The following is a 144,179-nucleotide window of genomic DNA, read 5'->3' as shown; positions in this document are numbered from 1 at the left end:
AGCAGGCCCCCTATCTGCTCCCGGGCTGCGGCCCCCTCCACACTGCTCCCCCCTTCCCGCCTGACAGGGAGACCAGCCTATCAATCAGGCCGGCTTTCAGGTGGCAAACCTGTTGACAAAACCACGCACACTGCGAAGTTAAACCGCCCCCGCGCCCCCCGACCAGAACACCTCCCCCACCCACTTGTAAATCCTACTTCAGTAAAGATCTGGCCCATTGTTTCTGCAGACTAGTTTTGAATTTCTCCCCATGCACCCGACACCCCCCCCCCACCCCCCACCTTCCAACCCCCCCACCCCCCCGACCCTTCCAACTCCCCGACACCCCCCACTCCTGACCTCCTCCCACTCTCCCAACACCCCCCCACCCCCCGATCACCCCTCACCCCATACTTTCCTCCCCCCAACCCTCCAACACATCCCTCCTTCCCCACTGACCTCCTCCCACCCCCGACCCCCCCCACCCCTGACCACCCCTCACCCCCGACTTTCCTCACCCATCCCCCGACCCTCCCCAACCTCCAACACAGCCCTCCTTCCCCACCGCTCCATCCAACCCTCCAACACACCCCTCCTCCCCCACCGACCTCCTCCCCCCCCGACCCCCCCCACCCCCCGACGCCCCCCCCGCCCCCGACCTTCCTCCCCCATCCCCCGACCCTCCCCACCCTCCAACACAGCCCTCCTTCCCCACCACCCCACCCAACCCTCCAACACAGCCCTCCTTCCCCACCACCCCACCCAACCCTCCAACACAGCCCTCCTTCCCCATTGCCCACCTACTCATCCCCCCCCCTCCGCTACGAACGCAGGCCATGTCCTCTGGTTTTATTGTTGTGGACAGGATGAAGCTGCTTGTTATGGTCGACATTATCTCGTCACTTTAGAATCCTGAGGCAGCAATCGCCTTGCCTCTCAATCACACCAGCAACAACAACTTGTGTTTATATAGCCCCTTTAACGTAGCGAAATGTCCCAAGGCGCTTCACAGGAAAGAAGACAAAACATTTGACACTAAGCCACATCAGGAGAAATTAGGGCAGGTGACCAAAAGAGGGAGGTTTTTAAGGAGCATCTTCAAGCAGGTAAGAGAAGTAGAGAGGTTTAGGCAGGGAGTTCCAGAGCTGGGGCCCAGGCAGCTGAAGGCACGGCCACCGATGGTTGAGCGATTATAATCAGGGATGCTCAGGAGGGCTGTGAATTAGAGCAACACAGACATCTCGGGGGGTTGTGGGGCTGGAGGAGATTACAGAGATAGGGAGGCGGCGAGGTCATGGAAGGGTTTGAAACCAAGGATGAGAATTTTGAAATAGAAACGAGAAGACTGTGGATGCTCCGGGCAGGGAACCTGTTGAAAATACCTCGCACACTGCAGAGTTAAAACCTCCCCCACCAGAACGCCTCCCCGCACTGTATTATATTTGCTTCATGGGTTCTTTGCTTAAAAAAATCATAGCAACACATTGCTATTAAGAACTAGTTGGTTTATTAGCAAAGGTTTAACAATCACACTACACATTACCAGTTCAACCACCAGGCTCACAATCACCTGCCTCATCGTGAATCCCCCAAACCCAACTGGTTGGGGTTTTATTGAGTCTTGTGAACATCACGTGACTGACCAAGCCACTCCCAACTCAACCGCTCTACAAACCTGTGTGCATACTCACACGTGCGTACATGACACGAATCCACTTGTAAATCCCGCTTCAGTAAAGATCTGGCCCATTGTTTCTGCAGACTAGTTTTGAATTACCCCCGCCCCCTCCCCCACCCCTATGAGCGCAGGCCGTGTCCTTTGGTTTTGTTGTTGTGGACCGGGTGAAACAGCTTGTTGTAACATAACATAACATAAGAAATAGGAGCAGGAGTAGGCCATACGGCCCCTCGAGCCTGCTCCACCATTCAATAAAATCATGGCTGATCTGATCATGGACTCAGCTCCACTTCCCTGCCCGCTCCCCATAACCCCTTATTCCGTTATCATTTAAGAAACTGTCTATTTCTGTCTTAACTTTATTCAATGCCCCAGCTCCCACAGCTCTCCGAGGCAGTGAATTCCACAGATTTACAAGCCTCTGAGAGAAGAAATTTCTCCTCATCTCAGTTTTAAATGGGCGGCCCCTTATTCTAACATCATGCCTCCTAGTTCTAGTCTCCCCCATCAGTGGAAACATCCTCTCTGCATCCACCTTGTCAAGCCCCCTCATAATCTTATACGTTTCAATAAGATCACCTCTCATTCTTCTGAATTCCAACCTACTCAACCTTTCCTCATAAGTCAACCCCCTCATCCCCGGAATCAACCGAGTGAACCTTCTCTGAAATGCCTCCAAAGCAAGTATATCCTTCCGTAAATATGGAACCAAAACTGGTATGGTCGACATTATCTTGTCCCTTTAGAATCCGAAGGCAGCAATCATCTCATCTCTCAATCTCAACAACAACAACTTGCATTTATATAGCACCTTCACAGGACAAAAAATGTTACACTGAGCCACATCAGGAGAAATTAGGGCAGGTGAGGGTCAAAGAGGTCGGTTCTAAGGAGCGTCTTAAAGGAGAAAAGAGAGATAGAGAGCGGAGAGGTTTAGGCAGGGAATTCAAGAGCCTAGGGCCCAGGCAGCTGAAGGCACGGACGGCAATGGCGGAGCGATTATAATCAGGGATGCTCAAGCGGGCAGAATTAGAGGAGCGCAGACATCTCAGGGGGTTGTGGGGGAGCGGGGGAGCGGGGTGGGGGGCCTGAAGGAGATTACAGAGATAAGGAGGGAGGAGGTCTGTTATATGTGCAGATTATGACCGGGGTCAAACAGGGCTGCGTCATCGCCCCAACCCTCTTCTCAATCTTCCTCGCTGCCATGCTCCACCTCACAGTTGATAAGCTCCTCGCTGCAGTGGAACGAAACTGCAGAACCAGTGGGAAGCTGTTCAACCTGCGCCGTCTCCAGGCCAGGTCCAAGACCACTCCAACCTCTGTCGTCGAGCTACAGTACGCGGACGACGCCTACGTCTGTGCACACACAGAGGCTGAACTCCAGGACATAGTTGACATATTTACCGAGGCGTATGGGCTAAACATCAGTAAGACAAAGGTCTTCCACCAGCCTGTCCTCACCGCACAGCACTGTCCCCCAGACATCAAGATCCATGGCGCGGCCCTGGACACCGTGGACCATTTTCCTTATCTCGGGAGCCTCCTATCAATAAGAGCAGGCATTGACGACGAGATCCAACACCGCCTCCAGTGCACCAGTGCAGCCTTCGGCCGCCTGAGGAAAAGAGTGTTTGAAGACCAGTCCCTCAAGACTGCCACCAAGCTCATGGTCTACAGTGCCGTAGTAATACCCACCCTCCTGTATGGCTCAGAGACGTGGACCATGTACCGTAGACACCTCAAGTCGCTGGAGAAATACCACCAGCGATGTCTCCGCATGATCCTGTAAATCCCCTGGGAGGACAGATGCACAAACATTAGCGTCCTCGGCCAGGCCAACATCCCCAGCATTGAAGCACTGACCACACTTGATCAGCTCCACTGGGCAGGCCACATAGTTCGCATGCCAGACACGAGACTCCCAAAGCAAGCGCTCTACACAGAACTCGTCCACGGCAAGCGAGCCAAAGGTGGGCAGAGGAAACGCTACAAGGACACTCTCAAAGCCTCCCTGATAAAGTGTGACATCCCCACTGACACCTGGGAGTCCCTGGCCATAAGTGGAGGAAGTGCATTCAGGAGGGCGCTGAGCTCCTCGAGTATCGTTGCCGAGAGCATGCAGAAATCAAGCGCAGGCAGCGGAAGGAACGTGCAGCAAACCAGGCTCCCTGCCCACCTCTTCCCTCAACTCATCTGTCCTACCTGTGACAGAGACTATGGTTCTCGTATTGGACTGTACAGCCACCTAAAAACTCATGCTAAGAGTGGAAGCAAGTCTTCCTCGATTCCGAGGGACTGCCTATGATGATGATGCGATATACTCTCTGTGTAGTCACTGTATAGTTGCATAAGATGGAGACTGGTTTACTTGATGTACTGTCAATAAGGTTTGCAGTGTGTATATACTATGCTGGCACCACTAGAGGGTGCAACTGGTGGAGACCGGGGTTTCCTGCCCTGATGGCAGTGGCTATCTCAAAGGGTAGCCACCATGCGGCTGCCTCACTCTGGAGTTACGAATAAAGGACCAAGGTCACTACAGTTTGAGTACAACACATTGCCTCGTGGAGTCTTTCATAGGTACATCACAGACATAACAGGATTTGTAAACAAGGATGAGAATTTTGAAATTGAGGCGTTGCTTAACCGGGAGCCAATGTACGTCAGCAAGCTCAGGGTCCTTCTCTTTTCCAGTGAGCAATGTTCAATTTGCATCATGGTTTTCTCAGAACCCAATCCCTCCATCCCCTCAACCATTACGATTGCCCTCTTTTCTGCGTCCATTCAATAGATGCAATATCCTTTTGCTTCTATCTCTTTAAGACAGCCTGTCGGACTGCCAGACTGCAGTGGCCTCCTGGTAATGATAGCTTTGTGTAACTGAGTCCTCTCTAATGCAATTTCGACCGTAACAATCTGATTTGGCTTAAAATTCTGTGCCGCTAAATCTCTGCAAATGCTGAACGATTTAGTCTTGCCGTGAAGCAGGCAGACAACTGGAGGCACAAGCTGTGTGTGATTTAATTTCCTCAGTTTCTCTCTTCGCCCCTTATCACCTTTAATCAGGCTTGCTATATGAGCGTGCTTATCGGAGGATGCAGTGGCGGGTTTGATCGGACTGGGAGATTTGGATTCTTAAAGCCACAGTCTCTGGTAAATGAGACGTGCAGACAGGAAGCTGGGTGAAGCAAGGCAAGGGAAGCACAGTGGATCAGGTACATCGCAGAACATGAATGCGCTCTGCGTGGATTCTTGAAGCTCGTTCAGTCTCTCTGCTTCAATGGTTTTTCCCAACAACGCACTCCGAGGCTCGTTCAGGCGGGAAAGGTTCCGCCTGACATCCCACACTCGCTCCTGACTTCCTCATTTCTTGTGTCCCTCGATGGGCGAAGGCTTCAATAACTCAGCCTCCCTGGGCGAGGGAGAGGCGATAGCCAGCCATCGTTCTGTTCCTGATGGGTCTCTTGAACAGGGAAGGCTGAGGGGTGACCTAATAGGGGTCTTCAAAATCATAAAAGGTTTTGATAGAGTGGATACAGAGAGAATGTTTCCACTTCTGGGGAAGAGCATAATATAAGATAGTCAGCAAGAAATCCAGTAGGGAATTTAAGAAAGAAAGAAGGAAAGAAAGACTTGCATTTCTATAGCGCCTTTGCACTGCACGTTCCTAAACGCTTCTCAGCCAATGAAGTACTTTTGGAGTGTAGTCACTGTTGTAATGTGGGAAACGTGGCAGCCAATTTGCACACAGCCAGCTCCCACAAACAGTCATGTGATAATGACCAGATAATCTGTTTTTGTTATGTTGATTGAGGGATAAATATTGGCCCCAGGACACCGGGGATAACTCCCCTGCTCTTCTTTGAAATAGTGCCACGGGATCTTTTACGTCCACCTGAGAGGGCAGACGGGGCCTCGGTTTAATGTCTCATCTGAAAGATGGCACCTCCGACAGAGCAGCACTCCCTCAGCACTGCACTGGGAGTGTCAGCTTAGATTTTTAATGTGCTCACATTCAGAAGTAACCTCTTTACCAAGAGAATGGTGAGAATGTGGAACTCGCTACTACAGGGAGTATTTGAGGTGAATAATATAGATGCATTTAAGGGGAGGCTAGATGAGCATTTGAGGGAGAAGGGAATAGAGGGTTATGCTGATAGATTTAGATGAGGAAAGACGAGAGGAGGCTCGAGTGGAGCATAAACGCCGGCATGGACTTGTTGGGCCAAAAGACCTGTTTTTATGCTGTATATGCCATGTAATCCTATGTCATCATCATCATCATAGGCAGTCCCTTGGAATCGAGGAAGACTTGCTTCCACTCTAAAATTGAGTTCTAGGTGACTGAACAGTGCAATACGGGTATTACAGTCTCTGTTACAGGTGGGACAGACAGTGATTGAAGGAAAGGGTGGGTGGGACTGGTTTGCCGCACGCTCCTTCCGCTGCCTGCACTTGCTTTCTGCATGCTCTCGGTGACGAGACTCAAGGTGCTCAGTTCCATCCTGGATGCGCTTCCTCCACTCAGTCTTTGGCCAGGGACTCCCAGGTGTCAATGGGGATATTGCACTTTATCAAGGAGGCTTTGAGGGTGTCCTTGAAATGTTTCCTCTGCCCACTTGGGGCTCGCTTGCCGTGTAGGAGTTCCGAGTAGAGTGCTTGCTTTGGGAGTCTTGTGTTGGGCATACGGACAATGTGGCCCGCCCAATGGTGCTGGTCGAGTGTGGTCAGTGCTTTGATGCTGGGGATGTTGGCCTGATCGAGAACACTGACATTGGCGCGTCTGTCCTCCCAGGGGATTTGCAGGATCTTGCGGAGACAACGTTAGTGGTATTTCTCCACAGCTTTGAGGTGTCTACTGTATATGGTCCACGTCTCTGAGCCATACAGGAGGGCGGGTATTACTACAGCCCTGTAGACCATGAGCTTGGTGCCAGATTTGAGGGCCTGGTCTTCGAACACTCTCTTCCTCAGGCGGCCGAAGGCTGTGCTGGTGCATGATCCAGCAACTCCCCTCCATTTCCCACCCCCCAGCGCTGGAAAAATGCATGCACGCCATTGGAAGAGGAGTGGGTCAGTCACGGCGGTAATGCCGTCTCCATGGTCAAATAAGCCGGCAACACCGGCGGGCCAAGACTCGCGCGCGAGGAATCGCCACTTGGGTGGGCTACCCTTCTGGCTCGGAGGAATCGAGCCTGATGCCAACCAAAGTCTTTCGGGAGAGGAAGGGACAAAGGCAGACGAGGAACGAAAATGCACATTTAATCAGTTGTGCATTTTTGAGCTCAAGGAAAGACTGACAGGTGAGACGATCAGACTTTAGGAGGACATAGACAGACTGGTGGAATAGGCAGACCTGTGGCAGCTGCAGTTGAACTCAGCGAAGTGCCATATTTTGGTCGGAGGAATGAGGAAAGGCAAATTAAATGAAAGGGTTCAATTTTGAAGAGGGTGCAGGAACATTGAGAGCTGGGGGTGTGTGTACACACAATTTTGAAGGTGGTAGAAAAAGTTGAGAATAAAGCTACTAAGTTGAGAATGAAACATAGAAACATAGAAACATAGAAAATAGGTGCAGGAGTAGGCCATTCGGCCCTTCTAGCCTGCACCGCCATTCAATGAGTTCATGGCTGAACATGTAACTTCAGGACCCCATTCCTGCTTTCTCACCATACCCCTTGATTCCCCTAGTAGTAAGGACTTCATCTAACTCCTTTTTGAATATATTTAGTGAATTGGCCTCAACAACTTTCTGTGGTAGAGAATTCCACAGGTTCACCACTCTCTGGGTGAAGAAATTCCTCCTCATCTCGGTCCTAAATGGCTTCCCCCTTATCCTTAGACTGTGTCCCCTGGTTCTGGACTTCCCCAACATTGGGAACATTCTTCCTGCATCTAACCTGTCTAACCCCGTCAGAATTTTAAACGTTTCTATGAGGTCCCCTCTCATTCTTCTGAACTCCAGTGAATACAAGCCCAGTTGATCCAGTCTTTCTTGATAGGTCAGTCCCGCCATCCCGGGAATCAGTCTGGTGAACCTTCGCTGCACTCCCTCAACAGCAAGAATGTCCTTCCTCAGGTTAGGAGACCACAACTGTACACAATACTCCAGGTGTGGCCTCACCAAGGCCCTGTACAATTGTAGCAACACCTCCCTGCCTCTGTACTCAAATCCCCTCGCTATGAAGGCCAACATGCCATTTGCTTTCTTAACCGCCTGCTGTACCTGCATGCCAACCTTCAATGACTGATGTACCATGACACCCAGGTCTCTTTGCACCTCCCCTTTTCCTAATCTGTCACCATTCAGATAATAGTCTGTCTCTCTGTTTTTACCACCAAAGTGGATAACCTCACATTTATCCACATTATACTTCATCTGCCATGCATTTGCCCACTCACCTAACCTATCCAAGTCACTCTGCAGCCTCATAGCATCCTCCTCGCAGCTCACACTGCCACCCAACTTAGTGTCATCCTCAAATTTGGAGATACTACATTTAATCCCCTCGTCTAAATCATTAATGTACAATGTAAACAGCTGGGGCCCCAGCACAGAACCTTGCGGTACCCCACTAGTCACTGCCTGCCATTCTGAAAAGTCCCCAATTACTCCTACTCTTTGCTTCCTGTCTGACAACCAGTTCTCAATCCATGTCAGCACACTACCCCCAATCCCATGTGCTTTAACTTTGCACATTAATCTCTTGTGTGGGACCTTGTCGAAAGCCTTCTGAAAGTCCAAATATACCACATCAACTGGTTCTCCCTTGTCCACTCTACTGGAAACATCCTCAAAAAATTCCAGAAGATTTGTCAAGCATGATTTCCCTTTCACAAATCCATGCTGACTTGGACCTATCATATTACCTCTTTCCAAATGCACTGCTATGACATCCTTAATAATTGATTCCATCATTTTACCCACTACCGATGTCAGGCTGACCGGTCAATAATTCCCTGTTTTCTCTCTCCCTCCTTTTTTAAAAAGTGGGGTTACATTGGCTACCCTCCACTCCATAGGAACTGATCCAGAGTCAATGGAATGTTGGAAAATGACTGTCAATGCATCCACTATTTCCAAGGCCACCTCCTTAAGTACTCTGGGATGCAGTCCATCAGGCTCTGGGGATTTATCGGCCTTCAATCCCATCAATTTCCCCAACACAATTTCCCGACTAATAAGGATTTCCCTCAGTTCCTCCTCCTTACTAGACCCTCTGACCCCTTTTATATCCGGAAGGTTGTTTGTGTCCTCCTCAGTGAATACCGAACCAAAGTACTTGTTCAATTGGTCCGCCATTTCTTTGTTCCCCGTTATGACTTCCCCTGATTCTGACTGCAGGGGACCTATGTTTGTCTTTACTAACCTTTTTCTCTTTACATATCTATAGAAACTTTTGCAATCCATCTTAATGTTCCCTGCAAGCTTCTTCTCGTACTCCATTTTCCCTGCACTAATCAAACCCTTTGTCCTCCTCTGCTGACTTCTAAATTTCTCCCAGTCCCCGGGTTCGCTGCTATTTCTGGCCAATTTGTATGCCACTTCCTTGGCTTTAATGCTATCCCTGATTTCCCTAGATAGCCACGGTTGAGCCACCTTCCCTTTTTTATTTTTATGCCAGACAGGAATGTACAATTGTTGTAGTTCATCCATGCTGTCTCTAAATGTCTGCCATTGCCCATCCACAGTCAACCCCTTCAGTATCATTCGCCAATCTATCCTAGCTAATTCACGCCTCATACCTTCAAAGTTACCCTTCTTTAAGTTCTGGACCATGGTCTCTGAATTAACTGTTTCATTCTCCATCCTAATGCAGAATTCCACCATATTATGGTCACTCTTCCCCAAGGGGCCTCGCACAACGAGATTGCTAATTAATCCTCTCTCATTACACAACACCCAGTCTAAGATGGCCTCCCCCCTAGTTGCTTCCTCGACATATTGGTCTAAAAAACCATCCCTTATGCACTCCAGGAAATCCTCCTCCACCGTATTGCTTCCAGTTTGGTTAACCCAATCTATGTGCATATTAAAGTCACCCATTATAACTGCTGCACCTTTATTGCACGCACCCCTAATTTCCTGTTTGATGCCCTCCCCAACATCACTACTACTGTTTGGAGGTCTGTACACAACTCCCACTAACGTTTTTTGCCCTTTGGTATTCTGCAGCTCTACCCATATAGATTCCACATCATCCAAGCTAATGTCCTTCCGAACTATTGCCTTAATTTGCTCCTTAACCAGCAATGCTACCCCACCTCCTTTTCCTTTTATTCTATCTTTCCTGAATGTTGAATACCCCTGGATGTTGAGTTCCCAGCCCTGATCATCCTGGAGCCACGTCTCCGTAATCCCAATCACATCATATTTGTTAACATCTATTTGCACAGTTAATTCATCCACCTTATTGCGGATACTCCTTGCATTAAGACACAAAGCCTTCAGGCTTGTTTTCTTAACACCCTTTGTCCTTTTAGAATTTTGCTGTACAGTGGCCCTTTTTGTTCTTTGCCTTGGGTTTCTCTGCCCTCCACTTTTCCTCATCTCCTTTCTGTCTTTTGCTTTTGCCTCCTTTTTGTTTCCCTCTGTCTCCCTGCATTGGTTCCCATCCTTGGCTTTATAAATAGCACCAAAATAAAGTACAAAAGCAAGGAAGTTAGGCAAAACCTTTATAAATCACTGGGTAAATCTCAGCTGGAGTATTGTGTCCAATTCTGGGCACCACACTCTCGGAAGGATGGCAAGACCTTGGAGAGGGTGCAGAGGGGATTTACTAGAATGTTACCAGGGATGAGGGACTTTAGTTATGTGAGAGACTGGAGAAGCTGGGATCGGTAACCAGAGGACACAGATTTAAAGTAATCGGCAAAAGAACCAGAGGAGGAGATGAGGTGATTTTTTTTATACAGCGAGTTGTTGTGATCGGGAACGCGCTGCCTGAAAGGGCGGTGGGAGTAGATTCAATAGTGACTTTCAAAAGGGAATTGGGTATATACTTGAAGAGCAAAGATTTGTATGTCTATGGGGAAAGAACAGGGGGTGCGGGACTAATTAGATAGCTCTGTCAACGAACAGCTACAGGTACGCTGGGCGGAATGGCCCTCTGCTGTGCTTTAAGATTCTATAATAAGCTGAAGCATGGACTTCGAATGAAGTGGTGCAGACTGAATACGAAAAATAAATGGACAGACTCACAGCCTGTGTGACTGCACATCAGTCGTTTGAAGATTAGAGTTGAAACTGTCATGTATTCAACTGTCATTGTAACCCATGTATAAACTGACCTAAGTTGTACACCGTGAGAACATTGACCACTAGGTGGTGAACTTGTGGGAGACACTCCTAACCTGGACTTTCAGGTATAAAAGGAGAAGCTCCACCCACCTTCATCACTTCAGTGCAGGTGAATAAACGTTACTGGTCACAGAGTGACCTTCTCTCAAATATGGGCCTTGTGTGCATTTATACTGTATAGTAAGGACATATTATTGGCGATGAGAAACTGGGATTTAAACCACGCAAGCATGGCCACTAGCAGTACAGACGAGAGGTACTGTGTTAACATAGAAACATAGAAAATAGGTGCAGGAGTAGGCCATTCGGCCCTTCTAGCCTTCACCGCCATTCAATGAGTTCATGGCTGAACATGCAACTTCAGTACCCCTTCCTGCTTTCTCGCCATACCCCTTGATCCCCCTAGTAGTAAGGACTTCATCTAACTCCTTTTTGAATATATTTAGTGAATTGGCCTCAACAACTTTCTGTGGTAGAGAATTCCTCAGGTTCACCACTCTCTGGGTGAAGAAGTTTCTCCTCATCTCGGTCCTAAATGGCTTACCCCTTATCCTTAGACTGGTACCCCTGGTTCTGGACTTCCCCAACATTGGGAACATTCTTCCTGCATCTAACCTGTCCAAACCCGTCAGAATTTTAAAAAGTTTCTATGAGGTCCCCTCTCATTCTTCTGAACTCCAGTGAATACAAGCCCAGTTGATCCAGTCTTTCTTGATAGGTCAGTCCCTCCATCCCGGGAATCAGTCTGGTGAACCTTCGCTGCACTCCCTCAATAGCAAGAATGTCCTTCCTCAGGTTAGGAGACCAAAACTGTACACAATACTGCAGGTGTGGCCTCACTAAGGCCCTGTACAACTGTAATAACACCTCCCTGCCCCTGTACTCAAATCCCCTCGCCAAGAAGGCCAACATGCCATTTGCTTTCTGAACCGCCTGCTGTACCTGCATGCCAACCTTCAATGACTGATGTACCATGACACCCAGGTCTCGTTGCGCCTCCCCTTTTCCTAATCTGTCACCATTCAGATAATATTCTGCCTTCCTGTTTTTGCCACCAAAGTGGATAACATGCCATGAAGTCCTGGAATTCAGTGCATGTAAAGCACAGGCCATTGTCGCTGGCCAAGACGTCCGGTAGACCATGGGCAGCGAACATTGCCCACAGACTTTCTACCGTGGCAGAGGATGTGCTTGAATTGAGAATGTCACACTCGATCCATTTGGAGTAGGCCTCTACTACAACCAAACATTTTTCCCATGAAAGGACCTGCGTAGTCCACATGGATGCGTGACCATGGCTTGGTGGGCTAGGACCAGGGGATAAGGAGTACTTCCCTGGGCGCATTGCCTAGCTGGGCACATGTGTTGCAACCGCAAACACAAAGTTCCAGGTCTGCATCTATCCCTGGCCACCAAACGTGTGACCTGGCAATTGCCTTCATCATGACAATGCCCGGGTGCTCATTGTGGAGTTCTCTGATGAACATCTCTCTGCCCATCTGGGGCATGACTATTCAGTTTCCCCATAGTAGACAATCGGCCTGAATCAAGAGTTCATCCTTGCACCTGTGAAATGGTTTGAATTTCTCAGGGCATGCCCTGTAATTGGCTGCCCAGTCCCCATTCAGGACACATTTCTTGACTAAAGACAGTAGTGGGTCTCTATTTGTCAAGACTTTGATCTGACGGGCTGTCACGGGTTAGCCTTCGCTTTCGAAATCTTCAACATCTCAGCATCATGCTTGGTTGCCCCCTCAGTGGTGGCTAGTGCGAGCCTGCTGAGTGCATCGGCGCAGTTTTCAGTGCCCGGTCTGTGCCGAATTGTGTAGTCATAGGCGGCTAACGTGAGTGCCCACCTCTGTATGCGGGCCGATGCATTTGCATTTATGGCTTTGTTGTCAGCCAAAAGGGACGTTAGGGGTTTGTGATCTGTCACCAGCTCAAATTTCCTGCCAAACAGGTGCTTGTGCATTTTTTTTACAGTATATACACATGCAAGCGCTTCCTTTTCTACCATCCCGTAGCCCCGTTCTGCCTGGGACAGACCTCTGGAGGCATAAGCTACCGGCTGTAACTGACCCTTGACATTAACATGCTGCAACACACACCCAACCCCATAGGACGACGCATCGCACGTTAAAACAAGTTTCTTTCATGGGTCATATAACGTTAACAGATTGTTGGAGCATAACAAATTTCATGCTCGATCAAAAGCCCATTTCTGGCTGTCCCCCCAGACCCATTAAGACTTTTGCGTAGGAGCATGTATAGCGGCTCTAACAGCATGCTCAATTTGGGAAGAAAGTTACCAAAATAGTTCAGGAGCCCCAGGAACGAACGCAGCTCTGTTGTGTTACGGGGTCTGGGTGCTCTCTGGATCGTTTCTGTTTTGGACGCTGTAGGTCTGATCCCATCTGCTGCTACCCTCATCCCCAGGAATTCTACCTCTGGAGCTAGGAAGACTCACTTCACCTTTTTCAGTCGCAGACCTACCCGGTCCAGTCTGCGTAGCACCTCCTCCAGGTTGTGGAAGTGTTCTTCAGTATCACAACCTGTGATGAGGATGTCATCTTGAAAAACCACTGTCCTTGGAATCGACTTGAGGAGGCTTTCCATATTTTGTTGAAAGATCGCGGCGGTCGAGCGAATCCCAAACGGATATCTGTTGTACTCAAACAACCCATTGTGTGTCGTGATGGTGGTCAGCTTCTTCGACTCACTCGCCAGCTCCTGGGTCATGTAAGCTGAGGTCAGGTCCAATTTTGAAAAAAGTTTTCCACCGGATAGCGTCGCAAAGAGATCCTCCGTTCTTGGTAGCGGGTACTGGTCTTGGAGTGACACCCGATTGATGTTGGCCTTGTAATCACCACATATCCATCCGCCTTGAGCACCGGCACGATCGGGCTCGCCCAGTCACTGAATTCGACTGGCGAGATGATGCCTTCCCTCAGCAGGCGGTCCAATTTGCCTTCTATCTTTGCCCGCATGACGTACGGCACCGCTCTGGCCTTGTGGTGTACTGGCCTGGCGTCCGGGTTTATGTGAATCACTACCTTGATCCCCATGAAAGTGCTGATGCCGGGTTGAAATAGTGAGCCAAATTTGTCCAGGATTTGTGAGCATGATATTCGCTCCACAGAAGAAATTGCATTGACATCGCCCCATTTCCAGATAATGACAGCAAGCCAACTCCTCCCCAGCAGTGCGGGACTGTCCCCCGAGACAATCCAGAGTGGCAACCTGCTCTCCAAATCTTTGTGGGTCACGACTACCGTGGCGCTGCCTAGCACCGGAATGATCTCCTTTGTATATGTCCATAGCTATGCGTCAATTGGCAATAATTTTGGCCTGCTGGCCTTGGACGCTCACAACTTGTCGAACTGTTTGATACTCATCAGGGACTGGCTGGCCCCCGTGTCTAGCTCCATTGATCTGGTATGCCATTGAGGAGCACTTTCATCATTATCGGTGGCGTCCTGGTGTATGAACTGTTTATGTACTCCACATGAACTCGCTGAACTTCAGCTTCCAGCGATTTCCCCCAGTGTCCATTTGGCCTCGTAGGGCTTACATCGGGCCCGTCCTCCTCGTACATCAACCTGGCTGCAGGCTTCCTGCACATACGCGACAAGTGACCGCTGACGTTGCAGTTTCTACAGGTATATTGCTGATACCTGCAAGCTCTGGCTGGGTGCTTGCATCCACACCTCCAGCATGAGCCATTGTTCGAAACAAAAGGTCCATTACCATTGACAGGAGTTGATGGCCCCATTACTGGCCGCATTGTCCCTTGCGCTGGCATGAATCGCCGTTCAGCTAGCCATTATCTCTGTTGAATTCCCCCTTTGGGTTCGACTACATGCTCGGGCATGTCCGATTGCCCCTGTCTGCCTGGAGAACTGTGTGCTGCGTTAACAATGTTGACTCCCTGTCCATTTGCTGCATTTAAACCAAGATTTTTGTCAAACATCATTCTGGTCACTTCCTCCCCTGAGATAAATGTCTGGGCCATCAAAGCCGCCGTTTCCAGGGTCAAGCCTTTGGTCTCAATCAGTTTCCTGAAAATCCCAGCATGCCCGATGCCTCAATAAAAAAGTCACGCAGCATCTCCGCTCTGCATGCATCTAGGAACTTACATAGGCTCGCCAGTCGCCGGAGGTCTATCACGAAGTCAGGAATGCTTTGCCCTTCTCGCCGCCGGTACATGTAAAACCGGTGTCTCGCCATGTGCATGCTGCTCGCCGGTTTAAAGTGTTCCCCGCTCAACTTACTGAGCTCTTCAAAAGTTTTGTCCGCCGGCTTCTCTGGCGCTAGAAGGTCCTTCATCAGGGAGTACGTCCTGGATCCACAAACCGTCAGGAGATGAGCCCTGCGTTTGTCGGCCGAATCCTGTCCCAGCCATTCCTTAGTGACAAAACTTTGCTGTAGTCTCTCAATAAAATCATCCCAATCATCACCACGTACAGGGCATGCCCTGAGGAATTTAAACCATTCCACAGGCGCAGGGATGAACTCTCGATTCAGGCCGATTGCCTACTATGGGGAAACTGAGTAGTCATGCCCACATGTGCCCAGCTAGGCAATGCGCCCAGGGAAGCCCCCCTTATCCCCTGGTCCTGGCCCGCCAAGCCATGGTCACGCATCCATGTGGACTACGCAGGTCCTTTCATGGGAAAAATGTTTTGGTTATAGTAGAGGCCTACTCCAAGTGGATTGAGTGTGACATTCTCAATTCAAGCACATCCTCTGCCACGGTAGAAAGTCTGTGGCAATGTTCGCCGCCCATGGTATACCTGACATCTAGGTCAGCGACAATGGCCGTGCTTTACAAGCACTGAATTCCAGGACTTCATGGCAGGAAATGGTATCAACCATGTCAGAACGGCACCGTTCAAGCCGGCCTCAAACGGCCAGGCAGAACGAGCAGTGCAGATAATCAAACAGGGGATGTTCAGAATCCAAGGGGGTTCCCTACAAAGCCGCTTATCACGCCTCCTGTTGGCCAATAGATCCCGACCACATTCGCTCACAGGGGTCCCACCCGCAGAGCTGCTAATGAAAAGGACGCTCAGAACCAGGTTATCCCTTATACACCCCACCATGAAAGAAATTGTTGAGAGCAAGCGCCAGTCACAATGTGACTACCAAGACGGGAATGCGAGGGCGCGATGTATTGATGTAAATGACCCTGTCTTTGACCTCAACTATGCTGCAGGGCCTAAATGGCTCGCAGGCACTGTAATTGCCAAAGAGGGAAATAGGATTCTGGTAGTTTGAACTTACCAATGGACTAATCTGCCGCAAATGTGGATCAAACAAAAAGGAGGTTCAGCAACCCCATAGAAGAAGCAGAGGAAGAACACGATGTAGAGTTCATTCCTCCACAGGTGACCGAACACCGGAACCAAAGGGAGGAGAGCCCAGTCACTGTGGGCAGTCCGGACAGGCCTGAGGCACCGCAAACAGCAGACACTCAGGCCAGCGCCCAACAACCGGAGCCCCAACTCAGGCGCTCTACAAGGGAGCGTAAACCACCAGAGAGACTTAACCTGTGATCCCAATAAGACTTTGGGGGGGAGGTGATGTCATGTGTTCAACTATCATTGTAACCCATGTATAAACTGACCTAAGTTGTACACCGTGAGAACATTGACCACTAGGTGGTGAACTTGTGGGAGACACTCCTAACCTGGACTTTCAGGTATAAAAGGGGAAGCTCCACCCACCTTCATCACTTCAGTGCTGGAATAAAGGTCACTGGTCACAAAGTGACCTTCTCTCAAGTATAGGCCTCATGTGCATTTATACTGTATAGTAAGGGTATATTCGAAACAATAGAAGGGAATGTTCGTGAAATATCAGCTGGGCTGATAGTCTGCAATTAGCCATTTATTGGAGCAGACAGGGGTTACAATTATCCCACAACGCCGCTCCATTGCACTTTGTACACAGCGCGAGGGTGCTGCTTCCGTACGGCAATTCCAGATAATTAAACAGCGCTCGCTGGATCTGTCTGGTTGGTTTTCCCGGCGTCTTTAGAAATCGCTATCAATACTGTCAGGTAGCGAGGAGGCCCACTGTGACTGGCATTCTCCACGGCTGTTATCTCACTGCTGCTGAGGAGCTGAACTGAATCTGCCATCATCACAAGGAGTGGCTTAAAGACAGCTTTAAAGACTGTGCAGTTGCTTCATAATTAGAAAAACGCTCTCCTTCCGCCAGTTATTGTGAGCTTGACTCTTTAAGGGAAGCCGCCAATGCATGCAGCATCCCATCGCCTGTCAAGTGGCAGTTAATTACGTTAAGTAAACTCACTATTTTTATGCGTGGCCAAATGCAGCAGCCTTGTGACACAGCACGATCCCACAACAATGGCTTGCATTTAAAGAGGGCCTTTAATGTAGGAAAATGTCTCCAAGGTGTTTCACATTAATTTTGCCACGTTTTAAACTATCAGAAGAGGAGAAGAGTGAGGTGGGGAGACAGGGGTGAATGAAATCCCACAGTTTGAAGAAGATTTTTTTTTATACATTCATGGGATGTGGCCATTTATTGCCCTCGGGAAGGTGGTGGTGGTGAGCTGCATTCTTGAACCGCTGGAGTCCATGTGGTGAAGGTGCTCCCACAGTGCTGTTAGACTTTTTGTTGCGGCTTCTTGTAGGCCATTTAAGAGTGAACCACATTGCTGTGGATCCGGAGTCACATATCAGCCAGACCGGGTAAGCACAGCAGATTTCCTTCCCTCAAGGATATTTTTACAACGATCCGGTAGTTTCATGGTCACCATTACTGACACAAGCTTTTTATTCCAGATTTACTTAATTTACTGAATTTAAATTCCCAGCTGCTGTGGTTGGATTTGAACTTATATTTCACGACCTCTGAATTACTGGTCCAGTATCACAACCACTAGGCTATCGCTCCCCTTGTGAAGTAACAAGTTCGAGCAAATGCCGTGCGTGGCATTATTAATAAATGTGTCAATGAAGTGATAATGTAAATAATATCACTCAGACAATTTCAACCCATTCATCTCAAAGTGGCAATATACAGGGAGGAAGAGGTGAGTGTAAGATAAATGTTTTAACTTAAAGAAATGATGCCATGATATTATCACGGAACAACCCATTGTTCCTACTCCCCTCTCTCCTCTCCACAGTCAAAGGCACAAATCTCTGCTTTTGGCCACTTCACCTTCCAACTCATTGTAGGTATTTCTTTGTTACCGCTGGACTTGACTATTCCAATGCGCTCCTAGCTGGCCTCCCACATTCTACCCTACGTAAACTAGAGATGATCCCTGTCATACTCAGAATAAATGGTGAGACTGAGTACTGTGTGTAATGAGCAAATGTGACCTTAGTTCCTTTATTAAGGTTCCAGAGTGCATGTACCTCGTGGGTGACCTGCTTATATACTGTGCTCCCAAGGGATGCTGGGATCCCTTGGGATTCTAACAAGTGGGCCCTCTTGTGGTCAGGTGTAATGCAAGTTACAAAGGGTTAAATACATAACATCACTGCCCCGTGAAGTCAATTATTTACAAGGTGAGACGACCTGGGGCTTTGTGCTCCCTTGTCGATCGTCTCGGTACAAATGCTAGTGTGGGTGGGTTGGTCAGTTCTTCACTGGGCTGTTGGACAGCCGGCCTTGCCGGGTTGCTGGGGATGATGAGTTTGGTTTCCTGGTCAACTATGATGTCAGTTGCCACTTGTGTGTGTGTTGGAGGGTCAAAGTTGGTGGTGTCCTCTTCGGGTTGTTCGTGGCTGTTGGTGAACCGCAATTTGATTTGGTCCAAATGTTTTCTGTGCGTTTGTTCATTGGTCAGTTTGACCTGAAACACCCTACTCCCCTCTTTGGCTGTGACCGTGCCAGCGAGCCATTTGGGACCATGTCCATAATTGAGCACAAACACAGGATCATTGTTCTCAATATCGCGTGATAAATTTGCGCGGTCATGGTATACACTTTGTTGATGCCGCTTGCCCTCCACGTGATCATGGAGACCAGGGTGGACAAGAGAGAGCCTTGTTTTAAGCACCCTTTTCATGAGCAGCTCAGCTGGGGGAACCCCGGTGAGTGAGTGGGGTCTGGTGCGGTAGCTGAGCAGCACTCGGGACAACCGGGTCTGTAGGGAGCCTTCTGACACACGTTTCAAGCTTTGCTTGATGGTCTGAACTGCCCGTTCTGCCTGGCCGTTGGATGCGGACTTGAACGGGGCAGATGTAACGTGTTTGATCCCGTTGCGGGTCATAAATTCCTTGAATTCAGCACTGGTGAAGCACGGCCCATTGTCGCTGACTAGGACATCAGGCAGGCCGTGCATGGCAAACATGGCTCGTAGGATTTCAATAGTGGCCGTGGACGTGCTTACAGACATTATTGTACATTCAATCCATTTTGAGTAAGTGTCCACGACCACCAAAAACATTTTGCCTAGGAATGGGCCCGCATAGTCTACATGAATCCTGGACCATGGTTTGGAGGGCCACGACCACAAACTTAGCGGTGCTTCTCTGGGTGCATTGTTCAGCTGAGAGCAAGTGTTGCACTGGTGCACGCATGACTCTAAATCTGAGTCGATGCCAGGCCACCACACATGGGATCTGGCTATGGCTTTCATCATTACGATGCCAGTGTGGGTGTTGTGCAGTTCGCAAATAAATGTGTCTCTGCCTTTCTTGGGCAAGACCACACGATTGCCCCACAAAAGACAGTCCACCTGCAGGGACAACTCGTCTTTGCATCTGTGGAACGGCTTAATCGCTTCCTGCTTTTTCACTGGGACACTGGACCAGCTCCTATGGAGTACACAGTTTTTTACCAGGACAGTAACGATCCTGGCTGGTCCAGGTCCTGATCTGGCGGGCCGTATCGGGAGACTTCTCGTTCTCAAATGCCTCCATGACCATGAGCAAGTCCGCTGGCTGTGCCATTTTCACCCCGGTGGTGGGCAATGGTAGCCGACTGAGAGCATCCGCACAGTTCTCTGTGCCCGGTCTGTGGCAGATTACATAGTTGTATGCCGACAGCGTACAGAGGCATTGGTATTAATCCCTTTGCTCTCAGAGAACAGCGATATGAGTGGCTTGTGATCAGTTTCAAGCTCGAACTTGAGGCCAAATAAGTATTGGTGCATTTTTTTTACCCTGTAAATGCACGCCAGAGCCTCTTTTTCAACCATGCTGTAGGCCCTTTCTGCCTTGGACAGACTCCTGGATGTATACGCAACAGGTTGCAAAATCCCCGAATCATTAGCCTGTTGTAACACACACCCAACCCCGTATGACGACGCATCGCAAGCTAACACTAATCGTTTAAATGGATTATACAGGACAAGCAGTTTATTAGAACACAATAAATTTCTGTCTTTATCAAAGGCAGCCTCTTGTGAAGTCCCCCATACCCAGTCGTCTCCCTTGCACAGTAGCACATGTCGGGGTTCTAGCAGGGTGCTTAACCCAGGTAGGAAATTACCCAAATAGTTAAGGAGTCCCAGGAACTACCGCAGTTCCATCACGTTCTGTGGTCGCGGCAGGTTCTTGATGGCCTCTGTCTTGGCATCAGTGGGTCTGATGCCACCTGCTGCGATTCTCCTTCCCAAGAACTCGACCTCCTGCGCCAGGAAAACACACTTCGAGCGTTTCAACCTGAACCCCACACGACCCAACCGACTAAGAACCTCCTCCAGATTCTTCAAGTGCTCCATGGTGTCCCGACCTGTAACCAATATGTCGTCCTGGAAGACCACTGTGCAAGGAACCGACTTTAGCAGGCTCTCCATGTTCCACTGGAAGATTGCCGCGGCCGACCGAATCCCGAACGGGCACCGGTTGTAGATAAACAGACCTTTATGCGTGTTGATGCAGGTGAGGCCTTTCAAAGACTCTTCCAGCTCCTGCGTCATGTAGGCCGAGGTCAGGTCCAGCTTGGTGAATATCTTCCCTCCAGCCAGGGTCGCGAATAGGTCATCTGCCTTGGTGGTGGACATAAATGCCTGGGCTATCATTATGGCTTTACTCAGATTCGGAGTTTCTACAGTCAACAGTTTGCGAAGGATTGTCTCATGTCCGATGCCCAGTACAAAAAAGTCTCTGAGCATTTGTTCTAGGAATCCCTCAAACTCACAATGTCCTGCGAGGCGCCTTAGTTCAGCGATGTAGCTCGCCACTTCCTGGCCCTCCGATCGTTGACACGTGTAAAACCGATATCTCGCCATCAAACCGCTTTCCTTAGGATTTAGGTGCTCCCGGACCAGTGTACACAATTCTTTGTAGGATTTCTCCGTTGGTTTTGCCAGGTCCAGGAGATTCTTCATGAGGCCAAAGGTTGTTGCCCCCACAGACAGTTGGGAGGATCGCCCTTCGTTTGGTGGCGTTCTCGCCCTCTTCCAGCTCGTTAGCTACGAAGTATTGGTCGAGTCTCTCCACGAAGGCCTCCCAATTGTCCCCTTCTGAGAACTGCTCCAGGATGCCAACTGTTCTTTGCATTTTCGTGCAGTTGTTCTTTACCTCATCGCCAATTGTTATACTCATAATAAATGGAGAGACTGAGTACTGTGTGTAATGAGCAAGTGTGACCTTAGCTCCTTTATTTTAGTTTAGAGTGCAGGTATCTCGTGGGTGGCCTGCTTATATACTGTGCTCCCAAGGGATGCTGGGATCCCTTGGGACACCAACAGGTGAGTCCTCTGGTCAGGTGTAATGCAAGTTACAAAGGGTTAAATAAATAACAATCCCAAACTCAGCTGCCTGTGTCCCAACTCACATCAAGTCCCGCTCACCCATCAACCCCTGTGCTCGCTGACCGACATTGTCTTCCAGTTAAGCAACGCCTCGATTTCAAAATTCTCATCCTTGTTTTAAAATCCCTCCATATCTCTGTAATCTCCTCCAGCACCATAAATCCCACCCCCCCGAGATGTCTGCGTTCCTCTAATTCTGCCCTCTCGAGCATTCCTGATTATAATCGCTCAACCATTGGTGGCCGTGCCTTCTGTTGCCTGGGCCCCAAGCTCTGGAACTCTTTGCCTAAACCTCTCCGCCTCTCTACCTCAATTTCCTCATTCAAGACGCTTCTCTTTGACCTTCACCTGCGCTAATTTCTCGTTATGCGGCTCGGTGTCAAATTTTTATGTCATAATACTCCTGTGAAGCTCCTTGGGATGTTTCACTATGTTAAAGGTGATATATAAATCACGTTGTTGTTGTTGTGTCTGAATTTCTCCCTCCTCTCTTGTGGAAAGGCTTGTGACTGGTGACCGCATCGAGGTGCTCTATCAGCTGCTGTAACTCCGGGAGATTAATGGGCCAAGATTGTAGTTTCCAGGGGCTAATTAAGTACTATTAATTCTGTTAAGTGGGTCAGTCTCCCTGCCCCATTAATCACTACTTACAACACTTCTCACTGAGCAAATGTCACCCATGCTGACCCTCCTTACAAACAGGAACGGTCTTCTCTCCATACATCCGACAGGAGAATCTCACCCTTCTTATCGCAACTACAATAGTAAGCAAATCAAACAAAACTAAACTGAAGGAACAAAGATTGTTATGAACACAACCCATCATACCTCTGTGAAAAGCCCTTCATGTAGAGTGAATTCCTTTGAAATGACAGTTTGTCCAGAGCATCATCCAACAAACGGCAATAAGATGATTGATCCGTTGCTCTGATCCTGGTGGTGTCTGGTTGAGGGAGGATTGTTGTTCAGGACATGACCATAAAAACTTGCATTTATATAGCGCTTTCAATGTAGTAAAACGTCCCAGGGCGCTTCACAGCAGCGTTAAGGGACAGCATTTCCTACATTGTAACAGTGACCACACTCCCAAAGCACTTCATTGGCTATAAAGCGCTTTGAGACACCCGGTGGTTGTGAAAGGCGCTGTATAAACCCAAGTCTTTCTTTCTTTAAAATTTGACACTGAGTCACATAAGGGGATATTAGGGCAGATGGCCAAAAGTTTGGACAAAGAGGTAGGTTTTAAGGAGTGTCTTAAAGGAGGAAAGGTGGAGAGGCGGAGAGGTTTAGTGAATAAATTCCAGAGCTTAGGGCCCAGGCAGCTGAAGGCACGGCCACCAATGTTGGAGCGATGAAAATCGGGGATGCGCAAGAGGCCAGAATTGGAAGAACACAAAGATCTTGGAGAGTTGTACGGCTGGAGAAGGTTACAGAGAAATGAAGACAAGGAAGACCCCATGCTCTTCTTCAAATAGTGCCAGGAGATCTTTAATGTACACTAGAACAGGCAGATAGAACCCAGAGGAACGGTACTCTCCCAGAACCTCGCTGGAGTGCGAGTGTAGATTCTGGGTTCATGGTCTGGATTGGATGACTGACCTCAGTGAGCGTGATGTAATTGATCAACACCATTGGCCTGGGCAGCCCTGGGCTAGGAAAGGACACATGATCAGACAGGGTTTCTGCTACTGTTTGACGATGGCTTCACCCATATATTGTCTGGACACTCGCTGAGGCCGGATTTGGATTCTTGCTGTGCTGCTCACCCCATGGTTGAACAGCTTGCCAAAACTCACGGTCTCGGCGCACGCTCGGAGAACGGTCACTAGGCCGAGGTACCGGAGGGCAGCTGGTGGACTTGGAGCCGTTGCCCCAGAAACCACCAGGAGATGTAATTAAAACTGAATTGTTGTTGCACAGAGATCTCAGGGGGGGTTGTGGGGCTGGAGGAGGTTACAGAGATAGGGAGGGGAAAGGCCATGGAGGGATTTGAACACAAGGATGAGATTATGAGACAGCCATATCACGTGGGACAGGAATCATTTGTATGTTCTCTTCCCTGAAGGGAATTAATGAAACAGTTGAGTTTTTAAGACAATCTGGCAGCTTTTCATGGTCTTTCTTTCACAGCGTCGGCCCAGAGATGACCAGACTGTAGTTCAATTCATTTTCACAAATCGCCCTGGTGGGATCCGAACTCACGACCTCTGGGTTGCTCGTCCAATACTAGGAACATAAGAACATAAGAATTAGGAACAGGAGTAGGCCATCTAGCCCCTCGAGCCTGCTCCGCCATTCAACAAGATCATGGCTGATCTGGCCGTGGACTCAGCTCCACTTACCCGCCCGCTCCCCATAACCCTTAATTCCCTTATTGGTTAAAAATCTATCTACCTGTGATTTGAATACATTCAATGAGCTAGCCTCAACTGCTTCCTTGGGCAGAGAATTCCACAGATTCACAACCCTCTGGGAGAAGAAATTCCTTCTCATTCATTCATTCATCACTCATACGCAGCCCCTCGGAATCGAGGAAGACTTGCTTCCACTCTAAAAATGAGTCCTTAGGTAACTGAACAGTCCAATACGAGAGCCACAGTCCCTGTCACAGGTGGGACAGACAGTCGTTGAGGGACAGGGTGGGTGGGACTGGTTTGCCGCTTGCTCTTTCCGCTGCTTGTGCTTGGTTTCTAGGGCCACTTCACCAATGGAACAGCAAGTTTACTGAGGCCTCACAGTGCGGTAAAACACTCCTCACCCTCTGCTGCTGTGTACTTTTTTAGAATCGTAGAAATGGTTTATAAATTTACAGCACAGAAGGAGGCCATTCGGCCCATCGAGTATGTGTCGTCCAAAAAAGAGCTATCCGGCCTAATCCCACTTTCCAGCTCTAGGTCCGTAGCCTTGCAGGTTACGGCACTTTATATGCACATCCAGATATTTTTTAAATGCAATGGGGGTTTCTGCCTCTACCACCATGTCAGGCAGTGAGTTCCAGACCCCCAGCACCCTCTGGGTGAAAACATTTCACCTCAACTCCCCTCTAAACCGCCCTCCAATTACTTAAAATCTCTGCTCCCTGGTTATTGACCTCATAGCTAAGGGAAACAATTCCTTGCTATCCATCATCATAATCATCATCATCATCATAGGCAGTCCCTCGAAGCGAGGATGACTTGCTTCCACGCCAAAAAAGGGATGAGTTCACAGGTGTTTCAATGAAGGACCTAATATTCCAGGTCCTGAACTACATCTAAGGTGGAAGATGCCTCTGTGTGGATTTTTTAACGTGTGATGGCCGTTGCTCACCAGTCACCACACGGGCTTGACAGAGCCAGGTCTTGGTCCAGTAGCAAGGATTAACCAAGACAACTGGAGACCTGCTCTGCTGCACGGACCTAGTGCATGCACATATCGTAGTGATTAACAGCAACAATAACATATTTAATATATTCAATGACTCAGCCTCCACAGTTCTCTGGGGCAGAGAATTCCATAGATTTACAACCCTCAGAGTAGAAATTTCTCCTCAGCTCAATTTTAAATGGGCGACCCCGTATTCTAAGGCTATGTCCCCTAGTTTTAGTTTTCTCTATGTGGAAATATCCTCTCTGCATCCACCTTGTCAAGCCCCCTCATTATTTTATAAGTTTCAATAAGATGACCTCTCATTCTTCTGAACTCCAATGTGTATAGGCCCAACCTACTCAACCTTTCCTCAAGTCAATCCCCTCATCTCCGGAATCAACCGAGTGAACCTTCTCTGAACAGCCTCCAGTGCAAGTATAACACTGGGGAGAGACCATTCACCTGCTCAGAGTGTGGGAAGGGATTCACTCAGTCATCCCACCTGCTGACACACCAGCGAGTTCGCAAGTGACTGCAGGGGTTGGAATCTGCTGTTATTGCTGCTGCATGGACCTAGTGCGCGCACATAATGCAGTACGACCTGGCCCGTGCTGCCCCTGGGCCCTCGCCTCTTCTGGCCCCGAACTCACGCCTCTCCTGGGCCCTGATCACATCCCTCCACAGTCTCTCGCTGCTCCTGCTGTACCTGCCCACGCTCCAATCACCGTTCTGTCAAGGTGTCTCATAGTTTTATACACAACATTTTTAATAATTTGTATTAATCAATTCAGTACATACTACTCATGTAGAATGTTAAAAGGGTTTCAAGCACTTGGATCCCTGAAGATGTTTGAAAATTAATAAGCAGAAGATAAAAAGAATTACATGAACAATATTTGACCTATTGGATTGTGCTGAGTATTAGATAATGTAAATACGACGGTACGGACATAAATTGCTGTCTCTTCTAAATGTTGTTATCTTGCGGTTGACTTATTTGCAATACATGTCATTAATGCAATTAATGAATTGACGGAAATATATTAATATGAACTGTTGTTATTAAATGACAAAATGATCTCATTCCCAGATGCACTTAGCCTTCTGTGTGCCTGGAATTTTAAAGGGTTACCATTTAATGCTATTTCTCATTTGTGAATTACTTATCTCACTCGATTGTGCTCCCATCCTTAAATAAAAATGCTAATGTGCTTTTGAGTCATTGCTGGTAGATTTTCTTCTGTACAACCTGGCCAGGACTGAAGGAGCCCTTCCTTGGCTTTCGGAAGAGACTTTAAACGGAGGCCCCGTCTGCCCTCCCAAACCCGCGACCTTTACCGCCGAGAAGGACAAGCGCAGCAGGCGCATGGGAACACCATCACCTTCACATTCCCCTCCAAGTCACACACCATCCTGATTTGGAAATATATCGCCACTGAGTCAATATCCTGGAACTCCCTCCCTAACAGCACTGTGGGAGCACCTTCACCACACGGACTGCAGCGGTTCAAGAAGGTGTTTGGACACTAAGGGAATCAAGGGATATGGGGATCGGGCGGGAAAGTGGAGTTGAGGTCGAAGATCAGCCATGATCTTATTGAATGGCGGAGCAGGCTCGAAGGGCCAAATGGCCTACTCCTGCTCCTAATTCTAATGTTCTTATGCCTCACCACCATCTTCTCAAGGGCAATTAGGGATGGGCAATAAAAGCTGGCTCTGCCAGTGGCGCCCACATCCCGTGGACTCAGTTTTCCCCAATGACGTTTTTGGGCATATTGCCAGAGTTACGCCCATTTTTTTGGCCCCGACTACTCCAAAAATATAACTTACACATTTCCCCGCTCTATTTTTTGAAATTGGCGCTGTGCAGCCTGTCTTTTAGCTTTGGGGAGTGGAGTCTAATGTCTGCATCGAAAAAGCGATGCCCACCCCCCCGACCAGCCCCCACCTCTGCGCATGTGCGGAAAAAATTGATGTTTTTAACGTGACTGCTATGGGTGCACATGCTCAGTACAGCTCCCGAGCTGCATTCAGCCATTTTTAAAGAGCCAGTTGTGTGTGAGACCTTCAATTATCATTGGAAAAATCGGAGCTAGAATACAGGATGCAACACGGCTCAAGGACGAAGAATTTCTCACAGGATGAAATGGAGGTATTAGTTACTGTAATTGAGGCCAGATGGCATGAGCTGGACACCAGCAGAGGTCACTGGTTGGCTAACCAAACTGGAAGCAATACAGTGGAGGAGGATTTCCTGGAGTGCATAAGGGATGGTTTTCCAGACCAATATGTCGAAGAACCAACTAGGGGGGAGGCCATCTTAGACTGGGTGTTGTGTAACGAGAGAGGATTAATTAGCAATCTCGTTGTGCGAGGCCCCTTGGGGAAGAGTGACCATAATATGGTGGAATTCTACATTAGGATGGAGAATGAAACAGTTAATTCAGAGACCATGGTCCAGAACTTAAAGAAGGGTAATTTTGAAGGTATGAGGCATGAATTGGCTAGGATAGATTGGCGAATGATACTTAAGGGGTTGACAGTGGATGGGCAATGGCAGACATTTAGAGACCGCATGGATGAACTACAACAATTGTACATCTCTGTCTGGCGTAAAAATAAAAAAGGGAAGGTGGCTCAACCGTGGCTATCAAGGGAAATCAGGGATAGTATTTAAGCCAAGGAAGTGGCATACAAATTGGCCAGAAATAACAGCGAACCCGGGGACTAGGAGAAATTTAGAACTCAGCAGAGGAGGACAAAGGGTTTGATTAGGGCAGAGAAAATAAAGTACGAGAGGAAGCTTGCAGGGAACATTAAAACGGACTGCAAAAGCTTCTATAGATAGATAAAGAGAAAAAGGTTAGTAAAGACAAATGTAGATCCCCTGCAGTCAGAATCAGGGGAAGTCATAATGGGGACAAAGAAATGGCAGACCAATTGAACAAGTACTTTGGTTCGGTATTCACTAAGGAGGACACAAACAACCTTCCGGATATAAAAGGGGTCAGAGGGTCGAGTAAGGAGGAACTGAAGAAAATCCTTATTAGTCGGGAAATTGTGTTGGGGAAATTGATGGGATTGAAGGCCGATAAATCCTCAGGGCCTGATGGTCTGCATCCCAGAGTACTAAAGGAGGTGGCCTTGGAAATAGTGCATGCATTGACAGTCATTTTCCAACATTCCATAGACTCTGGATCAGTTCCTATGGAGTGGAGGGTAGCCAATGTAACCCCACTTTTTAAAAAAGAAGGGAGAGAGAAAACAGGGAATTATAGACCGGTCAGCCTGACATTGGTAGTGGGTAAAATGATGGAATCAATTATTAAGGATGTCATAGCAGCGCATTTGGAAAGAGGTGACATGATAGGTCCAAGTCAGCATGGATTTGTGAAAGGGAAATCATGCTTGACAAATCTTCTGGAATTTTTTGAGGATGTTTCCAGTAGAGTGGACAAGGGAGAACCAGTTGATGGAGTGTATTTGGACTTTCAGAAGGCTTTCGACAAGGTTCCACACAAGAGATTAATGTGCAAAGTTAAAGCACATGGGATTGTGGGTAGTGTGCTGACGTGGATTGAGAACTGGTTGGCAGTCAGGAAGCAAAGAGTAGGAGTAAATGGGGACTTTTCAGAATGGCAGGCAGTGACTAGTGGGGTACCGCAAGGTTCTGTGCTGGGGCCCCAGCTGTTTACATTGTACATTAATGATTTAGACGAGGGGATTAAATGTAGTATCTCCAAATTTGCGGATGACACTAAGTTGGGTGGCAGTGTGAGCTGCGAGGAGGATGTTATGAGGCTGCAGAGTGACTTGGATAGGTTAGGTGAGTGGGCAAATGCATGGCAGATGAAGTATAATGTGGATAAATGTGAGGTTATCCACTTTGGTGGTAAAAACAGAGAGACAGACTATTATCTGAATGGTGACAGATTAGGAAAAGGGGAGGTGCAACGAGACCTGGGTGTCATGGTACATCAGTCATTGAAGGTTGGCATGCAGGTACAGCAGGCGGTTAAGAAAGCAAATGGCATGTTGGCCTTCATAGCGAGGAGATTTGAGTACAGGGGCAGGGAGGTGTTATTACAGTTGTATAGGGCCTTGGTGAGGCCACACCTGGAGTATTGTGTACAATTTTGGTCTCCTAACTTGAGGAAGGACATTCTTGCTATTGAGGGAGTGCAGCGAAGGTTCACCAGACTGATTCCCGGGATGGCGGGACTGACATATCAAGAAAGACTGGATCAACTGGGCTTGTATTCACTGAAGTTCAGAAGAATGAGAGGGGATCTCATAGAAACGTTTAAAATTCTGACGGGTTTAGACAGGTTAGATGCAGGAAGAATGTTTCCAATGTTGGGGAAGTATAGAACCAGGGGTCACTGTCTGAGGATAAGGGGTAAGCCATTTAGGACCGAGATGAGGAGAAACTTCTTCACCCAGAGAGTGGTGAACCTGTGGAATTCTCTACCACAGAAAGTAGTTGAGGCCAATTCACTAAATATATTCAAAAAGGAGTTAGATGAAGTCCTTACTACTCGGGGGATCAAGGAGTATGGCGAGAAAGCAGGAATGGGATACTGAAGTTGCATGTTCAGCCATGAACTCATTGAATGGCGGTGCAGGCTAGAAGGGCCGAATGGCCTACTCCTGCACCTATTTTCTATGTTTCTATGTTTCGACATAAAAGTTTCACCAAACGAAATGAAGAAACGCTGGAACCAACTTGCAGAAGATCACTGTGCAATGGTGACCACCCCGGGGTCTGGAGGCCAGTGCAAAAAGAAGTGGCAGGAACTTGGTCAAGTAGTTTGTGTAAGTAATATTTTCATTTATTCACTGGAATTGCAATTGTATACGTGACCATCTGTATGTCCCATCCAGCAGGAAGACACCCTCTCTAAAAAGTTATATTTTCATCTTTGCAGAGGAAGGTGGCACATAACAAAAGGGAAAGAACTCGAACAGGAGGAGGCCCGGCAAATCTGCCCCCACTGACACCCTTGGAAGGGGTCGCTGCTTTGATGGGTCCTGCCTGGAGAAAAGCAAGCACCACTGCACAAGCTGGGCCCACACTCGAGGGAGAGGGCAAGTCCTGCAAATTCCACAGTCTGGCTTTGCTAAATGTTAAGTACTGCGCGGGCTAGCCAGGCTTCGGTTCATGGGGACGTCTCCGTCAGCTACGTTTCGGTTGATGCAATGTGCTATCATTCATCCTGGTCCTTCAAATCAGCCCGCTGCCTGCGCTGTGTGAGCCTACTCATACCACCCTGCCCCCTCCTCTGCTGCTAAGCATTTGTCTGGTCTGTTATATTTTGTAGAACTTGAGGCCAACCCTGACGAGGCTAAAGTCAATGCAGAAGATTCAGACGCAGACGAGCCTGAAGAGGAGAACATCTTCCAATCCCACCTTCCAGACCAAGAGCATGGAGGTGAGGTGGAGGGGGAGAGGCAGGGGGAGAGGGATGGATGAGGCCCCCACTCTTGTACTCACTCTGGAGGAGGTGCAGGTACCGCTCATTGAGGTGCCAGCCTCTTTCCTGAGTGGTACGAGTGTTGGAACATTTCATGGTTTCACATAGTCCGAGGCTGGGGATTCCAGTGGGGTGCAGCGAGGCACACACAGTGCCTCACCGTCCGAGGCTGCGGGTCCCAGTGGGGTGCAGCGAGGCACACCCAGGGTGAGGAGTGGAAGGAGAGCTCGACAGCGCTCTCCTGAGGTGCAGGCTCTAACAGATGTGGTTCAGATGATGGACGTGAGTGCGGAGAGCATTGACCTTACCCGATCACTCCTGGACACCATCAGTGGGGTGAGTGATGAGGTATCGGGACTGTCGGGAGAAGTAACAACACTCACACGAGAAATGGGAACACTGTCCGGGAACATGAGGGAGGGAATGTCGCAGGCAGCTGATACAATGTTGGTGAACATGGGGGAGGGATTGTCACAGGCAGCTGATACACTGTCGGTGAACATGAGGGAGGGTATGTTGCAGGTTGTTGATACACTGTCAGGGCACATGAGGGGAGGGAATGTTGGAGTGAGCTGCTGCAATAAGGGAACATGCCCAGACCCCGCGGCCACTGACGGAATCAACTGCCACTCCCACTCCAATCCCCAGACCAGCCTCTGAAGAGGCCCAAGCTGGGCCTTCCGCATTACTGCCTGCCTGCGCCCCCTATCAAGAAGTGCGCATTACCCGAGATGCTCGAAAGAATAAGCTTGGTACCAACCCGAGAAATGCTGCGTCACTGCCTGTGGGCAGGGGTGGAGTCAATAAGACCAAGCGCAGTGGGCGGTCTTAGAATAAGGTGGAGGAGAGATGGGTGCAGCCTTTCTTTGCTGCTGTTGCTGTTATTATTATTATTGTTGTTGTTGCTGTTGTAACTTCTCAAATTAAAAGCTTTTGGTAAGTTATGTAAATTTACAAGTTTAAAAGTTTGTAAGTGATCTTAAAGTTTGTAAGTGATCTCAACTGAAAACTTTAAAGTTTGATACAATAATATTTTTATTAAAGTTAAGTTAAGTACAAACAAGTTTAAAATTTTTGTATCAAATATATTTTAAATTATAACTGAATCATGTCCATTATTTGTTCCATTATTAACACAACTTTTGAAGTAAAGAAGAATTATTTCCATTACTTGTTCCATTAACATAACACAACATGGCGGAACAGGTCCAAACAGTAAACATGGTCCATGTGGAATAGTTGCCTCTTAGTCTTTAGGCAGCTGGCGCAAGGCTCGAGCAATCGTTAAAGGGGCCCTCCTCCGCTGTCATACTCTGGGTTCAGGTAGTTGCATGGCTTCTTCCTCCTCCTTCTCCTTCTCCTCCTCCTCCTCCTCCTCCTCCTCCTCCTCCTCCTCCTCCTCCTCCTCCTCCTCCTCCTCCTCCTCCTCCTCCTCCTCCTCCTCCTCCTCCTCCTCCTCCTCCTCCTCCTCCTCCTCCTCCTCCTCCTCCTCCTCCTCCTCCTCCTCCTCCTCCTCATCCTCATTCTCATCCTCATCCTCATCCTCATCCATCAGCTGCTGCTGCCTCATGGTGGTTAAGTTGCAGCACACAACAGTGAACAGACCGACAATCTCAGGGGAGTATTGCAAGTAGCCTCCGGAATGGTCCAGGCATCGGATGTTTCAAGATGCCAATGGTCCTCTCTATTATGCTGTGCGTCGCAATATGCGACATGTTGTATTCCCGGTCAGCTTCCATCCGGATTACGTGTAGGGGCATCATGAGCCAGGTGACAAGGCTGTACCCTTTGTCCCCCAGCAGCCAGATCTGCCCTTCTGGCTGCTGCTGAAACATGGCAGCGTAGAATGAACGCATCATGGGTGCTCCCAGGGTATCTCACATCGACTGACATGATGCGACGATGCATGTCGTCGCACACGAATTGCACATTAATGGAGTGGAAGCCTTTTCTGTTCCTGTACATCTCGGAATCCTCCAAAGGTGCTCTCAAGTCGATGTGGGTACAATCAATGCAGCCCTGTACCTTTGGGAAGCCAGCAATCCTGGAGAAGCCCACAGCCCTTTCACGCATTGCCTGGGCAGTCATGGGGAACTTTAGGTAGTCATTCCTCCGGGCATATAGTGCAGCAGTTACCTGCCGAATGCAGATATGAGTTACATGTTGAGAAATGGTGCACACATTCCCAGTTGTAGCCTGGAACAATCCAGATGCATAGAATGAAAGTGCAGCTGTAACCTTCACTTCAACTGACAAAGCAGTCCTCCTGACGCTTCGAGATTGCAGGTCTGCTTTTAGTAACTCACAGATCTCGGTTACAACTTATTTGCAGAAACACAGCCTTCTCATGCAGTCTGCATCACTCAGGTGCAGGTATGAACGCCTGTCTCGATATGGGTAAGGCCTCCTGCCCAGCATTCTATGGGCTCCGAGGTTCCTCACGCGATGACGTCGAATCAATCGTCTCCTCCGCAGCACCACCACGCAGAAGGCTTGCACAAGGTATGGCATTGTCAATATTGGCCCCTTAATTAAATTGTAGCTTTGCAGGAATCTCCAAACAGCAGGACAAGGTGTTAAAGCTTCTCTCCTCTCTCGCTCCGCATGGTCGACGCCCAAGTATGGACCACGCCCTGGTCTGCGCATGCGCAATAGGCTAGCTTAGAAGCGGAAGCTCGGCATTCAATGAGGACATTTGGGGCAACCAAGTCGAATGCAATTCTTTAATTTTAGATTTTTTTCAAAGTACCACCCCACCACTGGCCAAACGTCTCCTCACCGGGCTCGAGGGCCGGCCGGCAGAATCGTTCCCTCGCCCGGACACAAGGGCTCGGCAAACCTTCCCTTTCGTTCTTTCCTTTCCTCCCCACGCTGCGCGCTCTGCAGTCCCTTTGACCACCAGCCCGGCACCCATAACGGAGCGGCGGGCTGCAAGATGGCGGCCTGGTCGCGGCGAGGGCCGCCATTGTCGGGCCGACTGAAGAGTCGGCCAACAGAAAAACATGGGGCGCCCTGGATATCCGGCACCATGGCAACCCGCGGGGCAATTTCCCCCACGGGGCGCAAAGGGATCGATGCAGTGCAGTGAGGGGTCGGCGTGCATGGCGATGACGTCATCGCCGTGCTTGAGCAAGCCCGGGCAGCGCTAACGGCACACTGCTCCAAAAAGTCTCGAGCAGGGACCCGGGCTGAGTGATCACGGCCAGGACCCGCGAAGAAAACAGACCAAAACAGCGAAGACAAAGATACGGGTTTTTTTTGCTTGCCTGGGCCACCTTGCCTTGAACCATCGCCCCAGTGGCGGCCAGCGACCCGATCCGCGCCTCCTGCAGCGGTCGGTGTTTTTGCCTGGCGCTGCTGCAGGGGGCGGAAGTGAATTTCAGGGCCGGGGCGCTAATGGGGCGACGCGCGCAGCGATGACGTTACGATCCCCGGGCACGGGAGATCAGGACGCAACGCCATAGCGACACCGCTAAACTCTCGCCCAATATGGCAGGAATCGTTGTCAGCACCGCCCCCCAGGGGCCGTTAGCGGGAGGTGCAAGTGCAGCGAATTTCTGGGCCTAATCTTTCAACAATGAAAACAATGCCGAACCCATTGCCCAATCCTAACACCATTCACACATCAGAAAACAGATATAAGTCTGATTCTGTAACGTCACTGGGCCAAAGCCCAGTGTCAGCAGTGGCACAGTGAGTCATCATCATCATTATAGGCAGTCCCTCGGAATCGAGGAAGACTTGCTTCCACTCCTAAAGTGAGTTCTTTGGTGGCTGAACAGTCCAATAGGAGAGCCACAGACCCTGTCACAAGTGGGACAGACATTCGTCGAGAGAAACGGGGAGTGGGACTGATTTACCACACGCTCCTTCTACTGCCTGCGCTTGACCTCTTCACGATCTTTGCGTTGAGATTCGAAGGGCTCAGTGCCCTCCCGGATGCACTTTCTCCACCTCGGGCGGTCTTCGGCCAGGGACTCCCAGGTCAGTGGTGATGTCGCACTTTACCAGGGAGGCTTTGAGGGTGTCTTTGTAACGTTTCTACTGCCCACCTTTGGCTCATTTGCCGTGAAGGGGCTCCGCATCGAGCAATTGCTTAGGGAGTCTCGTGTCTCGCATGTGAACTATGTGCCTTCCCAGCGGAGCTGAGCGAGTGTGGTCAGTGCTTCAATACTGGGGATGTTAGCCTGGGCGAGGATGCTGATGTTGGTGCGCCTGTCCTCCCAAGGGATTTGCAGGATCTTGCGGAGACATCGTTGGTGATGTATCTCCGGCGACTTGAGGTGTCTTCTGTACATGGTCCATGCCTCTGATCCATAAGGAGGGCGGGTATTACTACAGCCCTGTAGACCATGAGCTTGGTGGTAGATTTGAGGGCCTGGTCTTCGAACACTCTTTTCCTCAGGCGGCCGAAGGCTGCACTGGCGCACTGGAGGCGATGTTGAATCACCGCATCAATGTCTGCCTTTGTTGACAAGAGGCTCTCGAGGTATGGGAAGTGATCCACGTTGTCGAGGGCCGCGCCGTGAATCTAGATGACTGGCGGACAGTGCTGTGCGGCGAGGACAGGCTGGTGGAGGACCTTTGTCTTACGGATGTTAAGCGTAAGGCCCATGCTTTCATATGCCTCAGTGAATACATTGACTATATCCTAGAGTTCAGCCTCAGAATGTGCGCAGACGCAGGAGTCGTCCGTGTACTGTAGTTCAACGACAGAGATTGGGGCGATCATGGACCTGGCCTGGAGGTGGCGAAGGTTAAACATCTTTCCACTGGTTCTGCACCGGCCCGGCCCAATGACGCACTCTGGGTCTCTTCACCCAGCCAGCCCAGCCCAACGACGGGTTGTACCTGTCCTAGCTCGCTAGCGTTGAACACTAACTTTTAAACAATGCGATTTACATTTTAGACTTTTTTTTATCAACTTTTAATCAACTCTTAATCTATTTATTAAACCTTCAATCAACCTGTGTAACTTTTGGAAATACTTTTAAACTCGTAAACTTTTAAAACAACTTGGAAACCTTTGGGGAAATTTTTAACCTTGGAAGAAACTCTCCAAAACATCGCTCGGAACCCCAGCTGACCTTCCCAATGCCTGCCCCCCAACCGAGCCTCGGGCCATCTACTACCAACGGCGCTACTCAGTGCCGAGCTTGTGGCCAACATTTCGCCGCAGGCAATTAGGCTTCTGCAGCAGTGGCTGGTCTCCAGTCGTCTTGGACCCCCTTGCCACTGGCACAGTGGGTAGTACTCTTGCCTCTGAGTCAGAAAGTCATGGGTTCAAGTTCTCCGCCAGAGATTTGAAAGCATAAGCCCTTCCAACACTCCCAGCGAAGCACTGAGGGAGGGAGCGCTGCACTCTCGGATTAGTGCTGTCTTTAGGATGTTAAACCAAGGCTCCGTCTGCCCTTTCAAGTGTAAGATCTCACGGCACGGTTTCGAAAATCTCCCCGGTGTCCTGGGGCCAACATTTATCCTTTAACAATATCACTGAGAAAACAGATGATCTGGTCATTGTCACATTGCTGACTGTGGGAGCTTGCTGTGCGCAAATTGGCTGCTGCTTTTACTGCATTTCAACAGTGACTACACTTCAAGAAATTGGCTGTAAAGCGCTTTCAGAGGTTGTGAGTTTGTGAAAAGCGCTATAGAAATGTGATCATTCTTTCTTTCTGATGTGAAGTTGATGTATTTGTGTGTGAATGCGTGTATCTGGGAGATGTTATGCCTCAAATAAAGCAATGTGACTGAGTACTGTAGACTTGAGTAAGTGTGACCTTAGTCTCTTTATTCTGACTCCAGAGTGCAGGCACAGCATGGGAGGCCTGCTTATATCCAGTGCTCCCAAGGGATGCTGGGATCCCTTGGGACTCCAACAGATGCGCCCTCTGGTGGTGGTAGAATGCTGGTTACAGTGTGTTGCATTCATAATGGGAGACCCCATTTTATTCCACTTGATCAAACTGTATTTTGCACGAACCTTACTTTCTTTCCCAAGATCTGTTATTTCTGTAGAGTACAAAAGTGTGGACATTATGATGTCCCTGTATAAAACACTGGTGTGGCCTCAACTGACCTGTTGTGTCCAATTCTGGGCACCGCACTTTAGGAAGAATGTGAAGACCTTAGAGAGGGTGCAGAAAAGATTTACGAGAATCATTCCAGGGACTTCAGTTATGCGGGTAGACTGGAGAAGCTGGGGTTGTTGTCCTTAGAGCAGAGAGGGTTGATAGAGGTGTTCAAAATCATGAGGGGCCTGGACAGAGTAGATAGAGAGAAACTGTTCCCATTGGCAGACAGGTCGAGAACCAGAGGACACAGATTTAAGGTGATTGGCAAAACAACCAAAGGCGACACGAGGAAATACTTTTTTATGCAGCGAGTGGTTAGGATCTGGAATGCACTGCCTGAGAGGGTGGTGGAGGCAGATTCAATCGTGGCTTTCAAAAGCGAGTTGGATAAGTACCTGAAGGAATAAAATTGCAGGGCTACGGGGAAAGGGACTTGCTGAAGTGCTCCTGCAGAGAGCCGGCACGGGCTCGATGGGCCGAATGGCCTCCTTCCACGCTGTAAACGTTCTTTGATTCTATAATATCGGCGCACACACTCACTCATCCTATTGGGGGGTTGGTTTGTTGGAATATCAACCGATGACCGTCACGGGTTGTGTGGGCCTTGGTTACTGTTTCGGGGACAGCTCAGAAAAGAAGCAGATGTGAGCATTTAAACAAACGGCAGAAAAAATCTTGATAATTGGACTGATTTTCAGTCAGGATTCTTTTCACATTAGTACTGTTTTGACAAGTACTTTGGATTGTCACACAAAGACGTGCAGCAAACATGGATTTAATTGTTGGTAGGAATAACACGTCGGTGAATCTTGACTCTTGCACAAAGCATCTTTTATAAAAAAATATAGTTTCAACAGCACAATTTCTTGGAAATCTATTTCTGTCTGTTGACATTTTGTAATTGGTCCATACCCAAACACCGTTTCCTCGCTGTGAATGTGGAAATGAACATTCTACGGCAGTCGAGCATCGAAACGGTTATCATCATCTTCATCATCATCATAGGCAGTCCCTCGGAATCGAGGAAGACTTGCTTCCACTCAAAAATGAGTCCTTAGGTGACTGAACAGTCCAATACGTGAACCATAGTCCCTGTCACAGGTGGGACAGATAGTCGTTGAGGGAAGGGGTGGGTGGGACAGGTTTGCCGCACGCTCCTTCCGCTGCCTGCACTTGATTTCTGCATGCTCTCGGCGACGAGACTCGAGGTGCTCAGCGCCCTCCCGAATGCACTTCCTCCACTTAGGGCAGTCTTTGGCCAGGGACTCCCAGGTGTCAGTGGGGATGTTGCACTTTATCAGGGAGGCTTTGAGGGTGTCCGTGTAACGTCTCCTCTGCTCACCTTTGGCTTGTTTGCCGTGTAGGAGTTCCAAGTAGAGTGCTTGCTTTGGGAGCCTCGTGTCTGGCATGTGGACAATGTGGCCTGCCCAGCGGAGCTGATCTAGTGTGGTCAGTGCTTCAATACTGGGGATGTTGGCCTGGACGAGGACTCTAACGTTGGTGCGTCTGTCCTCCCTAAACCCGAAAAACAAAAGCAAAATACGGATGCTGGAAATCTGAAATAAGAACTAAAAAATGCTGGAAATACTCAGCAGGTCAGGCAGCATCTGTGGAAAGAGAAACAGAGTTAACGTTTCAGGTCGGTGACCCTTCATCAGAACTGGAAAAAATTAGAGATGCAACAGGTTTTTAAGGAAGTGCAGGGGCAGGGAAAGCGGGGGAGGGAGGAAAGAGCAAAAGGGAAGATCTGTGATAGGGTGGAAGGCAGGAGAGATTAAATGATAAAAGGGATGATGGTGCCCAACAACGTATGGTCATCGGGAGTCTGAAACTGCGTGGTAGCCTCTACAAGGGATCCGGGGCCTGTGTGAGCAGATCAAGCAGCAGCCTGCCTCCTCAACCAATCATATTGAAGAATACTTACTGTGGCATGCAGAGTGTAAACCAGGACGTGTAAGGTAGAATATTTAATTCAATGTAAAATCATTTACAGAAAGCAAAATAAAGAGAGGGAAAGAAAATGGATTAAGCGAGAGAGATAAAAGAGACTGAAAGAAAAATTGAAAAGAAACATTTTTATTTAAATTTTTAATTAAAACAAATCTCCAATAATAATTAAAAGTTGAAATAATGAGACTCCACACTTGTAAAATTAAATTTTCAGTGCCAGAGAGGTTGTTTGGCAATAATTAAGACTGATCACCCTGGTAAAAATTCACTGACACCTGAAAGCACAAGCGCTAACTTTTTACAACAACATCAACAACTTGTATTTGTATAGCGCCTTTAACGTAGTGAAACGTCCCAAGGCGCTTCACAGGAGTGTTATAAAACAAAACAAATAAATTTGACACCGAGCCACATAAAAATAAATTAGGGCAGATGACCAAAAGCTTGTTCAAAGAGGCAGGTTTTAAGGAGGGTCTTGAAGGAGGAAAGATAGGTAGAGAGGCAGGGATGTTTAGGCAGGGAGTTCCAGCACTTGAGGCCCAGGCAACAGAAGGCACGGTCACCAATGGATGAGTGATTATAATCATGGATGCTCAAGAGGGCAGAATTAGAGGAGCATTATTAAAACTGCCTTTGTTCACCTCCGTAACATCGCCCGTCTCTGCCCCGTCTCACCTCATCTGCTGCTGAAACCCTCATCCATGCCTTCGTTACCTCTAGACTTGACTACTCCAATGCACTCCTGACAGGCCTCCCACATTCTACCCTACGTCATCCAAAACTTGGCAGCCCGTGTCCTAACTCGCACCAAGTCCCGCTCACCCACTCTGCTCGCTGACCTACATTGGCTCCCCGTTTATGCAACGCCTCGATTTCAAAATTCTCATCCTTGTTTACAAATCCTTCGGCTTTTATGGCCCCGACCTCATTGAATTTCTTCCGGTACTGTGTGAGGGTTCCTTGCACCACACGGTTGGCCGAGAACTCTTCTACCACTTCCCTCCACATGGTCCTGAAGACCTGGGGCAATGGCCTCCTTCCAGTTGCCGGGGAGAGCGCATTCCTTCTTTTCTCGACTGCCCCCACCAATGCCTCCAATGCCATATCATTAAAACACTGAGCTTCCTCCCTTCCAGCTGGATTAGCAGCAGCCACACAAGAAAGTTTTTCCACTTGTTTTCAGGTCTCCCTCAGATGCAGCACTGGTGAAAACGAGCAATTGAAGCTGGATATAACCTCCCCTTTCAGAGCTGGAGTGAGCCAGTGTGAAGGATTGAAGGATGATTGCTGAATGCAAGTCTCCTCAAATTGGGTATCGCTCTGCTGTTAGTGCCTCTGGAGTGCTTCACCGAGGTCATTAGCACTTGATTTACTGCCCCCTCCCTTCCTGGGGTGCTGACGCCCAATTAAGATGAAGTTAAGATGCGTTTGTTCCTGGCGCTAACTTTTCAAAATGTAAAAAGTTAGTGTCCGGTTTAATTTCTCCTCCCACATATTTAAAGCAAAATCAGTGAGAGTCACTCCAATTGGGACATGATATCTGTCTCTGTCTTTGTCTCTCTCTTTGTCTCTGTACTACCTCTCACTGTCTGTCTAATTCTCTGTCTACCTTGCTCTATCTGTTTCTGTCTGTCTCTCTCACTCTTTCAAGAGAGAGTTAGATGTGGCCCTTACGGCTAAAGGGATCAAGGGGTATGGAGAGAAAGCAGGAAAGGGGTACTGAGGGAATGATCAGCCATGATCTTATTGAATGGTGGTGCAGGCTCGAAGGGCCGAATGGTTCACTCCTGCACCTATTTTCTATGTTTCTATGTTTCTCTCTGCCTACCTATCTCTCTCACTCACTCACTGTCTCCTAGGGCCACATTGGCGATTTTCTCGATGTTACAGCTGTTTATTAGGCCGGTGAAAGTTTGCACGCAAGTTTTTTCCTTGGTATCGCCCACATCAGAGATCGCCCGCTGGGACCAGACCGCCCACGTGCAACAGCGAGAACAACCACCAGGGTGTAAGTTTGGGCTCATCTGCTGCCGTCCAGATCGCCAAGAGACCCGCCCTGTAAAAGCTGCTTAAACAGGGCAGTAAGGGGGGGCCCGACAAAGAAAGGTAAGTGAAAGGGTCTTTAATTATTTATTTACAAAGTTACCACGGCGATTAGGCTTAAAACTTTATTGGGAATGCTCTGAATATGTTTTTTTTAATGATCATGTTTTTCTTTAGGTTCCCCCTCCTCCGTAGGCCCAACCACAGCCTCGGCCTAAATTTTTGTACTTAACCGTCCATTCCGGTAACGACTGCCCGTTTGGCTAACTTTCCACTTACCCGCCGAGAGACCGCCAAGAATGAGTGGCAACGCTGATTTTTTTCGCCGGGTGATCAGTTCCATACACCTTTACCCTCAAAATGGAAATTCTTGCCAGCTTTTTTTGCCGAGTGTTAGCAATCCTTCTCAGCGGGCAATCGGGCGTTGAGGGCCTTTATGGAAAATCTGGTCCCTAGCTCTCGCTCGCTGCCTCTTTCTCCTCCCACCTATCTCTATCTTTCTCTGTCTGTCTCTTTCTCTGCTTATCTCTTGCTGTCTGTCTGTCTATCTATCTATCTATCTATCTATCTATCTATCTATCTATCTATCTATCTATCTATCTATCTATCTATCTATCTATCTATCTATCTGTTATGTCTGTAAAGACTCCACGAGGCAATGTGTTGTACTCAAACTGTAGTGACCTTGGTCCTTTATTTGTAACTCCAGAGTGAGGCAGCCGCATGGTGGCTACCCTTTTATACAGCCCCTGCCATCAGGGCAGGAAACCCCGGTCTCCACCAGTTGCACCCTCTAGTGGTGCCAGCATAGTATATACACACTGCAAACCTTATTGATAGTACATCAAGTAAACAAGTCTTATGCAACTATGCAGTGACTACACCGAGAGTATATCTGTAGCCTGCATATATAACACTATCCATCTATCTATCTATCTATCTCTCTCTCTCTATCTATCTCTCTCTCTCGCTCTCTCTATTTATCTATCGATCTATCTATCTATCTATCTATCTATCTATCTATCTATCTATCTATCTATCTATCTATCTATCTATCTATCTATCTATCTATCTATCTATCTATCTATCTATCTATCTATCTATCTAGCTATCTATCTAGCTATCTATCTCTCGTTCTCCTCCTACCTATCTCTATCTCTCTGTCTCTCTTTCTCTGCCCACCTACCTATCTCTATCTCTGTCTCTCTTTCTCTGCCCACCTACCTATCTATCTCTCCATCTCTGTAAGGTTCTGCAAAACCACGGAGATATGTGGCAGGGAGAATGGGAAGATGCCATGTTTAAAATGACCAATTGCAGCCAACAGCCTGTAAACCGCGGAGGATGATGGGACTCTGGCCACCCTGTACAGTAACAGACAGTGTTGCAGAGGCACGGAACCGGATGGGGGATGAGCCAGCTACCGTAAGGGGGAAGAGGGTACATTCGGTTCTTCCAGGAAAATGGATACAAGGCAACTTTATATTTTAAAAGGACATTTCTCCAGCTTTTCGTGCAAAACCCTCACAGAAGAGGCAACATGTCCAGGCAAAATCTCCCCAGTAATACACAAGGCAACACAAAGGTTATCAGTTTGAATAATTAAACAAAGGCCCACAGGTCTGATGCAATCATTTTGGCCAGCCCAGACAGAGTGGCACCTCTGTCGAGATAGTGAACAATTCACCCCATCAGCGAGCGACAGGATACAGGAGGTGTGGCTAATCTCCCATTCCAGACAGATCGATACACATCGAACTGCCATTCACACCCCATTTTATTCAAAGAAGACCCAAGACAATGGCATGCAGCTTTGGCATGAAGATGAACGGACTATAAGAAAAGCTGCAAAAACACACAAGGAAGTGGGAGATTTTGGAGGTTGGAGTTTGGAGGTTGGGGGTGGGAGTCAGCTTTTGCATTGAGTTGTAGAGTTGAGTTAAGAAGGTGGGAGTCAGTTTTCGTTATGGTTGAGTTGAGTTAAAGGGGAGTTGAGTCAGCTCTTCACAGGGCCCTCGCTCTGGGGAAGGTGTGCTTAACTCCAGCAGCTTTTTGCTCAGGAGCCGACCAAGAGGCAAAGAGAAGAAACCGACGCAACATCGAGGAGGAAAACCGAACCGACCAACAACGTAAAATCCACCCCAGAGGGATCCGAGCTGAAATAAGTGCCCCCCAGAACCCCGGAGTTGATAGGCTTGTGAGTAGAGCCCCAACCCCCTCACAGACTCAATTTAGGACAGGAATTGGTAAGAAGGGTGGAAGTGGGAGGTGTGGTTGTGTGTGAGTGGAATGTTTCAACCTCTTATCTTCCCCTTCCCTGTTGCGAGAATTTTTCGTGTTGTTGAGTCAGATTGTGCCATTACTGCTATTTATGACCTCTTCCTATTCCCTCTATCTTGGTGTTTACTATTCTAAATAAACAACATTAGCCATTTTGCACTCTTACCCACTGTGTCTGGTGCCTCATTACTCACCCACCCTCATAAATCACACGTACAGAACCCCAGGGGAGTGTGGATTCGAACCCACACCCCAAGCTCCCCTTACATCTCTCTTTCTCCTCCTACCTATCTCTCGCTGTCTTTCTTTCTCTGTCTACTTTATCAGTCACGGTGAGAGAGGTTGTGTTGATTTCCATCCCAATATTCTCAGGCACTGAACAGAAAAAGAATATTCTCAAATTTGCTCCAAGACAATGAAATCCATTTATTTTTAAAAGTGTGAATCCCTGCAGTGCGAGCTTTGATGCAATTATCACAATTCAAAGGAGTCGAGATGATATTGTTCCTCGTATCCTGCAGGCAGTGAAGATTAAGATAACTGGTGTTGGGAATTCCACTTTCGTCCTTCGCCGTCGCAGGACGACAAGTTTTGGAATTTGCAAAGTGAACGATCTCTCCCTGATCCCAATGTGTGGCTCCCGAGCTGCCAGGGATCAGACACACATAGCCCGGGACCCAGAACTGAGGAGAATGGGTGATAATTACCTTCAGACAGATACCAATAGAATTGCTCTTAGGCAAACTGCACCCTTAAGGATTAGTGAGGAATCTCTAGTCTTTAGTCTTCACTGAACAATTCTTCAACCTTTCTTGACCTCGCCAACGGCTCACGTGAATGACATGCCTGAAGAATTCCTTGTGGAGCAGGCGGACGGCACTCGGAATACTGAGCACCTGTGCGCGCTCTCCTCCAACAAATGTATTGTGTTTAAATGAATTGTCATTGATTGTAAAATTCAATAAAGCCTTTTCCTTTATCAAGTCAAAACCAATTATATTTCCCGGTGTCTTTCTTCTGCTTTTCATGGAAGGTGCTCAAGAAAAGACGGATTCTTTTTGAAAGTTGAAACGTCGATGTGATGTTTTATCCTCTCATGATTCCAGCGGGACTCGAGCAGACCCAGAAGGAACTTTAGGGCTGCTGAGTCTTTTGGAGAGGCAATGTCCTTCGCAATCACCGTCAGAAACAACTCAAAGTTCTTCGCATTCAGTGGATTAGAAGCATAGAAACGTAGAAAATAGGTGCAGGAGTAGGCCATTCAGCCCTCCGAGCCTGCACCGCCATTCAATATGATCCAGATGAGGCCTCACCTGGAATATTGTGTTCAGTTTTGGTCTCCTAATCTGAGGAAGGACATTCTTGCTATTGAGGGTGCGCAGCAAAGGTTCACCAGACTGATTCTCGGGATGGCAGGACTGACATATGAGGAGAGACTGGATCAAGTGGGCCTTTATTCACTGGAGTTTAGAAGGATGAGAGGGGATCTCATAGAAACATATAAGATTCTGACGGGACGGGACAAGTTAGATGCGGGTAGAATGTTCCCGATGTTGGGGAAATCCAGAACCAGGGGACACAGTCTTAGGATAAGGGGTAGGACTGAGATGAGGAGAAACTTCTTCATTCAGAGAGTTGTTAACCTGTGGAATTCCCTGCCGCAGAGAGTTGTTGATGCCAGTTCATTGGGTATATTCAAGAGGGAGTTAGATATGGCCATTATTGGCTAAAGTGATCAAGGGGTATGGAGAGAAAGCAGGAAAGGGGTACTGAGGGAATGATCAGCCATGATCTTATTGAATGGTGGTGCAGGCTCGAAGGGCCGAATGGCCTACTCCTGCACCTATTTTCTATGTTTCTATGTTTCTAGGCTGATCATGCACTTCAGTACCCCATTCCTGCTTTCTCTCCACACCCCTTGATCCCTTTAGCCGTAAGGGCCATATCTAACTCGCTTTTGAATATATCTAACGCACTGGCCTCAATAACTTTCTGTGGTTGAGAATTCCACATGCTCACAACTCTCTGAGTGAAGAAGTTTCTCCTCATCTCGGTCCTAAATGGCTTACCCCTTATCCTTAGACTGTGACCCCTGGTTCTGGACTTCCCCAACATCGGGAACATTCTTCCTGCATCTAACCTGTCTAAACCCGTCAGAATTTTATATGTTTCTATGAGATCCCCTCTCATTCTTCTAAATTCCATTGACTAAGAATGAGAGGTGATCTTATTGAAACATATAAGATTCTGAGGGGGCTCGACAGGATAGATGCAGAGAGGATGTTTCCCCTCGTGGGGGAATCTAGAACTAGGGGGCATAATTTCATAATAAGGGGCCGCCCATTTAAAACAGAGATGAGGAGGAATTTCTTCTCCCAGAGCATCTTGCATCTTTGCAATTCTCTGCCCCAGAGAGCTGTGGAGGCTGGGTCATTGAATATATTTAAGGTGGAGATAGACTGATTTTTGAGCAATAAATGAGTAAAGGGTTGTGGGGAACAGGAAGGGAACTGGAGCTGAGTCCATGATCAGGTCAGCCATGATCTTATTGAATGGCGGAGCAGGCTCAAGGGGCTGAATGCCCAACTCCTGCTCCTATTTCTTGTGTTCTTATGTTACTTTGAAGTTCAGTCAGTGTCGTGTAGGCAAACACTTTGCATACAGGAGGACCCCATGAATGACAAGGAGTTTAACCACCATTTAATTTGTGCCCAGACTAATTGGATCCCTCAAAGCAAGTGGCGAAGAGGAAAACCGAGGGGGGAGGATCACTTTGACACCGAGCCACATAAGGGGTATAATAGGACAGGTGATGGTCACAGAGGTAGGTTTTAAGAGAGTCTTAAAGGATGAGCTAGATCTCGGGAGGGGATCCCAGAGCTTGGGGCCCAGGCAGCTCATAGGCACGGCCACCAATGGCGGAGCAAAGGGGGTCAGGGATGTGCATGCGGCCAGAATTGGAGGAGCGCAGAGATCTGGGAGGTTTGCAGAGCTGGCGGAAGATAACAACAACAACTTGTATTTATATAGCGCCTTTAACGTAGTGCAACGTCCCAAGGCGCTTCACAGGAGTATTTTGCGATTAACAATGTTGACACCGAGCCACATAAGTAGAAATTAGAGCAGGTGACCAAAAGCTCGGTCAAAGAGGCATGTTTTAAGAAGCGTCTGGAAGGAGGAAAGAGAGGCAGAGAGGGGGAGGGAAAGCGTCAAGCAGAGCTCAAGAGAATATAATTGGTCGATACCGACACCAAATCAGCAAGACCGGTTACCTTCACCTCCGTAACATCGCCCGTCTCAGTTAATTCTGCTGCTGAAACCCCCATCCAATAATCGGAGCCCATTGGCATTTGGGGTTGGTTTGACGAGCCAGCCGCTCTTTACCAGCCCGTCAATTCCGTATGCGCTTATGTTGCCCGGTGCACTGGCCTCTGTGCCCGGGAAATACAATGGATTTAGGCGGAGGGACGGGGAAAGTGGGTCCCAATGTTTGTGTGTGTTTGAGCTAATTGCAATCGGCAGACAGAGCCTTGACTTAACTTGTACATTCGAAGACCATCATCATCATCATAGGCAGTCCCTCGGAATCGGGGAAGGTTTGCTTCCACTCCCAAAGTGAGTTCTTTGGTGGCTGAACAGTCCAATACGAGAGCCATAGACTCTGTCACAGGTGGGACAGACATTCGTCGAGGGAAGGGGTGGGTGGGGCTGGTTTGCCGCGCGCTCCTTCCGCTGCCTGCGCCTGACCTCTTCACACTCTTTGCGTTGAGACTCGAAGAACTCAACACCCTCCCGGATGCACTTTCTCCACCTCGGGCGGTCTTCGGCCAGGGTCTCCCAGATGTCAATGGTGACATCGCACTTTACCAGGGAGGCTTTGAAGGTGTCCTTGTAATGCTTCCGCTGCCCACCTTTGGCTCGTTTACCATGAAGGAGCTCCGCATAAAACATTTGCTTAAGGAGTCTTGTATCTGGCATGCGAGCGAAGCTGATCGAGTGTGGTCAGTGCTTCAATACTGGGGATGTTAGTCTGGTCGAGGACACTGATGTTGGTGTGCCTGTCCTCCCAGGGGATTTGCAGGATCTTGCGGAGACATCGTTGACCAGGCAAGTGGAGAGTATTCCATCACACTCCTGACTTGTGCCTTGCAGATGGTGGAAAGGCTTTGGAGAGTCAGGAGGTGAGACACTTGCTGCAGAATACCCAGCCTCTGAGCTGCTCTTGTAGCCACAGTATTTATGTGGCTGTGCGACTTGTACTTGGCCAGGGAGAGCGTATGAAAGTCGTCTCCAATCCTAATGAGTAAAACAGTGCCTGAGAGAATCCATCAGCTCGATGAAAGCAGTCAACACTGAGCAATCTGAAGACCAGGACAGCTGGGAAAACCACAAGAGGTTCTCCAGTCCCTTTCCCCTTTGTGTGCAATCCGAGTTCAAATGCCAGAGCTATTCCTCACACTGATGTTTACAGCTTCAATTGACATGGATTATTCAAGGAAAGGAAGCAATCTGCTCTTACAGTCTCACAGGAATAACTGAAATCTCAATTCATCCTCCATTGGCTTCTGAAACGGGTTGGAAAACGTTTTAATAGAATGTAAATTGATTTCGTATCTCAATGTGTGTAGCTATTTTCTCCGGAGGCTCCTAATCTGAATTTGCTTCTCAATCTTAAAGTGACCATTCATCAGATTGCTCAGTGTTGACTGCTTACATCGAGCTGATGGATTCTCTCAGGTGCTGTTTTACTCATAAGGATTGGAGAAGACATTCATACGCTCTCCCTGGCCAAGTACAAGTCCCACAGCCACATAAATACTGTGGCAACAAGAGCAGGTTAGAGGCTGGATATTCTGCAGCCATAATTAGCCATGATCTTATTGAATGGTGGTGCAGGCTCGAAGGGCCGAATGGCCTACGCCAGCACTTATTTTCTATGTTTCTATGAGTGTCTCACCTCCTGACTCCTACCAAAGGCTTTCCACCATCTACAAGGCACAAGTCAGGAGTGTGATGGAATACTCTCCACTTGTCTGGATGAGTGCAGCTCCAACAATACTCATAAAGCTCGATACCATCTGTACTGTATTTGCTTCATGGGTTCTTTGCTTAAGAATTCATAACAATACATTGCTATTAAGAACGAGTTGGGTTATTAACAAAAGTTTAACACTACACATTACCAGTTCATCCATGAGGCTCACAACTGCATACCTCATCGTAGATGACCGAGACCCAATTGGCCGGGGTTTTATTGAACATCACGTGACTGGCTCAGCCACTCACAAGGCAACTATTTTAAAGTAACTTTAAATCAAGTGCCCCCTTATTAGGGCACAAAAATCCAGAAATTAACCACTAAACATTAAAGGGAACCTTACAAATCAAATTAACTTAACATTTCGTTCCCTGTTGAAATGATGCATTCCAGTCCCTCCGGTGCCCACCTCTCGCGGAAGGCCGCGAGCGTACTGGTGGACACCGGAGGGACTCCATCTCCAGGGACACCCTGGCTCGGATGTAACCGCAGAAGAGAGGCAGGCAGTCGGGCTGAATGACCCCCTCGACCGCCCGCTGCCTGGACCGGTTGATGGCCCTCTTGGCCAGGCTCAGGAGCAGGCCTACGAGGAGGCCTTCCGACCTGCCCGCTCCCCTCTGCACAGGGTGCCCAAAGATCAGGAGCGTGGGACTGAAGTGCAGCCAAAAATCGAGGTGAAGCCCCTTCAAATAATGGAAGAGGGGCTGCAACCTCACGCATTGCATAAAAACATGGAATACGGACTCCTCCAGACCGCAGAAATTAACAAAACTGTGAACATACTGACAGATGGAATACATTCACCATCCAGGACAAAGCAGCCCGCTTGATTGGCACCCCATCCACCACATTCAACATAGACTCCCTCCACCACCGGCGCACCGTGACTGCAGTGTGTACCATCTACAAGATGCACTGCAGCAACTCACCAAGGCTTCTTCAGCAGCACCTCCCAAACCCGTGACCTCTACCACCTGGAAGGACCAGGGCAGCAGGCGCATGGGAACACCATCACCTCCCAAGTCACACACCATCCTGACTTGGAAATATATCGGCCGTTCCTTCATCGTCGCTGGGTCACAATCCTGGAACTCCCTCCCTAACAGCACTGTGGGAGCACCTTCACCACACGGACTGCAGCGGTTCAAGAAGGCGGCTCACCACCACCTTCTCAAGGGGCAATTAGGGATGGGCAATAAATGCCAGCCTTGCCAGCGATGCCCACATCCCGTGAACGAATTAAAGAAAGAGGCATTCTGCTGCTCAGGGCGAAGAGGCTTTTCACAGAGACAGACGTGGATGGGAAATGTCAGTGCGGATCAATGGCCGGCTCTGACACGATGTCTGCATCATTACCAAGACCGGTTACTTTCACCTCCGTAACGTCACCTGTCCTCGGCTAATCTGCTGTTGGAACACTCATCCGTGACTCAACTATTGCAATGCTCTCTTGGGCCGCATCTCACCCTGCACCCTCCGTAAATGTGAGCTCATCTAACACTCTGCTGCCCATATCCTAACTTGCATCAAGTTCCGTCCATCCAGCTTCCCTGTGCTCGCTGACCTACTGTGGCTCCCGGTCCGGCAACGCACGTCTTTTAATATTCTCACCCTTGTGTCCAAATCCCTCCATGGCCTTGTCCCTCCCTATCGCTGTAATTTCCTCCAGCCCCGCCACCCCCCCGAGATCTCTGCGCTCCCTCAATTCTGGCCTCTTGCAAATCCCCGATCCTTTGCTCCACCATTGGCAGCCGTGCCTTCAGCTGCCGAGGCACTAAGCTGTGGAACTCCCTCCCAAACCTTCTCCACCCCTCTAGATTTTGCTCCTCCTTTAAGTCACTCCTTAAACTTACCTGTTTGACCAAGCTTTTGGTCGGCTGCCCTAATATCTCCTTATGTGGCTCAGTGTCAAATATTGTTTGTTAATCGCTCCTTGGGACGTTTTATTATGTTGAAGGTGCTGTATACAGGCAAATTGTTGCTGATGTTGATGACTTGCTTCCCGTAAAAACTTCCTCTAATTCAGCAACACAGCAACACACAACTCTACATTGTCAATCTCGCTTCGAGAAAGGGTTGTCAACTGTCCCAGATTGCTGTGTGGCTCCCAGAATCCATCTCCTGGGCAGTGCTTGGCATTCAACGCCAAGGAGCAAGGGAGAGAGATGCAATATCAATTGCAGACATCACGTTGTCAGAAGTCACATGGTCAGCCGTCATGAGGTTAATGCGGCGAGGTCGGGGCGAAGGAGCGGCGAGAGACTGTGCAGGGACGTGATCGGGGCCCAGGGGAGGCGTGAGTTTGGGGCCAGGGACCCAGGGGCAGCACGGGCCAGCCCACACTGTGATAGGTGCGCGCACTAGGCCCATGCAGCAGAGCAGGTCTCCAATCATCTTGGATAATCCTTGCCACTGGACCCAGACCTCGCTCTGTCGAGCCCGTGTGGTGGCTGGTGTGCAACGGTCACCACACGTTAAAAAAATCCACCCACAGGCATCTTCCACCCTTCAGGATGTAGTTCGGGTTCTTCATTTGAAACACCTGTGAACTCATCCTTTTTTTTTGGCGTGGAAGCAAGTCATCCTCGTTTTGAGGGACTGCCTATGATGATGATGATGATGATGATGATGGATATATCACCAACGATGTCTCTGCAAGATCCTACAAATCCCCTGGGAAGACAAACACACCAACATCAGCATCCTTGTCCAGGCTAACATCCCCAGCATTGAAGCACTGACCACACTTCATCAACTCCGCTGGGCAGGCCACATCGTTCACATACCAGACACGAGGTTCCCAAAGCAAGCGCTCTATTTAGAAATCCTTCACGGCAAATGAGCCAAAGGTGGGCAGAGGAAACGTTACAGGGACACCCACAAAGCCTCTTTGAAAAAGTGCAACATCCCCACCGACACCTGGGAGAACCTGGCCAAAGACCGCCCTAAGTGGAGGAAGTGCATCCGGGAGGGCGCTGAGCACCTCGAGTCTCATCGCTGAGAGCATCACCATCATCATAGGTGGTCCCTCGAATGAGGATGACTTTCTTCCACACCAAAGGGATGAGTTCACAGATGTTTCACTGAGGGACCTGATATTCCAGTCCTGAACTCCAATTGAAGGCTGGAAGATGCCTGTGCGTGGATTTTTTTAACGTGTGGTGACCGTTGCACAACAGCCACCACACGGGCTTGACAGAGCGAGGTCTTGGTCCAGTGGCAAGGATTACCCAGGACGACTGGAAACCATCTCTGCCAAGAGTATGCAGAAATCAAGCGCAGGCAGCGGAAGGAGCGTGCGGCAAACCAGTCCCACCTTCCCTTACCCTCAATGACTGTCTGTCCCACCTGAGACAGAGACTGTGGTTCTCATATTGGACTGTTCAGCCACCTAAGGACTCATTTTAAGAGTGAAAGCAAGTCTTCCTCGATTCCGAGGGACTGCCTATGATGATGATGAACCACATGATCAATCCTCCAGCATTGCCTCCAACCAAAGTTGGCAACCCTACACCAAGGATGCCGGGTATTAAGACACAGAAATGATACAGATACAGGGGGCTCTCTTGTGAGCTGGGCATGGAGACACCTCTCTCTCTATGGAGACATGTTGTTGAGGGAAAGTAGAGAGAGATATTTAATTCAGATCTAACCATCATGAACACAAGATCACCCAATGATGTTATTGAATGTCAGAGCAGGATCGAGGGGCCAGATGACCTACTCCTGCCTTATTTCTTATGTTCTTATGATCTAAAAATTCACACAAAAAAATTCAAAAAGGTTATTCCGGACAATTAAAACAGTTGTGAATTTTTGCAATTCTCTACCCCAGAGGGCTACAGATGCTCAGTCGCTGAGTATATTCAATACAGAGGTCGATATATTTTTTGAGAACTAAGGGAATAAGGGATATGGGGATTCCGCGGGACGGTGGAATTGAGGTAGAAGATGATGATCTTACATCCGAGCCAGGTTGTCCTTGGAGATGGAGCACGCGGTGTCCACCAGTACGCTCACGGCCTTCTGCGAGAGATGGGCGCCGGAGGGATTGGAGTGCATCATTTCAACAGGGAACAAAATTTTAATTTAATTTGATTTGTCAAGGTTCCCTTTAATGTTTATTAGTTTAGTTGAGGGCGGGGATATTGTGCCCTTAGAAAAGGGGGCACTTGATTTAACGTTCTACTAAAAATAGTTGTAGAGCTGTTGAATTGTGAATGGCTTAGCCAGTCACATGATGTTCACCAAGACTCAATAAAACCCCAGCCAGTTGGGTTCAGAAGATCCACGATGAAGCAGGTGGTTGGGAGCCTGGTGGATGAACTGGTAATGTGCAGTGTGATTGTTAAACCTTTTGCTAATAAACCAAGTCGTTCTTAATAGCAATGTGCTGCTATGAATTCTCAAGCAAAGAACCCACGAAGCAAATACATTACACCAGTCATTAAAACAAGGGTGCCAGTGTCACATAATGGTAATATTGCAATCACTGGTGGCCTTTTAAATAGAAACATGCAAAAATTCTTCGAATCATTGATGCCCCAGCTTGAGAATAAAAGCAGGTCTCGGCAGTCAAGTGCTGCACAGCCATCAGTTATAAGTGGGACCATCATTTACTCTACTTAAGCAAAGGCCCAAACTGCTGTTGTTCAGATGTCACCCAGAATGCAAGGTTCAGCCGAGATTAGTCGTGGCCACTGACGCGCTATTGGCTGGGATCGAGACACCTGATCACCACCCAATTACCTGTTGCACTATTCAGATTTCCATGTCAGCAGATGATTGCTGTAAATGCCTGTAGTTGAAAAGCACTTGTCATTAATGCTGCCATATCATGATGCTGTTGTATAATACATACAGTGCCTGCAGGAAAGTCAATCCCACTCCCACGACATTTACTAATACAACACAATACATTCTTTTTAACCCACACCTGTCAGAAGCCAGGTAAAACAGGTCTGCTCTGTGGTCAACATGCTTATCTCCGCCCCCCCCCCCCCCCCACTCCCAAACATGTCAGACAGTTTAAAGACACGGGGGTGTGGGGGTGGGGGGAGGAGGGGAGGGTGAAGTTTGTCTTTGCAAGAGATGGATAGAAAGAGAGGGGGAGAGAGAGAGACAGAGCAAGAGAGATAGACAGATATAATGAGAGAGAGAGAGAGAGAGAGAAAGACAAAAGAGAGAGACGAGAGAGAGAGAGAGAGAGAGACAGACAGAGAGAGAGAGACAGACAGAGAGAGAGAGAGACAGAGAGAGAGACAAGAGAGAGAGAGACGAGAGAGAGAGAGAGAGACAAGAGAGATGAGAGAGAGAAAGACAAAAGAGAGAGACAAGAGAGAGAGAGAGAGACAGAGAGAGAGATAGAGAGAGACAGACAGAGAGAGAGAGACAAGAGAGAGAGAGACGAGTGAGACAAGAGAGAGAGAGACGAGAGAGAGAGAAAGACTAAAGAGAGAGACAAGAGAGAGAGAGACAGAGAGAGACAGAGAGAGAGAGATAGAGAGAGACAGAGAGAGAGAGAGACAGAGAGAGACGAGAGAGAGAGAGAGAGACAAGAGAGACGAGAGAGAGAAAGACAAAAGAGAGAGACAAGAGAGAGAGATAGAGAGAGAGAGAGAGACAGAGAGAGAGAGAGACAGAGAGAGAGAGAGACGATGGAGAGAGAAAGAGACAAGAGAGAGAGAGACGAGAGAGAGAAAGACAAAAGAGAGAGACACAGTGAGAGAGAGAGACAGAGAGAGACAGAGAGAGAGATAGAGAGAGACAGACACAGACAGAAAGAGAGAGAGACAGAGAGAGAGAGAGAGAGAGAGAGAGGAGAGACAGAGAAGGAGAGAGAGAGGGGTAGGACAGATAGATGATAGACGAGAGACACAGAGAGAGAGAGAGAGAGACACAGTGAGAGAGAGAGACAGAGAGAGACAGAGAGAACGAGACAGAGAGAGAGATAGAGAGAGACAGACAGAGAGAGAGAGACAGCCAGAGAGAGACAGAGAGAGAGATAGAGAGAGACAGACAGAGAGAGAGAGACAGAGAGAGAGATAGACAGAGACAGACAGAGAGAGAGAGAGAGAGAGAGACAGCCAGAGAGAGACAGAGAGAGAGAGACAGCCAGAGAGAGACAGACAGAGAGAGAGAGAGACAGAGAAAGAAGAAGAGAGACAGAGAGTGAGAGAGAGAGGGGTAGGACAGATAGATGATAGACGAGAGACACAGAGAGAGAGAGAGAGAGAGACACAGTGAGAGAGAGAGATAGAGAGAGACAGAGAGAGAGAGAGAGATAGAGAGAGAAAGAGACATCAGACAGAGAGAGAGAGAGACAGACAGACAGACAGAGTGGGAGGGTGATGAAGGATTGCCAAGGATGGTGGAGCATTGGGAGAGGATGGGTGAAGGGACTTACCGTAGGGTGGGTTGGAAGAGTGATGAGCGTTAAATGAAGAATCACTTGTGATAAATCAGCATCCCACAACTGAGCAACATCGAGGGAGTCGAGCTCATTGAGCCCACACACCACAGCCCGATTCTCCTCACCGTCTCCGCACTCAGCCAGAAGGAACAGTCTTTAAACAGCAACCCAGAAAAAAATCTAATATCAGTGGGATCAAAAGCACCGGCCGAGTCAGAATCAGCCAGGAATTCTGATCCTCTGCAAATCCTTCCCCGAGCAGTCTGAACAACAATTTAACAATGCACCCTGGCTCTGTACAGGAAATGAATGGACTGAGAGCAGAATGTGGGCCATAGATTGACAATAAGCACAGGACTGGAGGATGCAGGGACTGCATTTGTCAGCCTCGAGGAAGGTTAAAGAATAAAATGAAAAACCGGGAATGAAATTCCTCCTGGAATTCCACCCATCTCTTGCCATAGCTCCAGTTGGGAGATTGACAGAATTCCCCGCCCCGCGCTCCCCCCTTGCATGTGGGGACATAGGACTAAGGCAATGTCAGGCTTTGCTCATGGAATGTCAAGGACTATTTTCATACGTTAAAGACTCTGTATAAAAAAAGACTTGCGTTTATATAGCGCCTTTCAAGATCTCCGGACGTCTCAAAGCGCTTTACAGCCAATGAAGTACTTTTGGAGTGTAGTCACTGTTGTAATGTGGGAAACACAGCAGCCAATTTGTGCACAGCAAGCTCCCACAAACAGCAATATGATAATGAGCAGATCATCTATTTTTGTTTTGTTGATTGAGGGATACATATTGACCGGGACACCAGGGAGAATTTCCTTGTTTGTCTTCGAAAAAGTTTTTTTCACAACCGCCTGAGGGAGCAGTCAGGGCCTCGGTTTAACGTCTCATCTGAAAGACGGCACCTCTGACAGTGCAGCACTCCCTCAGCACTGCACTGGAATGTCAGCCTAGATTTTTGTGCTCAAGTCCCGAGAGGGGGACTTACACCCACAACCTTTTGACTCAGAGGCGAGAGTGCTGCCCACTGAGCCACGGCTAACATCAGTGCAAGTTGTTGTTGAGTTGGACAAGGCAGCAATGGTGTGAAATTGCACCTCAGCAAAAGACTGGAGAGGGTGCGGTGAGGAAAGTGATGGGAGAATAATACAGGATCATGAAACTGAGGCCACATCATCGTTTTGAAGCCAATTTGTATCTGAATTACAAAGTGAGCTGTGTGGATTCTTAAATCAGTCCTTTGAAGATGTTCAATAGAATGGACCAGAATGACGAAGATACTGTTTTCTTTGAATCGATAGTGCAGGGAGAGAGCGAGAGAGAAAGAAGTGTAACCTTTGGAGGCCTGCAGTAGCAGTTACAGTCAAGCCTGCACCACCATTCAATAAGATCATGGCTGATCATTCCCTCAGTACCCCTTTCTTGCTTTCTATCCATACCCCTTGATCCCCTTAGCCGTAAGGGCCACATCTAACTCCCTCTTGAATATATCCAATGAACTGGCATCAACAACTCTCTGCGGCAGGGAATTCCACAGGTTAACAACTCTATGAGTGAAGAAGTTTCTCCTCATCTCAGTCCTAAATGGCCTACCCCTTATCCTAAGACGATGTCCCCTGGTTCTGGACTTCCCCAAAATCGGGAACATTCTTCCCGCATCTAACCTGCCCAGTCCTGTCAGAATCTTATACGTTTCTATGAGATCCCCTCTCATCCTTCTAAACTCCAGTGAATAAAGGCCCAGTTGATCCAGTCTCTCCTCATATGACAGTCCAGCCATCCCTGGAATTAGTCTGCTGAATCTTCGCTGCACTCCCTCAATAGCAAGAATGTCCTTCCTCAGATTAGGAGACCAAAACTGAACACAATATTCCAGGTGAGGTCTCACCAAAGCCCTGTACAACTGCAGCAAGACCTCCCTGCTCCTATACTCAAATCCCCTAGCTATGAAGGCCAACACACCATTTGCCTTCTTCACCGCCTGCTGTACCTGCATGCCAACTTTCAATGACTGATGAAACATGACACCCAGGTCTCGTTGCACCTTCCCTTTTCCTAATCTGCTGCCATTCAGATAATATTCTGCGTTCGTGTTTTTGCCCCCAAAGTGGATAACCTCACATTTATCCACATTATACTGCATCTGCCATGCATTTGCCCACTCACCTAACCTGTTCAAGTCACCCTGCAGCCTTTTAGCATCCTCCTCACAGCTCACACCGCCGCCCAGTTTAGTGTCATCTGCAAACTGGGAGATATTACACTCAATTCCTTCATCCAAATCGTTAATGTATATTATAAAGAGCTGGGGTCCCAGCACTGAGCCCTGCGGCACTCCACTAGTCACTGCCTGCCATTCTGAAAAGGACCCATTTATCCCGACTCTCTGCTTCCTGTCTGCCAACCAGTTCTCTATCCACGTCAGTACATTACCCCCAATATCATGCGCTTTGATTTTGCACACCAATCTCTTGTGCGGAACCTTGTCAAAAGCCTTTTGAAAGTCCAAATATACCACATCCACTGGTTCTCCCTTGTCCACTCTGCTAGTTAGATCCTCAAAAAATTCCAGAAGATTCGTCAAGTATGATTTCCCTTTCATAAATCCATGCTGATTTGGACTGATCCTGTCACTGCTTTCCAAATGCCCTGCTATTTCATCCTTAATGATTGATTCCAACATTTTCCCCACTACTGATGTCAGGCAAACTGATCTATAATTACCGATTTTCTCTCTCCCTCCTTTTTTAAAAAGTGGTGTTACATTAGCTACCCTCCAGTCCATAGGAACTGATCCATAGTCGATAGACTGTTGGAAAATGATCACCAATGCATCCACTATTTCTAGGGCCACTTCCTTAAGTACTCTGGGATGCAGACTATCAGGCCCCGGGGATTTCTCGGGCTTCAATCCCATCAATTTCCTGAACACAATTTCCCGTTTTATAAGGATATCCTTCAGTTCCTCCTTCTCACTAGACCCACTGTCCCCTAGTACATTCGGAAGGTTATTTGTGTCTTCCTTTGTGAAGACAGAACCGAAGTATTTGTTCAATTGGTCTGCCATTTCTTTGTTCCCCATTATGAATTCACCTGAATCCGACTGCAAGGGATCTACATTTGTCTTCACTAATCTTTTTCACTTCACATATTTATAGAAGCTTTTGCAGTCAGTTTTTATGTTCCCTGCAAGCTTCCTCTCGTACTCTATTTTCCCCCTCTTAATTAAAACCTTAGTCCTCCTCTGTTGAATTCTAAATTTCTCCCAGTCCTCAGGTTTGTTACTTTTTCTAGCCAATTTATAGGCCTCTTCCTCGGTTTTAACACTATCCTTAATTTCCCTTGTTAGCCATGGTTGAGCCACCTTCCCCGTTTTATTTTTACTCCAGACAGGGATGTACAATTGCTGAAGTTCATCCATGTGATCTTTAAATGTTTGCCATTGCTTATCCACCAACAACCCTTTAAGCATCGTTTGCCAGTCTATTCTAGCCAAGTCACGCCTCATACCATCGAAGTTACCTTTCCTTAAGTTCAGGACCCTAGTTTCCGAATTAACTGTGTCACTCTCCATCTTAATAAAGAATTCGACCATATTATGGTCACTCTTCCCCAAGTGGCCTCACACAACAAGATTGTTAATTAGTCCCTTCTCATTACACATCACCCAGTCTAGGATGGCCAGCTCGCTAGTTGGTTCCTCGACATATTGGTCTAGAAAACTATCCCTAATACACTCCAGGAAATCCTCCTCCACCGCATTGCTACCAGTTTGGTTAGCCCAATCAATATGTAGATTAAAGTCATCCATGATAACTGCAGTACCTTTATTGCACACATCCCTTATTTCTTGTTTGATGCTGTCCCCAACCTCACTACTACTGTTTGGAGGTCTGTACACAACACCCACTAGCGTTTTCTGCCCTTTGGTATTCCGTAGCTCCACCCATACCGATTCCACATCATCCACCTTATTCCGAATACTCCTCGAATTGAGGCACAGAGCGTTCAGGCTTGTCTTTTTAACACACTTTGCCCCTTTAGAATTTTGATGTTATGTCCCTTTTTGTTTTTTGCCTTAGGTTTCTCTGCCCTCCACTTTTACTATTCTCCTTTCTATCTTTTGCTTCTGCCTCCATCTTATTTCCCTCTGCCTCCCTGCATTGGTTCCCGTCCCCCTGCCATGTTAGTTTAACTCTTTCCCAACAGCACTAGCAAACACTCCCCCTGGGACATTGGTTCCGGTCCTGCCCAGGTGCAGACCATCCGGTTTGTACTGGTCCCACCTCCCCCAGAACCGGTTCCAATGTCCCAGGAATTTGAATCCCTCCCTTTTGCACCACTCGTCAAGCCACGTATTCATCTGAGCTATCCTGCGATTCCTACTCTGATTAGCACGTGGCACTGGTAGCAATCCTGAGATTACTACTTTTGAGGTCCTACTTTTTAATTTAGCTCTTCGCTCCCTAAATTCGTCTCGTAGGACCTCATCCCTTTTTTTACCTATGTCATTGGTACCAATGTGCACCATGACAACTGGCTGTTCACCCTCCCTTTATAGAATGTCCTGCACCTGCTCTGAGACATCCTTGACCCTTGCACCAGGGAGGCAACATACCATCCTGGAGTCTCAGTTGCGGCCGCAGAAACACCTATCTATTCCCCTTACAATTAAATCCCCTATCACTATCGCTCTCCCACTCTTTTTCCTGCCCTCCTGTGCAGCAGAGCCGCCCACAGTGCCATTAACTTGGCTGCTGCTGCCCTCCCCTGATGAGTCATCCCCCCCAACAGTACCCAAAGCGGTGTATCTGTTTTGCAGGGGGATGACCGCAGGGGACCCCTGCACTATCTTCCTTGCACTGCTCTTCCTGTTGGTCACCCATTTACTATCTGGCTGTGTACCCTTTACCTGCGGTGAGACCAACTCGCTAAACGTGCTATTCACGTCCTTCTCAGCATCGTGGATGCTCCAGAGTGAATCTACCCGCAATGCATTCTGTCAGGAGCTGGAGGTGGATGCACTTCCCGCACACGTAGTCGTCAGGGACAGCGGAAGCGTCCCTGACTTCCCACATAGTACAGGAGGAGCATAATACGTGTCTGAGCTCTCCTGCCATGACTTAACCCTTAGATTAACTTAATTTGGCAACAACAATGCTAAATGTTACTTATTGATAAAGAAAAGAAAAAGAAAAACTACTTACCAATCACCAGCCAATCACTTACCACCTTGGCTGTGATGTCAACTTTTGATTTCTTTCTACTTCTGTTTTGCCTTCTCCCTGCAGCTGCACCAGCTGACCTCCGACCCCGGACTCCCGCCTCCTCCTCAACGAACTCCGACTGCTGAACATGCGGCCTTTTTATAGGCCTCCGACCACGGACTCTCGCTCGCTCCTCAACGAACTCGTTCTTCATCCAGTCACACACGGAAGATTAGTGTGCAAAATTAAAGCACATGGTATTGTGGGTAATGTATTGACGTGAATAGAGAATTGGAAGGAAAGAGTAGGAATAAACGGGTCCTTTTCAGAATGGCAGGCAGTGACTAGTGGGTTACCGCGAGGTTCAGTGCTGGGACCCCAGCTATTTACAATATACATTAATGATTTAGACGAAGGAATTGAATGTAATATCTCCAAGTTTGCAGATGACACTTAGCTGGGTGGCAGTGTGAGCTGTGAGGAGGATGCAAAGAGGCTGCAGGGTGACTTGGACAGGTTAGGTGAGTGGGCAAATGCATGGCAGATGCAGTATAATGTGGAAAAATGTGAGGTTATCCACTTTGGTGGCAAAAACAGGAAGGCAGAATATTATCTGAATGGCGGCAGATTAGAAAAAGGGGAGGTGCAACGAGACCTGGGTATCATGGTACATCAGTCATTGAAAGTTGGCATGCAGGTACAGCAGGCGGTGAAGAAGACAAATGGCATGTTAGCCTTCATAGCTAGGGGATTTGAGTATAGGAGCAGGGAGGTCTTGCTGCAGTTGTACAGGGCCTTGGTGAGGCCACACCTTGAATATTGTGTACAGTTTTGGTCTCCTAAACTGAGGAAGGACATTCTTGTTTTTCAGGGAGTGCAGTGAAGGTTCACCAGACTGATTCCTGGGATGGCAGGACTGACATATGAATAAAGACTGGATCGACTAGACTTAGAAGAATGAGACGGAATCTCATAGAAACATATAAAATTCTGACAGGATTGGACAGGTTAAATGCAGGAAGAATGTTCCCGATGTTGGGGAAGTTCAGAACCAGGGGACACGGTCTAAGGATAAGGGGTAAGCCATTTAGGACCGAGATGGGGAGAAACTTCTTCACTCAGAGAGTTGGTAACCTGTGGAATTCTCTACCACAGAAAGTTGTTGAGGCTAGTTCGTTAGATATATTGAAAAGGGAGTTAGATGTGGCCCTTATGGCTAAAGGAATCAAGGGGGATGGAGAGAAAGCAGGAATGGGGTACTGAAGTTGCATGATCAGCCATGATCATATTAAATGGTGGTGCAGGCTCGAAGGGCCGAATGGCCTACTCCTGCACCTATTTTCTATGTTTCTATGTTTCTGTTCGAAGGGCCTTGAAGGTGCCGGAATATTGAAAGCTGCATTTTTAAAGGTGGAGAAGTCCCTCAGCAGACATTACGAAGTGATGCTTCCATTGTAAATCGTACTTAGACGCACGATCACACTTGAATACTATTTTGGTTCTTGGCTTGAATTCCTCCTTCCATGCTTTTGAAGAGTGGCAAAGTTCAGTGATAAAATTCGACAGCACTGAACTTACCCAATAAATATTGTATGCAGTGTTATAAGGTAGAAGACTTTGTACGATATATAAAGAGAGTGTTATATGCAGCAACACACACAGTAGGGGCAAACAGGTCGGAGCTCTTTTCTCTCGAAAAGAGAAGGCTGAGGGGCTCCTATTAATAGTGAAATCCATATCCTGTGATATAAATCGATCCCCGATTGCCATTCTAGATAGTAGCGGGCCCCAGAAATGGGTCATAACCAATTCCTGCCCCTACCTCAATGCTGTCGCCCACTTTGCAGATCTGCATGAAGTGTCAGCCGTGGCTCACTGGGCAGCAATCTCTCATCTCCGAGTCAGAAAACTGTGGGACTTGAGCACAATATTTAGGCTGACACTCCCAGTGCAGTGCTGAGGGAGTGCCGCACTGTCAGAGGCGCCGTCTTTCAGATGCTCTCTCAGGTGGATGTAACCAGAACCAGGGAGTTCTCTCTGATGTCCTTAACCCGTGTTTATCCCTCAACCAGTACCTAATATATAAGATAATCCGGTCATTTATCTTCTTGCTGTTTGTGGGACCTTGCTGTGCAGCAAATTTGGCTGCTGCGTTCCCTACAATGTGAGTGCTTTGAGGATGTCTTGAGATCATGAAAGGCGCTATTTAAATGTAAGTCCTTTATTTCCTTATTAAATTTACATCAATTGCTGAGAGAGAGCAGTAATGGGGATGTGGGATGATATAATCAGAAGACGGAGGAAGGAATGGGGGTTCAAGTTAGATTTCACTGCCCTCACTTCCTGATCTGATCTGTGCGGGCGGGATGGTCTCAAACCAGTAGCTTCTCCCTGTGGAGGGAGCTTGAAGGTTGCGGGGACAGGGGGGGGCGGGTGGGACGTAGTATTGGAGACATCTGCTGCCCCTACTCCTTCCTGCTCACACCTACAATCTACAACCACTAGGTCTACAACTTCTCTTCTGTATGCGTCTATGATTGTATGAAACATCCCCGGATGCACTGACACCTCCGGGGGTGTTTCATACAATCATAGACGCATACAGCACTGAAGGAGGCCATTCGGCCCATCGTGCCTGTGCCGGCTCTGTGAAAGAGCGATCCAATTAGTCCCACTCCACCCTGCTCTTTGCCCCATAGCCCTACACAATTTCCCCTTTCAAGTATTTATCCAATTCTCTTTTGGAAGTTCCTGTTGAATCTGCTCCCATCGCCCTTTCAGGCAGCGCTTTCCCGATCACAACTCGCTGCGTAAAAAAATACATTCCTCCTGTCATCTTTAGTTCTTTTGCCAATGACCTTAAATCTGTGTCCTCTGGTTATCCACATTCTGCAACGACAAACAGTTTCGAGTCAGAGTTGTTACTCCATCAAAGCGTCTCACGATTTTGAACACCACGATCAAATCTCCTCTTAACCTCTGCTCGAAGGAGAATAACCCCAAACAATGGCAGCTTCTACAGTTTCACCACTGAACTGAAGTCTCTCATCCCTGGAACCATTCTGGTAAATCTCCTCTGCACCCTCTCCAAGGCCTTGACATCCTTCCTAAAATAAGTGGTGCCCAGAATGGACCACAATACTCCAGCTGGGCCTTAGCCAGTCTTTTCTGGAAGATTTAGCATCTCAGTACATCATAGCATTTTACTTGGAGCAAGTGTACTTGGTCACAGCTGTTTTCTTTTCTGATATGGCTTCCCTGGGCAGCAGCAGTGTTTTTTTAATTAGTTCCTGTGATGTGGGCTGGCAAGGCCGGCATTTATTGCCCATCCCTAATTGCCCCTTGAGAAGGTGGTGGTGAACCGCCTTCTTGAACCGCTGCAGTCCGTGTGGTGAAGGTACTCCCACGCGCTGTTAGGGAGGGAGTTCCAGACTTTGACCCAGCGACGATGAAGGAACGGCCGATATATTTCCAAGTCGGGATGGTGTGTAACTTTGAAGGGAACGTGGAGGTGGTGGTGTTCCCATGCGCCTGCTGCCCTTGTCCTTCTAGGCGGTAGAGGTCGCGGGTTTAGGAGGTGCTGCCGAAGAAGCCTTGGCGAGTTGCTGCAGTGCATCTTGTCGATGGTACACACTGCAGCCACGGTGCGCTGGTGGTGGAGGGAGTGAGTGTTGAAGGTGGTGGATGGGGGGTCAATCAACCGGGCTGCTTTGTCCTGGATGGTGTCGAGCTTCTTGAGTGTTGTTGGAGCTTCACTCATCCAGGCAAGTGGAGAGTATTCCATCACACTCCTGACTTGTGCCTTGTAGGTGGTGGAAAGGCTTTGGGGAGTCGGGAGGTGAGACATTCGTCGCTGTTTGCGCACGGTGGTCCAGATCTCCCGGGAGATAATGGTTAGGCGCCTGTTGTGATGCGGGGCTCACACGGGAAGCCTCACCTGCCGTGTGTTGCAGAATATCTTTCACAAATGAGTTCACGATGCCCTAGGCCGGTGAGGAGATTCTGGTATCACGGGTTGTAATATAGAGCGCCACCTAGTGGACTACTGTGGTAATGCAACTGCTCATGTAAATACAATAAAAGGGTCATGTGAAAGGATTTAGTAACTTTGAAGGCAGTTCAAAGAAGGTTCACTATGTTGATTCTGGGGATGAGGGGGTTGACTTATGAGGAAAGGTTGAGTAGGTTGGAGAATGAGAAGTGATCTTATCAAAATGTATAAGATTATGAGGGGGCTTGACAAGGTGGATGCAGAGAGGATGTTTCCACTGATGGGGGAGACTAGAACTAGAGGGCATGATCTTAGAATAAGGGGCCGCCCATTTAAAACTGAGAAGAGGAGAAATTTCTTCTCTCAGATGGTTGTAAACCTGTGGAATTGGCTGCCTCAGAGAGCTGTGGAAGCTGGGACATTGAATAAATTTAAGGCAGAAATAGACAGTTTCTTAAACGATAAGGGGATAAGGGGTTATGGGGAGGGGGAGGGAAGTGGAGCTGAGTCCATGATCGGATCAGCCATGATTGTATTGAATGGCGGAGCAGGCTCGAGGGGCCGTATGGGCTACTCCTGCTCCTATGTTCCTGTAGTGGACCTTGTGTATGTGTGTGTTTGTGATGTTGTAAAGAATCAATCACAGGGGTGAACATGCTTCTTTACATTGTACTTGGAGTATCTCTCCTCCCTTGACTTTCTCCACATCTTGCCTCGTCTTGGCTGGTTGCTTTCTCCAAAGGCTTTCTTGGTGCCCTTCTGGGGAGGTGCTTCCTTCCCCTCGGTCATTCTCAGCCACAATTGCAGAACGTTGCCCATTCCCCGAACCACTGTGTTTTTCAGAATCCCAGGATTTAAAGTGAAGGATAGTTAGCAACCAATGAGAATCAGGTTGGAAAGTCCATCAAGAAGTATCTGGCATTCTTTTGAAGGCAGTAATCGAATCTCCGGAGCTACAAACAACTCGTGTTTTGCTCTTCTGGAATCCAATGACTGAATTACAGCCTTAGCTCCCTCCCAGCCGTGTGTTATCCTATAGTTATAAAGAGCGATACATGAGACCATAAACCTTATTACGCATGTGACGTTCATTAGGAAATCTGTCCATTAGATTTTCCCCTTATTTTATTATGTTGCATTTGACTAAAGAACCAAGTACTGTTTCAGGATCCAACTCTAAATAGATTTATTTCTGGACTGACATTATTTTTTATTTGGTGGGATCAAGGTCACAAGAGCAGGGTCAGTCAGGACACAGAGCTGGGAGTGACAGGTCCATCTGAGAGAGACTGGTTCAAATTTGCTTTTACAAAAGAAAGACTTGCATTTCTATAGCACCTTTCATGACTACCAGACTTCTCAAAGCACTTTACGGCCAATGAAGTACTTTTTGAAGTGTAGTCACTGTTGTAATGTAGGAAACGTGGCAGCCAATTTGCGCACAGTAAGCTCCCACAAACAGCATCATCAGTTTTTGTTATGTTGATTGAGGGATAAATATTGGCCCCAGGACACCGGGGATAACTCCCCTTCTCTTCTTTGATATAGTGCCATGGAATCTTTTATGTCCACCTGAGAGAGCAGACGGGGCCTCGGTTTAATGTCTCATCTGAAAAACGGCACCTCCGCCAGTGCGGCACTCCATCAGCACTGCATTGGAGTTCTGTGCTCAAGTCCCTGGAGTGGGACTTGAACCTACAACCTTCTGACTCCGAGGTGAGAATGCTACTCACTGAGCCATAGGGAATTAAAGCGGGCAAAAAAACGACATTATGTTAGCGTCTAATTATATCTCTCAGAAACATCACAAAATAGTTCACTTACGAAGAATCTCAGTGACCGGTAATGCAGCAGCCTTTTTGCTCACAGCACCAGGATAGAAACAGCAATTACACAGAATGACATCGAATTTACAGCCCAGAAACAGGCCATTCAGACCAACAGGTCCGTGCCGGCGTTTATGCTCCAGCCTCCATCCGCTTAACATCTCACCCGATCAACATATTCCCTTCTCCCTGTGTGAGAACACCACCGCAGGTCAGGGCTATAAATAGAGCTGGAGCGTCGGGCCCTGGAACATCGTGGGTGAAGGTGCGGCGAATGAGGGTACGGGGCCCAGAAGAGCCGAGGGCCCAGGGGCAGCACGGGCCCAGCCCACACTGCGATATGTGTGCACACTAGGTCCGTGCAGCAGAGCTGGCCTCCAATCGTCCTGGTTCAACCCTTGCCACTGGATAAAGGCCTAGCTCTGTCAAGCCCGTGTGGTGGCTAATGTGCAATGGCCACCACACGTTAAAAAAATCCACGCACCGGCATCTTCCACCCCCTCAATTGGAGTTCAGGACTGGAACATCGGGTCCTTCATTGAAACATCTGTTAAGTCATGTGGAAGCAAGTCATCCTCGTTCGAGGGACCGCCTATGATGATGATGATATCATTGTCTAGCCTTCCCTTAAATACATCGATACTATTCGCCTCAACCACTCCCCGTGTTCCACATTCTCACCATTTTTTGAGTAAAGAAGTTTCTCCTGAATTTCATATTGGATCTATTAGTGACTCTGTTAAATTTATGACCCCCTAGTTTTGGACTCCCCTACAAGTGGGAAGCTCTTCTCTATGTCTACACTATCGAACCCACTTCATAATTTTAAGGACCTCTATTAGGTCACCGCTAGAGAACAGAGACCCAGCCTGTTCAGTCTTCTGATAGTTGTAACCTCTTAGTTCTGGGTTATGAATAATGTCAATGTCCAGCTAATTTGTTTGTTTGGTAGTGCTGATTGAGGGAGGAATGTTGGCCAGGACACCAGGAGATGTCCAGCATTCACCAGAACAGGCGGACAAGGGTCAGTCTTTATATGTCGTTCTGTAACTGCTCCCTTAATACTACACAGGTGTGTGTCCCTAATCCATATAACCTTTGACTCAGGCACAAACGTCCCTTGAGTATAGAAGACTAAGGGGTGATCTAGTTGAGATGTTTAAGATGAATAAAAGAGTTGATAGGGTAGACAGCGAGAAACTATTCCCTCTGGTGGGAGGAGTCCAGAACAAGGGGGCGTAACCTTAAAATTTCTCCTCGTCTCAGTTTTAAATGGGTGGCCTCTTATTCTAAGACTATGTACCCGAGTTTCAGTTTCCCCTATGAGTGGAAATATCCTTTCTGCATCCACCTTGTTGAGGCCCCTTATTATCTTATAAGTTTCAATAAGATCACCTCCCATTTGTCTGAACTCCAATGTGTGTAGTCCCAACCTACTCAGCATATCCTCATAAATCAAGCCCCTCATCTCCGGAATAACCTCGTGAACCTTTTCTGAACAGCCTCCAATGCATATATATCCTTTCTTAATTACGGAGACCAAAACTGTACGCAGTACTCTAGGTGTGACCTCACCAATACCCTGTACAGTTGTAACAGGACTTCTCTGCTTTTATACTCCATCCCCCTTGCAATAAAGGCCAACATTCCATTTGCCTTCCTGATCACTTGCTGTACCTACATACTAACTTTTTGTGTTTCATGCACAAAGACCCCCAGGTCCCTCTGTAATGCAGCACTTTGCAATTTTTCTCCATTTAAATTATAATTTGCTTTTCTATTATTTCTGCAAAAGTGGATAACCTCACATTCTCCCACATTATGCACCATCTGCAAAATGTTTACCCACTCAGTTCACCTGTCTATATCCCTTTGCAGATTGTTTGTGTCCTCCTCACAATTTGATTTCCCACCCACCTTTGTATCATCAGCAAACTTGGCTACATTACACTCGGTCCCTTCATCCAAGTTATTAATATAGATTGTAAATAGTTGAGGCCCCAGCACCGATCCCTGCGGCACCCCACTAGTTACTGTTTGCCAACCGGAAAATGACCCATTTATCCCGACTCTCTGTTTTCTGTTAGTTAGCCAATCCTCTATCCATGCAAATATATTACCCCCAATCCCGTGAGCTTTTATCTTATGCAGTAAACTCTTATGTGGCACCTTATCGAATGTCTTCTGGAAATCCAAATACACCACATCCACTGGTTAACTCTTATCCACCCTGCTCATTACATCCTCAAAGAACTCCAGCAAATTTGTCAAACATGATTTCCCTTTCATAAAACCATGCTGACTCTGCTTGACTGAATCATGCTTTTCCAAATGTCCAGCTACTGCTTCCTTAATAATGGACTCCAACATTTTCCCAACGACAGATGTTAGGCTAACTGGTCTATACTTTCCTACTTTTTGTCTGCCTCCTTTTTCAAATAGGGGCGTTACATTTGTGGTTTTCCAATCCCCTGGGACCGCCCCAGAATCCAGGGAACTTTGGTAAATTACAACCAATGCATCCACTATCTCTGCAGCCACTTCTCTTAAGACCCTCGGATGTAAGCCATCAGGTCCAGGGGACTTCTCCACCTTTAGCGCCATTATTTTACCGAGTACTACTTCATTGAGATGTTTAAGATGAATAAAAGAGTTGATAGGGTAGATTGTATTAAGTTTCTCCCTCATCCTAATCCAATCATATCAGCGAACAACACACAAGCGTCGGCACTTGAGTGTTATCGCCAATGTTCATGTAAAGTTTCTGATAATGTGTTGTCAAACATTGAAACTTTTATTTTCAACACTTTGCCTTCTTGGACAGATTCATGGGCACCTTTGGAAGTGGCTCAGTGAGTTGCAGTGAATGGTGAGACATAACGTTACCCTCCGCAATGGTGATGAGTGTAAAATGAATGGTTTGGCCATTGTAGGGATGCTTAATGGCTGTAGGGTGGTGCCAACCTGGCACATGTGCCTGCCAGGGTGTACAGCATCAAGTGAAGTAAATGTGGTCATGGTGAGGCCACCCCTAGCGTCCCGAGCAGCAATGTGGTCGGGTGCTGATGCTCGCTGTCCTGTGCAGCATCAGCTGATTGTGGAGAAGATTAGTGTTACTGTTGGTGCTGCTGGTGTCTCTCTAGTGCTGCTGGTGCTGGGGCTGATCGTGGTAGAATTCTGTGATCTAAGCTGAGATAGGTTGAAGGGCACTGATGCTAATGTAATAGATGGCAGGTGAACTTGAGATGACAGAAGCGATCTGTCAATGATGAGAGAGGTAATGAATGGAGACTTGTGTAAAGACTTGCACATGGTGGATCTGTTGTGGAAATGCAGCGAGGAAGAGTTTGTGGCTGAGGGAAGATATCTCTGTAAGGTGGGAGCTTTTACTTTAAATTTGATGCTGTCAACTCAACAACTGATTCAATGGCCACTGAACTCCCACCTCAGCTTAACAGACGTGATTCCTGAGCAATGAGGACCCTGTGGGCAAGCATGTAAAATCAAAAGGTAAGCTCAAATGAATTCTTAATGAACTTTAAACAAGATCATAATTACCTGAGTTGGGTCCCCGCTGCTATGTGTTGGGTCTGCTCAGTGCTGACAGACCCGACATTGGAGAAAGGCGCGTGGCGGTGGGTTCACAGCGGGTTCCCGACCCGCTGGAGGAAAAAAAGCATTTTCCCACCTGACCCACCACTGATCGCGCCCGCTGAACCCATGGAAAATGTCAGCTTCAGAAGTAAAATGGAATAATAGGCCGTCACAAATTTTTCTTCTGTTTTTTTTTCATTTTTATACAACTTTATTTTAGTGGTTCAGTATTGATATTCCTGTAATAAACCTATCGCTGATGCTTCAAGTTGATTCTCAGGATGTGGGCATCACTGACAAGGCCGGCATTTATTGACCATCTTCAGTTGCCCTGAGAAGGTTGTGGTGAGTCCCCGCCTTGAACCGCTGGAAGTGATTTTGATGAAAACTGAGCATCTTGCTGGGCTGCTTCAGTTAAAAGTTAAAAGTGAACCAGATGTCACATATTGGCCCAGAGCCGGTGAGGATGGCAGGTTTCTGTCCCTGAAGGACATTAGTGAACCCATTGGGTTTTTATGACAATCCGGCAGCTGCAGGCTCACTTTTGTTGACACCAGCTTTTACTGAATTCAATTCTCAACCTGCTATAGTGGTATTTGAAAGCCTTCTGTGGATTACTAGTGCAGTAACTTGGTCCCTCCTCTTCTCTCCCTTACCCCACCCATACCCCACCTAACCCTCCCCTCCATACCATACCATGCCCCACCCTAACCTCCCTCCCCTCCAGGGACAGATTAAGGGTGCCTCGGGCCCCGGGCAGTACCCTGGCCATGGGCCTCCGACTCCCATTCACATCCTGCAGTTAATTACATTAGTGAGCTAAGTCACAGGGCACCATACTGAGTATGTATCAGGTCAAGGTCAGGTCAAGTCTACATCTCAGGTTATGTTCTCATTGATACTATAATTATACTCATTTAATGTTCTATTATGTTTCCAAACAAGCAAACCGATACCGTGATGGACCTCTGTACAAACAGGAAATAACAGCAGTTTAATACAAAAGAACCCTTCCTTTCCCTACCCAACACTTCGCTCCCTCCCCTCCCTACTACCCAACCCTACTCTCCCCTTCCTACTCGACCCAACCCAATCCCCCCCTCCCTCTCCTCCCTACTCTACCCGACCCTTCGCTCCCTCCTCTCCCTACTCTACCCAACCCAACCCTCCCCTTCCTACTCTACCCAACCCAACCCTCCCTTTCCTACTCTACCCAACCCAACCCTCCCTCCCCTCCCCTCCCTACTATACCCGACCCTTCGCTCCCTCCTCTCCCTACTCTACCCTCCCCTCCTGACCTGCCCTCCCCTCCTGACCTACCCTCTCCTCCTGACCTACCCTCCCCTCCTGACCCTCCCCTCCCCTCCTGACCTACCCTCCCCTCCTGAACCTCCCTTCCCCTCCTGACCTACCCTCCCTTCCTGACCTTCCCCTCCCCTCCTGACCTACCTTCCCCTCCTGACCTACCCTCCCCTCATGACCCTCCCCTCCCCTCCTGACCTACCCTCCCTTCCTGACCCTCCTCTCCCCTCCTGACCTACCCTCCCTTCCTGACCCTCCCCTCCTGACCTACCTACCCCTCCTGACCCTACCCTCCCTTCCTGACCCTCACCTCCCCTCCTGACCTACCTTCCCCTCCTGACCCTACCCTCCCTTCCTGACCCTCCCCTCCCCTCCTGACCTACCCTCCCCTCCTGACCCTCCCCTTCCCTCCTGACCTACCCTCCCTTCCTGACCCTCCACTCCCCTCCTGACCTTCCCTCCCCTCCTGACCCTGCCCTCCCTTCCTGACCCTCCCCTCCCCTCCTGACCTACCCTCCCCTCCTGACCCTCCCCTCCCCTCCTGACCTACCCTCCCCTCCTGACCCTCCCCTCCCCTCCTGACCTACCCTCCCTTCCTGACCCTCCCCTCCCCTCCTGACCTACCTTCCCCTCCTGACCTACCCTCCCCTCCTGACCTACCTTCCCCTCCTGACCCTACCCTCCCCTCCTGACCCTCCCCTCCCCTCCTGACCTACCTTCCCCTCCTGACCCTACCCTCCCCTCTGACCTATCCTCCCCTCCTGACCTACCCTCCCTTCCTGACCCTCCCCTCCCCTCCTGACCTACCTTCCCCTCCTGACCCTACCCTCCCCTCCTGACCCTCCCCTCCCCCCCTGACCCTACCCTCCCTTCCTGACCCTCCCCTCCCCTCCTGACCTACCTTCCCCTCCTGACCCTACCCTCCCCTCCTGACCCTCTCCTCCCCTCCTGACCTACCCTCCCCTCCTGACCCTCCCCTTCCCTCCTGACCTACCCTCCCCTCCTGACCCTCCCCTCCCCTCCTGACCTACCCTCCCTTCCTGACCCTCCCCTCCCCTCCTGACCTACCTTCCACTCCTGACCCTACCCTCCCCTCCTGACCCTCCTCTCCCCTCCTGACCTACCTTCCCCTCCTGACCCTACCCTCCCCTCCTGACCTACCCTCCCCTCCTGACCTACCCTCCCTTCCTGACCCTCCCCTCCCCTCCTGACCTACCTTCCCCTCCTGACCCTACCCTCCCCTCCTGACCCTACCCTCCCCTCCTGACCCTACCCTCCCCTCCTGACCCTCCCCTCCCCTCCTGACCTACCCTCCCCTCCTGACCTACCCTCCCTTCCTGACCCTCCCCTCCCCTCCTGACCTACCTTCCCCTCCTGACCCTCCCCTCTCCTCCTGACCTACCCTCCCTTCCTGACCCTCCCCTCCCCTCCTGACCTACCTTCCCCTCCTGACCCTACCCTCCCCTCCTGACCCTCCCCTCCCCTCCTGACCTACCTTCCCCTCCTGACCCTACCCTCCCCTCCTGACCTATCCTCCCCTCCTGACCGACCCTCCCTTCCTGACCCTCCCCTCCCCTCCTGACCTACCTTCCCCTCCTGACCCTACCCTCCCCTCCTGACCCTACCCTCCCCTCCTGACCCTACCCTCCCCTCCTGACCTACCCTCCCTCCTGACCCTACCCTCCCCTCCTGACCAACCTTCCCCTCCTGACCTACCCTCCCCTCCTGACCTCCCCTCCCCTCCTGACCTACCCTCCCTTCCTGACCCTCCCCTCCCTCCTGACCTACCTTCCCTCCTGACCCCTACCCTTCTCCTCCTGACCTTCCTCCCTCCTGACCCTACCCCTCCCCTCCTGACCTCCTTCCCTCCTGACCCTCCTCCCCTCCTGACCCCCTCCCTCCTGACCTACCCTCCCCTCCTGACCCTCCCTTCCCTCCTCCTGACCCCTGCCCTCCTGACCCTCACCTCCCTCCCTGACCTACCCTCCCTCCTGACCCTACCCTCCCTCCTGACCTACCCTCCCCTCCTGACCCTACCCTCCCCTCTTGACCTACCCTCCCCTCCTGACATACCTTCCCCTCCTGACCCTACCCTCCCCTCCTGACCCTCCCCTCCCCTCCTGACCTACCTTCCCCTCCTGACCCTACCCTCCCCTCCTGACCTATCCTCCCCTCCTGACCTACCCTCCCTTCCTGACCCTCCCCTCCCCTCCTGACCTACCTTCCCCTCCTGACCCTACCCTCCCCTCCTGACCCTACCCTCCCCTCCTGACCCTACCCTCCCCTCCTGACCCTCCCCTCCCCTCCTGACCTACCCTCCCCTCCTAACCTACCCTCCCTTCCTGACCCTCCCCTCCCCTCCTGACCTACCTTCCCCTCCTGACCCTCCCCTCCCCTCCTGACCTACCCTCCCCTCCTGACCCTACCCTCCCCTCCTGACCTACCCTCCCCTCCTGACCCTACCCTCCCCTCCTGACCTACCTTCCCCTCCTGACCCTACCCTCCCCTCCTGACCTACCTTCCCCTCCTGACCTACCCTCCCCTCCTGACCCTACCCTCCCCTCCTGACCTACCCTCCCCTCCTGACCCTACCTTCCCCTCCTGACCCTACCCTCCCATCCTGACCTACCCTCCCCTCCTGACCCTACCCTCCCCTCCTGACCTACCCTCCCCTCCTGACCTACCCTCCCCTCCTGACCCTCCCCTCCCCTCCTGACCTACCCTCCCCTCCTGACCCTACCCTCCCCTCCTGACCTACCCTCCCCTCCTGACCCTACATTCCCCTCCTGACCCTACCCTCCCCTCCTGACCCTACCCTCCCAATCATATTAGTGCTTGTTTAAGTGCGACAGCCGTGACTGAAAACAAAGAAACGAAGTTGGTTGCCTCAAGGGGACCAAAACCTTCCTGCATTGGCCAGCAATCCGAAGGTGTTAAAAAACAAAGTACTGGAACCGTCTTTAAATGTGTGGCCCTTTCCGCAGGAGCAGGAAAAAGCCTGAAGTGTGTGGCAGTCAACAGCTTCATTTGTGATGTGGGCAGAATGAAAACGTTAACCGTGCTCAAGTGGAATTAATCACTGGAGTGCGAGAGACTGTCGGTGAGGACAAGCCGGCTGATTGAAGAAACAAACCTGCGATCAAGTTCTTCAATCAAGCTTCCTATCCTTAATTACAATCTATTGTATGTTAGTGAGCAATGACTTGATAATTCAAGGCTCTGCAGCCTTGTAAAGAGAGATATCAGAAGGGACCTTAATAAAAAAATAATAATAACTTGCAGTAAAACATCCCAAGGTGCTTCACAGCGGTGTTATAAGAAAAAACAGATATATTTGACACCGAGCCACAAAAGAAGAAATTAGCGCAGGTGACCAAAAGCTTGGTCAAAGAGGTAGGTTTTAAGGAGCGTCTTGAAGGAGGAAAAAGAGCTAGAGAGGTGGAGAGGTTTAGGGAGGGAATTCCATAGCATAGGGCCCAAACATCTGAAGGCACAGCCACTAATAGTGGAGCGATTATAATCAGGATTATAATCTGAAGCCAGAATTAGAGGAGCGCAGACATCTTGGGGGGTTGTAGGGCTTGGGAGATTACAGAGATAGGGAGGGGCGAGGGGCCATGGAGGGATTTGAAAACAAGAATAAGAATTTTGAAATCGAGGCGTTGTTTAACAGGAAGCCAATGTAGATCAGAAAGCACAGGGGGTGATAGTTGAGCCTGACTTTGTGCGAGTTAGGACACGGGCTGCTGAGTTTTGGATCACCTCAAGTAAGTATATAAGGTACTTAACGAAATTGAAAAAAAGACCGAGAATTATGCTTTCTAATGTGCCAGGGCTGCTGGAAGAAAAGGGTATGGGATCAAAGTAATGAACGGCAGGTTTATTACAGCAACATTAATATAACGTCATTAAAGTGGTAAAACATCCCAAGGCACTTTCCAAGGGTGTAATCAGACAGAAATTGACACCGAGCCAAAGGAGATATCAGCTGGGGTGACTAAAGGCTTAGTCAAGGAGCTGGGTTTTAATGAGGAGAGAGAGATGTGGAGAAGCGGAGACATTTAGGGAGCGAATCTCAGAGCCTAGGGCCGAGTCGGCAGAAGGCACGGCCGCCAATGGCGGTTAATGGGAGTGGGGAAGCAAAAGAGGTCGGAGTTGGAGGAAGGCGGAGCACTCAGAATGGGAGGGCCAGGCCATGCAAGGATTTGAACATGAGGAAGAGAATTAAAAATGTGATGCTTTGATGGGTCTAATGTAGGTCAGTGAGCACCCAGGTTGTCATGTATCCTACACGGTTACTGCTTGTACTATTACAAGGTGTGCCACCAGAGGGCACCTCAGTGGGAGACTTGCAGGTTACCTGTCCAGGTGGGCCTGGCCGAGTATAAAAGGCAGGCCACCAGGTGTGATCCTCACTCTGGAGTTATCAATAAAGGACTAAGGTCACTACAGTTCAAGTACAACACATTGCCTCATGGAGTGATTATCAGAGCATCTAAAGACATAACACAGGTGGTGGGTGAGCGGGATTTGTGTGAGTTAGGACACAGACAGCAGAGTTCTGGATCAACTCAAGTTTACGGAGGTTTGAAGATGGGAGGCCGGGCAGAAGAGTGTTGGAATAGTCAAGTCAGGAGGTCATAAAAGCATGGATGAGGGTTATAGCAGCAGATGAGCTGAGACAGGTGGGGGGACGGGGGCGACGAGCGATATTTTGGGGGTGGATGTAGGTAGTCTTGGTGATGGAGAGGATCTGGGGTCGGAAACTCACCTCGGGGTCAAATAGGATGCTGAGGTTACGAACAGTCTGGTTCAACCTGAGACAGTGGCCAGAGAAGGGAATGGAATGGCTGGCCAGATTTTGGGAGGACACCAGAAAGTATTTCTTTACACAGAGTTTGTCACAAAGAGTAATTTTCGGCGAAGAATTAGGATGATGGAGCAATTGGGAGATGATAGTTTCACAGTGGGTGTGTTCCCAAGTTCATCAGCCAACAGTGAGTGGCAAACCATTGGTCAATGCTATATTTGAACCCTGACCCCAGAGGTGAAAGACCATGGATCACAAGTTTGGCAAATCAAAACTGCTTGAGCTTAATTTACAGGATTACCTGAAGTCTTTTATTGAGATATGGCTGACAATTCACAATTTATCTACAAGATGCACTGCAGCAACACACCAAGGCTTCTTCAGCAGCACCTCCCAAACCTGTGACCTCTACCACCTAGAAGGACAAAGGCAACAGGTGCATGGGAACACCATCACCTCCACGTTCCCCTCCCAGTCACACACCATCCTGACTTGGAAATATATCTATCAGCTGTTCTTCATCGTCGCTGGATCAAAATCCTGGAACTCCCTTCCTAACAGCATTGTGGGAGCACCTTCACCACACGGACTGCAGCGGTTCAAGAAGGCAGCTCACCACCACCTTCTCAAGAGCAATGAGGGATGGGCAATTAATGCCGGCCTTGCCATCTCTAAAATGTATTAAGACAAACTAACATCACACTTGACAGTGCACAGGCTCTGTTAAGGGGGATGTCTCCTTGACGCACAGTCAGGTTAAGCACATTGCTGTTATGAAAACTGTTAAATGCTCCATCTGTCTGAGTGCACATGTTGCTCTCTAGGCTTTTCCAGCATCCTGTTATGTCAGAGGCTGCAACATTTGTCAGGGGTTGCGGGGGGTGGGAGGAGGGAGTGGAGGGGGCGGTGGTGGGGTTGCGGTCGGGTGTGGGTGGGGGTGGGGAGGGGGTGGGGAGGTGGGTGCAGGGTGGGGAGGGGCTGCAGTGGGTGGATGAGGAGGCAGTGCGAGCAGGGGTGAGAAGGGGATGGTGAGGGGGCATGGGGAGGGGAAGCGGGAGGGGGGTGGGGAGGGGATACGAGGGGATGCGGGGGGGGGGTTGGGGTGGGGAAGCAGGGTGTTGCGGGGGTGGGGGTGGGGTTGTGGGAGGGTGGGGGTGTAGGGTTGGGTGGGGACGGATTGTGGGTAGGGGTGGGGAGGGGTTGTGGGTGGGGGTAGGGAGGGGGCGGGGAAGGGGCTGCAGGATGGGGAGGGGCTGCATGGGTGGGTGAGGAGGTGGTGCGAGCAGGGGTGAGAAGGGGGTGGTGAGGGGGTGTGGGGAGGGGGAGCGGGGGGGTTACCGGGGGGGTTGCTGGGGGGGTGGGGGTGCAGGGTGGGGTTGGGGAGGGGTTGTGGGTGGGGGTGGGGAGGGGAATGGGGAGGGTGTGTGGGGAGGGGGAGCGGGGGATTGCGGGTTGTGGGTGGGGAAGCTGTGCGGGAGGGTGCTGGTGAGGGTGGGGGGTGCAGGGGGGTTGGGGGTGTGGGGAGGGGTTGCGGAAAGTTTGACCACGATTTTCCACTGCAGGGTTTGACCAAGATCGGTGACACAGTGGGTGAAGTAGACGGGGGCAGTGTGGGACGTTACAAAGGGATAGTGATAGATTCAGTGAGTGGGGAAACTATGGTGGATGCAAGTCAGTGTGGGGAAGTACAATGTCATTCACTTAATCTGCCCCCTCAGGGGGACGTAAAAGATCCTGTGAGGCTACTTGCAGAAGAGCGGGGGAGTTCGCCCCTGTTATGTAATGATGTGTGTATCGTCCCAGTACCTTAAATGTAATGTAAGTACTATGCCACACCACAGAGGGCGCTGCAGTGGGAAACCCTGGTAGTACCTGTAACAGGTGCTATATAAGGCTGACCACCACACCTGGGAGGCACTCTGGAGCTGAACAATAAAGGACGAAGGTCACAGCAGTTAGACTTACACTAGACCGTGTGGAGTCAGTGATTTGTGTGCTACATACACCACAGCCCCGATGCCGCGACCATTATTTAGCTCCAAACAAACATCACGAAAACAGATTATCTGGTCATTTTCACATCGCTGTTTGTGGGAGCTTGCTGTGCGCAAATTGGCTGCTGCGTTTCCTACATTACAACAGTGACTGCACTCCAACAATATTTCATTTGCTGTAAAGTGCTTTGAGATGTCCGGAGGTTGAGAAAGGCACTATAGAAATGTATCTTTCTATCTTTCTTTCTTCGGTTGGTTCTAAGAAGCAAAGTTCCGAATATTTTCTAAATGGTGAGCAGGAGAAGCAGAGAGATTTAGGGGTCCCTGCATAGGAATTCCTAAAAGCTAGTGGGCGGATAGAAAACAAATATTAAAAATGCTAATGTAATGTTAGGCATTGTCTGAAGGGGTGGCAGTTATGCTGCAGGTGTTTGAGGCTCTGGTTAGACCGTGTATGGAGAATTGTGTCCAGTTCTGGACCACACCCCAGGAAGGACAGATTGGCCTGGGAGGGGGTGCAGCATAGATTCACCAGAATGATACTCGGGGCTAAACGCTTTGAGACGTACAGTGGCCATGAAAAGCCCTATATAAATCCAAGTCTTTCTTTCTAACAGGGTTAAATTACGATGAATCGTTGCAGAGACGAGGCTTATAGTCCTTTGAGTTTAGAAGACTAAGGGGTGATCAAATTGGGCTGATTAAGATGATTAAAGGATTAAAGGAATTAAAGGAGAGAAACTATATCCTCTGGAGGGAGTCCAGAACAAGGGGGGCAGAACCTTAAAATGAGAGCCAGCCGATCAGGGGTGATGTCAGGAAGCATTTCTTCACACAAAGGGCAGTGGGAATCTGGAACTCTCTCCCTCAAAAAGTTGTTGAGGCTGGAGGTCAATTGAAAATTTCAATACTGAGATTGAGAGGTTTTTGTTCGACGAGGGTATTAAGGGGAACCAGGCGTGAAAATAGAGCTGAGGTACAGATCAGCCATCACCTGAACATGCTCGGGGGGCTGAAAATTTGAAATGTCCCAAGACGCTTCACAGGGGCGTTATAAAACACAATTTAACACCGAGCCACATAAGAAGATATTAGGACAGGTGACCAAAAACTTGCTCAAAGAGGTTGGGTTTTAAGAAGCACCTTAAAGGAGAGGTAGAGAGGCGGAGAGGTTTAGGAAGGGATTTCCAGAGCTTGGGGCCCAGGCAGACAAAGGCACAGCCACCGAAGGTGCAGTGATTCTAATCAGGGGTGCCCAAGAGGCCAAAATTGGAGGAGCGTAGAAATCTCGGAGGGTTGTAGGACTGCAGAAGGTTACAGAGTTTGGACAGGGCCGAGAGGGCCATGGAGAAACTTGAACACAAGGAAGAGGATTTTTAAATGGAGGTGTTGCCAGACTGGTAGCCAATGTAGGTCAGCGAGCACAGGCGGAGATGGATAAGAGAGTTGACCTCTCTTTGAGGCCGAATCCATTGAGCTTCTGATTAAATTTTTAATCGGGACATCTCGTCACAATAACTCGGGGATGAGGCATCGATTTTAACAGGAGAATGAGTTTCTGAGATGCATTACTGTGCCACTGGACCAAGATCTAGCTCTGTCAAGCCTGTGTGGTGGCTGGTGTGAAACGCCCACCACATGTTAAAAAAATCCAAGCACAGGCATCTTCCACTCTTCAGGATGCAGTTCGGGATCTGGAATATTCGGTCCTTCATTGAAACACCTGCGAACTCATCCCTTTTTGGCATGGAAGCAAGTCATCCTCGCTTTGAGGGACTGCCTATAATGATGATGATGCTGATGATGATGACTGTGTGCTCGGCAGAGGGAGGTGTGGCCTTTGGAGTTAATGCACACACTCTATGGCTCAGTCCAGTTGTAAATCTAATTTCCACAGTACCAAAGAGTTCTGCATTAGAATAAACAGCCCTCCCTCCCATCAATGCTCCCTCTTGTCCATTTAAAGATCATATGGATGAACTTCAACAATTGTACATCTCTGTCTGGAGTAAAAATAAAACGGGGAAGGTGGCTCAACCGTGGCTAATAAGGGAAATTAAGGATAGTGTTAAATCCAAGGAAGAGGCATATAAATTGGCCAGAAAAAGCAGCAAACCTGAGGACTTGGAGAATTTTGTAATACAGCAGAGGAGGAAAAGAGTTTAATTAGGAGGGGGAAAATAGAATATGAGAGGAAGCTTGCTGGGAACATAAAAATTGACTGCAAAAGCTTCCATAGATATGTGAAGAGAAAAAGATTAGTGAAAACAAACGTAGGTCCCTTGCAGTCAGATTCAGGTGAATTTATAATGGGGAACAAAGAAATGATGCACCAGTTAAACAAATACTTTGGTTCTGTTTTCACGAAGGAAGACACAAATAACCTTCCGGAAATACTAGGGGACCGAGGGTCTAGTGAGAAGGAGGAACTGAAGGATATCCTTATAAAGCGGGAAATTGTGTCAGGGAAATTGATGGGATTGAAGGCCGATAAATCCCAGGGCCTGATAGTCTGCATCCCAGAGTATTTAAGGAAATGGCCATAGAAATAGTGGATGCAATGGTGATCATTTTCCAAAGGTCTATCAAATCTGGATCAGTTCCTATGGACTGGAGGGTAGCTAATGTAACACGACTGTTTAAAAAAGGAGGGAGAGAGAAAACGGGTAATTATAGACCGGTTAGCCTGACATCAGTAGTGGGGAAAATGTTGGAATCTATTATTAAGGATGAAATAGCAGCGCATTTGGAAAGCAGTGACAGGATCGGTCCAAGTCAGCATGGATTTATGAACGGGAAATCCTGCTTGACAAAACTTCCGGAATTGTTTGAGGATGTAACTAGTAGAGTGGACAAGGGAGAACCAATGGATGTGGTGTATTTGGACTTTCAAAAGGCTTTTGACAAGGTCTTTCACAAGAGATTGGTGTGCAAAATCAAAGCACATGGTATTGGGGATAATGTACTGACATGGATAGAGAACTGGTTGGCAGACAGAAAGCAGAGAGTCGGGATAAACGGGTCCTTTTCAGAATGGCAGGCAGTGACTAGTGGAGTGCCGCAGGGCTCAGTGCTGGGACCCCAGCTCTTTACTATATACATTAATGATTTAGATGAAGGAATTGAGTGTAATATCTCCAAGTTTGCAGATGACACTAAACTGGGTGGCGATGTGAGCTGTGAGGAGGACGCTAAGAGGCTGCAGGGTGACTTGAACAGGTTAGGTGAGTGGACAAATGCATGGCAGATGTAGTATAATGTGGATAAATGTGAGGTTATCCACTTTGGGGGCAAAAACACGAACGCAGAATATTATCTGAATAGTGACAGATTAGGAAAGGGGGAGGTGCAATGAGACCTGGGTGTCATGGTTCATCAGTCATTGAAAGTTGGCATGCAGGTACAGCAGGCGGTGAAGAAGGCAAATGGTATGTTGGCCTTCATAGCTATGGGGATTTGAGTATAGGAGCAGGGAGGTCTTACTGCAGTTGTACAGGGCCTTGGTGAGGCCTCACCTGAAATATTGTGTTCAGTTTTGGTCTCCTAATCTGAGGAAGGACGTTCTTGCTATTGAGGGAGTGCAGCGAAGGTTCACCAGACTGATTCCCGGGATGGCTGGACTGACATATGAGGAGAGACTGGATCAACTGGGCCTTTATACACTGGAGTTTAGAAGGATGAGAGGGGATCTCATAGAAACTTATAAGATTCTGACGGGACTGGGCAAGTTCGATGCGGCAATAATGTTCCCGATGTTGGGGAAGTCCAGAACCAGGGGACACAGTCTTAGGATAAGGGGTAGGCCATTTAGGACTGAGATGAGGAGAAACTTCTTCACTCAGACAGTTGTTAACCTGTGGAATTCCCTGCCGCAGAGAGTTGCTGATGCCAGTTCATTGGATATATTCAACAGGGAGTTAGATATGGCCCTTACGGCTGAAGAGTTCAAGTGGTATGGAGAGAAAGCAGGAAAGGGGTACTGAGGGAATGATCAGCCATGATCTTATTGAATGGTGGTGCAGGCTCGAAGGGCCGAATGGCCTGCTCCTGCACCTATTTTCTATTTATTATTTGTTTCTATGTAATGCTCCCTCTTGTCCATTTGAATCGATCACCAGTTAAAACCTTAGAATGAAAGGAGGTGTTGCATAACAACATCACAAGCTGTACCATCTCCCCAGGGCCTGCATGATAGATGTCAGTGCAGCTAATGTCAAATTTAATTCTCTCGAATGTTGGACGAGGCTGCTAATCTCCCGTCACGAGGAAATGTCGTAAATAAAAGTAAAGCCTTTGAAAGACCGCGGCAAATCAAATTACCCGCTGGTAAGTAACACAGAGCTTGATGACTCTCCCCTGACACTGAGAAAGCTCTTCTGCGCTCCAGTATGTTTGTCTTGGAAGAATCCTAACCTTATTACTGCCCGAAATTGTATCTGGGCTGGACACGGGAATCTCCAGCTCCAGACGCAAGCTCGAATTAAATGGATTTTTCAAAGGGAAAACCTTTTAACCTTTGGAGCAGTGGGTGCCCTCTGCGTGTCTCCAAGTGCCGCCAGTGAGTGAGCACGGTTTCAGCATCAGGGGAAAGGCTGCCAAAGGATTTCTCCAGCTTCAGTGCGGCTTGGATCAGAAAGGGAGATTTGAGGTGCCGTGAAGCCAGTCTTGCAGCGCTCTCTCAGTAAACCTTTTTGCCAGCCGTGTCAGCTGTGGCTCAGTGGGTGGCACACTCTCCTTTGAGTCAGAAAGTTGCAGTTTCAAGTCTCAATTCAGGAACTTAGCACAAACCCTCGGCTGACATTCCCAGTGGAGTACTGAGGGAGCGCTGCACTGTCCGAGATACCGTCTTTTAAATGAGGCGTTAAACCGAGGTCCCGTCTGCCCTCTCAGGTGGAAGTAAAAGATCCCATGGCACTATTTCGAAGAAGAGCAGGAGAGTTAACCCCAGTGTCCTGGCCAATATTTATCCCTCAATCAACATCATAAAAAAACAGATTATCACATTGCTGTTTGTGGGAGCTTGCTGTGCGCAAATTGGCTGCTGCGTTTCCCACAGTACTACACTCCAAAAGCACTTAATTGGTTGTAAAGCGCTTTGAGATGTCCGGTGGTTGTGAAAGGCGCTATATAAGCGCAAGTCATTCTTTCTTATTTCTTTAAAAGTGTGCATGGTCTTGGCGATAGCGATCTGGGAGTGAGTTGCACAGACGATGATGTGAGCTCGGCAGCAAAACCTGGGAGTGAGTTACAGGCCGAAATTGTATCCAGCTTCACCTGCTTTGTCTAAAAGAAAATAAAGTATTTCTGCAGTGCCTTTCATGATCTCAGGATGTCGCAAAGCGCTTTACAGCCAAGCAAGTATTTTTGAAGTGTAATCACTGCTGTAATGTAGGAAACACAGCAGCCAACTTGTGCACAGCAAGTTCCCACAAGGAGCAATGTGATAATGAGCAGATCATCGATTTTTGGTGTTGGTTGAGGGATAAATATTGGCGCAGGACACTGCGGAGAACACCCCTGCTCTTCTTTGAAATTGTGCTAGGGGATCTTTTACATTCATCTGAGAGGACAGATGGGGCCTCGGTTTAAACCATAAAAACATAAGAAATAGGAGCAGGAGTAGGCCACACGGCCCCTCGAACCCGATTGGATGATTCTTGATGGTCAGTCAAATTGCCGTTATTCCCTAGCTCCGATATTTTTATTACCAATAAACAAAAGTGTTCACAGAAAATGATTAAGGCCTAGAAATTGGCCTCTTTGGCGCCTCCCCTTATTGACTCCCGGGGCGGGGGAGGGGTAACGGGGCGCTAATGACGTCTCGACCGGACATGGCGAGATGAGCGAATCCCGCTAACTTGGCCAGGAGGTTTGCGGCAGCGGAAACACCTTGCGCCCCGAACTCCTGCACTCGGGGATCGTGACCTCATTGCCATGGGCATCGCCCTGATAGCGTCCCAGACCCGAACTTGGATTCCGCCCGCTGCAGCATCACTGGGCGGAACACCGGCAGCTGCAGGAGGTGATGTTCGGGAGGCCGGGCGCTTTGGGGGCGAGGGTTAAAGGGGATGATAGCGTGGTAAGTATAAAAATTATTAAATGTTATTTCAATTTTTACCATTTCTCTTGGGCCGCGTTACGTGGGGCTGATTGGGCCGGATCGCGGGTGTTATGTATGGAGAAAGAGCCAGACTGAACACTATGAGCTCAAAGTAAAGTGTGACCTTAGCCTTTTATTGCAGGTCTCCAGAGTGCCTCTCCAACCTATGAGGCCTCCTTAAATACCTGTGCTCCCAAGTGATTATGGGATCCCTTGGGACGCTGGGGAATAAGCCCTCTGGTGGCTATACAGAGTAAGTACAAGTTTACATATATAACAACATTCCCCCCCCCTCAAAGTCAATAGTGTAACTATTTACAATGTAAGTCGATCTGGGGCCCTTCTTGCCCTGGTTGATTGTCTCGGTGTGAAAGCTGGTGTTGTTGAATCATTTGTTGGGCCCTTGCTGGGCTGCCTGGTGTGCTGGGCCCTGCTAGGCTGCTGTGGATGATGGGTTCTGCTTCGTGGTCAACTGTGGTGCCGGTTGCCACTGGTGTGTATATTAGGGGATTAAAAAAGGTAGGGTCCAAGGTGGGTTGCTCAGGATAGTCCGTGAATCTGAGTTTGATTTGGTCCAAGTGTTTCTGGTGAATGAGTCCATTTGAAAGTTTGACCGAAACACCCTGCTCCCCTCTTTGGCCATGATAGTGCCGAGAAGCCACTTGGGACCTTGTCCATAAATCAATACAAAGATAGGATCATTGATTTCAATCTCACCTGACACATTTGCGCTATAATGGTATGCACTTTGTTGAAGCCGCCTGCTCTCTACTGTTCATGTAGATAAGGGTGAACTAATGAGAGCCTTGTCTTAAGTGAGCAGTTCAGCAGGTGGTATCCCACTGAAAGAGTGGGGTCTCATTCGTTAACTAAGCAGGACTCGGGATAGGCGAGTCTACAGTGAGCCTTCAGTTACCCTCTTCAAGCCTTGCTTGATGATTTGCACTGCTCTCTTTGCCTGACCATTGGATGCTGGTTTAAACAGGGCAGATGTGACATATTTGATCCCGTTACGGGTCATGAATTCTTTGAACTTATCACTGGTAAAACATGGCCCGTTGTCGCTCACCAGGACATCGGGTAAGCCGTGTGTGGCAAACATGGCCCACAGGCTTTCTGTAGTGGCAGTGGACGTGCTAGCCGACATTATCTCATATTCAATCCACTTGGAATACGCTTCTACAACCACAAGGAACATTTTACCCAAGAACGGGCCTGCATAGTCAACATGTACCTGACACCACGGTTTGGAGGGCCAAGACCATAAACTTAGCGGCGCCTCCCTGGGTACATTGCTTAACTGCGAAGATGTATTACATCTGCGAATGCAGGACTCTAAGTCTGCATCGATACCGGGCCACCACACGTGGGATCTGGCTATCGCTTTCATCAATATGATGCCTGGGTGGGTACTGTGGAAGTCATTGATGAAGGTGTCTCTGTCCTTCTTGGGGATCACTACTCGATTGCCCCAGAGAAGGCAGTCTGCCTGTATAGACATTTCATCTTTGCGCCGCTGGAACGGCTTTATCTCTTCCTGCATTTCCACTGGGACACTGGACCAGCTCTCGTGAAGCACACAGCTTTTGACTAGAGATAATAAGGGGTCCTGGCTTGTCCAGGTTTTGATCTGCCGGGCAGTGATGGGTGATTGCTTACTCTCAAATGCTTCCATAACCTGATCTGCGGGCTGAGCCATTTCCACCCCCATGGTGGGCAATGGCAGTCTACTGAGAGCATCGGCGCAGTTTTCTGTACCTGGCCTGTGGCGGATGGCGTAGTTGTATGTGGACAATGTGAGCGCCCATCTCTGGATGTGGGCCGATGCGTGGGTATTTATCCCTTTACTCTCGGAAAACAGGGATGTAAGTGGATTATGGTCAGTTTCCAATTCGAATATCAGCCCAAACAGGTATTGATGCATTTTCTTTACTCCATAGACACATGCTAACGCTTCTTTCTCAATCATGCTGTAGGCTCTCTCAGCCTTAGACAGACTCCTGGATGCATATGTAACCGGTTGCAGTTTCCCAAAATCATTAACTTGTTGCAATACACACCCGACGCCATATGACGACGCATCACATGCTAGTACCAAACACTTACATGGATCATACAACACAAGCAAATTGTTTGAGCATAACAAACCCATTTGTCCTCTTTTTGTAGTAAGACATGTAATGGTTCTAACAGTGTGCTGAGACCCGGTAAGAAGTTAGCCAAGTAGTTCAGGAGTCCCAGAAACGACCGCAGCTGCATCACGTTCTGTGGCCTCGGTGCGTTCTCGATTGCCTCCGTCTTCGCGTTGGTGGGCCTGATGCCGTCTGCCGCAATCTTCCTTCCCAGGAACTCCACTTCAGGCGCCAGGAAAATGCACTTTGAGTGTTTTAACCTGAGCCCCATGCGGTTGAGTCGACTAACAACCTCCTCCAGGTTCTGCAGATGCTCAACTGTGTTCCGACCAGTGACCAAGATGTTGTCCTGGAAGACCACTGTGTGCGGGACCGACTTCAGTAAGCTTTCCATGTTTCTCTGGAATATCGCCGCCGCTGATCGGATTCCAAATGGGCATCTGTTATAAATAAAAAGACCTTTGTGCGTGTTGGTGCAGGTGAGGGCCTTCGATGATTCCTCCAGTTCCTGCGTCATGTAGGCGGAAGTCAGATCCAGGTTCGTGAACAGCTTTCTTCCTGCCAGTATTGCAAAGAGGTCGTCAGCCTTTGGTAGTGAGTATTGGTCCTGCAGGGAGAAACGATTGATAGTTACTTTAAAATCGCCACAGATGCTGATGGTGCCGCCTCCCTTGAGGACTGGGACGATAGGACTGGCCCACTCGTTAAACTCAATCGATGAAATGATGCCCTCTCTTTGCAGCTGGTCTAGCTTGATCTCTACCCTTTCTCTCATCATGTACGGTACTGCTCTCGCCTTGTGATAGTAGCGTCGCTCCCCCGGAATTAGGTGGATCTGCACTTTAGCTCCTTGGAATTTCCCGATGCCTGTTTCGAACAGCGAAGGAAATTTGTTTAAGTCCTGGGCACACGAAGTGTCGTCAGTGGGCGATAACGCTCGGACGTCGTCCCAGTTCCAGCGTATCTTTCCCAGCCAGCTCCTGCCGAGCAGCGTGGGACCATCGCCCGGTATAACCCAGAGTAGTAGCTTGTGCACTGCCGATTACAGGAATCAGTTCCTTTGTGTAAATTCTTAGTTTCGTGCGAACTGGAGTTAAGACTGGCCTTGAGGCCGTGTTGCACCACAATCTTTCGAAAGTCTTTTTACCCATGATGGACTGGCTCGCGCCCGTGTCCAGCTCCATTGACACCGAGAGTCCACTTAGCTCAACATTCAGCATTATCGGGGGGCAATTCGTGGTGAATGTGTGCACCCCATGTACCTCTGCCTCCTCGGTCTGAGGCTCTGGTTCATCGTGATCCTCCGTGGATCTGTTCTCCTCTGCAACATGGTGGTTTGCAGGTTTACAGGATTTGCAGCTCGCCTGCACACTCGTTGGAGGTGTCTGATTGTTCCACAGCCCTTGCAAATGTACCCATTGAATCGGCATGAATGGAAACGATGATCACCCCCGCAGCGCCAACAAGGTGTTAATGGCCTTGCATTCATCACCCTTGATGGTGGACTCTGAGACATCTGTGGACGTGCAGCTGCAGGTATGTGTGACCTGCCCTGTACATTACAAACAACATCACTTTGTTCACAGTACTTGTAGCAGCACTTATGTGCTGAGAGATTTGCTTTGCATTGTCACTGGTGGCAATGAACGCCTGGGCTGTCGCTATGGCCTTACTCAAGGCTGGGGTCTCTACAGTCAAAAGTTTGTGAAGTATGGTTTCGTGGCCAATGACAAGTATGAAAAAGTCTCTGGGCATGTGCTCCAAATGTCCTTCAAATTCGCAATGTCCTACAAGACGTCTTAGCTCGGCGACATAACTCGCCACTTCCTGACCTTCAAATCTTTTGTAGATGTAGAACCGGTACCTCGCCATCAGAACGCTTTCCTTCGGGTTCAAATGCTCTCGGACCAGTGTGCACAAATCGTCGTATGATTTCTCTGTGGGTTTCGTTGGAGTGAGCAGATTCTTCATGAGGCCATACGTTGGTGCCCCACAGATGGTGAGGAGGATCGCCCTTCGTTTGGCAGCGTTCTCTTCCCCATCTAGCTCGTTGGCCACGAAGTATTGGTCGAGTCGCTCCACAAAGGTTTCCCAATCATCTCCCTCCGAGAATTTCTCCAGGATGCCCTCTGTTCTCTGCATCTTTGGGTTCGCTAATTGCTATGTATGGCCAACGAGTCAGACTGAACACTGTGAGCTCAAAGTAAAGTGTGACCATAGTCTTTTATTGCAGATCTCCAGAGTGCCTCTCCAACCTGTGAGGCCTCCTTAAATGCCTGTGCTCCGAAGGGATTATGGGATCCCTTGGGACTCCAGGGGATGTGACCTCTGGTGGCTGTACAGAGTAAATACAAGTTTACATATATAACAGCGGGAGTGCGTGGGGCTGATCGGGCCGGATCGGGGCTGCCGTCGGGGACCAGCTCACTGGCCCCAATGCAGAGCCTGCAGCGATGGCTCCTCCGTTTAAGGGAGGGAAGGAGCCTTGGATCGTGGCAGCGCTGTACAACTCCTGCCCCACCACCCCTAGGTCCTGTAGTGCTTCACTTCCTTCCTGGAGCACTAACACCGAATTTACAGAAAGCTAAGAATCATTAGCGCCTGCTGCTCTCGAATTGCTACCCCTAAATTTTATAATGCTCGCTATGATTGTTCTCCTAGCCTTGCTTATAGCAGTGTCCGGGAGTGTTTAATGGGGTACAGCAGCATAGTGGTTATGTTACTGGACCAGTAATCCAGAAGCCCGGACTAACGATCTGGATACATGAGTTCAAATTCCACCACGGCAGCTGGGGAATTTAAATTCAGTTAATTAAATAAATCTAGAATAAAAAGTGAGTTTTAATAATGGCGACCATGAAACTACCGGATTCTCGTAAAAACCCACCTGGTGCACTAATGTCCTTTAGGGAAGGAAATCTGTCGTCCTTACCTCGTCTGGGCCTATATGTGACTCCAGACCCACAGCAATGTGGTTAACTGCCCTCTGCAGTTTAAGAAGGCGGCTCACCACCACCTTCTTGAGGGCGATTAGGGATGGGTAATAAATGCCGACCTTGCCAGTCACGCCCACATCCCAGAAAAAATTCCTCGAAACTCCAGTGCAATCTGGGAGGGTTTGCAACCCGAGCACCACTATGCAGCTGCCCCTGGAGTATTGTGCACAGTGTCGGTCTCCTTACCTAAGGAAGGATATACTTGCCATAGAGGGAGTGCAACGAAGGTTCACCAGACTGATTCCTGGGATGGGGGGATTGAGTAGATTAGGCCTATAGGGCCCAATTATGGCCATGACTTGCTCCAATTTTTTTTGGAGAAAGTTGGTTTTTCTGGCGTAAGTTAAAAAACGCCACTTTCCCCAATAAACTTGCTCCAGAGTAACTCAGTTCGGCACGACTTTTTTTAGTTGAGTTTTTTTTTCAAAAGGGAGCGTTCCCAGACACTTACGGCAGTTTTGGCCATTTATGCTACTTTGGCCAGCTAAAGCTTACTCCAGATCGACTTAGGTCAGCGAATGTGGCCAGCTGAAAAACATTGCGGGCAGTTAAGAATTCGGTGCAGGTTAGTACATTTAAAGCACCAAGACTTATAAAACACTAAACAAAGCACAAAAAGTAATAAGCAATCAATCAATAACAAATAAAAAGTAGAAGTCCTGCCTTTATACCAGAAACAAGTTTTTTTTTAAAGTTTCCCCCTCCCGCCCCCGCGCGCCACCCCCCCCTCCTCCCAAATCAAAACTCTCCTCACAAAGCACAACTGTCATTAAATAAAAAATAAAACTGAAGTCCTGCCTCGGCTCGGGAACTCAGCGGGCCGGCAGGCCAGTGCGGGAGACCACTCGGCCGGGGATAGGGTGCGGCGAGATCAGGGAGTCCCTTCGGCCGGGAATAGGGTGCGGCGAGGATCGGGGAGTCTCTTCGGCCGGGGATAGGGGCTGCGAGATCGGGGAGTCCCTTTGGCCGGGGATAGGGTGCGGCGAGATCGGGGAGTGCCTTCGGCCGGGGATAGGGTGCGGCGAGATCGGGGAGTCCCTTCAGCTGGGGATAGGGTGCGGCGAGGATCGGGGAGTCCCTTCAGCTGGGGATAGGGTGCGGCGAGATCGGGGAGTGCCTTCGGCCGGGAATAGGGTACGGCGAGATCGGGGAGTCCCTTCGGCCGGGGATAGGGGCTGCGAGATCGGGGAGTCCCTTCAGCTGGGGATAGGGTGCGGCGAGGATCGGGGAGTCCCTTCAGCTGGGGATAGGGTGCGGCGAGATCGGGGAGTCCCTTCGGCCGGGAATAGGGTACGGCGAGGATCGGGGAGTCCCTTCGGCCGGGGATAGGGTGCGGCGAGATCGGGGAGTCCCTTCGGCCGGGAATAGGGTGCGGCGAGATCGGGGAGTCCCTTCGGCCGGGGATAGGGTGCGGCGAGGATCGGGGAGTGCCTTCGGCCGGGGATAGGGGCTGCGAGATCGGGGAGTCCCTTCGGCCGGGGATAGGGTGCGGCGAGATCGGGGAGTGCCTTCGGCCGGGGATAGGGGCTGCGAGATCGGGGAGTCCCTTCGGCCGGGGATAGGGTGCGGCGAGATCGGGGAGTGCCGTCGGCCGGGGATAGGGTGCGGCGAGGATCGGGGAGTCCCTTCGGCCGGGGATAGGGTGCGGCGAGATCGGGGAGTCCCTTCGGCCGGGGATAGGGTGCGGCGAGATCGGGGAGTCCCTTCAGCCGGGGATAGGGGCTGCGAGATCGGGGAGTCCCTTCAGCTGGGGATAGGGGCTGCGAGATCGGGGAGTCCCTTCAGCCGGGGATAGGGGCTGCGAGCATTGGGTCCTGCTCACAGCCCGCAGGACACGCTGAGAGGGCGAGGAGCATGCGCGCAGACTCCACTGCGCATGCGCGCAGTTGCCGGCAGTACTTTCTGCGCTGGCCTGTTGCTCCGCGCCCCATTGCACTATGTACACCACGCTGGGACACCGGAGACTCGGCAGAGCGGACAGGATGGGGCCACTTTTTTTCGATGCCGTTTGCAGCGCTCAAAGTCGGTGCATTTAGGGTAAGTGTGCCGAAAAAAGCGTGCGGGAAAAATTGGGCCTATATTCTCTCGAGTTTAGAAGAATGAGAGGTGATCTCATGGACACATACAAAATTCTTACAGGGCTCGACAGGGTAGATGCAGGGAGGATGTTTCCCCGGGCTGGAGAGTCTAGAACCAGGGGTCACAGTCTCAGGATAAGGGGTCGGCCATTTAGGACTGCGATGAGGAGAAATTTCTTCACTCAGAGGGTGGTGAATCTTTGGAATTCTCTGTCCCAGAGGGCTGAGGGCTCAGTCGTTGAGTATATTCAAGATTTTTGGATATTAAGGGAATCAAGGGATATGGGACTAGTGCAGGAAAGAGGAGTTGAGGTCGAAGATCAGCCATGATCTTATTGAATGGCGGAGCAGGTTCGAGGGGACGAATTGCCTACTTCTGCTCCTGTTTCGTATGTTCTTATGTTTCCGGTTTTTAATGGGAGCGTGTAGTTCATGGTTCAGCACACAAGGGGCGACTGTGATTGTAACTGTACTGAGAGGCCCGGCTTCTTGTATAAGCAGGACACAGTACAAAATACAAGTCAATTTAATCGGGGTCGGTTTCCAAAGGCTCAGCACAGTTGAGATCATGCATTTGAAATGATAGTCTCAGACAGTCAGGGGGATCAGAGAGAAGGGGTGGGAGCTAGAGGTGGAGAGTTGAGATGTCTGGTATGAAAGGCAATGTTCATTTTTCACAGAGGCTTGAATTGACAAAGGTGCCTCATTTTCCTTTGGTTTCGCTAATGCTCATTAATTGTGCCTGATTTTAATTTCATTCACTCACACGAGGGAACATGAAGTCAGGCGCAGGGTTAAGAAGAATGAACTGCGCATAATTATAATTTTAGCTCAGCTTGCTCTTTCTAATTGAATCAAATAATAATTGAAGCCAGGATAAAAGCGCTCCTTTGTGCCCAGTCTGTCCTCTGCTGCATTTATCCTTCAAAATATTGGGTTTATTTTTTGAATGCAATTTAAAAGGGCTGGATTTTCATTTTTGCTGATTTTGGGGCGGTAATGGTAAAGTTAGCGCCCGGGAACAGTCGGCAAAATTCGCCAGCTGGGCCCTGAGTGTGGGACGGGGCGGTAAGGGAGGTGTTACTCACCTCTCTCGGGTTGCTAGGTTGGCTGAGCAACGAAAAATCCCGAGTTAAAGAGTCTCTGAGAGAGAGGCCTGGGGAGAAAGAAAAACTGACAAAAAAACACCAAAAATATTCCCAATAAATAACTCACGCCGCCACAACATAAATCGCAACAAAAATAACATAAACACCAGTCACACTTACCCGCGGTCGGCATTACTTAGCTCACCGTGGCCCCTACAGCTCGGACCCCCGCTTCCACAGGATAAACGGGAACAAGCTTCAAATTACAGAGAGGCAGTTCAGAAGAGAAATTAGGAAGCATTTCTTCACACAAAGGGTCGTGGAAATCTGGAACTTTCCCTCCCCCAAAAAGCTGTGGGGGTGGGGGGGCGGGGGAGTGGAGAGAGAGGGGCATGTGGCAGGGGAGGGGGGAGTGGGGGGGAAGCGGGGGGGGCAGGGGGGAGGGGGCGGGGAGTGGGGGGGAAGCGGGGGGGCAGGGGGGAGGGGGCGGGGAGTGGGGGGGAGCGCGTGGTGGGGGGGTGCGGGGGGAGTGGGGGGGAGGGAGGCATGTGGCAGGGGAGGGGGGAGTGGGGGGGAGCGGGGGGCAGGGGCGGGGAGTGGGGGGGGAGCGCGCGGGGGGGGGCGGGTGGAGTGGGGGGGGGGGAGGGAGGGGGGCATGTGGCAGAGGAGGGGGGAGTGGGGGGGAGTGGGGGGGGCAGGGGGCGGGGGGGGAGGGAGGGGGGCATGTGGCAGGGGAGGGAGCCAATTGAATCTTTGAAGCCTGAGATCGCTAGATTTTTGTTGGGTAAGGGTATGAAGGGAGAGAAGGCGTGTACATGCAGTTGAGGTCGAGATCGGACAGGATCTCATTGAATGGCGGAACAGGCTCAATGGCCTCTTCCTGTCCCTTTGCTCTTTTGTCTCCCTGGACTTCGCTGGTTTGTTTGTGTGCTTATTTTAAAAACATATATTCCCTAGCTGTCTTTTCCCTGTTGCCCCCTGAAGGCACATGAGGGGGAAAATCGCAGGTCTGTCGCTGTGGATGCAGCGAATACGGAAAACTGGGAGGGGCTGCACTCCAGGGATGTGCTCTGACCTGCCCCACTGTCCAATACTGGTCATACACAGGGGCATTCAGCGTTCCCAGCACAGGCCCAGGGAAACCTCCCCGCTGGCTCTCGGCCCTGCTCTCGTGGGCCGCTCGCTGGCCTCTGAGTCTTGAGCACAACATTCCCTTTGGCCTGTTTCCAGCTTCTGCACCATGGCACAAATTACCAGTATGTAGCTCATCATCATAGGTGGTCCCTCGAGCGAGGATGACTTGCTTCCACGAGAGTTCACAGATGTTTCAATGAAGGACCCGATGTTTCAGTCCTGAACTCCAGTTGAAGGGTGGAAGATGCCTGTGTGTGGATTTGTTTAACGTGGGGTGGCCGTTGCACACCAGCCACCACACGGGCTTGACAGAGCTAGGTCTTGGTCCAGTGGCAAGGATTAACCAGGACGACTGGAGACCTGCTCTGCTGCACGGACCTAGTGCGCGCACATATCGCACAGTGTGGGCTGGGCCCGTGCTGCCCCTGGGCCCTCGCCTCCTCTGGGCCCCATAGCCTCATTCACCGCACCGCCACACCAAACACTCGCCACACCTCTGCCTCGATCTCCCGCCGCACCTCCGCACCAAACCTTCGCCGAACCTCCGTCACGATCACCCAGCAAATCTCAGCCACGATCCCTCATCGCCCCTCCGCCTCGATCACTCGTCGTAAGTCCGCCACGACCTTCCCGCTCCTCTGCTTTACCAGGGCCCAGCCGATGCTCCTGCCCACGCTCCAAATGGCAACCTGGGTCCTGATAACGTCGGCCAGTTGCCAAGCTCGAAGGCGTTACACATTTGTGTTGGCTCGCGCTGGAAGCTGCAGTGGCTTCAGCTCTTATACTGCCGACCAGCGGAGATGTAACTATCCAGACATGAGGAATACATTTGCATACAATTTTAACTTAAATATCTTTATAAAGAGTTGTTCAAAATCATGAAAGAGTAAATTAAAATTGGAAGAAGGTTCAGTAATCAAAAATAATTACAGGGGGTGTGGGGAAAGAGTAGGGGAGTGAGTGGGATTCATTGGATAGATCTACCAAAGAGCCGATACAGGTCCAATGGGCCGAATGGCCTCCTTCTGTGCGGACTAATTCTGTGATAACAGGCGCCCCCTCCCAGCCATTTAGCGAGCGAGAGATTTCCGCGGGCATCCTACACGGCATTTACCCCGAGTACGCGGCAGAAGTCACGGTGGGTGAGCAGCGGGCTCAGAGCGCTGATCCGCTGATTGGCTGAGCCCCTTGGGCCATGGAGCTGACCGTCACCAGTCCCAGCCCACACTAAGTGACTGACCGCGGCGCGAGTTAGGGATCCGCAGCTTCCCGCCGTTGCCCTGGGTTAGGGGAGGGGGAAATTGGCTTGGGCAGGCTGCCCCGTAATCCCAAGCCCTGCCGGAAGCGCGCTCTGTGTTGCCATTGGTGGGAAAATGGGATCTGACGGGCGGCGGGGGGGGGAGCGGGGGGTGAGGTGCCCTGCAGTCGAATAGCTCAGCGATGCTCACGACCGAGGTTGACAGGTGAACAGTGGCTACTGGTAAGGGGATTGCCTTGCGCATAGGTGAAGGAGAAGGGGAATCGAGGGAAGGATGGGAAGAGGTCATTGGAGCGGGAGGAATCCCACGTTGAGCATAAACACTGACAGAGAGTGGATGGGCCGAATGGCCTGTTTCTGTGCCTGGATTCTATGCAGTCATAGAAATGGTGTGGAGGGAATTGAAATAACTGGTTTGAGTTTACAGAAGAAATAATATTTTCAATAAGAAACCTTCAGCCTGCGGTGAGACAAAAATCAATTCTTGTGCCGTGTAAATTAGGTACAGGGACTCATCGTAGGGTCTTTCTATTACAGTTGTTAATTGCTTAGCCAGTGGGCAATTATTCAAATGCTATTAGAAAGGTTTTCGTAGCCACGCAAGTGGGATATGAATGAAGGGGCAGCTTCTAAAGTTGCCCCTCATTGTAACTCATTGACTCCCGGTGTTAACCGGTACTTGAAGGGGGAATGGGGGCAGTGGTGGGTCTTTATGAAATGGCACAATGGTGTGAAACCTCACCCAGAGGGAGCACATGTCAGGAAACCGCTGGGAGGCATTTCGTGATCTCCCATCCACTTGGGCAGGGAACAGTCGAGCCCTGATGTGTGCCAGAGGTCCCCATCGGTGCACCCCTGGGGCTCGGCACTCCTCTTCTTAGAATCATAGACATTTACAGCACGGAAGGAGGCCATTTCGGCCCATCGTGTCCACGCCGGCCGACCAAGAGCTACCCAGCCTAATCCCACTTTCCAGTTCTTGGTCCTTTGCCCTGTAGGTTACGGCACTTCAAGTGTACATGCAAGTACTTTTTAAATGTGGTGAGGGTTTCTGCCTCTACCACCCTTTCAGGCAGTGAGTTCCAGACCCCCACCACCCTCTGGGTGCAATCATTTCCCCTCAAATCCCCTCTAAACCTCCTACCAATTACTTTAAATCTATGCCCCCTGGTTGTTGACCCTTCTGCGAAGGGAAATAGGTCCTTCCTATCCACTCTAACTGGGCCCCTCATAATCTTATAGACCTCAATCAGGTCTCCCCTCAGCCTCCTCTGTTCCAAAGAAAACAAACCCAGCCTATCCAATCTTTCCACATAGCTAAAATTCTCCAGTCCTGGCAACATCCTCATAAATCTCCCTCTCTAGTGCAATCACATCGTTCCTGTAATGTGGTGACCGGAACTGCACGCAGTACTCTAGCTGTGGCTAATTAGTGTTCTATGCCTCGGCTAATAAAGGCAAGCATTTCGTATGCCTTTCTTAACCACCTTATCTACCTGTCCTGCTACCTTCGGGGATCTGTGGACCTGCACTCCAAGGTCCCTTTGTTGCTCTGCACTTCTCAGAGACCTACCATTTATTATGTATTCCCTTACCTTGTTAGCCCTCCCTAAATGCATTAGCTGTTGTTAATGTCCCTGTGTTGTTAGAACAGTTGCACTTTGTAGACCTTTAGAATCATACCCCGAGTTCACGCTGCCTTGGCCACACGCCCGGAAATAACGGGATACATTGCACGTAATGGTTGGAAAATCGTGGGAGCTGTGCGCCGAATTTCCAATATTCACCCCCACTGGGCGAGGCCCCTAAACTCACACCCATACATGCGCTAGGCGCACAGAATAAGTTCCGTCCCCATTAATCTAGGAACCGCCAAACTCCAACATGCTCACACTCACCCGTCTGCCACCCGGCAACATTTCAGGTCATGCAAGATTGCTGATGAGTAATCTCTGTAATCTCTTCCAACCCTCTGAGATCTCCGGGTTCCTTCAGTTCTGGCCTCTTGCGCATCCCCGAATTTAATCGTTCCACCATTGGCGGACGTGCCTTCAGCCGCCTCGGCTCCAAGCTCTGGAACTCCCTCCTGTCCACCTCCTGTAAATCGCTCCTTGGCCATGTTTGTGGTCACCTATCCAATATTGTAGCTCGGTGTTAAATTTTGTCTGATAACGCTCCTGTGAGGCGCCTTGGAACGTTTTATACGTTAAAGGCGCTATATAAATGCAAGTAAACAATAAAGAGGACAATAACAGACTTCAGGAAAACACAGACAGACTGCTGAAATGCGCAGACACATGGTGGAGGAAATTTATTGCAGAGACGTGTGTAGTGGCACATTTTGGTAAGAATAATGAGGAGAGGCAATACGAACTAAACGGTACAATTTTACAGTGGGTTGCAGGAACAGAGGCACGAATCTTTGAACACAAACGCAAAATACTGCGGATGCTGGAATCTGGAATAAAAACAGAAAATGCTGGAAATCTCAGCGGGTCAGGCAGCATCTGTGGAGAGAGAAACAGAGATCAACGACCCTTTGTCAGAACTGCTGAATGTTCGAAAAGAGCCTGTGGAATTGTCTACCACAGAAAGTTGTTGAGTCCTGTAAGGGGAGCTTGGGGTGTGGGTTTGAATCCACACTCCCCTGGGGTTCTGTACGTGTGATTTATGAGGGTGGGTGAGTAATGAGGCACCAGACACAGTGGGTAAGAGTGCAAAATGGCTAATGTTGTTTATTTAGAATAGTAAACACAAAGATAGAGGGCAGAGGAAGAGGTCGTGAACAGCAATAATGGCACAATCTCACTCAATAACACGAAAAATTCTCGCAACAGGGAAGGGGAAAATAAGAGGTTAAAACATTCCACTCACACACAACCACACCTCCCACTTCCACCCTTCTTACCAATTCCTGTCCTAAATTGAGTCTGTGAGGGGGTTTGAGCTATACTCACAATCCTATCAACTCCGGGGTTCTGGGGGGCACTTATTTCAGCTCGGGATCCCTCTGGGGTGGGTTTTACGTTGTTCGTCGGTTCGGTTTTCCTCCTCGATGTTGCGTCGGTTTCTTCTATTTGCCTCTTGGTCGGCTCCTGAGCAAAAAGCTGCTGACCTTCCCCAGAGCGAGGGCCCTGTGAAGAGCTGACTCAACTCCCCTTTCACTCAACTCAACCACAACGAAAACCGACTCCCACCTTCTTAACTCAACTCTACAACTCAATGCAAAAGCTGACTCCAAACTCCAAACTCCAACCCCTCAACTTCAACCTCCAACCCCTTTGTGTGTTTTTGCAGCTTTTCTTATAGTTTGTTCATCTTCGCGCCAAAACTGCATGCCATTGTCTTGGGTCTTCTTTGAATAAAATGGGGTGTGAATGGCAGTTCGATGTGTATCGATCTGTCTGGAATGGGAGATTAGCCACACCTCCTGTATCCTGTCGCTCGCTGATGGGGTGAATTGTTCACTATCTCGACAGAGGTGCCACTCTGTCTGGGCTGGCCAAAATGATTGCATCAGACCTGTGGGCCTTTGTTTAATTATTCAAACTGATACCCTTTGTGTTGCCTTGTGTATTACTGGGGAGATTTTGCCTGGACACGTTGCCTCTTCTATGAGGGTTTTACATGAAAAGCTGGAGAAATGTCTTTTTAAAATATAAAGTTGCCTTGTATCCATTTTCCTGGAAGAACCGAATGTACCCTCTTCCCCCTTACGGTAGCTGGTTCATCCCCCGTCCGGTTCCGTGCCCCTGCAACACTGTCTGTTACTGTACAGGGTGGCCAGAGTCCCATCATCCTCCGCGGCTTACAGGCTGTTGGCTGCAGTTGGTCATTTTAAACATGGCATCTTCCCATTCTCCCTGCCACATGTCTCCGTGGTTGGCTTTGTAGAACCTTACAGTCCAGTTCGTTAGATATATTCAAAAGGGAGTTAGATGCGGCCCTTACGGCTAAAGGGATCAAGGGGTATGGAGAGAAAGCAGGAATGGGATACTGACGTTGCATGATCAACCATGATCATATTGAATGGTGGTGCAGGCTCGAAGGGCCGAATGGCCTGCTCCTGCACCTATTTTCTATGTTTCTATGTTTCTATTCTTAAGAAGCACTGAAAGGGGGAGGGGAAGAATGAACAAAGGGAAGGTCTGTGATAGGGTGAAAGACAGGAGAGATTTTAGAGACAAAAGGGATGATGGGCAGAATTGAAATGGTAATGGCCGGAGTTAGAAAACGATTAGTGTAGATAGGGAGTGAATGGCAGAATAATGACCAGCTGCCATTGGAGAAAAAAAACATAAGATTGGGGGTGGGGGGGGGGGGGGGGGCGGGGAGGTGGGGGGAAGGGAGCCAAAGATAGCCAGAGGTTATGGTCTGAAATTGTTGAACTCGATGTTGAGTCCAGAAGGCTGTAACGTGCCTAAAGGAAAGATGAGGTGCTGTTCCTCGAGCTTGAGATTCATTGGAACAGTGTAGGAGGCCAAGGATGGAGATATCAGAGTGGGAGTGGAGCGGGGCATTAAAGTGACAGGCGACCGGAAGCTCGGGGTCATGCTTACGGACTGAACAGAGATGCTCCGCAAAGCTTCGAAGATGGCAGCATGAGGCGAGAAGGCTTTAAAAAAAACATACGGGATCCTTGACTTTATTAAGAGAGGAATAGAGAACAAGGGTAGTTATATAAACCTTTATAGGCCTCGACTGGAGTATTGTGTCCAATTCCGGGCACCGCACTTCAGGATGGATGTGCAGGCCTGGGAGAGGGAGCAGAGGAGATTTACCAGAATGGTTCCAGGATGAGGGACTTCAGTTATGCGGAGAGACTGGGGAAGCTGGGACTGTTCTCCCTAGAGCAGAGAAGATAAAGAGGAGATTTAATAGAGGTGTTCGAAATTATGAAGGGTTTTGATAGAGTAACTAAGGAGAATCTGTTTCCAGTGGCAGGAGGGTTGATAACCAGAGGACACAGGTTTAAGGTCATTGGCAAAAGAACCAGAGACAACACGAGGAAACATTGTTTTACACAGCGAGTTGTTGTGATCTGGAATGCGCTGCCTGAAAGGGCGGTGGGAGCAGATTCAATAGTAACTTTCAAAACGGAGTTGGATAAAATCTTGAAGGGAAAACACTTGCAGTCCTATGGGGGAAGAGCGGGGGGAGTGGGACTAATTGGATCGCTCTTTCACAGAGCCGGCACAGGAACGATGGGCCGAATGGCCTCCATGCTGCATCATTCTAGGATTCTGCGCTTCGAAGTGGCAGTTGTTGTTGTTCAATGAATATCATCGTTTCGTTCGCTCAACAGAGAGCCGTGAAGAGTAATTAATGCCGGGATCAGGATTATCAAGGATCCCTTTGCTCACCACAGAACGATGAAATAATAACATCTATTGAGCAAGTTATTAACTGGAATTGTCATGAGCTCAGTCCCGGTATAAAGGAGAGGCCGACGGCTTCAATTTCAATTTTACTCCAATAACCGCGGAAATGCTTCTCTGCTCTGGAGACGGATTAATCCCTCAGCATCAGTGGCAACAGGTCCACAGACATCATTAAAGAAGCAATTGCAAACATAGGCCTTGCTCCCTCCCTCCCCCTCCATCTCCCTCCATCTCTTCCCCCTCCCTCTCCTTCCCTCTCCCTCCATCTCTTCCTCTCCCTTGCTCTCCATCTCTCCTCCTCTCTCTCCCTCTCTCCCTCTCCCTCGCTCTCCATCTCCCCCGCTCTCCATCTCCCCCGCTCTCCCTCTCCCTTGCTCTCCATCTCTTCCCCTCTCTCTCCCTCTCTCCCTCTCCCTTGCTCTCCATCTCTTCCCCTCTCTCTCCCTCCCTCGCTCTCCATCTCTTCCTCTCCCCCCCACTCTCCCCCTCTCCATCTCTTCCTCTCCCCCCCACTCTCCCCCTCTCCTATCTCCCGTTTCCCTTTTCCCCCTCTCTCCCACACCCTCACCCTCTCTCCTTCTCCTTCTCCCTCTTCCTCTCCCTTTTCCGTCCCTCCCTTTCCCTTTTCCTCTTTCCCTCTTTCCCCCTCTCTCTCTCCCTCCCTCTCCTCCTGACATGGGGGATGCAGGTTTGTTAAGGAGCATTTTTATATCGTCACAAACTGTACAGCTGCCTGTAACCAGAGGGATAATCATACATTTCCCTCATTGAATCCAAAGCATTGCAATTTTAAAACCAGTGTTTCATTTCCTGTTTCTACATTCTTTGTAAACTATGAAGGAACGCTAATTTGTCTTTACACAATCACGGAGCGGATTCAATAGGGTAGCTGCAGACAAACTATTTCCTTTGGTGGGGGAATCTAGAACAAGGGGGCCAAATCTTAAAATTAGAGCCAAGCCGTTTAGCAGCGAAATCAGAAAGCACATTTTAACACAAAGGAAATCTGGAACTCCCTGCCCCAAAAGGCTGTGGATACTGGGGGGGGGGCGGTGCGGGGGGGATGAATTAGTGCTTTCAAGACTGAGCTTGATTGATTTTTGTTGGGTTTAGTGTATCAAGGGAAATGGAACAAAGGTGAACAAATGGAGTTGAGGTGCAAATCAGCCGTGATCTAATTGAATGACAGAATAGGCTCGAAGGGCTTTTTTGTTATTTGTTCCTGAGATGTGAGCGTCGCTGGCAAGGCCGGCATTTATTGCCCATCCCTAATTGTCCTTGAGAAGGTGGTGGTAATCCACCTTCTTGTACCAGTGACCAGGAGCAGGAAATCCAGGCTTACTGGGAGGTGATTTTAACCCTGCTCGCTCAGCAGAAACCTGGCGGGTGGGCGGTTAAAATCAGCCCTGGCTCTTCCCTGTCCGAAAGCCGCCATGATCGCAACATCTGCGATTTTAACCTGCTCTCCTGAGCAGGCAGCAAGGACAGACGCCCGGAGCCAACAGGGTCCTTCTTCACATCGGCCCGATGACATCATCGAGACCCGACTGTAATTTTAACTCAGGCCTGAGTGGCGAATCCACTTGGAGTATTGGGTCCCTCCCCAGCACAGCTACACAGCAAGCACTGAACCGATTGTAAATCTTCCCCCCACCCCATCTGCGATAAGCAAACTCAGCACTGACTGAATCTGCAACTTTCCAATCCGTATTGGTTGATGGTACTTCAAGAGATGGAGCTGCTGTTCTGATGGTACCAGAAATGCGAGGGTATACATATCAGGAATGGAGGAACAGGCTGGGTCTCTTTTCTCTTTAAAACAAGAAGGCTGAGGGGTGACCTAATAGAGGTCTTTAAAATAATGAAAGGTTTTGATAGAGTGGATACAGAGAGAATGTTTCCACTTGTGGGGACGAGCATAACTAGAGGCCATCAATATAAGATAGTCACCAAGTAATCCAATAGGGAATTCAGAAGAAACTTCTTTACCCAGAGAGTGGTGAGAATGTGGAACTCGCTGCCACAGGGAGTGGTTGAAGCGAATAGTATGGATGCATTTAAGGGGAGGCTGGATAAACATATGAGGGAGAAGGGAGTAGAGGGTTAGGCTGATAGATTTAGATGAGGAAAGACAGGAGGAGGCTCGAGTGGCGCATTCATTCACAGGTGGTCCCTCGAACGAGGATGACTTGCTTCCACAAGAGTTCACAGATGTTTCAATGAAGGACCCGATGTTCCAGTCCTGAACCCCACTTGAGGGGGTGGAAGATGCCTGTGCGTGGATTTTTTTTAACATGTGGTGACCGTTGCACACCAGCCACCACACGGGCTCGAGTGGAGCACAAACGCCGGCACGGACTGGCTGGGCCGAATGGCCTGTTTCTGTGCCGTATATTCGATGTAATCCGATGCTTTTTCTTTTTTGGTCATCGGGCACTTTTTGATGGTGGAATGCTTTGTGAGGACTCTGATTCACATACATCCGGATGTCTTTATTCCTCAGTCGCTGTATGTTTATCAATAGCGCCATGTTTTGATGATCTGGCTCAATTTGATCAGTGGCATGTGGCACGAAAATGACTGCATTAAAGTGAACTCCTGGAGTTCCAGAGTATCTGCTGCATGGACACAGGCCACTCTGCCCAGCTGCTTTGGCCACAACTGGAGCACCCCAGCCCATTCTGGGCTCCGTACTTTAGGAAGGAGGTGAAGGCCTTGGAGAAAGCACAGAAAGAATTTACGAGAATGATTCCAGGGATGGGGGACTTCAGTTACGTGGATAGGCTGGAGAAGCTGGGGTTGTTCTCCTTGGAGCAGAGAAGATTGAGAGGAGATTTGATAGAGGGGCTAGACAGAGTAGATAGCGAGAAACCGTTCCCATTGGTGGAAGGGTCGAGAACCAGAGGGCTCAGATTTAAAGCGATTGTCAAAAGAACAAAAGGCGACACGAAGAAAAATATTTTTACGCAGCGAGTGGTTATGATCTAAAATGCACGGCCTGAAAGGGTGGTGAAGGCAGACTCAATCGTGGCTTTCAAAAGGGAGTTGGATAAGTTCCTGAAGGAAAAAAAAATAGCAGGCTGCGGGGAAAGGGCGGGGGAGTGGGACCAGCCTAGTTGCTCTTGCAGAGAGCCGGCACGGGCTCAACGGGCCGAATGGCCTCCTACTGTGCTGTAACCATTCTCTGATTGTATGTCCGTGCGGGATGTTTATGCTCCACATGAGCCTCCTCCCATCCCCACTTCATCTCACCCCATCAACATATCTGCTATGCCCTTCTTCCTTATGGACTTATCCAGCCTCCCCTTAAATTATTCTATGCTATATGCCTCAAACCCACATCTTGTGGTAGAAAGTTCCACATTCTCACCACTCTCTGGTTTAAAGAGGTTTCCCCTGATTGGATTTATTCGTGACTGTCTTATATTTCTGGTCCCTAGTTCTGGTCTCGCCTGCAAGTGGAAACATCTTCTCTACATCTGCCCTTTCAAACCACCTCATAGTCGTGAAGACCTCTAACAGGCCTCTATGCTGCAGCCCCAGCCTGTTCACTTTCATGATACAGTCCCTTAAAAGTGGGTAAGCTTACCGATGGATGGATTGAATGCTCTGCTGTTATAGGCGACAGTTCACCCAGCGCCAGTCCAGTTCCCAGCGGACACAAGACCCCACAACCTTTCTGCTTATCGCCATGGACACTTTGATGGATTGAAGTCAGCAGCATACACTTACAACTCCTGCTGTCAATAAGAACATGATAAATAGGAGCAGGAGTAGTCCATACGGCCCCTTGAGCCGGCTCCGCCATTTAATAAGATCATGGCTGATCTTCGACCTCAACTCCACTTTCCCGTCCGATCTCCATAATCCCTTGGTTCCCCTAGACTTCAAAAATCTATCAATCCCAGCCTTGAATATATTGAGAGATTCAGCCTCCACAGCCCTCTGGGGTAGAGAATTCCAAGGATTAACAGCCCTCTGAGTGAAGAAGTCTCTCCTCATCTCGGTCCTAAATGGCCGACCCCTTATCCTGAGACTGTGACCCCTGGTTCTAGACTCTCCAGCCCGGGGGAAACAACCTCTCAGCATTTCTTTAACATAAATAAGCCTCACCTTGGGAAAGCAGACTTTGGACGATAGTTAAATCTAAAAGCTGGAAAGCCACATTCCCCTCCTTTTTAGTGCAGGGAATTGCCAGTAAAATTGGGAGCGTGACACCTGGAATTTGCAGGTGTCTGATACTTCTATGGTCACTTTTATATAATCATAGAATAACATAGCATGGAAGGATGCCATTCGGCCCATCGTGCCTGTGGTAGAGCTATCCAATCAGTCCCAATCCCCCACTCGTTCCCCATAGCCCTGTACATTTTCTCCCTTCAAGTATTTATCCAATTCCCTTTTCAAAGTCACTATTGAATCTGCTCCCACCACCCTTTTAGGCAGCGCATTCCCGATCACAACAACTCGCTGCGTGAACACTGTGTTTCCTCGTGTCGCCTTTGGTTCTTTTGCAAATCTCCTTAAATCTTTGTCCTCTGGTTACCAACCCTCCTGCCACTGGAAACAGGTTCACCTTATCATAGAATGGATACAGCACAGAAAGAGGCCATTCAGCCCGTTGAGCCCGTGCTGGCTCTCTGCCTAACCTTAACACTAACCCTAAATGCTAGTCCCACTCTCCGTCCTTTCCCTGTAGCCCAGCCAATTATTTACTCCATCAAAATCCTTCATGATTTTGAACACCACTATCACATCTCCTCTTAACCTTCTCTGCTCGAAGGAGAACAACCCCAGCCTCTCCAGTCTATCCACGTAACTGAAGTCCCTCATCCCTGGAACCATTCCGGTAAATATCCTCCACATCCTCTCTAAGGCCTTGACGCCCATCCTAACGTGTGGTGCTCAGAATTGAAGACAATTCTCCAGCTGAGGCTCAACTAGCTGTAGAAATCTGTCTAATTTATTTATTTTGAGGTCAATGGGACTATCGGGTATAGCAGGACCTCTGAATTAAGTTCTTTGCTTAAGAAGTCATAGCAACACTTTGCTATTAGGAACTAGTTGGTTTATTAGCAAAAAGTTTAACAATCACACTACACATTACCAGTTCATCTACCTGCCTCATCGGGGTTCTTCTGAAGCCAACTGGCTGGGGTTTTATTGAGTCTTGTGAACATCATGTGACTGGCTAAGCCACTCACAACTCAACAGCTCTACAACTATTTTTGGTAGACCGTTAATTCAAGTGCCCCCTTTTATATGGGCACAAAAAAACTCCCACAACTCAACTAATAAACATTAAAGGGAACCTTGACAAATCAAATTTAATTAAAATTTTGTTCCCTGTTGAAATTATGCATTCCAGTCCCTCTGGTGCCCACCTCTCGCGGAAGGCCATTCAGTGTTGACGATGAGATAAAACAAGACGCTACAGGTTATTGTCGCTGAAAATAGAAAAAAAGAAGGCATCAAGAAAAAAGAAGTTACATTTCTAGAGCGTCTTCCACAACCTGAGGATGTCCCAAAGAGCTTTACAGGCAAGTAAGTACATTTTGAAATGTAGTTCCTGTTGTAATGAGGAAATAATAAATGAATGTTCGATGCGCTCATGTGCCTTAAAATATGTGGGGGCGGGAAAAAAACGTCACATAAATTCATGAAGCTTCCTTTAAGGTACTGCAAGATTTGGATCACAGGTCACGCACAGATTACCCAAGGGGCCTTCGGAGTTGTGAGGCAATTTATTAAAGAGCGGCAGCTATTAGCATAATCAGATACAACACATGATTAAGATAGATATAGTAGACATACGACCTGTGGCCCCGGAACGGATGGACAGACATTCAGGCAGAACGGTGGTCTCCGAACCGATCCCGAGCTGGTGGAGGCTGAAGCCAACATGGGGGGGTCCACCTCAAAGGTTTGAGCTTGACCAAGGTGTTGGGCCGAAGCGAGCATGAGATCCACCTAAAGAACATAAGAAATAGGAGCAGGTGTAGGCCATACGGCCCCTCGAGCCTGCTCCGCCATTCAATAAGATCATGGCTGATCTGATCATGGACTCAGGTCCACTTCCCTGCCCGCTCCCCATAACCCCTTATCCCCTTATTGTCTTAAATTTATACTATGTCCCAGCTTCCACAGCTCTCTGAGGCAGTGAATTCCACAGATTTACAACCCTCTGAGAGACGAAATTTCTCCTCATCTCAGTTTTAAATGGGCGGCCCCTTATTCTAAGATCATGCCCTCTAGTTCTAGTCTCCCCCATCAGTGGAAACATCCTCTCTGCATCCACCTTGTCAAGCCCGCTCATAATGTTATACATTTTGATAAGATTACCTCTCATTCTTCTGAATTCCAATGAGTAGAGGCCCAACCTACTCAACCTTTCCTCATAAGTCAACCCCCTCATCCCCGGAATCAACCTAGTGAACCTTCTCTGAACTGCCTCCAAAGCAAGTATATCCTTTCGTAAATATGGAAACCAAAACTGCACGCAGTATTCCAGGTGTGGCCTCACCAATTTCTTCCCTGCTGTTATACTCCATCCCCTTTGCAATAAAGACCAAGCTACCATTGGCCTTCCTGATCAATTGCTATACCTGCAGATTATCCTTTTGTGTTTCATGCATAAGTACAACCAGGTCCCGCTGTACTGCAGCACTTTGAAATCTTTCTCCATTTAAATTTGATTTTGTTCTGCCAGAGTGCATGACCTCGCACTTTCTAACATTATACTCCATCTGCCAAATTTTTGCCCACTCACTTAGCCTGTCTATGTCCTTTTGCAGATTTTTTGTGTGTAGGATTCATAAAATTCTGGGATCCCTTACTCAATGGACATGTGTCTGGAATTTAAAAGGGAACTATGTTAGACTTTTGGAGGAGAAATGTGGACAGAAATATCTCACTATTAGGCGTCTTTGGACTAAATTAGAGCCTTTTAGATTGAGTTTGGATATTTTAAATTGTATGCTGGGTCTGCACAGTGAAATGGGATCCTTATAGGACTGCTAACCCACCTGGGAGGCAGGCCCCAGGGAGACATTAGCAGTCTAACAAAAGCCCACTTACCAGGGCCCCAGATACATTCATATTTTAATAGTTCTTAAAACGGCTAGACTGAAAAACCCTGGCATCAGCAAAACACACAATGGAGAGTATCAAGACCTGATTACATTCGAACAGCACTATTCGAAAACCCCATCGACACCCTTTGGGAATCTTGTATCACGCTAATGCTCAATCAGCCCACCAAAATTCTCACAAAGGGATCACAAAGAGTTGATCAGCCGCCAAAATCGCACAAAAGCAGTCATCAAAAATCAATTGTGCACCCGAGTTTTGGCGCGAAAGTTTAAGCAGCCTCTCAGGTAGAACTGGGGGCCTTGCTGGGAGCTTGGGGGGTAAACTTTGGGCTGAGGAAACACTTTTGAAGAAACGTACCCGAGAACACTCTGGAAAAGCACTTGGACTCTGGGCTCTTTGACTCTGGCTTTGAAACATCTAACTTGCCCCACGAGGTTACAGCAACGCAACAAGAAGAACCGAACAAGAAGCCTCGGAGTCACTGAAAAACCAACAACCATCCAGCGCTGACTCAAGGAAAAAACTTATTTACCATCAAACCGTCGACCAGCGCTAATACCGAAGACACCGCAACCTGCCAAAGAATCCACAAGATTGAGGAGAGAGAAGGCAGTGTGCAACTGGTCTAAACTGTGGAGAAATCCTTTGGTGAGCACAGTCCCTGCAATTTCAGAGCCGAACTTAGTGAGTGTACTGGTGGGAGGTGTTTTTTTATCACTGAATAACCTCTGTACCCGTTGCGTATATGTTTTCCCCCTTTTTTCTGTACATTTTGTTGTATGATATTAAGTTAATTAGTGTGATGTGCTATTTTCTAAATAAAATATTTGTTCTTGCACCAAACAGTTGTCTGTCTACATCTATCGCATCCCCTAAATAATTCCAAGCCCTAGAACCAGGGAGTGGGACGCTTCGAACCGTCAAGGTCAGAAAAGGCTGACAAACCCACCACCCCTCCTCACACAAAAGATAATTCTCTCCTCGGTCGGCCTGTTTCTCTCACTTGCCTGTTTTTATACCGTGTTTCGGTGGGCCGGTGGATACCTTACATCAATCACTTTTTAACCGTTGCAATTGTCCAATCACAGGGGAGAGGGTACCTATGAGGTAATTTTATTCCTTATCTCTGTCTGACTGTCTTGTTGCTTTTTCAGGAGGCAGCGGGGCCAAAATTGACCCATTTTAAGGCCCGTTACTGCCTCTGAGAGGTGGTGATGTGGCGGGAAGGCATTTCCCCCGGGGGGCAGGTGGATGGTGCGACCCATGTGGAATTGTCCCCGGGGGGTGGATGGTGCGACCCATGTCGAATTGTCCCCGGGGGTGGATGGTGCGACCCATGTGGAATTGTCCCCAGGGGAGGATGGTGCGACCCATGTGGAATTGTCCCCGGGGGGTGGATGGTGTGACCCATGTGGAATTGTCCCCGGGGGTGGACGGTGCGACCCATGTGGAATTGTCCCCGGGGGTGGATGGTGCGACTGATGTGGAATTGTCCCCGGGGGTGAATGGTGCGACTCATGTGGAATTGTCCCCGGGGGTGGATGGTGCGACCCATGTGGAATTGTCCCCGGGGGTGGATGGTGCGACCCATGTCGAATTGTCCCCGGGGGTGGATGGTGCGACCCATGTGGAATTGTCCCCAGGGGAGGATGGTGCGACCCATGTGGAATTGTCCCCGGGGGGTGGATGGTGTGACCCATGTGGAATTGTCCCCGGGGGTGGATGGTGCGACCCATGTGGAATTGTCCCCGGGGGTGGATGGTGCGACCCATGTCGAATTGTCCCCGGGGGTGGATGGTGCGACCCATGTGGAATTGTCCCTGGGGGTGGATGGTGTGACCCATGTGGAATTGTCCCCGGGGGTGGATGGTGCGACCCATGTGGAATTGTCCCCGGGGGTGGATGGTGCGACCCATGTGGAATTGTCCCTGGGGGTGGATGGTGTGACCCATGTGGAATTGTCCCCGGGGGCAGGCGGATGGTGCGACCCATGTGGGATTGTCCCCAGGCCAGGGGTAGCGGAATCGGATTTCTGCTGCGCCCCGTGTTTCTGCCCCGCCCGGCGCACCGACCCCTCACCGACCGGCACCGACCCTCACCGACCAGCACCGACCCTCCACGGACCGGCACCGACCCCTCACCGACCAGCACCGACCCTCCACGGACCGGCACCGACCCCTCACCGACCGGCACCGACCCTCACCGACCGGCACCGACCCCTCACCGACCGGCACCGACCCTCACCGACCGGCACCGACCCTCACCGACCGGCACCGACCCTCACCGACCAGCACCGACCAGCACCGACCCCTCACCGACCAGCACCGACCCTCCACGGACCGGCACCGACCCTCCACCGACCGGCACCGACCCCTCACCGACCGGCACCGACCCCTCACCGACCGGCACCGACCCTCACCGACCAGCACCGACCGGCACCGACCCCTCACCGACCGGCACCGACCCTCATCGACCAGCACCGACCGGCACCGACCCCTCACCGACCGGCACCGACCCTCACCGACCGGCACCGACCCTCACCGACCAGCACCGACCGGCACCGACCCCTCACCGACCAGCACCGACCGGCACCGACCCTCCACGGACCGGCACCGACCCTCCACCGACAGGCACCGACCCTCACCGACAGGCACCGACCCTCACCGACCAGCGCCGACCCTCACCGACCGGCACTGACCCTCACCGACCGGCACCGACCCCTCACCGACAGGCACCGACCCTCACCGACCGGCGCTGACCCCTCACCTACCGGCGCTGACCCCTCACCGACCTCTCACCGACCGACACCGATCCCTCACCAACTGGCCGGAGAAATTGCCCCACGGGACCGCTCATTGCCCCTGACAGCCTCCTCCGGCGGGAAGCTGCCCCTGGCTGGGCGGTGTGTCCACCCTTAAAGGGGAGGGCGCACCTCCGTGCCCGCCATTTTGTTTTACTTGTCGGCCCGACAATGGCGGCCGCTGATTAAGCCGGATCGGCAACAGGCAGCCTGGCACCCCCCTGGCCCGGCCAAAACCCTCCCTGTGGCCTAGTGGGCTGACGTGGGTCTCACAGTGCCACTGCCGTTAAGTGAACACCCGTTTCCCGTTGATGACAGCGTCCGCCTTCCGCTCCCCCTCCCAACTCTCTCCTGCCCCTCTGCCGCCCCCAACACAGCCCCGTTGATTTTGGTAAACCCAAGGGCCCGAGTTCCCTTCAGTACCCGCCCCATCGGTACTGGCGGTAATTCGCCACGTCATTCAAATTATCCGCCCCAAACGTGGCCGAGGGCAATTTCAAGCCCAACTTGTTTACAGAGACAGACTATTATCTGAATGGTGACAGATTAGGAAAAGGGAAGGTGCAACGAGACCTGAGTGTCATGGTACATCAGTCATTGAAGGTTGGTATGCAGGTACAGCAGGCGGTTAAGAAAGCAAATGGCATGTTGGCCTTCATAGCGAGGGGATTTGAATACAGAGGCAGGGAGGTGTTGCTACAGTTGTACAGGGCCTTGGTGAGGCCACACCTGGAGTATTGTGTACAGTTTTGGTCTCCTAACTTGAAGAAGGACATTCTTGCTATTGAGGGAGTGCAGCGAAGGTTCACCAGACTGATTCCCGGGATGGCGGGACTGACCTATCAAGAAAGATTGGATCAACTGGGCTTGTATTCACTGGAGTTCAGAAGAATGAGAGGGGACCTCATAGAAACGTTTAAAATTCTGACGGGTTTAGACAGGTTAGATGCAGAAAGAATGTTCCCAATGTTGGGGAAGTCCAGAACCAGGGGTCACAGTCTGAGGATAAGGGGTAAGCCATTTAGGACCGAGATGAGGAGAAACTTCTTCACCCAGAGAGTGGTGAACCTGTGGAATTCTCTACCACAGAAAGTAGTTGAGGCCAATTCACTAAATATATTCAAAAGGGAGTTAGATGAAGTCCTTACTACTCGGGGGATCAAGGGTTATGGCGAGAAAGCAGGAAGGGGGTACTGAAGTTTAATGTTCAGCCATGAACTCATTGAATGGCGGTGCAGGCTAGAAGGGCTGAATGGCCTGCTCCTGCACCTATTTTCTATGCTTCTATGCTTCTATGTTAAGGTTCTTTTATAAATCCCTTCGCGCTATAGCTAGACCATGAAGGGCGGTTTTTCTCTCTCTGACCTTGCCACTCAGCTCTCTGTGCAACTCTTTTCCTGACACGACTGGAATCTTTCTGTGCCCTTAACTTAAGCAAACTGCTGAGCTAGGGAACCTCTAACAGGCTATGATTTCTTTCCATCACGATTCTTACAATCCCCCAAAAGGCTGTGGATGTTGGGGGGTGAAATTGGAGCTTTCAAGATGATCAGTGGAGTTTTGTTCGGTAGTGGTATCAAGTGATATGGAGCAAAGGCACGTCAAGTTGAGGCACCCATTGGCCATGATCTCATTGAATGGCGGACCAGTCTCAAGGGGCTGAATGGCCTCCTCCTGCTCCTAGCTTCCTGACAGTGATTTCCAATCTTAGAAGTAGGGAATCAGGCAATGCTTAACCTCACTCAAAGAGCGATAATTTTACAGGTGACACAAAACTGGTGGGTGAAGCTTCCCACTGGAAGCACCAGGTCGGAAGATATTTACGGGTAGGGCTCACTGCCTGGATATTTCTGCGCTGATTCTCCATTAGGACATCAGCACAACTGCTGCATAAAACGACTTAAAAAATTCCGGCCTAGAAATTGGCCCGTGCAGCCCCCATTGTTCGGGGGTTACACCGACTACTTCGGCTTCCTTTACCCAAGTCTGAAGCGGGCGTTCGGCCTCGGGCTGGTGTGACTGAGGTCGCCACTCCAATACCGGCTTGCCCCGAGGCAGCCAGTGCCAGTGCAGACAGCACTCCGGGAGACCGGGGCCCGGGGATTGCTGGCAGCACTGACCGTCAGTAACTTAGCCGAAGGTGGAGCCGGGAGGGGCAGGGTCGCGATCTCCAGATACCCACTCCCCCCACCCTGTCCACCCCACGTTCCCCACCCCCCACACCCCCGTGTACCCCATTCCCCCCACCCCATATTCCCCACCTCCCCACTCTCCCCATCCACACCCCGCGTTCCCCCAGCCCCGCATTCCCCACCTCCCCATTCCCCCCACCCCGTGTTCCCCCCACCCCCACCCCACGTTCCCCATTTCCCCCACCCCACATTCCCCGTTACCCCCACCCCACGTTCCCCACCCTCCACCCCACGTTCCCCATTCCCCCCACCTCATGTTCCCCCCACCCCCACCCTGCGTTCCCCATTCCCCCCCACCTCGTGTTCCCCCCACCCCATGTTCCCCATTCCCCCCACCCCAAGCCTCCAGGAGTTGAAGATTAATCTCCAAGAACACTACTGCGAGCAAAACACAGGAGAAAAATAATTGGGGCAATAAAAAAAAGTGTATTTTTTTCATCTCCTTTGCACAACTTTCATTTATTAGTTATAACAATATTGGAGAAGGGGGAAAAATGGTTGTTTGATTGACAGTCAAGAATGATCCAATGGGTAATGAAGAGCCTGTTCGCTTTCCGATTGGCCAGGGTAAGGCGGGGCCCCACGAGGATGGACGAGTCGGGCGACCAATGGCAGGAGCCTGGGGGGCAGGGCGGTTACAGGTGGGAGGTCATGTGATGAAACCTCCAGGAATACGTCCAACCAGAGTTGAGGAACTGACTTACTTCGTGCCGCTACACTAGTGGTGGCTTGGTCTTCCGTTGCTCTTCGCCAGGCCGGCTCATCGTAACGAGGCCCAAGGCCCAATATCTGGTGAACCTCGGGCCCCGCCGTGCAGGCACAGGGAATCTACCCCGCGCTCCCCCTCCCCACGCCCAGAGAGGAATTTCCAGGCCTCCGTTTCTGACAACATTCTGGGGGGCCGGGAGAATTCCACGGAAATTCAGGGTCCTCTTCCTTTGCGTCAATTGGGGTTTGGTAGTGTAGGAGTTAAGTTATGGGGCCAGTAATCCAGAGACTAATAATCTGGAGACTCTAGTTCAAATCCCACCACGGCAGCTGGGGAATTAAAATTCAGTTAATTAAATAAATCTGGAATAAAAGCTAATATCAGTGATGGTGACCATGAAATTACCGGATTGTCGTAAAAAACCATCTGGTTCATTAATGTCCTTTAGAGAAGGAAATCTGCCGCCCTTACCCGGTCTGGCCGATATGTGACTCCAGACCCACAGCAATGTGGCTGACTCTTAACTGCCCTCTGAAATGGCCCAGCGAGACACTCAGTAGTATTCAAGGAGGCAGCTCACCACCACCTTCTCGAGGGCAATTGGGGATGGGCAATAAATGCTGGCCCTGCCGGTGTCGCCCACATCCTGTGAATGAATTTTTAAAAATTGATGTGTCTTCACCCCCACCCCCCCACCCACCCCGCACTCCCTCAAATACACTCACAGGAAAAAGAAAGATGCTTTAACCAATGGGACAAATGCGACATGGTCCCGGACTCTGGCCAAGGATGGCATGTTGTTAATTTCAAGCTCCAGGAAGCTGTAATGAGCTGGCTGTGGGATCGATTCCGACCTCTGATTGTTTGCTGCCATGGATCAGCGAGGAGACATGGCAACCTGGCTTCCCTTCTCACAGGGGCCCTCCCCCTTTCTTTGCTGAAATCTTTTATTCAGCTTTAATGTACACCCACGGAAATCAGAGGATTCCGAACTAGGAGCCGCACTGGATTCCCGGGGAGCCCGTAAAGTCACCAGGTTATGGCTTGCTAGGCCGCTACAGAGGGCACTTAAGAGTCAACCACATTGTTTTGGGACTGGAGTCACATATAGGCCCAGACCGGGTTACGGACGGCAAGTCTCCTTCCCTACAGGGACATTCGTGAACCTGTTTTGGTTTTGAATGACAATCCGACAGCTTCACCCCATCACTTTTACGATGCAGGTTGAACCTCCCTTATCCAGAACTCCGTTATCCGGAACCACCCCTTGTCCAGAACCGTTCCCGGCCACCGGGTGGCGCATGCAAAAACTGAAGTCCTTCTTCGCTGCTGACCCCGCGATCCACCGCCCCCTCCCCACCCTCCCCCACAGCCCCCTCCCCACCCTCCCCCACCGCCCCCTCCCCACCCTCCCCCACCGCCCCCTCCCCATCCTCCCAGCCCCAAGCCAGCCAGCCCCGATATCCCCTTACTCAGTATCTGTGCCATCCAATTTAACGTGACCACCCCTCGTCCGGAAAAATCCCTTATGCAGAACAGGCCAGGTCCCGAGGGTTCCGGATAAGAGAGATTTATTTCCATATTTAAAAAAAAAAACTACATTGGAATTCTCAAACTGTCTTGAGTGGATTTGAACACAAGGCCTCTAGATTATTAGTCCAACAACATATCCATAATACGACGGTACCCACTGTTAAATAAAAATAGAATGTTTATTTCCTCTGGCTGGAGAGGCAGTGACAGGAAGGAATCACCAATTTTAAATGATTACTAAGAGAGTGACGAGAAAGGTGAGGAGTTATGTCTTCACGCAGATGGTCAGTGGGGCATGAAATGATTTGCTGCAGAGAACGATTGAGGGAGAGACTTTAGGGTAGCAATTGGTTATGACCCATATTCGGGCACAGACCAACAACAACAACAACTTGCATTTATATAGCGCCTTTAACATCTCAAAACGTCCCAAGGCATGTCTCAGGTGTGATTATCAAATAAAATTTGGTACTGAGCCATATAGAATATTAGGGCAGGTGACCAAAAGCTTGGTCAAAGAGGTAGGTTTTAAGGAGCATCTTAAAGGAGGAGAGAGAGGTAGAGACGCGGAGAGGTTTAGGGAGGGAGCTTGGGGCCCAGGCAGCTGAAGACACGGCCACCAATGGTGGAGCGGTGAAAATCAGGGATACTCAAGAGGGCAGAATTTGAGGAGCACAAAGATCACGGAGGGTTGTGGAGCTGGAGGAGATTACAGAGATAAGGAGGGTAGAGGCCATGGAGGGATTTGAAAACAACGATGAGAATTTTGACGTTGGGAACAAAGCCACATCCATGACAGGAAAGCCGGACTGGCACAGGCTCTGGAGTCCTGCAACAGGCCTTTAGGCCCTATGTTTGTTAAGGGGCCTAATCCCTCTATTAGGTAGCTGACTGTAAAGTCACCCGGCCCAATATGGGGCCGGATGTGTTCCGGGAGTCATAAGAACATAAGAAATAGGAGCAGGAGCAGGTCATTTGGCCCCTCGAGCCTGCTCCGCCATTCAATAAGATCATGGCTGATCTGATCATGGACTCAGCTCCACTTCCCCGCCCGCTCCCCATAACCCTTGACTCCTTTATCATTCAAAAATCTGTCTATCTCCGCCTTAAATATATTCAATGACTCAGCCGCCACAGCTCTCTGGGGCAGAGAATTCCACAGATTTACAAAAATATGTCTATCTCCACCTTAAATATATTCAATGATTCAATGAATCCGTCGAGAGGTCTTGGCGAATTGGCACTTTTTAACCCCCATTTTGCGTCAGGAAAATGGACACAATGAGGAATAATCTCGAGCATTATTGCACCTCTTAAAGGAAAACTGGATGAAAAGTTTGAAGCGGGGTAGGATATCGGGCAGTAAGGACAGAGTGGGGCAGTGGGAATAGATTTGCAAAAAGCCAGCACAGACACGATGTGCTAAATGGTCTCCTTCTGTGCTGTAAACATCTATCGCTCCAAGGAATGGAGTCCTATTTAGGTTAGTGCTCCCCTATATGCTTTAGAGACATGGACTATGTACAGCAGGCAGTTCAAAGCGCTCGAGAGGTACCACCAGCGCTGCCTCCGCAAAATCCTGCAAATCCATTGGCTGGATAGGCGCACCAACATCAGTGTTCTTGCGAAGGCCAACATCCCCAGCGTCGAGGCATTGACCACGCTCCATCAGCTCTGATGGATGGGTCACATTCTTCGTGTCATGTATTCAACCAGCATTGTAACCCATGTATAATCTGACCTAAGTTGTACACTGTGAGAACAATGACCACTAGGTGGGAGACACTCCTAACCTGGGCCTTCAGGTACAAAAGGGGAAGCTCCACCCACCTTCATCACTTGTGTGCTAAGGAATAAAGGACAGGTCACAGACTGACCTTCTCTCAAGCATGGGCCTCGTGTGCATTTATACTGTGTAGTAAGGACCTATAAGTTCGCATGCCCGATACTAGACTCCCGAAACAAGCGCTCTACTCTGAGCTCCGTCACGGCAGGCTTGTCTCAGGCGGGCAAAGGAAACGCTTCAAGGACATCCTCAAAGCCTCCTTGAAAAAATGTAACATCTCCCCTGACTCTTGGGAATCCCTGACCCAAGACCGCTCAAAGTGGAGGAGAAGTACACGGGAAGGCACCGAGCACCTCGAGTCTCTTTGTCGGGAGCACACGGAAGCCAAACGCAAACAGTGGAAGGAGCGCACGGCAAACCAAGCCTCCCACCCACCCATCCCTCCAACCACCGCCTGTGCTCCACCTGTGACAGAGACTGTAGGTCCCACATTGGACTCATCGGTCACCTGAGAACTCATGTTAGTGTGGAAGCAAGTCATCCTTGCCTCCAGGGGAGAAGAGTGGAGGCAAAAGCCGTGGAATTATTTAAGAAACTGAGACGGGGAAATTATAGTCTTTTTGAATGAATGAACTGATAGCAGTCGTTTAAATTATGAAGTGGTTTGATTGAGTGGATGAGGAGAAATGTTTCCACTTGTAAGAGAGTCCAGGGCAAGAAGCCATGAATATAAAATGTCCACTAACAGATCAAATAAAGAATTTAGGAGGAATTTCTTTATACATCATTGAAGGTGGCAGGGCAGGTTGAGAAAGCGGTTAAAAAATCATATGGGATCTTGGACTTCATAAATAGAGGCATAGAGTATAAAAACAAGGAAGTTATGATGAACCTTTATAAAACACTGGTTCGGCCTCAACTGGTGCATTGTGTCCAATCCTGGGTGTCATGCATGTAACACCACTGTATTACTGTACACATTTGACCTTGATGCACACCTTGACCACAAGAGGTGCACTTGTGGGAGACTGCCCCATACCTGGGCACCCAGGTATATAGAGGGAGGTCCCACGCAGGGTCAGGTGGTCTTCGTGCTGTGACCTTGCCCCCAGGATGTGCCTCGTGTGGTTTCATACTATAGAGTAAGGACTTTACACTGGGCACCGCACTTTAGGAAGGATGTGAAGGCCTTAGAGAGGGCGCAGAAAAGATTTGCGAGAATGGTTCCAGGGATGAGGGACTTCAGTTACGGGGAGAGACTGGAGAAGCTGGGACTGTTCTCCTTGGAGCAGAGAAGGTTGCGAGGAGATTTGATCGAGGTGTTCAAAATCATACAGGGTTAGAAATTGACCCCGCCCGAAACTGGGCGCTCCCACCCCGTTTCCATGATTTTTACCACAGCTGAGCGACATTCAGCTCTTTGTGCTTTTTTTTGTTTTGAACCGGGAAGACGGTATAATGGGGGCGGTGACTGCACCCGAGCGGTAAAGACACGGCGGTGACAGCAACTGAAGGGCCGATACAGGGCGGCGCGGATTCACCGCCGCGATGATGTCACCACGGTGCCGCGTCATCGCGACTCTCCCCTTCACTTAAAGTGGAGAGCCTCCGCAATTTAAAAACCACCGAGGGTTTCGGCCGGGGCCAATGGCCTGGCATCCAAAGAGCGGGTGCAGGCTGCCTGTTCGTGGCCCGGGCCGAACCCGGGGGGCATAATTGTCGGGCCGGCCTGGCAGTCGGCCGACAAAAAAAACATGGTGGCAGCGAGACTGCGCCCTCCCCTTTAAGGGAAGCCACACCGTCGCTGCAGAAGGCCACAGCCTCACTGGACCCCCGGGAAAAAAAACAGGTTTTGGCCCCGCCGGGCGGGCCGAAGATTTCTCGAGGGGAATGTTGCCGTCGGGTGGGGGCGGGTAGATCGGCGGTGCGCTCGGTGATGACGCACTTACCACGGGTCGGCAGCAGTGGAGCGGTAAGAGGGGGGGGGGGGGAAATCGGGCACCGCTGGGAAAACTCAGGAGGGCAATTGGGCTAGCAGCGGCCATTGCACGAAAAGTCAGCGGCCTCTCCACTCCGCAGCGCGGCCACTGATTTGCGGTGGTAACAGGCCTTCGGGAAAGGGTCAACTCCGGTCCCAAGGGGTCTGGGCAGAGTAGACAGAGAGAATCTGTTCCCTGGACACAGATTTAAAGTGAATTGCAGAAGAACCAAAGGTGAAGTGAGGAAAAACCTTTTTACGCAGCGAGTGGTTAGGATCTGGAATTCACGGCCCGAAAAGGTGATGGAGGCAGACTCAATCGTGGCTTTCAAACGGGAATTGGATAAGTAGCTGAAGGAGAAAAATGTTGCAGGGCTGTGGAGAAAGGGCGAGGGAGTGGGACTAGCTGAAGTGCTCTTGCAGAGAGCCGGCACGGGCTCGATGGGCCGAATGGCCTCCTTCCGTGCTGTAACCGTTCTATGAATCTAAGAGAGAGTGGTGAGAGTGTGGAATTCACTGCCACATGATGTAGAGAGTGTAGATACATTTAATGCAGGGCTGATGCTGACATGAGGGAGAAGGGGATAGAGGGATATGTGGGCAGGCTGGGAAAGGCTAGTGTGCAGCAGAAACACCAGCACAGAGCCGATGGGCCGAATGGCCTGTTTCTGTGCTGTAGATTCTACGGCCTGGATAATAACAGGAGCGGGTTACGCAGGCAGAGGGCGGAGTTCCGGACGGAAAAGCCTGAAGTCCCACACGCTGTGTCGTTTTATCTCCACGACCTGCGTCTGTTAAAATAAAGAACTGCATTGTTTTTGAGATAGCTTTTCGGTAATTTTTGAAAATCAGCTTTCCCACTATTTAGAACACAACATAAGCATGAGGAGCAGGAGTCGGCCATTCGGCCCCTCGAGCCTGCTCCGCTATTCAATAAGATCGCGGCTGATCTTCGACCTCAACTCCATTTTCCCGCCCGATCCCCATATCCCTTGATTCCCCTCGAGTCCCAAAATCTATCGATCTCGGTCTTGAATATGTTCAGAGACTCAGCATCCACAGCCCTCTAGGCTACAGAATTCCAAAGTTACACAAGCCTCTGAGTCAGCCTGACTGACAACCTAGCTTCCAGTCGGGGGGGGGAGGGTGTGGAGTGGGGAGCAGACGGTCCAGAGGCAGTGCACCTTATAGAGGGATATTGCTCGGGGGAGCCTAGGGTGGGGGTGGGAGGGTGCATTCCGGCTCCTCCTGGCTCACAGGCAGTGCTGCAAAGGTATTATCCTTCCCCCTGGAGCAGGTCTGGCCACGATGTACAGAAACAACCTCAAGTCGCTGGAGATATATCACCAACGATGTCTCCGCAAGATCCTGCAAATCCCCTGGGAGGACAGGCGTACCAACATTAGCGTCCCTGCCCAGGCCAACATCCCCAGCATTGAAGCACTGACCACACTCGATCAGCTTCGCTGGGCAGGCCACATAGTTCGCATGCCAGACACGAGACTCCCTAAGCAATTGCTCTATGCTGAGCTCCTTCACGGGAAACGAGCCAAAGGAGGACAGCGGAAACGTTACAAGGACACCCTCAAAGCTTCCCTGGTGAAGTGCGACATCACCACCGACACCTGCGAGACCCTGGCTGACGACTGCACGAGGTGGAGAAAGTGCATCCGGGAGGGCGTTGAGCTCTTCGAATCTCAACGCCGCGAGCGTGAAGAGGTCAGGCGCAGGCAGCAGAAGGAGCGTGCGGCAAATGAGTCCCACCCACCCCTTCCCCCGACGAATGTCTGTCCCATCTGTAACAGCGGCTCTCGTATCGGACTGTTCAGCCACCAAAGAACTCACTTCAGGAGTGGATGCAAGTCTTCCTCGATCCTGAGGGACTGCCCATGATGATGATGATAATAATGATTCCCGAGGCCGGGGAATGCCAGCTGGCCAGGGCTAGACCTGTAAAACACGTTAAATCAGAGGCTGCCGACTATAATATATGCGTCTGGGAGTAGAGCTGTTGTTGCCTGTCTTCCGCAGTTACATCCGAGCCAGGGTGTCCCTGGAGATGGAGCACGCGGTGTCCACCGGTACGCTCGCGGCCTTCTGCAAGAGGTGGGCGCCGGAGGGACTGGAGTGCATCATCACCCCCGGCAACCAAATTTTAATTTGACTGTTCCAAGTTTGAAAAGGTTTATGTGTTAATTTGTCGGTTCCAGAGCCCCTTTAATAAGGGGGCACTCGGCTTTATCATTTTATTAAAATAGTTGTAGAGCTGTTGCATCGTGACAGGATAAGCCACTTACAATACAAACGTGTTGCATATATTACACTAACTTCATTAACATACTTTAATTTCTAATCCGCCTCCTGGGAATGGCTTGGCTGCCCCTCCCTCACTTGTTCTGCCTCTGTTAAACACAGAAGTAGGCTGGGATCGGCGTTCAGAATATTTTACATTTTATTTTCAGTCCCGACCCCAAAACGCCTGATTTTTGGCTGTTAAAATCCAGCCCTGTGTAATCTTGTAGTGCTAACATGGGCTGAATTATCTATCTCAACCGTATCTAAAGAGTAATTCTTGATCAAACCCTTTAATACCAAACCAAACACAGAGACCAAACTAGCCACAGTGTAATTCACAGCTAGTCACCAAGGCCCCGATTTGAACTTCCCCATCCAATTAAAACCTGGGTGGTGGGACGGACAGTTACAGTAAGGGCAGGCACTCACTCCCTCTGATCCGGCTGCCTACCCAACCTGTCCCGATCTTAACCTTTTTTCATTCATTCATAGGATGTTCTCGGGGAGTGTTTGCTAGTGCTTTTGGGGAGGGGTTAAACTAATATGGCAGGGGGATGGGAACCTATGCAGGGAGACAGAGGGAAGTAAATTGGGGGCAGTAGCAAAAGATAGAAAGAAGAAAAGTAAAAGTGGAGCGCAGAGAAACCCAAGCCAAAAATCAAAAAGGGCCACATTACAGCAAAATTCTAAAGGGACAAAGTGTGTTAAAAAGACAAGCCTGAAGGCTCTGTGCCTTAATGCGAGGAGTATTCATAATAAAGTGGATGAATTAACTACGCAGGCAGCTTTTAACGAATATGATATAATTGGCATCACGGAGACATGGCTCCAGGGTGACCAAGGCTGGGAACTCAACATCCAGGGGTATTCAACATTCAGGAAGGATAGACATAAAGGAAAAGGAGGTGGGGTAGCGTTGTTAGTTAAAGAGGAAATTAATGCAATAGTAAGGAAGGACACTTGCTTGGATGATGTGGAATCTTTATGGGTAGAGCTGCGGAATACCAAAGGGCAGAAAACGCTAGTGGGAGTTGTGTACAGACCACCAAACAATAGTAGTGAGGTTGGGGACAGCATCAAACAAGAAATTAGGGATGCATGCAATAAAGGTACAGCAGTTATCATGGGCGACTTTAATCTACTAATAGATTGGGCAAACCAAACTGGTAGCAATGCGGTGGAGGAGGATTTCCTGGAGTGTATTAGGGATGGTTTTCTAGATCAATATGTCGAGGAACCAACTAGAGGACTGGCCATCCTAGACTGGGTGATATGTAATGAGAAAGAACTAATTAGCAATCTTGTTGTGCGAGGCCCCTTGGGGAAGAGTGACCATAATATGGCGGAATTCTTTATTAAGATGGAGAGTGACACAGTTAATTCTGAGACTAGAGTCCTGAACTTAAGGAAAGGTAACTTCGATGGTATGAGACGTGAATTGTCTAGAATAGACTGGCGAGTGATACTTAAAGGGTTGACGGTGGATAAGCAATGGCAAACATTTAAAGATCACATGGATGAACTTCAACAATTGTACATCCCTGTCTGGAGTAAAAATAAAATGGGTAAAGTGGCTCAACCGTGGCTAACAAGGGAAATTAAAGAAAATGTTAAATCCAAGGAAGAGGCATTTAAATTGGCCAGAAAAAGCAGCAAGCCTGAGGACTGGGAGAAATTTAGAATTCAGCAGAGGAGGTCAAAGAGTTTAATTAGGAGGGGTAAAATAGAATATGAGAGGAAGCTTGCAGGGAACATAAAAACTGACTGCAAAAGCTTCTAGAGATATGGGAAGAGAAAAAGATTAGTTAAGACAAACGAAGGTCCCTTGCAGTCAGATTCAGGTGAATTCATAATGGGGAACAAAGAAATGGCAGACCAATTGAACAAATACTTTGATTCTGTCTTCACGAAGGAAGACACATATAACCTTCCGGAAATACTAGGGGACCGAGGGTCTAACGAGAAGGAGGAACTGAAGAAAATCCTTACTAGTCAGGAAATTGTGCCAGGGAAATTGATGGGATTGAAGGCCGATAAATCCCCAGGGCCTGATAGTTTGCATCCCAGAGTACTTCAGGAAGTGGCCCTTGAAATAGGTGATCATTTTCCAACAGTCTATTGACTCTGGATCAGTTCCTGTGGACTGGAGGGTAGCGAATGTAACCCCACTTTTTAAAAAAGGAGGGAGAGAGAAAACCAGTTAGCCTGACATCAGTAGTGGGGAAAATGTTGGAATCAATTATTAAAGATGAAATAGCAGTGCATTTGGAAAGCAGTGACAGGATCGGTCCAAGTCAGCACGGATTTATGAAAGGGAAATCATTATTGACGAATCTTCTAGAATTTTTTGAGGATGTAACTAGTAGAATGGACAAGGGAGAACCAGTGGATGTGGTGTATTTGGACTTTCAAAAGGCTTTTGACAAGGTCCCACACAAGAGATTGGTGTGCAAAATTAAAGCACATGGTACTGGGGGTAATGTATTGATGTGGATAGAGAACTGGAAGCAGAGAGTCGAGATAAACGGGTCCTTCTCAGAATGGCAGGCAGTGACTAGTGGGGTGCTGCAGGGCTCAGTGCTGGGACCCCAGCTATTTACAATATACATTAATGATTTAGGTGAAGGAATTGAGTGTAATGTCTCCAAGTTTGCAGACAACACTAAACTGGTGGCGGTGTGAGCTGTGAGGAGGATTCTAAGAGGCTGCAGGGTGACTTGGACAGGTTAGGTGAGTGGGCAAATGCATGGCAGATGCAGTATAATGTGGATAAATGTGAGGCTATCCATTTTGGTGGCAAAAACATGAAGGCAGAATATTATCTGAATGGCGGCAGATTAGTAAAAGGGGAGGTGCAACGAGACTTGGTTGTCATGGTTCATCAGTCATTGAAAGTTGTCATGTAGGTACAGCAGGTGGTGAAGAAGGCAAATGGCATGTTGGCCTTCATAGCTAAAGGATTTGAGTATAGGAGCAGGGAGGTCGTACTGCAGTTGTACAGGGCCTTGGTGAGGCCTCACCTGGAATATTGCGTTCAGTTTTGGTCTCCTAATCTGAGGAAGGGCATTCTTACTATTGAGGGAGTGCAGCGAAGGTTCAACAGACTGATTCCCGGGATGGCGGGACTGACATATGAGGAGAGACTGGATCGACTGGGCCTGTATTCACTGGAGTTTAGAAGGATGAGAGGGGACCTCATAGAAACATATAAAATTCTGACGGGACTGGACAGGTTAGATGCAGAAAGAATGTTCCCGATGTTGGGGAAGTCCAGAACCAGGGCACACAGTCTAAGGATAAGGGGTAGGCCATTTAGGACCGAGATCAGGAGGAACTTCTTCACTCAGAGAGTTGTTAACCTGTGGAATTCTCTACTGCAGAAAGTTGTTCATGCCAGTTCGTTAGATATATTCAAAAGGGAGTTAGATATGGCCCTGACAGCTAAAGGGATCAAGGGGTATGGTGGCAGTAGAATGCTGGTTACAAGGTGTTGCATACATAACATACAGTTAAGATATAGTTGTATGGTTTGGATGGCGGAGAGAAGCTGTTCATGTGGGAGAGGTTGTAGAATTTACCAATATCTCACAAAGATTCCAGTTACCGTTTCCCTGCAGAGGAGAAGAATCCCTTTCTGGGCTTTTAAAATGAGTTTAAAGGGGCAGACGAAGCCTGCGGGGGATAAAAGGGGACGCATTCATGGAGACCCCCCCCCCACCCCCAGTGTTTGGACTCATAGGAAAGGGAATTCAAAATGGACCTAAATTAGAGAAGCTTGAGATCCCCTAAACACCTATGGAAAGGATCAAATCAATTTTAAGATTCTACAACATTTTGGCTGCGAAAAAGAGTTACCAAATACAGGAGGTGGGACCAACCTCTGAAGCAAATTCGTGCATTAAGGATCCCAGACTGTCTGGGGGGTGGGGAAACTATTCACCCCCTAAGAGATAATTCAATTACCCAATCAAGCACAATGGAAGTCATGGTCAGAAAACTGGACAATCCTCAAACAATGCAAAACCAGTGATAGCACATTCTCACTGAGTTACTGCTGACAAAGGAGACATTTGAAAATCAATGGACAGAACAGTTTAAACAAAGCCCAAGAGATTTGATGGAAGATAACGGAGCCTTTTTTGGGGATATATCTATCCCCCCAGTTTTACCAGGAAAAAACTAGCAGAACACAGACTGGAACTCGCACAGACTCGAACAAGGAAACAGACTGGAACACAGACACAGACACAAGCAGCCTGCTTCCTCTACAGTGAAGAAATGGAATAGTGAAGGAAACGACCAGAACTCATCAGGAACTGACCGAGTACAAGACCCACGAAACGGAAGGTTGTCAGCAACCAAATTGACAACCGCTCTACAATCTACTCCTAAGCGACCCAACGGGGGAAAAATTACCAAAAGGGACTAACTAAAACTATTCCTAACTAAAGAAAGTGGGTACTTACCCCATAGATCCAAAATGCAACTTAGCGCACCAACGGACGCACCCCAACTGAAGACTACGCAGTCCGAAGTCCTCTCCTCCGACCGGGGTGCGGCTCGCCTAGAAGGCCAAGTGCAGCGAACCCCGAAACCGTGATTCACCGGCAACTGTCTAAAGGGATTGGTGAGCATAGTCCCTGAACCCTGAGAGCTATAACTTAGTTAGTTAGGAGAATTGGGAGGGGGGAGGCTGGGATAACTTGTGTAAATGTATCTGCATTCTCCTCTTTACCCCATTTAGAGTTTAAGCTGTATTCTTTTCCCCACAGGCTGTAATTTGACAATTTATTCAATGTGTTGTACCCCTCAGGGTGTATTGGTCTGTGTGTGTTATTAAAGGTGTGCCTTTTACTTCTTTTTAAACACAATAAAGCCATACCTGCTTCCTACCTTGAAACCGATTGTCTGTCCAAGTCTGTCACAGTCCTTTCATAATTCCAGTGTCGAGAACCAAGGGTGTGGGAGCGATTCGGAACCGCTCATATAAGGTCAGAAGGGAAAGCTGGCCCCCTGAAAACCACCCCTTACAAGGCAGATTGAAAGATAACTTATGCGCGATATGCCGGACCCATGCACAGCTCACACTGTCGGAGCAGGAATGATAGCCACACAAGGGAGGGAGGGAAAAAAACATGAGACGCATCATAGCTCAGAGCAGTGAAATTCAGCTCGGGAGCTGAAAAAGACTTGAGACATTGTTCAGCCATCCCAAAGGATCCCTTTTACCACACAGAAGGCAGCAAGGAACAGATGAAGAGAGCAAAGCAAGAACAATAGAACCTGTCACCGACCCAGCAGTGCAGTCTTGTCTCAGCCCTGCTGCACTAGATACTGACAGCAGTGTGGAGCGACAGGTGGATGCTTACAGACAAAAGCCTGTCCCCTTTCAATATACCAAGCCCAGGACTTGCCGTTCCACCACCAGCCTCACCCATCCTCCAAGATTGTCCGTGAGTCTGCAGGAATTGAAGATTCATCTCCCGGATACAGCTCCGAGCTCAAACACCAGGGAGAACAATCAGAGGGCCGTCAAAGAAAAGGTATCATTTTCATTCCTGTTATGTCTCAAATAAAGCAATGTGACTGAGTACTGTAGACCTGAGTAAGTGTGACCTGAGTCTCTTTATTCTAACTCCATGGTGCTGGCACAGCATGGGAGGCCTGCTTATACACAGTGCTCCCAAGGGATGCTGGGATCGCTTGGGACACCAACAGATGCGCCCTCTGGTGGCGGTAGAATGCTGGTTACAAGGTGTTGCATACATAACAATTCCTATATTAGTTAATGCATCGGATATATATCACAGAAACAGGCCATTTGGCCCAACCAGTCCGTGCCGGCGTTTATGCTCCACTCGAGCCTCTTCCCGTCTTTCCTCATCGAAATCTATCAGCATATCCCTCTATCCCTTCTCCGTCATATGCTTGTCTAGCCTCCCCTTAAATGCATTGATACTATTCGCCTCAACCACTCCCTGTGGTAGTGAGTTCCACATTCTCACCACTCTCTGGGTAAAGAAGTTTCTTCTGAATTCCCTGTTGGATTTCTTGGTGACTATCTTATATTGATGGCCTCTAATTATGCTCCTCCCCACAAGTGGAAACACCCTCTCTGTATTCACTCGATTAAAACTGTTCATAATTTTAAAGACCTCTATTCGGTCTTTATTATTTTCAAGAGAAAAGAGACCCAGCCTGTTCACATTTCTGGTACCATCCTTGTAAATTTTCCCTGTACCCTCTCCAGTGCCTCTATATCTTCTTTATAATATGGCGACCAGAACTGTACGCAGTGCTCTAAGTGTGGTCTAACCAAGGTTCGATACAGGTTTACCATAACTTCCCTACTTTTCAATTCTAGAAATAAACCCCTAGTGCATGGTTTGCTTTTTTATGGCCTTGCTAACCTGTGTTGCAACTTTTAGTGATTTGGTGAACATAAAAATATTGGAGATGGGGAAACAAGGGGTGTGCGATTGACAAGGCAAAGATCAAGGCAGCATGTTGACAAAACTGTTCCGAGAAAATGTTTAACTAAAACACGTTTATTTATTGCCCCAGTGATAATTTTTCTCCCTGGGTTTTGCCCGCAGCAGTGTCCTGGACGTTAGTCTTTGATCCCTGGAGACTCCAGGGCAGGTCTGGAGGTTTGGAAAGCCTGAATCTGTCCCGCTGGATATAATGATATCCACTTGGAGCCTCTGCAACATCTGTTTACGGTGCAGACCATCAGCATTGCCTCACTTGCCCATCTGTGCCTTAGGACCGTGTCAACACCACATACATTGATTATCCGTCACCGATTTGCCACTCGGGTTTCTCCGGTTACACTTTTATTTACACTGGTTTTGTCCCCTTCTCCCTCGAGGGGCACTGACTCCGGATGCTGGGGAGTCCAGAACCAGACTAAACGACTCAACATCCACAGCCCTCTGGGGCAGAGAATTCCAAAGATTCACCACCCTCTGAGTGAAGAAGTTTCTCCTCATCTCAATTCTCAGAATAAGGGGTCGGCCATTAAGGACTGAGATGAGGGGAGACTTCTTCACTCAGGGGGGTGGTGAATCTTTGGAATTCTCTCTCCCAGAGGGCTGTGGAGGCTGAGTTGTTTAGCATATTCAAAACATTGTGGGCCGCCCCGACCTGTGTGAGAACACCACCGCAGGTCGGGGCTATAAATAGAGCTGGAGCGCCGGGCCCTGGAACATCATGGGCGAAGGTGCGGTGAATAAGGGTACGGGGCTCAGAAGAGGCGAGGGCCTAGGGGCAGCACGGGCCCAGCCCACACTGCGATATGTGTGCGCACTGGGTCCGTGCAACAGAGCTGGTCTCCAGTCATCCTGGTTACCCCTTGCCACTGGATAAAGGCCTCGCTCTTTCGAGCCCGTGTGGTGGCTGGTGTGCAACGGCCACCCCACGTTAAAAAAATCCACCCACAGGCATCTTCCACCCCCTCAACTGGAGTTTAGGACTGGAACATCGGATCCTTCATTTGAAACACCTGTGAACTCGTGGAAGCAAGTCATCCTCGTTCGAGGGACCGCCTATGATGATGATGATTCAAGACAGAGATCGATAAATTTTTGGATATTAAGGGATTCAAGGGATATGGGGACAGTGCAAGAAAGTGGAGTTGATGTGGAAGATCAGCCATGATCTCATTGAATCTTGGAGCAGGCTCGATGGGGCCGAATGCTAAAGTTCCTATGTTCTCACGCTGGGTACGATCGCACTTGTGCTGCCAGCCCACCCGACACCTTGCCCAAGTGTATGTGTTTCCTACATGTGTGCGGACTGATGGCTGTTGACCTGCAGCGGGGGGCATCACGACAGAATCCAACCCTCTCTGGCCCAATGCCTGCAACACTTACACTTTCCAGCCACAGGAAAATCATTGGCAAAGCATCGAGGGGAGAGGAGGAGAAATTCTTCACTCGAGACAGATGTTGGGGTCTGGAACGTCCCTCCTGAAAAGGTGGTGAAAGCTGATTGATAAATAATTTTAAAAGGGTGTTGGATGGGTACTGGAGGATGAGGACCTTTTAGGGAATGGTAGTATAGTGGCTTTGTTACTGGACCAATGATCCAGAGGCAAGAGTTCAAATCCCACCACGGCAGCTGGGGAATTTAAATTCAGAAAATTAAATAAACCTGGAATTAAAAAGCTAGTATCAATAATGGTGACCATGAAACTGCCAGATTGTTGTAAAAACCCATCTGGTTCACTAATATCTTGAGGGAAGAAAATCTGCCGTCTTTAGCCGGTCTGGGCCTCTATGTGACTCCAGACCCACAGCAATGTGGTTGACTCTTAACTGCCCTCTGAAATGGCCCAGTGAGACACTCAGTTGTACCAAACCACTGCGACACAGTCAGCCCTGTGGGAGCACCTTCACCACACGGACTGCAGCGGTTCAAGGCGGCGGCTCACCACCACCTTCTCAAGGGGCAATTAGGGATGGGCAATAAATGCCGGCCTTGCCAGCGACGCCCACATCCCAGGAACAAATAAATATAGCACTGGCACTGTGAGTGTCAGCCTGGATGATAAAGATCATGGAGGATTAAAGGCGATAAATGGTTAAAACCTAATGGCTGTATTTTCGGTCTCAGTCGCCCCGGAGGTGCGGTAATGCCGACAGTAAGCACTTCTGGGTAGGCAGCAGCTTCCAACGCCCCGCTGGAACATTTGGGGCCAGTTTCGGCGGGTCGCGGAGCATAATTAAAAGATATCAAAGTCGGTGTGAATCTGCATTCATTTTATCCCTCCTTTATTCACCATAGTCGATAGATGAAGCAAATCTAAATGGATTTATTTCAGTAATTAAGGATAAAGTTATTACAAAGCAGAGATATAGTTTAATCATTCGGCAACCATCGGAAGCAAGGCAGGCTGTGGCATTAAAGCAACAATTTATTTCAGGGTGTGGAAAATCGGGAGAAGCGAGCCGGTGTACAACGCCCCCGGGTACGACACCAGCTCGATATTTGGTTAGCGTCCAACCCGTAGTGCCCTGTAGCGCCCCCTGCTGGGACCACCTGTGAAAGCGGCCGCAGTGAGGTCAGTAAGGTCCACCTGAGGTAAGTGTGATTGGTTTTTATTTCTTTGCGATGTATGTTGTGGTGACGTGGGCTATGTATTGGGGAATGTCCTTGGTGGGTTTTTTTCAGATTGCATTTTTCCAGGGAAGCCTCTCGCGGGGCGCTCCGAGGCCGGCTGTGTGGCTCGGGGGGATTGTCAGTTGCTCAGCCGGCCTAGTGCCCTGAGAGAGGTGTGGAACGCCGCCCTTATCGCTCCGCCCCACACTCGGGGCCCAGCTGCCGAGTTTTGTGGCTGGAGACGCAAACCATTTCCCGGGCGCAAAATTTACCGCCCCACCTGGATTAACACCACAACAGAGGCGCGACCGAATTTCCACACCCCGAAAATAAATAGGAAAGAGAGAAATAAGAAAAGAAAATTCTGGAAATACACCACAGGTCAGCCAGCATCTTAAGGGGAAAAGGCAGGTTACGACGTTGCTTTAATGCCACAGCCTGCCTTGCTTCCGATGGTTGCTGAATGATTAAACTATATCTCCGCATTGGAATACCTTTATCCTTAATTACTGAAATAAATCCATTTAGATTTGCTTCATCTATTGACTGTGGTGATTAAAGGAGGGATAAAATGAATGCAGATTCACACAGACTTTGATATCTTTTAATTATTATTTTCAGCAAACAGTTCAAAGCAGCCAATCTGGCTACATGCACTCACTCAAGCATGTCTTTGTTCATTGAGATAGAGGTACGATAGCCAGATGTGATGATGTATGATAATGTGACAACACAAAAAAAAGTGAGTGATTCTGGTTTAATATTCAGTTAATATTCATAAAAAACTGATGGAAGTGATCAAAGCAGCAGGGGACGCACGGATAAGGGAGGCCAGGATCGTGCTGCTCTGTGAAAACCAGCACTTTCCTCCATCACTCAATCCAGTTGCTTTTCCAGTGGTTCCACAGTTTCTGCCCGCATTATCCCAGCATTCTGGGTACGCCATTGTGATATCTTCACAGAGCACTGCACACACAGCTTCCTAACATGCAGGCTGCTCTCTCGGAACTCTCCGGAAAGAGCCTGTTCTGTTTAATGATTAACTATACAGTTGCAGTACACAATACGTCCACATCCACAGTGTGGCGCTACAAGTATGACAAGCTTGCAGACATTACACTTCTCCCTCCTTAATGAAAAAGCCATCATAGCAAACATCATAAATAACTTTCATTTTTATACATATTTACAAATTTAACTTTACCACTTGTTCTCTGTTTTGAAGAGGATACTTTCGCTCTCAAACAGAACCTTCCAAACATGGTGTTGATTTCACACTCATTTGAGGCTCATCCTGAGGAACATTTTCCTCCATGGAATTTCCTTGATTTTAATTTGAGCTCACTCTAACTTCAGGCTCTTTGTTCCCCTGACTCGGACTCAGACTTTCATTCTGATTCTCTCCTGGATTTGTTTCCAGTACATTGGATTTAGGATTTACTACTGGTATATCAAAACTATCTGAAAAGTCAGAAATAATTGAATAATTCCCAACTTCAACTCCTTCTATGTCTGTCGGTAAAATATGATCAATATGGACAAACCTAACCTGTCCATTATCAAACATCTTTACCAAATATGTGCGAGGACCACATATCTTCACCACTCTTCCGGGTAACTACTTTAACCATTTATGGTGATGGTTCTTCACCACTGGTTTAATTTCACGGGGTCACTTTTGGTTGCTCTACCAATTTCTTCAGCTGTGACTGGCAGTTCATCAATGTATGAAAAATAAAACACTTCTTCCCTATCGGGTGTACCCTGTGATGGGGAAGGCAATCTAGACATTGCTTCAGCTGATCATCTGTATTCAATATCATATGTATATGCTGACAAAATCAAAGCCCATCTCTGCATTCGGGCTGCAGCTAATGTTGGAACTGGGGACTTTGGATGGAGGATTGCTGTTAGGGGCTTATGGTCCATAACGATGGTAAATTTACGACCATACAAGTATTTGTGAAACTTCTTGACCCCAAAAATTAATGCCAAAGCTTCCCTTTCAATTTGAGCATAATTACTCTCACTGGCACTGAGAGTGCATGAAGCAAAAGCAATTGGTCTCTCCTCCCCACTACTTGATACATGAGAGATTACTGCCCCAACTCCATACGGAGAGGCATCACATGCTAGCTTAATCTCCTTAGATATGTCGGAGTGAACTAACATGGTGCTCTCTACCAATTTGTTTTTACACTCCTTGAATGCTATTTTGCATTCTTTTGACCATTTCCACTGGACCTGTTTTTTCAAAAGTTCATTCAGTGGATGTAATACTGTAGCCAAATTTGGTAGGAACTTCCCATAATAGTTCAAAAGACCCAAGAATGAACGAAGTTCAGTGACATTCCTGGGAGTGGGTGCATTTCTAATTGCATCCAATTTTTCCATGGTTGGATGTAAACCATCTTTCTCTATTCTGTACCCTAAGTACTCCACTGAGTTTTTAAATAACTCACACTTACGAGCAGAGACTCGTACTCTGTGCTTCTCTAGCCTTTTGAGGACTTCATTCAGTAATGTTATTATGAATTTGCCTATTTGGTGCTGAAATTTGTATGTCATCCAAATAACGTACTACCCCTTCAATATCTTGCAAAATCTGGTTCATCACCCTTTGGAATATTGCAGGGGCGGAAGACACTCCAAACGGTAGCCTATTAAATTGATATAGGCCTAGATGAGTATTTATAGTCAAACATGACTTGGACTCCTCATCTAGTTCAAGCTGTAAGTAGGCATTCGTAAGATCCAGTTTTGAGAAGATTTGATCACCTGTCAGTGTTGTGAACAAATCTTCTATATTCGGCAATGTATTGGGGACATTACCCTCTAGAACCTGGTTTACGGTTATCTTATAATCACCATACAATCTTACCTTACCATCAGACTTGGGTACAACAACAATGGGTGTAGCCCAATTACATCGATCTATCTTACAAATAATGTTCTCAGTCTCTAGTCTTTTGAGTTCTTGCTCAACTTGCTCCTTGAGTGCATATGATACGGAACGTGGCTTGTAGTAAACCGATCTAGCGTCCTTCTGTACCCTGACACTCGCCTTGAAGCCTTGGATCGGACTGTCCGTTTCGCAGAACACCTTCGGATACTGCTCGATAATCTCTTCCGTTGATGAAAATCTCGCTTCCTCACAGAAAATCTTACTCCAATCCAGCTTCAGTGAGCTCAACCAATTTCTTCCTAGTAAAGCAGTCTTGTCTCCTTTCACTACTATTAGAGGCAAGTTCTGAAATTGATCTTTATATTTCACCGGTACGGTGATACGACCTACCACAGGAATTTTCTCCCCCGAGTAGCCTCGCAGCTCTATCTTGGATTTCTCCAGTTGGAAATCACGCAATTTGTCGCGGTATAGTGACTTCGGTACTACACTCACGGAGGCACCCGTGTCAATTTCCATTGGTATCTTGAATCCCGCAACATCTATGTGGATTTTGATGTTTTCCGAATCGCTGTCCCTTAACCTCGTGCTCCTGATGACGTGTAACTCTAACATCTCCTCGTCCTGTTGTTGTTCTTCCAAGCTATGTAGTCTTTTTGGATTTCTACTCATAGCTTTGAACGCTGGACTGATAGCTTTAAAAACTGGTTTACCCTTCAGTTGGCATGCCTTCGCAAGATGCCCAGTCTTTCTGCAGAAGAAACACTCTGCCTTCACGTATGGACAACTTTGAGCAATGTGTTGTCCCAGGCACCTATAGCACGACTTCGACGCTCTGGCAGAATTTCCAGTTTCTGAGACTTTCGGCCATGGTCGTCTTTTACTTTGGACCTGCAGGTGATCTACCTCGGTTGACTGACGACCGTAATCATTATCTAATTCTCGGGATTTACAAGGGTTTTGTATAATGCTGGACCTGCCACTGTTATGAAAATCGTTTTCTTATGTTCCAACACAGCCCGGTTCGGGACTGCACTGTCTGGAACTTCGATTATGTTATTTGCAGTGAAAAACATTTCTAGCCGATCCACATGCACTTTAAAATGTTCCCGGTCGTGTCTATATTCTCCCAAATATCCGATTACACCTGCCATTTTTAAACTCGAGCTGTTCACACCGTGTGCTCTATTTTTACCTCGGATTTTGTAGCTTTTTTTCAAAGACAGAAACTTCCAAAGTCTTCTGTCGGCTGGCTGAATCCTTCACCAACAAAATTTAAGCTTTAAACATCCAAAAAATCTCATCCTCGGTCAGCAACTGTGATATCTTCACAGAACACAGCACACACAGCTTCCTAACATGGCAGTCTGCTCCGTTGAAACTCTCCGGAAAGAGCCTGTTCTGTTTAATGATTAACTATACAGTTGCAGTACACAATACGTCCACATCCACAGTGTGGAGCTACAAGTATTACAAGCTTACTTGACATTACAGCCATTCTGCATCTCTCAGGGTCCGGAATACAAAGTAAAAGAAGTGATACTTCGGTTGTGCACTTCCTTGCTCAGATCCTCAGCTGGAGTAAGCGTGTTCAGATTTTTTTTCATTATTTGTTATTATTATTATTTCGAAATTCTCAACCTCATTTTCAAATCTCTCCCTGGCCTCGCCCTTCCCTATCTCTGCAACCTCCTCCAGCCCCACAACCTTCCTGAGATGTCTGCGCTCCTCTAATACTGTTAGTTTTATAGGTACAAATAAACGCAGGCATAAATATTGGCAAAGCTCTGGTCAGACCACATCTGGAGCACTGCAATCAGTTCTGGGCACCGCATCTCAAGAAGGAAATATCAGCCTCGGAGGGGAGCAGTGCAGATTCACCAGGATGATACCGGGGCTGAAAGGGTTAAATTACGAGGACAGGTTGCACAGACAAGGCCTGTATTCCCTCGAGTGTAGAAGATTGAGGGGTGATCTAATTGAGGTGTTGAAGATGATAAAAGGAGTTGATAGGGTAGATAGGGAAACTATTTCTTCTGGTAGGGAGAGTCCAAAACAAGGGCCGTAACCTTAAAATTAGAGCCAGGCCGTTCAGGGGTGATGTCAGGAAACACTTCTTCACACAAAGGGCAGTGGGAGTCTGGAACTCTCTCCCCCAGAAAACTGTTGAGGCTGGGAGTCAATTGAGAATGTCAAAACTGAGATTGATCGATTTTTGTTGGGCAAGGGTATTAAGGTTTATGGAACCAAGGTGGGTAAATGGAGTTACGATACAGATCAGCTATGATCTAATTGAATGAGTGGAACAGGCTCGAGGGGCTGAATGGCCTCCTCCAGTTCCTATGTTCTTCTGATGGATGGCTAAATGGGCACACTGCTCCATAAGACCAGTAGAAGGAGGGTGACCTAATTTTGTACTGCGTTCACCGTCTTCAGGGATGGAGTACAAAAGCAGGGAGGTCCTTCTGCAACTGTACAGGGTATTGGTGAGGCCGCACCTGGAGTACTGCGTGCAGTTTTGGTCACCTTACTTAAGGAAGGATATACTAGCTTTGGAGGGGGTACAGAGACGATTCACTCGGTTGATTCCGGAGATGAGGGGGTTACCTTATGATGATAGATTGAGCAGACTGAGTCTTTACTCATTGGAGTTCAGAAGGATGAGGGGTGATCTTATAGAAAAATTTAAAATAATGAAAGGGATAGACAAGATAGAGGCGGAGAGGTTGTTTCCACTGGTCGGGGAGACTAGAACTAGGGGGCACAGCCTCAAAATACGGGGGAGCCAATTTAAAACCGAGTTGAGAAGGAATTTCTTCTCCCAGAGGGTTGTGAATCTGTGGAATTCTCTGCTCAAGGCAGCAGTTGAGGCTAGCTCATTGAATGTATTCAAGTCACAGATAGATAGATTTTTAACCAATAAGGGAATTAAGGGTTACGGGGAGCGGGTGGGTAAGTGGAGCTGAGTCCACGGCCAGATCAGCCATGATCTTGTTGAATGGCGGAGCAGGCTCGAGGGGCTAGATGGCCTACTCCTGTTCCTAATTCTTATGTTCTTATGTTCAGAGGACAACGGGACACCAGTCCTGTTAAGCAATTCTGGCCTCTAGTTCAGATTTCCAGTATCCGCAGTATTTTGCTTCTCGGCAAGTGCTGCAGGATTTTTACGCAACAACTATGAAGTAACGGCCATTACAGGAAAGGTGTGATTGCACTAGAGAGGGTACGAGGAGATTGTCCAGGATGTTGCCTGGACTGGAGAATTTTAGCTTTGAAGAAAGATTGGAGCGGCTGGGGTTGTTTTCTTTGGTACAGGGGAGGCTGAGGGGAGACCTTATTGAAGTGTATAAAATTAGGGACTAACTAATTGTGCTGCACTTTTTTGACCGACAGGCGACAAGCCCCACCCGCTGTCAAGCTCCGCCCCCCCCTCCGACCTGAAACATTCTATGCACGTGGTGCGAGCAATAGGCCCTGAGGTGCCGACCCTCTCCCCCCCGGCCGGCCTGGGCCCGATGGCAAGAGAGAGGCTGGGGGGGGGGGAGAGAGAGAAGTGGGACCCCCGAACCGGAAGTGGAACCCTGTGACCTACCGCGCCTCCCGCTGAGCCCCGAGCCTCTCGGGGGGTGGGGGGGTGGGGATAGAGTAGAGAGAGAGAGAGCTTGGAGGGGGGCGGGGGGGAGAGAGAGAAGTGGGACCCCGAACCGGAAGTTGGACCCTGTGACCTTCTGCGCCTCCCGCTGAGCCCCGAGCCTCTCGTGAGCTGCGTGCCCCCCGGGGGGGATAGAGAGAGAGCTCGGAGGGGGTCGGGGGGGGGGAGAGAGAGCTCGGGGGGAGGGGAGGTGGAGAGAGATTGGGAGGAGGGTGAGAGGCTGGGGGTAGAGAGAGTGAGAGCCTGGGGGAGTGGGGGGAGAGAGACACAGGTGGTGGGGGCAGGGAGGGGGGATTGGAGGGAAGAGAGGGAACACAGGGAAGACGGATCACGTTCTTCCAACCCTACAAGGGACATCGTTGGAGTGGATGATATCCAGAAGTCATGGCACTGTCACTATTCACTTCATACCCAATAAACCCGTTAACAATCCATACACCATGTCCCATCTATGGTGGGTGAGATGCACTTGGACTGGGGTACAGCACTTCAGCTGGGGGAGGGATGTTCTTGGACTGGGGTAAGGCACTTCAAATGGCCCTTGCTGTTTTCTGGGGAGCTCTGTCCTCTGTCACTTCAGAAAGTCAAAGTGGATCGAGTTACAATTTGCAAAGCCAGTGAGACCTTGGGATGGGCGGTTCCAGTTACACAGCCCTGTGAAACTTCAGGGTGTGGCTTATCTTCCAAGGGGACCAATCAAAAATAAAGGATGGAGCATGGCGCCCATTTTTGCAGTACAAATAAACACATCCATAAAATTATGAGGGACCTAGATAGAGTGGATAGGAAGGACCTATTTCCTTTGGCAGAGAGGTCAATAACCAGGGGGCATAGATTTAAAGTAAGTGCTAGAAGGATTAGAGGGGAGTTGAAGAGAACCTTTTTCACCCAGAGGGCGGTGAGGGTCTGGAACTCACTGCCTGAAAGGGTGGTAGAGGCAGAAACCCTCACCACATTTAAAAAGTACTTGGATGTGCACTTGAAGTGCCGTAACCTACCGGGCTGTGGACCTAGAACTGGAAAGTGGGATTAGGCTGGATAGCTCTTAGTCGGCTGGCGCAGACACGATGGGCCGAATGGCCTCCTTCTGTGCCGTAAATGTCTTTGATTCTGTGTCACAGAAGACAGGATGCTGTGTGACCTGGAGGGGAGCTTGGAAGCGATGGTGTTCCCTTACAAATGCTGCCCTGCTACGCGTCGGAGGTCACGGGTTTGAAAGGGGCCGTCAAATGAAGCGAAACTCCGGAACATGCGGATAAACTTGCTGACTGACTCATTCACCCTGGGACAGGTGACGGACTTGATGTGACATTTCTCCTGCCTCAGTAGCTCCGGGGGTTCAGCTTCCTACATTCCCGATGCAGACAGTACTGTGTGGAGGAATATTTCACTACTGCGGTGCACAATGTGTCACGGTTATTAAAGGCAATGCCTATGTTTATTCTGGTGCAGGAATTCCCCATACCTCTAAGCCCTGGTCAGAGGGAAAATGGATGCACTTTGATATTAACAATTCCCAACGCCACTGCCTCATAAATCATAAATAATAAGGTTTTTAAAGGACAAACTCTTAAAAATCATGAGATACGGTATAAGTTGCTATTTCTTTTCAAATATAAACCAATACAGAGGTTTATAAACCTCATTATTTATCTTTAACAGGCCGTAGCTCTTTACAAAAATGATATCACTGCATCTGAAAACGCCGTACAAAAAACGTTATCACCACCGAGTGCCTCACACAACCGCAGTTCCTGCAGCTGGTTTATTCGTTCATGGGATGTGGGCATCACTGGCAAGACCATCATTTATTGCCCATCCCTAATTGCCCCTTGAGAAGGTGGTGGTGAGCCGCCTTCTTGAACCGCTGCAGTCCGTGTGGCGAAGGTGCTCCCACAGTGCTGACTTTGCCGTAGCGGTTTGGTACAACGGAGTAGCCCGCTCGGCCATTTCAGAGGAGCTGTTGAGAGTCAACCACATTGCTGTGGGTCTGGAGTCACAAATCGGCCAGACCGGGTAAGGACGGCAGATTTCCTTCCCTAAAGGGCATTAGTGAACCAGATGGGTTTTTACGACAATCCGGTACACTCACAATCACCATTACTGATACTAGCTTTTACATAAGAACATAAGAACATAAGGATTAGGAACAGGAGTAGGCCATCTAGTCCCTCGAGCCTTCTCCGCCATTCAACAAGATCATGGCTGATCTGGCCGTGGACTCAGCTCCACTTACCCGCCCGCTCCCCATAACCCTTAATTCCCTTATTGGTTAAAAATCTATCTATCTGTGATTTGAATACATTCAATGAGCTAGCCTCAACTGCTTCCCTGGGCAGAGAATTCCACAGATTCACAACCCTCTGGGAGAAGAAATTCCTTCTCAACTCGGTTTTAAATTGGCTCCCCCGTATTTTGAGGCTGTGCCCCCTAGTTCTAGTCTCCCCGACCAGTGGAAACAACCTCTCTGCCTCTATCCTGTCTATCCCTTTCATTATTTTAAATGTTTCTATAAGATCACCCCTCATCCTTCTGAACTCCAACGAGTAAAGACCCAGTCTACTCAATCTATCATCATAAGGTAACCCCCTCATCTCCGGAATCAGCCTAGTGAATCGTCTCTGTACCCCCTTTTTATTTAATTAACTGTATTTAAATTCCCCAGCTGCCGTGCCGGATCATGAGTTCAGGTCTCTGGATTACCAGTGCAGCAATATAACCGCTGTAACACTGTACCGCGGTACGCTGCTGACCAAAGGTACGTTTTAGGGGGAAAAGAAAATCAAAGACACCTTCTCACGGAGACCAGAGGCACGATCACGCCACCCACCACCCCTGGGGGAGCCCTCTCCTGGGCCTTGCCTGAGGGCTGGTGCTGACATCGATGTCTTCTCTGGAGCGAGCTGCCCGTGGAGGTGTGGCCAGTGTCGCAGCTCGCCCCGACTATGCAGGTGGGGCCCCAGCACCGATTTCTACCCATCCTTCCTCCGTCCCCGAGTTATAAACAAATCTGGCACTTCCCTGTGTCATTTTTCTCTGTATAATTCTTTTTTTAAATTTGTGGCAAGGCTGGCATTTATTGCCCATCCCTAATCGCCCTTGAGAGCCGCCTTCTTGAACCGCTGCAGTCCGTGTGGTGAAGGTGCTCCCACTGTGCTGTTAGGGAGGGAGTTCCAGGATTGTGACCCAGCGACGATGAAGGAACGGTGATATATTTCCAAGTCAGGCTGGTGTGTGACTTGGAGGGGAACGTGGAGGGGGCGAAATTGGTTATGGCCGGTTTTGAGTCGGTGTCACCGCCTGAGTGCTGCTTTTAGCGCTGGGCGTTAAAGTGCTAAATTCGTTTTTTTGCGTCCAAAGATGAGAGAGCAGCGCTAAAAAGTGCCGTTGCACACTCACCCTCGGGCGGGAGTTCAGGGGGCCGATGGAATTTCCCCACGGGAGGCCGCCGTCACACTCGCTGGGAAACGGGAAGAAAAAAAAAGAACTGAAACTTTCTCCGACCCACACTCCCCCACTCTTAACTCTAATGAACACCCTACCTGGGCGAATTCCGCCCGCGATCCGCCCTGATACAACAGCGTTTCCCCGGGCTGTACGGCCGCCTGTTTGTCCGGCAGCGTACAGAGCAAATGTTGCGACAGAGGCGTCAGAGAGGCGCTGTGCGCTGGATGACCTCACCACGCCGGTGACGTTAGCGTTGCCTCTTGGCGCCTCTGCCAAAGAGCCGACTGAATGTCGGGCGAAGCGTCGACGCCGTTTACCGCGCACGGTCGGCCTTTGCCACCGGTTAACCGCCTCCCGCGCACGGTAACGGGTGGCGTACACAACCCAGTTCCGACCCCACAATTCTTTAACCCTCCGATGATTTTTCTCCGTGGATTGGTGGCACAGTGTCTGGGAGATTGGGCACTCCCGGGCAATCCAGGAGTTCAATCGTGAGATCAAGGGTTGGGTTAAATTTTCATTAAGAATCGCGTTTCTCGCGATTAATTGGCGAAAGTTGGCATCGCTGGATATACTGCAGGGTTTGCAAATGCAACCAAAAGATTTCCCACAATACACACCAAATCTATGTCAGATCGCTCCAAGCAAGTTAAAGGGTGGGATTTTCTACGTTGCCGTTTTCGGGGCGAAAACGGAGGTGGGGCGGGAAATTTACCGCCCGATTAACGTTAGCGATTAATTGATTCATTTTCGTCATTTTTTGGGCTTTGCGCAAAGGGAGTCGTTGCATTCCCTTCGCGGCGCAAAAACGGGAACCTCGCCAACTAAAGTGCGGGGCCGGGAGCGCTCCGAGAGAGGCCCATGGGAGGGGGAGAAAACCTCCCCCAAAAATTCACAAAAACTTTCAAAAAACATTGCCAACACGCTTACAACACAATTTGCCGCCAAAAAAATAAAAGAATCGAAACTGGAACTCACCTTTTTTACCGTTTATCCAACTCACCACCGCGGGCAGGGCGGGACTCCTGTGTTTTCCCGGGCAGTCGTCGCTGGGCGCGTTTTGCGGCCTACGGGTCGGGTGCGAGTCGGAACTCGCGGCGGTGTCGCAATGCGAGCCGTTGCGTGCCCGGCGCAGCTCTCCCCGGTGCTGATTGCAATCGCAGCCGCAAAACCCGACTGGAGGTTTTGCGGCCCAGCGATAAACAGCTGATCGCCCCCAATGTTCACGGCGGAGGGCCAAAACCCCCGGGTCGCAAACGGAAATCCAGCCCAAAGGTTGTTCGCTGATTGCCAAGGAGTTGTATAAGATGCAATCGTCTGCATTCTCACGGATTATGCATCCAGCTAGGTCTTTATTACCAGATGTTAACAATGCATTAGCTTTTCTTATAATTGATCCTCAGAGATTCACCAATTACCCAGTGCAGTGTGAGAGAGGGGCTCAGAAACTCAACGGTAGCCAGAGATAATGAGGGCAGCTTGTCTCACACTATGATAAATCGCACTTACTGACCTTTCCCTTGTGATAGCAGCTTCCTTTCATAAAAGTGAGAAGAACTGGGTGGGTTTGGCTGTTCATGCAATCATAGACATTTACAGCACGGAAGGAGGCCATTTCGGCCCATCGTGTCCGCACCGGTCGACAAAGAGCTCTCCCGCCTAATCCCACTTTTCAGCTCTTGGTCCTTAGCTCTGCAGTTTACGGCACTTTAAATGCATATCCCAGTACTTTTTAAGTGCTATGCGAGTTTCAGCCTCTACCACCCTTTCAGGCAGTGAGTTCCAGACCCCCACCACCCTCTGGGTGAAAAGGAGTTCTCTTCAAATCCCCTCTAATCTTTCTACAAATTACTTTAAATCTATGCCGCCTGGTTGTTGACCCCTCTGCTAGGGGAATAGGTCCTTCCCATCCGCTCTATCTCAGCCCCTCATAATTTTACACACCTCAATAAGGTTTCCCCTCAGCCTCCTCTGTTCCAAAGAAAACAACCCCAGCCTAACCAATCTTTCCTCAAAGCCAAAAATCTTCCAGTCCAGGCAACATCCTCGTAAATCTCCTCTCCAGTGCAATCACATCTTTCCTGTAATGTGGTGACCAGAACTGCACACAGTACTCCAGCTGAGTGGGTTTGTGTATTGGGTGAGTTTGTGTATTGTGTGGGTTTGTGTATTGTGTGGGTTTGTTTATTGGGTTTGTGTATTGCATGGGTTTGTGTATTGGGTTTATGTATTGGGTGGGTCTGTGTATTGTGTGGATTTGTGTATTAGGTTTGTGTATTGGATGGGTTTGTGTATTGGATGGGTTTGTGTATTGGGTTTGTGTATTGGGTGGGTTTGTGTAATGGGTGGGTTTGTGTATTGGGTGGGTTTGTGTATTGTGTAGGTTTGTGTATTGGGCGGGTTTGTGTATTGGATGGGTTTGTGTATTGGGCGGGTTTGTGTATTGGGTGGATTTGTGTATTGGGTGGGTTTGTGTATTGGATGGGTTTGTGTATTGGGCGGGTTTGTGTATTGGATGGGTTTGTGTATTGGGTGGGTTTGTGTAATGGGCGGGTCTGGAAACAGCTCAGATTTGGAGATTGCGTCCAACAGATTTATGTGTGAGGGGATCACAGAAACTCTGTGTGATTGTTAGATCTCTTAATTTCCAATGAAATATAAACTCCGATGGTAGTTTTAACTTCTTTATTTTGGCAGAGAGCAATAACAAGTTCTTGGCTTTAAGCCAGGTCTTTGTTCTTCTGGCACCACATGGTCAAAATGGCTGTATTTATACTGGGTTCAATTTACAGAAAAGAACTCGCCTTCTTTGACCTTATTGGCTCACTACCCAAGGGTCCTAAAATGTCAAGTTGATTGATGACTTAATGCAATGTGGCCTGTGTTTTTTCACAGCCTGTCTAAATGCAGCCTGGCTGCAGAGCTTGAATTCTCTATCAAGCCCCCCTTTGATTCTTTCACAAACTGAATCATAAAACTTCAGGTATCACTGGTTAAACATTCTACAAAATAATGTCATACATGTTAATAGAGTTTCCTTCTAAAATTTGTTGATGTGTTTCGCCACATGTCCGGACTAGTAGCTTCTACACAAATTTACACCAACCCGAGTTCCATCGTGGCCACAATGGAAGTCTAATTTTAATAGGTTAATTAACCTTATTCCAATTTAATCCAAATCAATATCTTAATTCAACCAGTAAACAACCTTTCTTTAAGCATAACATACCCCTGTGCCACGTACAGACGGTCTGCTGGGACCTGCAAGGTGTCTCACCTGCGGGACAGCAGCTACAGCCGCCTGGTCGCAACAACATTTAATCAACATAAACAAACAATATAAAAGTAAAACAATTACAACAAATAGAATTAAACCTTCCACCAATGAAGTTCCTATTGAACCTAGCCATTCAGTGGCTCCACTCCACAAAGTGAATGATGGGGGTTGCTTAAGTTTTTCGACCTCCTTTTGGATATGCTCCGCTAAGTGGGTAATTTCTTCGGAACTATCTGGGATATATGTGCAACACTCAGTTCCGAGTAGGGTGCAAGTACCTCCCTTTTCAGCCAGGATGTAATCAAGGGCCAGTCTATTCTGTAGGGCTACTGTGCGGATTGCTACCATTTCTGCATTGATTTTAACTAGGGCCTCTGAGGTATCATTGGCCACAACGGATGCCAGTTTGGCGGTCCCATACCCAGGGATCAGAATGGCAAAGAACCTCTTTGTTCCTGTGATAGCTCTCTTAGGACAGTGTAAATGTTCCAACAGTGACTCTATATGATACATATAAGGCACAATGCAGGCTAAATAGCAGGATCCCATCCAATTCTGGGGCAGCCAAGGGTAGGCCTTGTGGCCACACACCCAATAGGTGCCATTATAGGCAATGAATGTTAGCTGTTTCTTTGTCAGCAACACTCTGGGGCCTGTCCAGGCTTTTCCATCTGTTTTATTCAGAATCCCCGTTACGTTAAAAACTCCCACATCGGCCCAGTTTGGACGGTTCCGTGGCTTGATTATATTATAATTCCGGGAGCAGTTACTATACTCCATATTTTGGCCTCCTTTGATGTTTCTAATTGGACAGACCGATTCCCCCGGTCTTCCTATTCTCGTTGTATTAGTGACAACAAAAAATGTGGGCCGTTTGGAATTATTGTAGCATGGTTGGTATCCCCCTTCAAAGGTAGTCAGATTGTAACCTGCTGACTTCCATTTACGTGCCCAGTTTTCCGTATCCTGAAACGCATTGCCTGTTTTGTTTTGATTAATTATCCAGTCAGCCATTTCCGAGATATTCAAGGGAACTGGCCTCAAGGGAATCCCTCCCTTTGAGTGAATAGGAATATGCGTACACACCCAACAACTAGAAATGTTACCTTGTTTGGCATAAATGTATGACATATATAAAAAGGTATTTACATGTAATTCCCTTGCTACCCTACTATTTCCCTTTGGTGCAGAGGGTCGGCTAGTAAGGAGTAGGCCTATGCCTATAATGCCTACAATCAATAATACAGTAAATTTATACATTTTCGCAAAAAGTAATTGTCCTTATTAGATTTCAGCTTCAGTTACGGGTGCTCGTTTAACGTGTGAAGCGTGGATCCAGGATATCTTTCCTTGGACTTTAACAGCTGCCTGGGTGGTCAATAACACTTGATAAGGTATGCACTTGGCACCCAAAGGTTCTTTATGCAACTTTTTCACATACACCCAGACTCCCGGGATGATGTTGTGTCCTCCTTCGGGTGGATTACCCCAAGCTGCCGATACCTGTCGGGAAACAGAACTAATAGCATTGGTTAAGTTCTGACAGTATGATAACAAAGTGTCACTCATTAAGTGAACATCAGCTTTCCGTAAATCGATAGTTCCTGGCAGCGACATGGGTCTTCCTGTTATAATTTCAAATGGGCTTAGACCTGTAGTTCTGTTCGGGGTTGCCCTAATGCTACATAGCACTATTGGTAGTGCCTGGGGCCATGGTGTTCCTTCTTGGTGATATTTGGCAAGCCGTTGTTTCAGAGTTCGATTCATTCACTCTACTTGTCCTGATGATTGTGGATGATAAGGACAGTGTAAATCCCACGTAATGTAAATGACGCAGGCTCCATCTGGAGTAGGCCACAATCGTTCTTATCTTTAGCCCATATCGGGTGTTCCTTCAATTCTTCTTTCTTCAAAGTTCTAATTGACCATGTCACCTGACCATCCTCGAAATGCAATGATGAATCTACTTGGATTAGAACGTCCATTCCCAAAAGGGGTTGATCTGTTGGGCCTATCCAGACCGGCGTGGTTAGTTCATGTGGACCCAGCCCTATAAGTACTGGTGTTGTCCTTTTAATTTCCATTTTATGGCCCCCAACTCCATAGGCTGTACATGCCCTACCATCCAATGGCAAAAAGTCTCCATATTGTAGGGGTAAGCATGTTAATTCCACCCCTGTGTCTAAAAGA

This window comes from Pristiophorus japonicus, chromosome 13 (genome assembly GCF_044704955.1).
Source record: "Pristiophorus japonicus isolate sPriJap1 chromosome 13, sPriJap1.hap1, whole genome shotgun sequence".
Taxonomy (NCBI): Eukaryota; Metazoa; Chordata; class Chondrichthyes; family Pristiophoridae; genus Pristiophorus; species Pristiophorus japonicus.
Note: the sequence above shows the minus strand (reverse complement) of the source record.